Raw genomic sequence first — 106367 nt, forward strand, 5'->3', positions numbered from 1 at the left:
CGAACTAATTTATACCAATTTAGAGGAACTCTAAAATTGAAGTTCATAGCTTTCTTAGTGAAAGCACTTATGATGTAATATGATAAGGATGATATTTCTGAAAGGGAATTAGTCATATATTATGCATCAGATACCCATTTTCAGTGTTCATGATTAAGAGTACTAGAGATTAAACAAAATTGTGAATAATTCTTATTTCAAATTTTGCACTTCAAATTTAGTATATTTCCAATGCAAAATTGGAGTTTGCTATTTTGCCTCGGGAAACAGTATATATAATACTAAATATAATTTTGTAACAAGGTTCGATTCAAAACAGTAGTTTACTAAATTGTATGGATATAGATATTAATTGTTGAAAATTAAAAACAAAAATCAATATTAATAATATGTTGTGAAAGTTGTCATCCATATGTTAAGATAATACATGATATAGTAAAATACATGTTCTTGCTTCTCAAACTATATTCACTATATCGTACATTTCCCTCAGTCCAGTCTATGAATTATATCAGTATTTATATACCTAAGCAGCATCATATACCTCATCAGTGAGAAATGGCTTTTAGTGATTCGTGTATTACTTTGTGATTTCACTTGCTGTATGCACAGACTAACTGCGCTCGCTTGTTTCCTGGGATTGTAGTCACGGAGCGAATGGTTTGTTGAATTATGCCTAGTCCCTCCGTTTCACCAAATTCAATATCTTACAATTACACATTCACAATTTTGTTCATTAAGTAAAATGTAAATTAATAGTTTTATCTTGTTGCCAGATGTTAAAATAAGTTTGTTACTTTTGTTATGTTTTTCCCTCAATAAATGTGAATAAATTGAAAATAGTTGTTAAATGAACAAAAATATGTTCATGCTATCATAGTACAATGTTTACACAGAACAGTTAAAGTGTTGAGCTTCGCCTGGTAAAATAAGACATCATTACTTACTTAACAGTTGATTAAATTTAACACACTCTTTCAATTAATATTTCTCAACTTAAGAGACCAAGATGGGATTTTTAACTGTTTTAGAGACCAGTGGGGTGTAGCCTGTAAGGGTTTTCGAAGTAAAGTAATTTGAGTACACTGTGCTACATGTTGGTCAAATGCTACTAGGCTATAATGGTGTAACTGAAACCTCATAAACCTACAACTGAACTCATGATGAGCAGTAGGTTATAGCTGTTTCGAGCTACAAGGGTTATTAAAAAAATAACCTTTAAAAAAAAGTTAAATTTTTTCCAAAACAACTTTATTAACATTCCTTAGATCTTTCTCTATTTCTACATCATTTCCATACCTATTTAAACATTAGTTACATTGTTCAACAAGCTTTTGAATGCCTAAATTGTAGAAATCTGCCCCAAAACATGGTCGCCATAACTTTGTGTATTGAGATTGTCTGCTTTGCCTTGACCTTCTCTGGCGATGACATGTGAGACCATTCCATTGACTGACGTTTAGACTCGGGGGTTATGTGAGAAACCCATGTCTCATAACCTTTGACAATAAGGTCTAAAAGACTGTCAATTCCTTATGATATTTCTACAAAAAAGCAAGAGCAGAAGCCATTCTTTTCATTTGTTGGGACACAGTAAGCAGCTGGGAACCCAACAGTTTTTGATAATTTTGGAAAATTAAAATGTTCAGGTACAATTCTGTACAAATTTGTTCTATCTACATTCGGGAAATCCACTTCTAAATTTGATATAGTGAATCGTCGATCTTCACAAATTTTTTGTAACCGCATTGACCAAATCGTCTGAAATTACTGATGGTCGGCCAGAGTGTGGTTCATCATGTACATTTTCCTGTCCTTCATTAAAAGCTCGAACCCACTTGCGGACTTTACTGAAACTCATTATGTTAGGACCGTAAACTTCAGTAATCTGCCAATGAATTTCCGCCGCTGAAATGTTTCTTGCAGACAAAAAAAACTGTATCACTGCCTTTACTTCATAATCGGCAGGCTCATCAATTTTCTTAAACATTATGAACTGAAACTATAAACAGCACACAATAACAATAACAACGCTAACAGCGGCGCTTGATGCACATGTTGGGAGTCAGTGTGCATGCGTGTTTTGTCCTTGGCGCCAAATCGGATTTTACTTTTGGAATAACGCTCGTAAAAAAGAAAGGTAGTGGGCTCACAGCACTTTGAATGCAGTCGAGACAGAGGTCGTTAACATTACCACGCTAAAGTCTTTACCATAAAACCTTTATGAATCTTCAAGTATTGTCCCCATTCTTTGAAGTTTGAAGATTTTTTACGATGGAAGGATTGTGAAGGAAACAGGATTCTTCCGGATATTTGCCATCGTTCAGTGAAACAAAAAATCAGTGTAAGGTTAGTTATTTACCTGAAGAGGAGATCAGATTGCAGATCTCGAAACGTAGTGTTACTGATTTTTTTTGTTTCACTGAACGATGGCAAATGTCCGGAAAATATTGTCCCCAGTTTGATGAAATGGATTCAAAAATGTCAAATTTAATAAGAAACAATCTCAAAGTAATATATTTATTGTTTTCTTAACAATATATTTACTCTTTGGCTTGAAAACAGCAACAAACACAGTGTAGGCACTTAGACAACCTGTTTTACACAATGTAAAATAGTGCAGTAACTTACATAGGACCTTATAGATACACCTAAATTAATCAGCAACACAATTGATTGTCATTAATAAACACAATGTACATATTAACCAGCATAAAAAAATAAAACAATTATGAATAATTAATTGTTAAAGATTATATTCTAAACTTAGACGAAGAAAAAATGTCACTAAATATGCAAAACGTATACTAGTAGTTTATTTACAGAATAACAAAATAACAAATGAGTACTTGAAAACAAATACAAGAATAAAAAAATAGTTGTTATTGAATTGAAACATCTTGTATCTGGACACACGTGTAAGTCTAATAACTAGGAATATAGTTGTTATTAATGTAATTAGTTGTAATGTACTATTTTGCGTTATACCTCTCCAAAGTCTTTTGACATGAGTACTATAGTTATTTTATAATTAATTTTTCATCGGTTTAGTTAAAGAATATTTTTAATTAGTTTTTAGTAAACACTTAAATCCCACAGTACCATTATTGAAACATTACATGATCCAAACTTAATAAAACAAAACTAACCAAATCTCTATTAAAACTTGTCATTATTACAAAAGATCTCAACAGAGAATATATACAACAATTAGTGATACTAATCAGCTCAAAAGTACACAGAGTTTACAGTAAATGATGTATACAGCTTATCACATCTACATTCAAAAAATAACAAGAAGAAAACATACTAAAGGTAGCATTAATATGCTGTAATATTAATTCTATATGTATTATGCAGATAACTTCCTTGTTTTATCATGTTTCATTCTCAACAATATTCTAAATAAAGGTAAATATTTATTACAAATGTCAACAAAATTACTCCTGATTAATTTAACCTTGGGTTTTTAAAAAGTTTTTGGAAATTAGATTTGAATTTTTGGAGTTAAAAGATTCCCCTGGTATTTTTGAAAAATTGAACAAATTAAAAGGGGTTTCACTGAGTCTCAGTTTTTGACATATGTTGGCAAAAAAGTCCTTTATGAGTATATAAAGAATTTATTGTTGCAAAGCTGAAAATTTTGCGTAGATAATTTTTCTTATTTTTTTTTGTAAATGGATCCAAATTCTCACCTTGATTAGAAATATCTAAAATAAAAAAAATTACATAATATTTGTGCCAGAATCATTTCTTCATATTCTCTTTCTACAAATATGTTACAAAGAGTTTGTAATTTGAATATTTTGAGTAGAGGACACACTCCTTTTGCGGAAAAGGCAAAAAATGTTCAATGTGTCATTAATTAGGCATTATTGAATTATAAACATCCTCCAGATTCATTTTTCTATCTGAAACTATACAAAAATTAACAAAGGAGTAACTTTATGAACACACTGTATGTATAGTTATAGTCAGCAATGTACCAATATTTTGTTGTGTACTGTAAAACATATACTTGTACTCCCATTTAAGAAGATCCGGTCTATAAAAAATTGTGTTCAGGAGGATTTGAACATTTTTTTTTACAAAACATCAACATTTATTATACTATTAGGAGTAGTAACTAATGATCCAGTAAGGGAACAATGTGATTGGAAGAATGGATTGCCACAATTACTGCAGACCTTTATTTCCCATTGCTGTGTTATAAAAACCTGATACCATGCTTCTGAATGGAGTATCTGCATTTTTTGTGTGTGTAAATTAATAAAACATGATTTTAAACATGCAATAAATTTAAATAGGCTGGACTTTATGCCTGGAGAATTGAACCTTGAAAGTGCTCACTTGTTTGGAAATCACCTGAACTCAAACTGGTTTTTGTATTTATGCTACAATATGGAATATAGGATACAATAATTCTGTTTTACCAATTAAACATTTAATTTAATCTTTTTCAGAAGTATTCAGTCTAGAACGGTGTTGATAATCTTTAACAATTTATTATATTTTCTGTCTTAACCAATTGTGGGCGGCAAAACACCTCAGCACTTAACACCTGGAGTTATTTGCAGTGGGAGTAACATACAGTCACCCCCCCCCATGTCAATTCTTTAATGCACTGATTGCTAGTCTAAAACATATTTTCATACATTATTTGTTCAACCCTTAGATAAATAAATCTGAACCAATAAATAGGAAACCAAAATATTTTACACACGTTTCTTTGAAGCTTTGAAGTGAACAAAGCAAACGACTGACGGCCATATACAAACAAAACTAATGTAACAGAATATGTGAGCCCATTTTATGAGATGTTTATTGTTCTACTGTAAAGCTAACAAAATACCAAACCTAGCTGACAGCAACTAAACTAATTTTAGTGGAAATGTCAAGAAGCACAAAGGTTGTTTCTAAGGGCAGAACTGTGTGTGTGTGTGTGTGTGTGTGTGTGTGTGTGTGTGTGTGTGTGTGTGTGTGTGTGTGTGAGCACGCATGTGCGTGTGCGTGCCTTTCGGCCTCTGGTCTACTGAGTAGAACACACATGCTGTTTTTCTCCCAAATGGTTTAATGAACTTTAAAAAATTTAAAACTCTTATTCAAAATTGTTTAAAATTACACCAGACACATTCAAGATATGAAAAATGTTTGTTAATTATTTAAACCCTCTTTTGATCCAATTTGATTCAAACCTGGCACAAACACTTTTTTAATAATATTTTAAATGGGTTTTTAAAACTAGCTCAACACTTTTAAAGGAAGGGAATTTTAAGTAATATTATTTCCAAAAATTAATATTTTAAGGATTTTTTGTCTGGGCATATATTTAGAGATTGATCCTTTTAAAAAAGATTCACAGACTAAGGCCATTTAATCTAACTTGAACAGTTCTTGATAAAATCGAAATTTAATGTTATGTTTTGAAAACCACTCCAAACATGTTCCTGAGGCTGAACTCAGTTTCCTTATCCATTAACAAGACAAACATTCACACAAATCCTACTATGTTTTAATTGCTTGATATTATGTGTTTGTTTTTAATTTGTAATTATTGGTAATAGAGTATATTTAAAAATTGTAATACTGTCTAATTTTTAATTTCAAAATTGGTAAACAATAAATTTTCTGACCAACAACCAAATTAATAACAAAAATTGTAAAAGCCCAAACACAAACTTGTAATAAACATGAATGTATATTTATTTGCAATAATTTCACACAAATGTTTGTAATAATTTGTTACGTCACCTCTTAATTAAGTATAAAATTATTAAATCTGTAAAGTAGAAAACAGGATTGTTATGAGCCTTTTTCCTCAATACTTGCCACAAAATTATGGGAAAGTCTGTTAAGCACCTGGTAAAGGCACAAATATCCACTGATATTAAAATATATTACATATCAGTATGTAATAATGATTAATTAGTGACAACGATATTAGTGACATTGGAAAACATAAGATAATAATTACTTTTACTACATAAAATTCTCAAAGATAAACAATACACATAATTCATACAAAACAATGTTCTAAAAAAATACATGCAACTTATCAATGTGGATTTTAATTATTTCAAAAATAAGTTATAAAATTTACTACACAGTAACTTTTATACAATGCAAAATTAAAAAAATATAACAACTCCAATGTATGAGAAAATAAATAATACATTTTGAAGTAAACTATTAAAATAAAACTTAATAATGTAAACAGAAATGGAAAAATTCCAAATGTATTGAAGTACAGAATCATCAATTCTCAATTCTTCAGATCTTATTATTTAAGTTCAAATGGTTTTCGTTTATTCTACAAGAATAATCTACAAGAATTAGTAATAATCATCCTATCAAAAGTACACCCAGAGTATACAGTAAATAATGTATATAGCTTATCATATCTATATTCAGAAAAATTATAGATCAGGTATTGAATTATTGGATATCATTAGAATAATTTTAATTAATGCTAATTGTTTTAAATGGTAGTTTGCGATTTATCAGTTCAATATAAGAGTTTATAAATGTGATACAAATGAACTTTTCACATGTATACAATTAACAATTATATATAATCTATATTATATATATAATAGAGTCCCGGCGGAGCAAGTACTTTTTGCGATTCAATGTTTATTGAAATTAAATAAGGCTATTGCCACTTATACAAATTTAATGTAAATAAAAGTCATTTGACAGGTATTTGGTCTTTCGATCATGTTAGTTTGGTTATTTAAACGCATATGTGACAGATACGGCCAAATACAAAATAATTGAATCGTAAAAAGTGAGGGCACTGTGGTGTAATGGTAGCACATTCACCCGGCAAGTGAGAGATCCGTGTTCAAGTCCTGGCGGAGCAAGTACTTTTTGCGATTAAATTTTATTGAAATTATAAAAGGCTATTGCCACTTATACAAATTTAATGTTTTATATATATATACATATAAGATTGGAGATTTAAAAATGATATACTACAATTCAGGGAAGTAAAATTGATTTTATATATTTATACAAAAATTTACACCAAACTGCAAAAAACCACCTGGTTACAGGGTGATATGTCCTATGGCTGTTTTAGGGTTAAAGCTTGCACTTTACATATATAGGCTTCCTCCAATTCACCAACTTAACCACTATTAGGAAGAAACAGACACATATGCATGTGGTGCGCACACAAACACACACACACAAATACTGCTACTATCTCAAAAATTCATCAACACAAAAAAGTGGCTACAGATTTATATAAAAATAAAAAAAAATCATTATCACCAAATGTATTTGTAATTTAAACTTCTTTGTAATCCCATATTGTGTTAATATTATTACATTTCTTAAAACTGTCTCATAATAAGAACAACATATCATTTGTAACAATATTTTCATTAACAATATAATTAAATACAATGAGAAATTAAATGCAGAACATAAGTTGTAGCATTAGCTGGTACCTGGTGAGTCATGGCGGTGTTGTATGTGAAAAAATCGCCGAATGGCTTCAGCTTTGACATTTCTTGAATTGATCCCTGAATTTGACATTCGGCCATCTTTTAAAATTTGACACAATTCACCCATAACACCATAGCTCATAATGTGTTCCCTAAAACACTTTGAATCTTCCAATGGATTTCTGTTGCACTATTCCCTTCTGTTTGCAGGAAACGAATAACACTCCTCAATTTACATTTGGCGTGAGAACCAACAGAAGTGGCCATGTTTATGCGACTGCAGCTCAACATAAACTGACTACTTACACTCGACAGTGACAAATGTTGTAACAGGAGAGATGCGTGATCGACTACTGCACGCACTGCGATATAATATAACCTCATAATAAAAAGATTCCTTACCCAACAATTAAAGTGAGACAATACAGGGTGTATATTATGTCTGGAAACACCCAAATATATCCTTTAATAATTTTAAATATAAATTTGAAACCTCTTACAATCGTGATAGAGATTGGGCATCTACTTTTTGGAACAATGTTTTGTTATGTCACACCAACGGGGGACGTCCTGCCGAGGGGTAATCGTGAATATTCTTAATGGAAGCCTATACCTTGTGATACATAATTTTAAAGGTAATAGCTTACTGAATTGAATGCCACAAACCGCATCTCAAAGGAATTATTCTATCAGAAAATTAGAGCATTTTTAGTATTGAAAATTTACTGATGTTCAACAATGTAATTTTAACATGGTTTCTTTGCCACAAAATGTGTTACACTAATTTTTTAGCATTTTTTAAATGTTCAATTAAAATAAAAATAAACAATTTATTTTTAAGCTGGTTTCATTAGTACAAATTTACCAGTTTTTATTACAATGAATAAAACTTATGAGTCACTTTCTCTGATTACTTATGAATCTGTACTTGGTGTTTTCCAGTCAGCAGGAAGGTTTAAAGAGTCAAAGTTCACTAGCCTATGAGAAACATTATTGTGTTATTAATCATCTTGGTCTACAGGTTTCAGTTTGTTGAGCATGGAGCTTTCACTAGACAGGTGTAAGCTTGGGAATTACAAATGGACAAAGGTCATATCATTCCTGTCGAGTTAATCAGTGTCTCTGAAGCATTGCTGTCAACAAGTTATCTAATTACAGTAGTTCAGTTTTTATTTGGCATTTTAATGGAATTGTCTGAAAGAGAACGAATTACTCTGTTGATGATGCGAGGATATGGCGATCGTCAAAGATCTTATCGGGAAGTTTGTAATTTGTTTAATGACACTTTCCCAGAAAGGAATCCCATAAGTGTTTCAACAATATAAAAAAAAACTATTGAGCGTTTTGAAATGACAGGGAGTGTACGTAATCGGCCCAAAGTCGGGTAAGGATACAATCTGCAACAGATGAAGAACATGCACTAGATGTTTTGCAAACATTTATTGAAGACCCACATACATCGCTCAGAAAAGCTGCACAGCAACATGATATGCACCCTATGTCTGTGAGTAAGATTTTGAAAATTAATAAATACAAACCATTTAAAGTTTTAATTTTAGTCCAACAGTTTTAAGTGAGGATGATTACGACAGAAGAGTTGAGTTTTGTGAACTTGTGATGCGCAAATGTGATGACAATAGAGATTTTCTGACCAACATACTATTTTCTGATGAGGCAACTTTTTTCCTAAATGGCAATGTTAACAGGCACAATTGCCGTTACTGGGCTAGTGAAAACCACATTGGATTACTGAGTCCCATTCACAGCAACCACAAAAACTGAACGTATGGTGTGGAATTTTAGGTAACAAAATTGTTGGGACCCTTTTTCATCAATGGAAAATTAAAATGCCGAACTTTACTACAATATGCTCCAAAATGAAATAATCCCAGCTATTCAAATTGCATCAGGAGAATACTTTGATAATGTATGGTTTCAGCAGGATGGTGCTCCACCACCCCATTATGGGAGACAGGTAAGAGAGTATTTGGATTTAAGGTTTCCTCATAAATGGATTGGCCGAAGAGGAGGAAATCGAATGGCCTCCAAGATCTCCGGATTTGTCCACCAATCGATTATTTCCTATGGGGTCATTTAAAATCCAATGTTTATAGAAGAAAGCCTCATAATTTGGAAGACCTAAGAAACAGGATTATAGAGGAGATTGCTTTGATAACTGAAGAAATGTTAGGCAACTCTGTCGAATCATTTTACACAAGATTGGCTCATTGTCAAACCGTAGAAGGAACACAGTTCGAAACAATTGCTTTGACACCAAATGCAGGTAAAACGTTTGTTGTAAGACTTTTCTAACAGCATACATTATTTTTTATTTGTAATAAGAAATCAAATAACATAAGTATTTCCATAATTGTACTGTAATAAAAACTGGCAAATTTGTGCTAATAGAACCAGCTTTAAAAATGAAATTTTTTGTTTTATTTAATTGAACATTTAAAAAAATGCTAAAAAATTAGTGTAACACATTTTGTGGCAAGAACCATGTTAAAATTACATTGTTGAACATCAGTAAATTTTCAATACTAAAAATACTCTATTTTCTGATAGAATAATTCCTTTGAGATGCGGTTTGTGGCATTCAATTCCAGTAAGCTATTACCTTTAAAATTATGTATCACAAGGTATAGGCTTCCATTAAGAATATTCACGATACCCTCGGCAGGACGTCCCCCGTTGGTGTGACATAACAAAACATTGTTCCAAAAAGTAGATGCCCCAATCTCTATCACGATTGTAAGAGGTTTCAAATTTATATTTAAATTATTAAAGGATATATTTGGGTGTTTTCCAGACATAATATACACCCTGTATAGTAAACATATTAAAATCGTCACAATATTATATAAAAAATGGTTAGTAAAAAAGGCATTCATTAAGGACCTCATCAGGCATCTCAATTTTATTTTAAAACTTTCTGGGGGAGAATCCTCTCTTACCTTATTCTATATCCTCAGGCCTTCTGATTAATCTCCCTTTATGATCTTTAATCTGCAATTGGTATTTTTATAATGTTTCTCATTTACTTATCTGGAAATATATCGTTACTATAATAAATAAACTGATACAATGGAGTACCAAAGTATATGACAGAAAGTAATGAAAGCCTTACCAACCAATCCAACCAAGTAACTTGAGCACATGTGTTACTATGGCACATGAACATTTTATATGATTGAACTCAATTTGTTCACAAATGTGTTTATTCTACGATTTTCTCATCGACATAATGGTAACACAAAAGCCCAATGAAATGTTACAATTTTTTACATTTAATTTTGACACCAAAATTAATAGAGTCCATCCTGAACCAGAAGGAACTTAAGTACCCAGTTTCAAGTCTCTAGGAACTTTCTATAAAAATTGGACGGACACTAATACAATTTTAAGAATATCCTGTCTAGTTCTTAATAAAAATTGTACCTAAATGGCATCTGTTCAATAATTTGTTAATTTAACTCTCATATTCTTAGTGAAAACATGAATAAAGAGAAATGTCTATTGTTACAGTTTTGCTTCTTAACTGAAAAGCTGCCATTTTATCACTTTATAACTTTTTGAATTTAAACAAAATGTTTTCAGTCATGGCATGATAAATACAGATGACGTGACATTCACAGGTGGGATTGAATGAAGTATGACTGTTCAATAATTATAGCACAGTGTTCTAAGTAAAGTCATCCTAGACCGCCATTTAAAGTAAACTACAACATAACTTTACCTTAGTGTTGTTTGCAATTTAAATAGCATTAAGGTACTTCAGTGTGAATTCCATTACAAGAACAGCTAATGGTCAAGACTTGTCTCGGACAAAACATCATACTAGGTAAAGTTTTTCAAGAAGACAACCAAAAAGTTCTTGTACTTTCGGGACAAACAGTAGTGATCATACAAGGCTTTGCAATCTATAGAGTTTTTTTCTTGCACCTCAAGATTTTAGAGGAAGAATCCCCGAGATGATCATATTCATGACACAAAATACAACCCACATTTCAACATCTTCATATAATGATATTGCATTTTAAGAAGTCACTTGCTAGAAGAAACATTTGACTTGATTCAAAAATTTGAATTCATCTGTAATACTCTCCCTCGAAACTATTCACTGTGAGTATTCTGGATAGAATTTTCCAAACGAATATTTAACACAGTTAATTAATACTTCATGATATGTATCAGTACATTCAGAAAGACATGCTGAATGTTTTTATATGAACCAATGTAATTTTGCAAACTGCTATAATTAATAATAATAAGTAATACACTTTTGGAAAGATTAAACCACTGTTGTATGAATAAAAACTATTTATCTTAGAGGCCAATTCTATACATAATGTAAAAAATTATTGTTGTACTATGTAATTACGCCCAATGGGCTACATGTCATGAATTTTAAGAGCCGGCTGTAGGGAAACTACCTTGAGTTTTATCCCATAATACCATTGCCAATCCTGAAACATATTTAGTCATAGAATAATGGCTGATGTCACATTTTAACAATATAGTTAATATGAATCCCAATGTTTTTTTTTTATAATTTTTGTTTAAAGTATATACTTTTTGACTATTTAAATTAAGAAGTACAAAACTGAGATTTTTTTAAAAAGTCAACAAAACATCTAATACATTTCTGGATACGTAGCAATTATATTTTTAAAATGAGACAGATGGATATATCAGTACAGGTGGATCTTAACCATTTACATAGCATGTATCCATTTAGATACATAACCTCAACTGTGTAATATCAATTGAGTGACACACTCACTCTATACTGCCAAGTAAAGAGTTAAATATGATACATATGTTTAGTATTACCACAAAAATGTTATTTGCAATTCTTAGACTAAATAAATATTTTCCCTAATGTCGGCACAGTTTACATGTTGGTATCAGTTTAGAGTTAGTACACAACCTCTGATTCCGGACTAATGTTGTGACGGGTGATCCAGATACGGAATAATCTAAACATCAATGAGAACATTTAGAATTGATACTTGCTAAGAATTATAACTACCTAATAACGTCCTTTCCATTATCATCAACTTACATTTCCGTTGTTCATGCATGTTAAATTAACGTTCACTATCGTTACATTTACTTTAAAAAACAATAAGCAAAATCGGTAAAGTCTAAGCAGCACTCAAATAACTTTCTCTCACTATCACAGTCGGTGGTAAACTACTGAAGATGACGATACGAACAACACAATAGGGAGAGCAGGTTAGCAGGAAAAACATCAACATCTCTACCCCCTCAAGCCTCCAAAGGCCTGCTCTGCTGCACAAATATTATATTTTTACACAAAATGAATGATAATATTCATGCTAAAAGCATTGTTATGTGCTGCCTAAAAGAACATTACTGAAGTAAGTAAAGTTTTGTATATCAGAGGGCTGGTTATGAGAAGGTTTAATTTGTATAACAAATTTCATATAAAGTTCATTGCTCCCATACAAGTAAGTTCATATAAAACTTTTAAAAAAAATCATTTGTATGTAAGACTGTCAAAGAAAACTTTACTGAAGACAATAGCATGCAACATGATGGGATAAGTTTTACTAATTTTTAAATGTAACTTGCAAAGTGGCCCTCCAAAAAACTCTTCTAGCTGCCAGGTCTAAGATTAAAATATTTTCAATTGTGTTTTAATATTTTTAGGTTTTAGAATATGGATCTAAAGTAAAAAAAAGTAAAAAGTTTTATTCCCACTGCTTGTTACACCTTAACCGTGCTGATATGTTGACATGATACATTATCAGCATCAGGGTGCTCAGAAGATTGAGTCCAAAGGAATAGGAATTTCCTATTCTCAATTCTCTTGCTCCAGAGGATTGAGTTTACAATGCTGAAACCTTTGTTTAAAAAAGATTAAGGGAGAGTAATTGCACTGAGTCAGATCTTTGTGATTAAAAACTTAAGGGATGGAAATCGTCTGGAAACATACGCAGAGGCCTGTAGATTTGAAGACCCAGGCATAAAAAAACACTTGAAACTTCGAGGCATTGAGACTCAAAATAAGGAACTTGACATACCAAGGTTTTTGGAAGTGCTACTAAAACACTTCATGACCCGATAGTTAATATTCTCAAATGAAAAGTGAAAAGGATTTAAGATCTCGTAATTCCAGGTCCACAGTTACTCAGGAAAATGGAGACTAAGAAGCCATATGAATATAATAGTGTTATGAGATACAGGGATAGTCTGTACATTTTATCTCTCCTTGATGAAATAAAAACACCAAAATAGGCTTGATCTCTTCTCTGTTGATATAAGAAAAATAAAAATAACTTTTAAATAGTAATTAATAATTTATGTTTTACACAGTTAATTTAATCAAACTCACTAAACTATTGGTATATTAAATAATATCATAACTTTTGAATAGACTTATGATGATTTACTAAAAATCTACACAACACGCTCTAGTTACACAATTTTACTATCAATGTTATAATTTTTCTCAAGATCTACTAATCATGGATGTTCTTCACACAGAATTAAAAGTAAGAGTTGACTGAACTACTTGCATGCACTAAGTTAAGAAAACACTGGACACAGGTAAAGTCAGTAGTTTCACTATAGAATTTGACTACAGACTCCCAAATATCTTGTTATGTTTATCAGTGGAAGGTTGAATGGAAAAGTCATACTAACTTGGACAAAAGCAATTTCCCTACTATAATGTCTATATTTTTCACAACATTTGGCAACATCATTTAATTCTAAATTCATATTTTAAAATAATAAATAAAACAAATATTAGATTTTTATCATACACCCTAATTCATACAATATAACTTTATCTATTTTTTGTAGTCTTAAATTATTAGGATATACATGGATAGTAACATTTAATCTATATGAATTCTATAAAACAACTTATTAAAAACATACTTAACAAATGCAACAGGAAAAGAAATAAAGTTGCTTAATCCACTATAAATACAATAATTTATAAGAATATAAAAACAATGTCCAGTAAAAAAAAAAAAACAATATTATTTTGTTATACTGTTTGCACACATTAAAATGTAAATGTGGTTATATGTATTCATCTTTAGTGGGGTGTAAGGCGCAATTTTTAAATATTCTAAGATAAACATTATAACTTATTATGTAGGAATATATAACACATTTTATTGAAAATTTGCTCAGTACGTCTTTTCTGTTCAATCAATCTGATTTGAAAACAGAAGACTTTTATATCACAAAACTAACAATACCTTGCTTTTAATAAAACATGAAACAACTTAAATCACTAAACTGTTACATGCATCAGAAAAATATGTTTCAATTTTCATTGAAAGTATATGTAAATAACACATGGCATATACCTTATCAATGTCAGAATATAATCTTGTAAATCCAAGTTAAAAGTAATTTGAAAAAGTAACAATAAAAATATATTGAAGAATAAGAATAAACTTATTAAATACTTGAATAATACACACATTTAGAAAGTTGTGTAAAAGACTGTCATCAGTGTTATATAAGAATAGTAAAAATGGAATTAGTTAACATGTCATGTTCAAAATGACAATCTCCTAAGGACAGTTTTTTCTTATAATATATATATACACCAGTGGATTAAAGCTTACAGTAATATTACAACTATCCATCTCTTTTGCAACAATATTTATAGCTGGAGGCCATAACAGTGTTATTATACTTAAGTGTATTTTTTAAACAATAACATGATATTTTCAGGATATTCCATATTATTACAAAGTATACTACTTTACAAAATAACATTACACAAATTATTACAAAATTACACAAACAATTCTTGATGTTACCAATTGTAATTAGAGTAATTAATTGATATATGAGTAAAATTATGTATATATATATATAAAACAGAATATAATTATAGTGTAATATTTTGATATCAGACTGACGATTATAGTAAACTTTATTATAGCATGTGCTTAAACATTAAAAAGGCTTACTTATTTGAGTACAATCATTTAACGAAAAACAAATATAATAAAAACATTGAAAATACAATTGGTTTACAGTGTTCAAGTAAACCACCTTCTAAGAACAGATTTCCTTATTTATGCATGAAAAAATAAATAGATTGAAAGTTTTATTGAAACAACTTTCCAGACAACATTACTGCTTCGATAGTTAGAGATAAACACACAACTGTAACTTTCACCAAACTACTACATTATTAAACAATTGTATGTCTTAAGTTACATGAATCAATACTATATTATTGCGATGTAAAGGACTGGAGTACTGTAGTATTTGGTCCAGTCTAGGAATATTACTGGACTTACTGTACCATTACTATTAGTCCTAATTCGTAAAGATTGCAGTGTATTGTAAACTTACAGAGACATGGATAGCCGAGGCTAATGGTGACTAGACCTAACATTTGCTAACAGTCAACAGGAAGGTTCCCGGCCAATGCTATACGGTGCTGGCAAGTATTGACTGGTCTACAAACAGGTTCTGCTCCTCCAGCTTCTGTACATGGGCGGTGAGATGTGCGTTCTCCTTGTACAGATCTTTCACCAGCAGATCCGATGCTGCCAACCTTTCCATCTGCAATGCACATCTCAGTACAGTTAATTATGTTAGACTGTTTGAAAATACAGATTGTAACAACACTTTCTACTGCAAACTTTAGATAGATATTCATCCATGGACAAAGAGGAGCTAAAAACAAAATGCAATTCATCTCTTTTTCGTGAGGTTGAGTGGTAGAGAGGGCTAAATAGCCCTAACTCCGCCTCTTGAATAAAGGCATATTTTATTCATTTCTTTTTGTTTACCATCTGTCTGCCTGTATAATATGTGTTTTTATTTTTTATTTCAGAAACCTCTAAAAAAATAAAAAACTCAAACCTGGTACAATTATTTTCTTGCAGTCTCAAATCAAGAAAAAAATTAATTTTATATTATCATATCACGTTTCAAGATGGCAGACTGTTAACGTTTTTAAAGCTTAATACTGTAAAAACTAACCAATGTTATGAAACTTTTTAAAGAATAATAAAAGTTACTAAGTCTAATTCTAACCATTTTGACACCTAAAAAATAAAAACTTGCACCCGAATGATATAGATATAAACTTTTAACTCTTGTAGTGCACGGTAAAATTTTCATTGTTTATAGCATCATTAACTGATTTATAAAAGATACTTAAATTATTTTCAAAAGTTAAAGCCAAGGGAAAATAATTTTGTCAAAAACTAGATTAACATAAAACGAGAAATTGATTTTAAACATACTGTGGCATTTTAAGTTAATAAAAAAAAAGAAAAAGTAAAACCACTAATTTATAACCAATCATAGACCCTAATAGTGAACTGAACTCTTCCCGTGTGTATTATAATAAATCTCATGGGGTAAAAATGATTCCATACGTGTACATGTATGTGAAAATGTTGTAATCAAAGATCCTAATCTGATTGTCATAGCAACCCGAACACACACAATTTGCACTTTAAAGTGGTGCATTTGACATTTTTTCCCATTGGGAAGAATGTCAGCGCAATTCATAAGACCGGCGTGTAAGTCTTGTTCCTGTTGTGAGTTGCGTTTTTATATATGTCTACACATTGTTTAACAGTCGTAGTGACTAACTTACCGGACATTCAGTTTTCTTTCTTTAAAAAATAGTGATCATAATATTTTTTGTTTTCAGTAAATCTTTTAGTTATACTCATGTATTATAGACTAATAATAAAATAAGTTACAACTTCAGTTGCACCAGGAAGGAACGTGAATCATGCCAGACAGTGATAATGAAGGAAGTGGGCCAAATAATTTTGGATACAGAATAGGCTTATAACAGCTTAATCTGCAATGACAAAATGATAATTGGGAATTGATGTAACTAATAATGAGACTCATCCTCCACTCACACAATCTTACATGCAATGCCAATTCAGGTGTTTATCCCTTGTCCAGTTTTTTGGATGATGAAGCAAAATCCATATACACTATTTTTTCTGGTACTTTCCCCCCCCAAATAAAAGATTGTCATACTATTTGATGAAACTAGTTGTTATGCTACGTGAGGAAGAAAGTTATTTTAATCCACCTTCCCCCACAGCAAAAAAAAGAATAAATATTTTTCTCTATCTGATATAAAACCTTTTCTAGGGACAGAGGTAAACAACGGGTATTACGCCTCTTCCTTTAAAACATACTTTCATGCTGAATGGGAACAGAGAATACAATTTGTCCTTAATCTGTTTCCTTACAGAAAAAATTTAAAAAAATACAGTTGGATATTCTCATAGCCAGGGATCACATGACAAGAAAAAAATTATGATCTTAATTAAGTCAAAAACCAAAATGAAAAATATTTACCTAAGAAAAATCTTTATGTTTTTTCCGTGATTTTACTTCAGTTGATAAAAAGTACTGTCTCATACAAAGGAAATGTTAGCTCTAGAGTATACAACCCTCAAAAACCTGTTTGGTTCGCAGAAGTTTTGTTGTTTGTGTTTGGTAGGAACAATGACTTCAATTATGATTTAATAATACCATACTTTGGAAAGGGGAAATACTGATCCCTGTAAAATTTATTGAAAACAGATCAAATAGGTCAAAGATTTGACAAAATATTTGAAGATGCAAAATGAATCTGTCAGAAAATCGGGACTTCAAGTTTGTACTAATCATTATTATACAGTCCATAAGTTGCAACTAGAACTGTTAAAAAACATATATTTTTTGATTACTGGTACAATGGTGTAAAGTGGATCTGAATGCACAAAAACTTAGGAGACAACGACGTATTTAAAATGAAAGAAGGGGAAGGTACGATTAATATACAAAAAAAACAGTAGCAGTCGTGGGACTGACGGATATGGAAGTGAAAACGGAAACTATTAAGTTGAGAGTAATTAAACAATACGTTATAGTTAGCAGTACATCTGATAATTGTAAATGTGATGCGTTTTTAATTTTCCAATTTTAAAATCCACGAAAAAATATTATCAAATAACTAGAAATCTATTTACCACGCTAGTAAGGATAAATCTTTATACCGTAATAAACTCATTTCATGATGAAGAGGTTAAATATTAAAAACATAATTAAAATGAATAATGCTAAATTTTAAATACAAAATATTCGTACAAATATTAAAAATGTTTAAAAATATATTCGTTGGTTTTCCCATTATTCATTTATCTGTATAAAAATATGTTGTAATTGCTCAATTTAATAGTTAGTTAAACATAGAATACAAGTGAGTAAACACCGAGTGAACAACAGTGAGGCTTTTGAACACCGATTTTGTAAATAATACAGTTATTGCTACGGAAAAGTATATAATTGCAATAACAATTAAACCCACAATATTTTTAAAAACTAATAAATTAGTTAAATTAATCTTCGTTCTTTCGTAAAGGTATTTTTATTGCACAATAAACTAATTTTATTGAGTTAATACGGTATCAGTGAGCCAATGCGCCAACTACAGTTCCGGCAGAAACGTTCATCACTCATCACTTTCATACGCTACTACAGGCTAAACTAAACTTGCAATAAAAAAATGATAAATTACAAAAAGAAATAATTTCATCTATTTTCACACAACTTTTCTCGCTGACAAATTTTGTCTGACCAAAAAAATAAAAAAAATCCTCTGCTTAACTACTTTTTTTTCTTGTCATTGTAAACGCTATGTAAAATGTAAACAAAAATCAAAATTATTTTCGAAATTTTTTTTAATATTTAAAAATGTAACCAATAGATTTGCCAATATATGAGAGCTTTAATTTGACGCATCTTACAGAATTGTATGACATTGGCTTCAACTTTTAAATCGCGAGAGGAAGCCGTAAAAGGTCACAGATTTTAGCAGTCTGTTTTCATACTCCGCCGGGACAGTAGTTTTAACACAGCGACTTGACGTCTTTTTTCAATGCAGGTTAGTAGTCCGCGGCGCAAGTCTATCGTTTTTTAAAAAAAACACAGCGAGACTGACTTTTTTCATGCAGGTTAGTATCATTAGCATGGTCGGTGACACGCGACAACCGAGGATTTTAACCCTCTACCAAAAACGCTCACGCGCCTAAAGAATTTTTTTTTTTTTACTCACTTCAAAATTTTAGTTTTGTGCCAGCAAGATATGCACGTTTTTGCTATACCCTGGTACTAAAAGTAAAAAAATATCTCTCAATAATACTTTTTAAACACTATGACTAGATGTTAACAAGTGGGGGATGCTACTAATTTCAAAACCCGTATGTTAAAAAAATTTAAATTTGGAAAAGAGTATATTTATTTTTGTAAGACATGTTCTTCAACTGGGCCATTCTTAGAGTTCATGGCAACCAGACCAAACGAAGCCTCCACACTCCTCCCTCACCTTTCAACATAATAATAAAGAGTGAAATTCCCATATTTTTATCTCACCTAAGGAATCTGTCTATTATTTGGAATATAGTTTTCACACATTCTTTTATTAGGCAAATTACAGATTTCCTAGCTTTATATAAAAGATTCTCTACATAATTTCATAAATACTTTCCTTCTTCCTGAATTTCATTCCCCACACTATCAAGTATAGTATGCAAGGCGACGGGTGAACAAGAAAATTTGAGGGGAACAGGTTCAAGGTTCAATTGGAAGTATATAAAAGCGCTATAAAATTACTTTCCCAAGTTATTTTAATGTTAAGTAAAATGACAATTTATCATATATTATTTCTAGACAGGCATAACAAAATTTATGATTTTATAAATGATAAAGCAAGAGTTACGAATATAACAAGAAATAATGAATCCTTTATGAATATAGTACAAAAGTTTTATAAATAAAAATTGCTCTCACTGACTTCATTTTAGGCTTCATTTCTCTGTGGTCTTTAAAGACTAATGAAATCCATAAAAACACAAGGGCATTGGAGTTATCTATTTCACCTGCACAAAGCAAATGTAACTACTAATAAAAGTAGGCGAAGAGGTTTAGGACTAGGGCAACAAGTTCACAGAGTGTGCAGAAAAAGCAGATCTGACTTGATCTAGCACAATGACTGGCAATCGCCCTGATTTCGTGGGGACACATCCTTAAAAAAATTCAATGAAATAAATATCGGGAACATAGTGAAGACATTGGGTTTAAAAATTTAGAAATTAGTTAGTTAAAAAATGTTTATAGTTTCCACTAAACATTTGTGGTAGATTTTACTACTTTTAATTTAATGTTTAATTGGATTTAAAAATATTTTTAACACTGAACAAATTGTTACACATGAAAAATAAAGTTACCTGCTGTTTGCAAAGTTTAGTTTTTGGTGGAGTAGCTTCTCTTGAGAGTTGGTGTGCATGTGTTTTTCTGCACAGAACTGATGTCTGCTCTGTGCTGCTCCCAAGCACCTAGTTTTAAATCACCACATATCAGAGATTGAATATTTTTATTGACATTTACAACTACCATAGTGAATCTAATAAAAGTTTCTTTGCCAACCCCTGTTTATAAATCAGTTTAAGCTATATATAATAAGTAATTGAGTATTTATAACAATTGATTTAGTTACAGTACTGGATTGTTCAGCTTGATCCATGCTATTGCATTTGCAAATTGTGTTCAATTAACAGAAAGAATGTTTGCCCATTTATTCTGGGCAAATATAAGACTACAGAATTTGTGTCTCTGGTTAACCCTAAGTACAGCCCCGCACCTTAACTAACTCCAATGGTCACTGTGCTACTGGTCTGCCACCATCTGACGGAAAGAGCGAACCAGTAATGAACCATGTTTTTGTTTGATTGATAGTTATTTCTTGAACTCAAAATGTACTATTCAATTCTAGAAGCTTTTTTGGAGCTAATTAATGGCTTTGCATTAAGTAAGAAAATTTAAAAAACATTCCAAAATTTATTCTTATCTATACTATTCCAACCATTTTTTATGAATATTTCACAACATTTCTTATGAAATATTTAAAAATATACCGAATGAAGTAACAAAATTTTTTAACATAATAAAAATACAAAATACTGACTAATTAATTTGGACATAAGTTTGTAAAAGTGTCCATGGAATGACTTACCTTTGCAAGAGCTTGTCAGTCTGCTTCCTCTGATGGTGTTTGAGAGCGGGACATGCAGGTGGCGGCAGCGCAACTCCTGATGACGCAGGCGAGAACTGAAGGTTGTGGAACATCTCCTCTCCACCGTCTGATGCCAGTCTGCGGTTCATGCTGGGTTGAACAATTGAACATATTGAAAAATATTGAACACAATTGATCAATGGTTAAATTATTCAAATTAAATACAATTTCTGCTCTAATAATGTAAGACACATATTAATAAAACATATTTACAAGATATTTATAAATTAAGTAGTAGAACACCGTAGAATACAAGGTAGTCCTCAAAAAATATGAAACGATGTGTGAAACTATATATTAACATGTTTTCGACGACGACGGATAATTTCGGGCTCTTTTATATACCATTAATTTTTTTATGTTTAAACGCCCAATTATAAGAGAAAAGTATGTAGGCTTACACAATTTTGCCACACAAAAATGATGTCAATATGTTTTTTTTCAGTGTTTCTCTGTGTAACTCCAAGGGGATACCTAAAAATTAAGCAAGCGTGCAAATTGTTACCTGACAGAGTACATGGATAGTATGAATTATTTCTTAGAGCGCAAGCTTATATTTAATAAATCCCCAAATCTGGCAAACAATAATAACCTCAATAAGTAAACACAAACGTGTGCACGATGTGCTTTACGAAATCACGGTGTATACCCGATTGGGTACAGGATGGCAGTTGTGAAAGATTTCATGTACCCTATGAGTACAACGTTGTCGTGAACGTGTTAATGTAATGTTTCAATAATTATGTAATGTATTACCATGGGTCTGTATATGAGGTGGATTGGTTCTCTGGTGTATCTGCGTGAGCTGGTGAAGCATGATTTCTCGGGCGCCGTTGCAACATTTCACACTCACTCTGTAGTCGTGACCTGTTGTCTCGTAGCCGAGCGAGGCTCTTCACTGTCAAGGAGTGACAAGAACAGCAGCACTCTCCATTGTCAGGGGCTGTCACTTCTATCACAGGTACGCAGACCTGCACATCACGCCGGCCTAACTAAATACACGCTCCTAATTTATAAAAAAGGTTTCCAAATAATATTTAGAGGACAGTTGGTTTTTGTTAGGTAATGCACATTTTTTGATTGGTTCCATTTTCAATATGGCTATCTAATAATGATGACAAAAACATTGAAAATATCGCAGTTATATATAAGCCATGCAGAAGTGGCATCTCATTTAGGCGAGTAATGGTTTATTTTGAGCAACAAGAAGAGACAAAGCCCGCCAAGCTTCTCATGTTGAAAAAGATGGGTAATTGCAAGGCACGGAAATGGCATTCAATGCTAACCACAACTCCAATTGGAGCATGATTTCTTTCGGCGCCGTTGCAACATGTTTTTTCCGCACTCTGTAAAAAAAAAATCGTATATTGTTGTTACATTTTGTTCTTTATTTTTTCAACAATCTTTGTTTAACCGGGATCTTTGTCAGATTGCTGTCAATTTATCCGGGTTCGCTAGACTGACACATCAGCTTGCACTGTATTACGAAACCCATTTGACATCACTAATAAAACTTGAATCTTATAAGCAAACCTACTGCATAATATGTTTGTTTTCTATGTCAACAGCTTTTGACGTTTTTTGAAAAGGGGAGATTTTGCCTGTGAAATTATTAACATATTTATTGTGGCAGTAACTCTTGTCTTTGAAATTATTAACATTTTCACTGTAGCAGTGACTCATAATAATGGTGACTCAACTTTTAGTTGAGAATCCTGCTGGATTTTATTGAAAATACTCACTTTAGTGGAACAAATATTCTTTTTTAACAGTTTTTATTGATTTAATTGGGCATTGAAGCGATGAGAAATATATTTTTTTCAACAATCTTTGTTTAAACCGGGATCTTTGTTGTGTCAGATTGGCCGCGGTTCCGGCTAGACTGACAACAAGCTTGCACTGTATTACGAAACCCATTTGACATCACTAATAAAACTTGAATCTTATACTCACACATGCACAATAATATCCTTTGTGTCAACAGCTTTTGACGTTTTTTTGAAAAGGGGAGATTTTGCCTGTGAAATTATGTTATTGCATCAGTTTCGAAACTACAGAGTAGATTTTTACATTTGTCATGTTATGGACCTTTATAAAATATTGGTCTAACTGAATATAAACAGTGTGTGGCGTGAGTCACGGGTGCCTCATCAGTTAAAAGTAAACACTGTACACAGTGGGACTTTGTAACAGAACAAAATAGTTCCACCAATTTCATTCTTTACTTTTGTTCTTATTTTATTGTGGTAGATATGGTGTATTGAATTAGCAAAGTAACACTGATTATTAATTTGACTGAATAATACATGGATTAAATAGAAAAGACAGTATATTTTATTGCAACAAAACTCTTTACATTCTTCTGGATCTCTGAATTTAATTCCAATCTCAAAAGATTTGATTAACAACATAATTAAAGCTGACGTACTTCTCTCCAACCCCTTCCCATTGTGGCAACTTGCTTTTCGTCTTTTATTATAGTATTGATGATGCTGTAATGGGCTCACTGTTCAGTTTTTTCTTTTCTCTTGTGGGACATGCAATGTGCACCACGTTATATAGCGGTGGTTTGATTGTGGTTTGTTGGTGTTGGGTTTCAGGATCTCTGAACACACACAATTTTTATGTCACTGCTTCCACTTGGCATGTTCAGTGCCATGTTTCTTGATCTGTTATCTTCCATACATGCGTAACTTTATGTATCAGATTTTTTAACAACTATTTTTGCAAAAGTCACTATTAAAATCAGATAATTTGAAATAATACAGTTATGGATATATTGTGCTATTGTCATTAAAAAACTGAAACATAAATAAAAGAAACTTAATACCTTGTATTTATTTTTACTGGTAGTTATCCATGGCTTTGCATGCAATTTCATGGGCTTTGCACATGTATGAGCACTTCTGGTTTGAGTGAATTATATTTCCAATCCCAATGTTGAGTTTGCCTTGTTGCCAAAACCAAGAAAATATGTCAACAAGTATATATTTATGGCCATTGTAATTTACAATGGTCTTAGTATTTTTTGTCCCGTTGGCCATAAGAGTGCCATAAGAAAGATAATAGAGGACTATAAGAATTATGTTTGGTTTGGGATATAGGAATGTGGCATCTACTAATTTTGTGTCTTGGCTGGTGGTCGGGCTGGCAGCCGTGCCAAGCCATCCTCCAAACCTTAACTACTGCTGGTTGTGTGGCTGCCAATTCTAGATATCTAACCTTTTTTCTGGATGCTTCAGTTGGTTCTAGATTATACATGATGAGGTGAATTCCTTCTCTCTTTGCTCCAATATGTGCTGCAGAATATTGTGGATATAGATCGTCAAAGCTGGCTGCCCCGCTCTCTGAACGTCCTGGCACAATGCAGTAGTTTTTATTATCATTTCCTTGCCTTCTCACAGAGTACTTAAATATATTGTCTTAAAGCCCAGTGTCTTCCGAATTCAGTGAAACCAAACTCTAAAATTTCATAGGGATAGTTGCATGATTTAAGTAATTAAAATATAATGACCGTTCCAAGTATTTTCAGTTTTCAAAAATTTAATGTATGTGAGGTAAAATATTACATAAGTTAAAGGCTTTAATGAAGTAACAAACAAGATATGCCAAAGAATTAGTGTTGCCCATCATGAGGTTGGAAAATTATTCTAAGGGCCAAAAATGCTTGCAAAAAATTATTCAATAAACTTAAGCAAACACATAAAACTTTCTTTAACATAAGAAAATGTAAAAGAAAGTTTAGGTGTCTTACCACTAGTGATTTATATATATATATATATATATATATTTATGGTTGATGTTATTTGTGTACTGTAGCGTTTCACATTTGTTTTGGGTATTGTACATGTTTTAAGCCTTTTGACATTGATTTTGTATTTTTTTATTTGACGTTGTCCATTCTGTGAATGAAAATGACAATAGAGAAATTGATTAATCAAGTAGGCTCACTACCAAAAAATAGTGCTCATTACTCAACTTTACGTGTCTGTTTAAACCTTTTCCTTTTAACATTGTCAATTCACATGTTAGGTGTTGTTGTGATGATCGTTAGGTTAATATAATAAAGACTCTGTTTCCAAGTATTTTAAGCAGGACATCAAAACAATACAAACTGCAAAACTGAATGTATTTTTTAAACTAAGAAAACACCAGAACTCGACACTATTGAGTATTGCTGGCTATAGAGAAAACTACCACGGTCAACTACCCAACCAAGGAAAAACTTAAAAATTATTTTAACAATAACAACCTCCCTCTTTCTTGAGATCAATTTTCTTCTTTCACCGTTCCATCCATGAGGACATATTGATAACACAATTTAGATTTAGTTTTGGTGAGATCCTTTGTAAAGAGATTTGTTCTTTTATATGTTTAAGAAAACCTAGGTATGAGACTATAAAGTTCACCTCTTATACACTGCTATGGCGTTTTTGATACTTCTGCTGTTTTTGTTATGGTGTTCAGGAATATATTTTGTGAGTAATTTTATTCACAAGATAGGAGTACATCACGTGTCAGGCTTTACTGACATTGCATGCAAAATTTCTAATCTATACCTTATTTAACTCTCAAGATCTTTTGCAGGGAGACAGATAGACTGACAATATTATACAAAAATGAAATTGACACAAAAATTATATTCAGCCATGGCTGGACATGCACCACCTTCTTGTCATGCGTAGACTTTAACCCTATAAGTGGCGGTCATTTGTGGTCTCAGTGGCAGGCCGTTTTTGGGTAAATTGCTGTGATCGTTAAACTTATTTTTAGAAAATATTATCTAAGTGATAACCTAGCAACATTATATATTTTTGTTTTCCTTATGAACTATAGAATAAGAATAAATATAATATTTGGTGCCTTACCATTATTTTCAGATTAATATCATTGTAGATGTGTAAAACAAATTTTTTAGAAAAAATAATTTTTAAGTTCTACTGTCCGTCACTTTGAAACTACTGGAGCTACAATATAATGTCAAATTCAAAGAATATACACAATTTTATTATAAACAAATTACTACTTATGCATTTTTTTCTATTTACAAGATTAAAAAAGTTAGAAGGGAAAAACTAAATCAATGTACAAACTGTTTTTTTTTGTTGTTTTTTTGTTTTTTTTTTTACTCCGAGTCACTAGAGTCACTAGTCACTAGGGCTTTTCTTTTAGTCCCAGTAGTGTAGGGCCTATAATAGTGGCTTAGTTTGACATAGCACAGTATATTTCGTAAATATAAAACAGGAATTGTCTTATCGCAAACCCCTCCCCATCCTCAGACAGAGGTCAAAGTCGAGCGGTCTAGTAGATAACGTGATTACAGAATCTCGCCGCCCATTCAGCTGGTGCGCCGCATCCTTGTACTTTCGTGTTTTACTGTGTGTGTAATAGATTAGTGATGGATGACACTATGAGAATTTGGGATTTAACCAGGAGGAAGAGGGGGCCATTCGTTTTTTACAAGATCGTGACTAGTTGCCTAAATCTAAAATATTCGTGGCGGTCGGCAGTTGCGGCTGAAGGCGGAAATCCACCACACACTCACTCATCCTTGATATTGCTGCTTTCTGGGCGTCCCAGGAAACCCATTAACAATTAATAATTATTGTACGTTTGTAATTGAAGAGTTGCTTTTTCGTTCTATAATGTTTTTGTTTTCTATAAATTTATTTGTTTGTGTTCCTCATACTGGTGTAGTCGGTATAATCCAAAAGTACCCCAACATTTTCCATGACGAACGAATAACCTAAACATTTACCGGTAACACAAACAACGCGATAAACAATAATATACTGATAACCAAAGTTGCCAAACAAAACAATGACGAGACGAGTAGACAGCTGTTCTCTCGTCTGCCACCAGGTCAAACGAAAACCGTCGGAATCATTTAAGCCAGCAAACATTAGTAACATGAATACACACTATACTATATGATATGTATAGGAAATTTCATGGAGAATACGATAGTTCAAACTAGGCCTAAAAATAATGGACGGTTGCGGAGCAACGGCCTTAAATGTGAAGCGACGGCTGTGACGGCGCTTGCCACTTCGCGGCGGCGTGAATCATACGTCTCAGACGGCGCTTGCCACTTAGAGGGTTAAAATTGACATGAAACTTCATTTATAATCTTTCTGAAGATATCTTGCTACATGATACATTCAAATTTGTTGTTCATATTTTCAAATAATAAAAGTTCTAGTGAGCTAGGGAGGGTACTACTACATTGTAAGTTTACTGAAATCAAAACCTGTTTAATAACTTTTAACATTGGCTTTCCACTCTATTTGTTTTGTTTTGTTTTATTTTGAAAAACAAATGTCACATGCTTAAACCAGATGACTGTATGCAGTTTGTTTACAAATTTAATTATTCTATTTTCTCGTTGCCATCATGATATGTAGTTATCCATAAGACCAATATAAAAATCTTCGCTAACGCTCAGCCAAATCCCATGGAGTGATATGCACCTATTGGTAGATCCAGGGAAGGGTCCATGTCCCCCTCTAAGATATATAAAAAGAAGGTGTTATGGAAAGTTATGGAAAAATTACCTATTCTTGCATTGTAACCATAAACTAATAAAAACACAACTTAATAATTAAACTTTGAGTACGAGTAAATTTCTGTCTAACCATTTTATTTTTTCTTGTAACAAAGTGCACAATTTCCTGTTACAGTTACGATAATGGTATTCTAAAACCATGTGGCCTCTCCAGAAAATCAGTTCTGGATTTGTCCTTGCATGCACCATCATCGGATTCAATGTTACTCATATAAAAATTAAGGTTCATGCAAAATTTCAAGTATATAAGTCATTTTGTTTTCGAGATATTACATATAATTAACAAATATAACAAAATCTGAATAATTAGAATAATCATAGGCTATTTATTTAATTTTTCATCTTTACAAACTCATTTGTCTACAAAAGGCCTTTACTGAGCATTATATGTTAATAATTGTTAAATTAATGGTTAAGTTAACATAACCTACATGTTATGTTAACTTAACATGTGGTTAAGTTAACACACTTTAAGTTAACTTAATTTACCTTAAAATGGTTAAGTTAAATTAAGAATTTACAAAACCATGATCTTACCAGTTTTGATGTACGGGTCAGAAGTATGGGCATTCACAAAGAAATCCCAAAAAAAGTTAATAACCTTTGAAAACAAAATACTAAGAAGAATTTTTGGACCAGTTCAAGAAGGAGACATATGGCGGATCAGGAAGAACAGAGAACTAAGAGAAATATACCAAGATCTCGATGTGATTGCACTGATCAGGAGTAAAAGAATGAGATGGATGGGCCATGTTGCCCGTGGGGGAGAAGATAGAATAATAAAGAAGGTGTGGCGAGGGGAACCAGACGGAGTGAGGCCATTGGGAAGACCCAGGATGCGATGGAGAGATCAGGTGGAGAAGGATTTAAGAACGATTGGCGCTACACTGGAAGTGGCTCAAGATAGAGGAAGTTGGAGAGACATTGTTGGCGAGGTCAAAAACCATCTGGGTTTCGAGTGGCCACAGGAGTAAGTAAGTAAGTAATTGTTAAATTAAACCATAACAATATGAGGGAATATATTTGAACATTAAGGTAGGGTTAAATCACTTTATTAACATAAAAATAAACACAATAACACACTCTACTGATGTATTCCACTGCTATAAAGGTTAACTTCCAGCTGTTGCAAAACGTGACTATGGAAAGCAACCAGAACAAAACCAACCAGCTAGTTTCCACAACTTGGAAAAAGCCTAAGAAATAAAAGATGTATTAATATAGAACATTTATACTGTAGAATAATAATTTATTTTAATATGAAATATTTTTAAAACACACTAAAATTTCTTAGAGTTCACAAGTTTATTTTTACATTATATTATATCTGGCTACTAACAGGTTACAAAATAGCAACCATCTTTCTTTAACGCTCAAGATGTAGTTCATTCTCGGCAGTGTATACAAATTGGAAAACACGTCATTCCAACTGCTGACAAAAGCCATAATCAAGTGCGCATTGTTTGCTAATAAATTTATAAAACTATACACTGAACTGTTATGGAATGAAAATGAAGCAAATATAAGCTCAAAAGAAGAAATTTCCGTTATCGGATTCAACTTTTGGAAAGTACAAGAGTGGCGCGGATGTGCAAACTCTCACGCGATTGTATGAGTTCTTCTTTCATGCTCTGGATCTTAAGACAAGAGAATGACCAAAACATATTAATGGACAGTTAGGAAATGAAACGAAGCAAAATTTAAAAACTGGTCAATCCCTTATATGCCAGGAATAAAAAAATAAAAATAAAAGAGCAGGCAGAAATTATTACATGAAAATGAGTTTATAATACAAAACAGCTATACAAACATTTTGCAAAATTAAAACCAAAAGATGATAGGCAGGATTCAAAAAGACTGTTTACAATGTAACATTTTTCGGGTTATAGAGATTACATGACAAAGACAAAAATCATGGTCTAGAAATCAACGTGAGGATGAAGCAATTTGTCAATCTGTTGATTGGGCACTGCCAACTTAACTACCACATTTTTAAGATGTGTGTTTCTGAGTCAGACAAATGATACTTCAAAAAAAGGAGTCCAAAAAGACTGCTATACACATCATATGTGATTGTGAAACAATTTCCCTGACTAGGTGGGACTTATATGGTTATATTGAGATTTTTCAAGAGCCTCAAGATGACCTTGCTTGTCTAGATATCAATGTCAAGTCACAATAGATCTATTGGATCGCGGTGATCACAGTATTTTCTTACCCTACCAAACATATTACATCTAGATATATAACTATTAATCAGGTTGAGGGAAGATATATATGTAAATGTAGAACGGAGTTTGTTTAATCCAAGACTATGTTTGGCGAATAATTGTAATTAAACAATACAAGACATCTTTATTGCATAATATGAAATTAAAACAACGGATATCCACAACCCCAAAGGAATTAGAACTTGTGTTAATTGGCAAAAATAGTAACACAATGATAGGTAAACAAGCTTCGACATTTTCGATTATGTCAGAAAAGTGCAATAATTTAGTCCAAAAATAAATGGCTTATATACATATAAAGGAAAAAGACTTCTTCACAATCCTTTAATGTTTCCTCATTTACAAAAAGGATATAAAATATACAGTGTATACAAACAAAGAAATAATAAAAAGTAAACATATAATTTTTAGTATAAGTTTAATTACTCTAATCTACGGTTAAATTTATACTGTAATTTTTATACTGTATATTATAGCAAATTTGACAAGTTGCCTTAAATATTAAAATTACGAATTAATAACAAATGTGTTCTAATCAAGTTAAAATTCGGACCAGGTATATAGATTTTGTAGGTAGACAAATTTTGTTTTATATTATTTAGACAATTGTAAACAACCCATCTAAATTATTTAAACCAAAAGGTAATTTTGACTTAGTGACTAATCGATTATACGTTTGTCCTAAATAATGCTCCAAATGGATTTTGGAAGAATCTTCTGGTACTTCACAAATCATCTTTAATGAGTAACAATTATTAAATATTCTGTTATGAGCCTATGTGTCACATACTATATGGTCTTTTTTCACCTATCTAAATTGATGAAGATTTCCCTTCACACAGCTAAATCTGAGGAGTTGGCCTATTGAAGCTTTGTCTCCCCAACTAGATGGAACGCAACCGACATTTCATAATGTAAAAACATGCAGTCAATGCTCATTACAGACTCCACTGCAAGGATGATGTTTGATCCTGTAGCAAACAGTTCTAAGCAACACGTGTTTCTCGGGTGGTGCTACATGGACGTCACAACTATTAACCTTTTCAACTATGTCAGCTACTGAACAGAATGGCCAAAAGAGCCTAATAATAGAGAACATTTCTAAAATTAATACACAGGCAAAGGTACATACAATAAAAATGTTGTGTAGGAAAATTATTCAAACAATGTTACATTCACACATTCTTACTTCAAACTAAAATATTAGTCTATCACACTTGCATGATGCTGAAAACTCAACAACTCAATAGACAAAGGAGAGCAAGCTATAATAATATATTATATTATATAGCAATTCAGAGGTCTTCTATGGTGTTCATTAAATATGTAAATTAACAATGCAAAAGGTTTTTTTTTAGTTTGTATGCACAAATAATATTATGCAAGTCAAATTAATGTTGATACAAATATAAAAACACTCTAAGTACTCATCATTGAATCATTCCCAGGTTAATATCACCTTTAGAGTGAGAAGAACAAAAAACCATATTAAAAACATGCCTCATGTGGTAAATTGTATAACATACCTTGGAACGAGGAGGACTGGAACAAGGTTCGTGCAGCCTGAACTCACAGGTTTGTTCTGAAGCTTGCACTTCCACATCATGGGTATCTATAATTTAGTAGTAGTTAGCTTACAAATACAGTCTTCATTTACAATAAGTACTTATTTTTTATTATACCACAATATTGAGAGCATTCCATATACTATTTAATTTATGAACTACATAATTAATGGCAATTCCATTGTAGGTGTTGATCGAAATAAGAGCTCAAGAAATTGTGGGATTCAACCCGTCGGTGCATATAAACAAACATTAGAAATACATACAATCAAAGTTAGTTTATTAAATAAGCACCATTTTGAAATTAAACGGCACAATTACTGTATAAAGCAATTGGCTTTTAAGTTCATTCTCGTAGAAGTCTGCCCCTTGATTTGACAAACATGGCAACATTTCCGTTGATGGCACCACAGTAATCACAGACACTCAAAGGCTTGCGTAAATATTTGGTTCTGAAGCTTCTATCAATTTTTGGTACCCAGTGTGAGTACAGCTTTTGATAATCTCAACATTCTGCTTTGATATTGTACATAATACTTCTCGCTGCATGAAGAAATTTATAACAAAATGGTAAAATCATCAAACAATTGTTATGTATGTATCACATTTTTCGTCAACCTCCTGTATAAAATCTTCAGTATTTATTGAAGTTCAATTACTCTTCTCCTCATCAAGCACAACTGTGCGGCCATCTTTAATAGCTCTAATCTATTTTCAGACTACTTCATTGCACATTATGTTACCTCCATTAATAATCTGACGATAAATTTCAACTGCTTTCACACCAGTAATACTAAAAAAACTAAACCTAGCTTACACACACAAGCAATCTAAACCACTCAGTTTAATATTATCGATTCTGTGCCACTTGGAAACTAAGGTGTTGTGCACTAACAAACAAATGTATATGCAGTTACCTGTTTCTATATAAATATAGGTGAATTTTGAATTCAGTGATAGTGGTTTTGGGATTTGCATTATCAGTGAAAAGTAAGCAAATCTTCTGGAAATTGACTCATGAAGTAATTTCTAAAGATCAATTTCCATAAAATTGATCTAAAAATTATAATTCTCACAATCCAATCAAAATTTATGCTTAGAACGCTAGATGAACTTTATTTACCTCGGACCATATCTGCCTGCTTTTTCCTTAGCTCGTGAAGTTCATTTTGTAGTTTCTCTATTTGTTCAGTTTTAATCTGGGACTCTGATAGTGCAGCTAGCTTAAATGATTCAAATTCCTCTTCCAGATCAGTCACCTAAGACAAAATATTAAATGTAATATAAACTAGTCAATAAAACACAAGATAAAACATCTTTTCAGCAAAGACGTAACTTTTTAGCTATGTAATTTACAGACTTGGCATGCTAAATGATGTCATGCATGTGGCAAGATGTCAATTCATTGTATACTGGCAAGTGTAACTGAGGAGTAGTTAGATGAACAACAGACTAAAGTGTGTATCAATAACAGACCTTCAGGCCCTTCTATGTTATCTGGTAATCAATCTAAATCATGTTGAGATTGTACATCTATCTAAAGGAAAAAATTATAAAATATATAGAAAAATATTATGAGCATTCTGCTATTGAATTTATTTAACTAAATACTGTTATATGTCTTTCAATTCCCTCTAATATTCATAAATTTTTAGAGTTTGAATATACTAAAAGTGTTTCTAAGGGCTGTTTCACATTCCTTGACGAAGATCACCTTGAAGAATCTATATTATTTCAAAAAATCTTTAATTTTGTACAGCAATCTTATATGCATATTTGGTATCAATCGAAAGCTCTAAGACTATCGATGTACCTTTGGTGGATTTGAAATACATCTGACTATAGGGCTCTGCCCTAGTTCGAATGTTATTCTTATGAGAATATTTTTGTCTAATAATTATTAAAAAGAACTCGCCTGTTTTTCGAGGCTATCTCTCTCGTCGATGGTGGGAAGCCGACAAGTGCCTCGCTTGTCATCCATACTGAACAGTTCGCTGTACTCTTGGATCTTAGCTTCCAGCTCAGCGAACTTTTCATCACTCAGTCTTTGTTCCTATAAAATGGAAAATGGTAGAATTAATCTCCACGTTAACATATTTGTGGCAAAACACTTCTTTGGATCAACTATTACCATCCTCTAAAGCCTGTCTCCTTCACTGACTCTCCAATCTCATTGCTTTGTCATCAGTATTGTGACACATCAGCTAAGTTAAACCTTACGAGCAGCAAAGTAATCCATCAAATAAAAATTGTCCTTCACTGTATAATGTTCTTTGATAAACTAAATAAACATCAAAATGTAACAAAGAAACTACCCAGTTATATTTGGAACACACTCAGCATTTAAACTGAAACTGTCTAGATGTTTAGTTTAAACTAAGCAAGAATGGAAACAGAAGAAAATTTACAACAGGAAAATACAGAAAAATTAGGGATACAAAATGACAATAACTTGTGAAGTTTTATTACAAAAAATGACAAAATTGTAATTTACAAAAGATTTATCGTTTGGTGCTGACCAATTGATACGGCAGATTCATTTTCATTATCAAAAGTATCCTAAAAATAAAAGTGCTGTAACAACTGGTTTAAGATTTTACTTTCATAAATAAAATATTTTTTATGTTGATTCTGTCACAGAATTGTACTTTTATAATAAAAACATAAATATCAAATGAAAGCAGCTGTTCATTTGAATTGACAATATCAGGTGAAACGGCAAAGTCTGGTGCAGCAATTAACGTTCATGTTTTAAATTTTAACACTGTTACTTTGTTTCTCAGTAATTCTCATAAATAATGACGTATTGCAATTTTAATGTACTGCTTTAATATAGTGACACAAAAAGGGAGATAACAAAACAGACAAAAAAATCAAACACAGTTTTGTTCACACAGGGACAAATCTTATAATTTTGAATTTAATATTGGAGTATCAGTCGTTATATTGTGTATATCTCATTTAAATAGCAAAGGACACAACGAATCACATGGTTCCTGTTAAAAAGAAAGTGTGACTTTTATTTCTACAGATTATACAAATTCATATTTATGCACACTACATTATACAGTTGGCACCTAAATGCAATTTGCAATTCCTTATGTTAGTATTTAATTTGTCTATTCTATTGAACTATTATCACGTAGCTGTCACATTACAGACTTCAGTGAATGTGCATTTATATATATATATAAAATTTGGAAAGTATTTATTCGAAGATCTAGTTCATTCATAGCACTTGAATTTGAAAATTTACTGAATTGGGTGTGTCAAAGCAAAAGGTTTGTATGTCTTGGTGCTACTACAGTGTTACTTATCGTTATCGTATGTGAAGTTGACATATTTGGACAGACAACGGAAGTTTGTTCTTGACAATGGAAGGGTTGTGAAGGAAACAGGATTTTTTCCCGACATTTTGGATTGTCAGTTCTCAGTGATCATTCAGTGTAGACCAATTGTCACATGTATTCTTAAGTTCGGTTTTAATAACTAATGTTTTGTTTTCATTTAATGCATATTTTTAGATATAATGTCCATGGAGTTGACATACAATACTCGTATGATTGTTTTTTTTCTTGATTTCTGCATGTCACAACGCTCTGGTATGATTTGTTTATTTTAACCTAGATTGCAGTTCTGAGTTTTGCAGTCTCGTGTACACTTATATTGCGGTGAATAGTCTGTAGTAAAGCTGTGGGAGAGTCCATCTTAAATTAATGGTTGGCTTGGTGGAAGTTAACGGGATCAATATATTCCTTTATTAATGTACCAGACTCAAAACAACCATTTTGCATTTCTTCTCTTCAGTATTAAAAAAAAAACATACACACACTTTATTTGTGTTACTTAAAGTTTAGCAAGTTATTTATAATTCAATCATAATCATAATACGAGCTTTTAAGAGTTAAAAAAATAATTAAAAACATAATAACAGACCTGGCTTTTTAAGAAAAAATGATCAGCAGATAGATGGCAGTTAACACAAGATATTTGTACTGCTGAAATTTACAAACTATTAAAATATATGGGGAAAGTGAAGTAAATGACCATAAATAGAGAAAAGTATTGTGAATCCTTATTTCAACTTAGTTGTATCATTAAAATCGCCGATGACGACTATGCTCAAGCTCCTCTTGCTACATAATAACAGTAATCAAGACAAAAACACAACGGAACAGGTTTCCACGAGAATTACTAAACCACTTACCCCACAGCACTATTTACAACCCTGAGACTTTCATATTTTTGTAATGACTGGAAAGTGATGATGTGTTGAAAGTTCTACTAAACACTAAAATGGTTTTTTCATAATCGTATTTAAAATCTGATGCTATGCTTTATTATGTGATAAAACATTAATGTCAAATAAAATAATGTTCAACTTTTCATTTTCTATAAAATTTGTGTATAAAAATAAAGTTTTTCTTGTTAATTACAAAACATTTCTTATTTTAGAAGTGGAAATCACAGATTCACATATAGCTTGGTACACTAACTAGAGTATAAAGTGTACACTCGATACTGCACACATTATAACTTAAATCCCAGTTTGTATGCACTAGCATTAACTTATACAAACCTTATAATTAGCATAAAATACAAAGAGCTACTAGTATTTTGTATAGTTGTACTTGAAACTACACAAATAAGTTTCCTTATGATGACTATATGGTCTAAGGCACATTCTTAAATGTCTGAAAAAATCCTTAAATTCCTAAATATATTGGTAATGCATTTCTTTTTTTTCTAATGTTATACTGTATCTTTAAAAGATTTTAAATCAACGCATCAAATAGGGAAGTTTTGACATAAAGTCTAACATTCCGTGCTTAAATGTATTGTGCGTTTAGCAACTAAAAGAAGGAGAAATTAAAAAGTATTTTAAGTACCTGATCGAAAATTGCTCTCTCTTCGTTCAGTTTGCCTTGCCAATAATCCTCACATTTTTCGTACTCCACCCTCATCATCTCCAGACTTGTCTCCAGTTCCGCACACTTTTCCTTCCACTCCACGCACTCTTGCGTCAACCTTACCAACTCACTGTCTGTGGGTGTTGTTGACGGCTCCTTTCTGCTTATCACAACAATCGATTCGTCAGTCTTGAGTTCACCTGTTCCCTGTTTACAACTAGAGTTCACACTTTTTAAATTGTCACTGTTTCCATTGTCACTAAGGCACGGTGATAAAGGTTTACTATCAAAGTCCGAAAACGGATGATCCAAACAGTTCGTGTCACTGAGCGATTGAGACAGCTCAAAAGCGAACTGAGACAGGTTTTCAAATTTAAATCCCCCATTGTCTTTTCTGTCTTTCGTTGGGAACAAACAATAGACGGCATCGGGGTTACTCTCCTTGCGGTTCATGAAAGGGAAACATTTTAGTGCAATATTTTTAGGAGAGTCCTTCAGTTTATCACAGTAAATTGAATCTAAAGCACCGATGTCTGGAAGAACACTAGAAACGTCAGACAGGGTGTAAGTGAGAGGACCACTGGTATTTTCTTGACACTCCACGTCGTTGTTGACGGTTTTCGGAAGGCTCCTCCTGAGTTCTTCTATTCTTTGTTTTAACACACAGTTCTCCTCATTGCACGCTTTCTTCTCAGAGAGAATCTTCACGATCTCTCCCTGGACATTGTCCAAAGTGTGTCTGAGCTCATAGCAATGTTTCTCCAGTCTATTGACCTCTGTCACGTTGTCCAGCGATGTCTGCACCTCCGTGGACTCTGTGGCCAGTGTCGAAAGTGTGCTGCTGGCTTCTTCCTCCTCCGCAGCTTTCACGGGGCTACCCTGTACATAAATACAGAATGTTTAACCCGTTGCCACAGTCAAAGTTGGAAATCGTCTACCAGTTTAAGCAATTTGTAAACTTAAAAATCACTAAAAATACATTCCTTGCTTAAATTTGAAATGTTATACACAACTTTTTAACAGGAAATAAAGATTACAGTAGTAATGTAGACAATTAATTGCTTATAGGAAATTTATTCAGATAAAAACATTGTTTTGAAGTGCACACTAAATTATTAACTTCAATCAACTTAAAGGATGGATATACTGTATGTTTTTAACCAAAATAACCAAACTATTATAAGGAACTAAAATAATATGTACTTAGTTCTCACATAGTTACTACACATTTATCACTAATCATCAGAGGATGATGAGTGGTAAATCTGTAGTATAATTAATTTTTAATTAATATTAATAAAATTTCTTTTTACAGAGAAATCTTTATAAAAATAAAAATGTGGAGGAGAAAGAGATGATTTTAATTTTTATCTAGAAAAGTTACACAGCATTAAAAAAAAGTTGCTACATAAATGGTAAAATATACTTTTATTTTATCATTCAGATTTCTTGTATAATGTTCTTATAAATGTATTCCATGTTGTTGTATATGTAAACCCATGTGGACTTGATAAATAAATACATAAAAAGAACTTCCCACCTGAACTGATGCAACATCCGTGGATTTCATGATATCCGAGCAGCTGGTCGGTCCTGCACTTAATTCCTGTGAACAAAATAATAGATTTATAGCTCAAACTCACAGTATTTCTGCAAGCAATTTACACTCTCTGCACTGAGTGGAGAGCCAATCACCAATCTTTTCTAATATCAGAACAAACAAAGACTGTTTACTTATTGTGTAAACATCACTTGCTAACATTACTCGTTCAGTCCAATTGAAGAAACTTAATTCATAGCTGTGTGAATGAACAGGATTTTGAGGTAACAGTCTTGGTTTTATACCTAAATTACATCATGATATTTTTAACATAAATTTGTAATTACATTGTTTATTGTATTAATTTATAATTATTTATAACCATAAACAAGTAAATTTGAGTTGGATTATAATATTTAAATTCTGGCTACATTATTATACAGCATAAAATAATAATACTGAACATTTCACTTGAGTTTTAAAATGTATTAGAGCTTTCTTTTTTTAATAATGTTTTCAGTTCTTATTGTTAACCTAATGATGTGCTGTGACTACAAGAGTGTTTCTGTATTCTATAGCATCGTTACTGTGGGAGGAGGATTACAAATTTACCCATTTGATGTGCTGTGACTACAAGAGTGTTGCTGTATTCTATAGCATTGTTACTGTGGGAGGAGGATTACAAATGTACCCATACGATGTGCTGTAACTACAAGAGTGTTGCTGTATTCTATAGCATCGTTACTGTGGGAGGAGGTACCAAATGTACCCATATGATGTGCTGTGACTACAAGAGTATTGCTGTATTCTATAGCATGGTTACTGTGGGAGGAGGATTACAAATGTACCCATACGATGTGCTGTGACTACAAGAGTGTTGCTGTATTCTATAGCATCGTTACTGTGGGAGGAGGATTACAAATGTACCCATACGATGTGCTGTAACTACAAGAGTGTTGCTGTATTCTATAGCATCATTACTGTGGGAGGAGGATTACAAATGTACCCATATGATGTGCTGTGACTACAAGAGTGTTGCTGTATTCTATAGCATCGTTACTGTGGGAGGAGGATTACAAATGTACCCATACGATGTGCTGTAACTACAAGAGTGTTGCTGTATTCTATAGCATCGTTACTGTGGGAGGAGGATTACAAATGTACCCATATGATGTGCTGTGACTACAAGAGTGTTGCTGTATTCTATAGCATCGTTACTGTGGGAGGAGGATTACAAATGTACCCATATGATGTGCTGTGACTACAAAAGTGTTCTATAGTATCGTCACTGTGGGACACGCCTTGAGTGCCTAACAAGTCACAGTTGAGAGGTATCAGTTATTTGTTGCTTCTGGCTTGTGCAAGCACATCTTTAAAGTGGTCGTGCTTGCTTATGCGTTGACGGATTTTGTTGGAAAAAGGTCCGTTGGAGTTTTTTAATTAAATTAAAAATATAGTTAGAATCTTGTAACATTTGTATAACCTATGTAAAACAGCTGAAGCCTACCAAAAGACAAAATGTTTGCTGTTTCCAGGTTGTGCAAGCCTAGCTCTAAAATGGCCATGCTCGCTTATGGCCATGCTCGCTTATGAATTGACAAATTTCATTGAAACAAATACCGTTTGAATTTTAATCAAATTGTTCAAATAGTTTATGTCTAGTAAGGTTTTTATGACTATACTGGTTTTTTTTGTTGATTAAATATAAAAATTTATAACAGTCCCCTTTTTTTATTTTAAAGAAAATAACACAATTTTTTAAAATTTTCCTTGTATGCATTTAAACATATGTGATAAATTTGGTTTCTCTAGCTTAACTAATTTTAGAGATAATAAATTTTTAATAAAAAATTCAAAATGGCGGCTAGAGGCTAAACGAGACATTTCTCGACCTATGTTTATATGACACACCTTGCATATATACAAACAGTCAACCCTTTCACTCCAGTGGTACACTAACTAATTGCTCAAGTTCATTTTTAAAAACTGCCCTTTCACTAAGTAGAATATGGAAGTGTTAAATGTTATATTTTACTTCACTTTTCCAAAATCACATAATAAAAAATACATAATACAAAAAATTATGAAATACACATTTTCATATTTTATTTAACTCTTTGAGTGCTACTGCGACACATTTTCTCCAACATCTATTTTAGGGTCTTTGTTGATCTTTCTACGTTTTTATGTAACAACTTATATTTCCATTTACCATTCTGTGGTGTTTGAAAACTAGGTAGCAGGTGACAGGCCTTGCACATGGTTTATGTTTTGAACCTTTCTTAATAGAGTTATTTACAAATATGTAATAATAATATATAAATGCATACGGAAGTGAAGTGTAGACAAACAAGTCGTAAATAGTGTATATAAATAGAATAAACATACATGTATAAGTAAAGATGTTTGACAAGTTTCATTATTAGGGATTAGAAATACTGTATGGTGAGTAAATTTAATACAATTGTATTTCAACTATAAACTCTAAAAGTATACTCGTACAAGGAGTCGATGAAAATTTTTAAAATTGTTTTAGTATATAACTTTTTTTTAGTTCATTTGGTTCTTTATTTTGGCACATTTGCTATTACTAATATATCCTTTGAAAAGAAAGTTATTCCTACAGTAAAACTAGTTTTAAATATTGGTAAAAACAGCATTCATATTCAGAAAAATAAAACAAAACATTTTTGTAAAAAATGTAATTAATTTTAGATACTGTATGAGTAAATTTAGTTATAAGAGTATAGCCCAACTAAAAACAAGCATTTAGACATTCAGTATGTTAAGTTTATATGGAGAAAACCAGTAAAAATTATTTTAATACGATCCTAAACAAATGGCAACCAAGTTTAGCATTTTTTAATAATACGGTTGAATATATTGTAGTGTACCGGGTGTCCCACAAAGAGGTTTAAATGTTTGATTTTATATTACTTACCCATTTATGCACTGAAAATTTTCAAACCCTACACAATTAATTCATTAAATAGGTTTAAAAATATTATGTGAAAATTACAGCTCTCTAGTAATCGTTGAAACAAAATGGTGGCATTTTGAAAAACTATACTTTAAAAACAGTATTTTTGGTTTTATAAAACTATTTATTGTCATATTCTAGAGAAATAAAGCATTTCAATCAGAAAATTAGAACATAGCCTATTAAAAAACCTACAATTACAGTCCACAATTATTTGAACTGTAATCCATCCACAGCGACACACTGATAACTGCGCTTAACAAATTAATCGTAAGCTCTTACAAAGAAATTCTGGGATACTTTTTTGTGACACTTCCAGTTTCTAACAAGATTTTTCCACTTAGTTATTGTTGGATTGCTAGGTGGTTCAACTCCTGGGTAGGCAGCCTGAAATTGTCTAATTGCTTCTGTAATGTTGCCAAAAGCAATAGCCCACACAAAAACACTTCACTTTTTGTTCAACATTAAAAGTCATTTCTCGAACTTCAATATCAGTAAAACTGTAATGGAGGAGGTTAGGGTATGTTTTTATAGTACAAGCAATATTCTTCAATAAAACCGCTGTTTTCAGCAATGAGCGTTATTAAAAAGCTGTTCTATAAAACTGCAACGCAGTAATCAAATCAGGTAATTCAAGAAATGAATTTATATATAAGGAAGCAAAATGGTAAAATTGTCAATATGTCACCATTTTGTTTCTACAATTGTTAGGGAGCTTTAATTTTCACAGAATATTTTTAAAACCTACTTTATTAATATTGTGTAGAGTTTGAAAATGTTCAGTGCATAAATGGACAAGTAATATAAAATCAAACATTTAAACCTCTTCGTGGGACACTCTGTATGTGTATGGAGGAGGGACTAAGTGTACTGTGTCAAGCCCTTCAAAACCACCATAGTTCTATTCACCCAATAAAGGAAGCTTAAGTTAGCTTTTGACATTATGGGGTACTAGTATAGCATTCTCCAGTGAAGCCGAATATCTGAGCACGTTACTCGTTACTGTGCTGGACGAGTATTCTAGGGAAACTGCTATTATACATAATTTGTAACTGGGAAGCGATTGCCCTGATCACGTTGAGATGCCTACCTGTACAGAGCATTTCTAAAACCTGGGGTGGGGTGATTTTGTGGCTTCTAGTGACTTCTTGAGGTTTACCTAGAGCCTCAAGATAACCTGCATTGTCCAGATTTCAAGATTGTCACAACGGATCCTCAGAGCCACAGTGATGGGGGTTATTATTTAGCCCTTTTGACCCTTTAGTATTGTATCGATTCCCAACCCCTCAGCACTGGCTATAAAATGACCTCTTTACTCCAGTGTTCAGTTCCTTACTTTGAGATGTGAACGTATGAACTATTGAACGTATTTGTGAATAGATACGTTACCTACAGTGTATTTTACTGTACAACCAAGTCCCATTCTATAAGCATTGTAATCACAGATACATACATATGATTTTCTGTTTTATATATATATATATATATATATATATATATATATATATTCAAATAGTGAACAAATATAGGCAACTGAACCATTTATTAAGTTCAGTTTATTAATAAAAGAATAAGCTTTTAAATTTTGCAATTTAGAGTATTTTATGTAAGTCAGAGTTATAATAAGCTATTAATAAAATTTGAAATACAGATGAAATCCATGATAAACACTTACGAATATCACTCTTAATCTGAAATTTAATTTCAAAATCCAGAAAGTTAAAATAGGTATAACTGAAAAAAGTAAACGGATATGTGTATCATTAGTAACATATTAACATTAGTATCATTTTACAGGTCTTTGAAAAATAAATATAAATCATGTGTTATTGGTTTTCTGTGACTTGTTGGACGCTGTGGTTACTGCAGCATATGTGGTGCGTGATAAGTTTAGGTCGACGTGCTACAGCTAAGACTACTTATGTATATAGTTAAGACTACTGCATTTGCTGCTGTAGAAGCTGCTAACAAAAGTATCAAACAAGCTTCTCAATTAGGGCCCAAAACTGGTCGTCTTTAAGTGTAATAAAACGGGACTAATCGAATTCAGTGTACGTAGCACCTCACACCCTAAGTGGTCTTCCAGTTGATGGCCTGTTTTTTTATGACAATCCAGTACAAATATTTGATTCCACTTAGTTAGTTTCTTGTCCTCCACCTTGGACTCTGATCTTACTTGGTATTTTCATGTGGAATATGTTTGTAAAAAAGTTCGATCAGTTTGGTATGCTTCTTGACCTGCCAGGTCTGCAGCCTCCAAGTGCTCCTCATAGTTTACTTCTCACATGTAGAATCTATTTTAAGATATGGGATTAGAGTTTAAAAAATTAAAAGATGATGCATCAGAGCAATATTTAATATGTCTAGAAGATAATCCTTTTACCATAGGTTTAATAAATGCAATGAATGGTCAGGTTGGGTACGAGTGTTGCATATTCATTATAAACAACCGGTCAGTTCACAGTCAGCTGTACTTGCCACTCATACCCAACAAGGGGTGCACAGCAGCTAGCTGTTCAGCAACATTCAACATAATGACATTCGCTGGTCTGTTCACAATATTCATATGTTGAACTGGCAGCAACTGCTGACCGTAAACAGTCCAGGGTCGTTTCTAACGAACATGCAGACCCTGGGTCTGTTCAAGCTCAGCAATTTCCAACTACAACTTTTTAAAAGGGGCCACAATATCTATCTATTTTGGTATTTAACTGACTACCCCAAGTCATAATAAATGAAAAGAGGTGGAATCTGGTTTAAAGAGAAAACAGTATTTTCTTATGTTTTATGATAGAGACATTGTACAAGTTATATAACATAGCTTCAAAAAATGTCCCATAACACTGATGTGTTCATCTTATTTTTAACTTGAAAAAATAAAATTATCATATTACAGATTTTGCCCCTTTTTAATGTAATCTAAGGAGTAAGTGTTGAAATAAGATCTGAGAGTTATAAAAGTATATCTGTATACAACTATGGTTAAAATAAGATGTTCAACCATTATTTTTGTATTTTAATTGGTATAACTGTCTGGTTTTCTTCCATCTATGTACAAAACAAGAAGAACAATTTTGTGTCAGTGTGGAGCCTACAAACCGAAGACACATCTTTGCCTTTGAGGTAAGAAATCTCAGGGAACATATTTTTTTTATGGTACTAATGAAGGTTTTTTATACAGGAAAACCAGTTGTCTAGAGTTACATTACAGTTGGTTTCATAAATAATTTTAATCTGTTGTAGTACTGTTTATATACATTTAGAAAATCTCTGTTCATAATCTCTAGTACAACTCATACCTTAACAGCTTTTCTCTTTGTTATGAAAATATATCATACGTAGAATAACCTGAAAACAATGTAAGATATCTTTTTAATACCATATTATGCGAGGTATTTGAGCAAGCACTTCTTAAAAATTCTATTTGCTCATAAAAACACAACCTTTTTATCAACTGTAACATTTGATTTTGGTACAATTCCTTGAAATCAGTTTGGAGGAAAACTCAAGAGATTGCTGCTGCCTTGTCTTCTTTTTTGTATTTTCACTTTTATTTGAGTCATAAAATTTTAGATGCAAAATCAAAATCATTTTGCAAGACAGTTACTAAAAAAACTGACATCTCGTAGGATTTTTACAAAAAAGAGATATTATGTTTTCATGGTATGATTTAAACACTGAAGTATATAGGAACAGTCCTAGTAAACACATTACTTATATCTTATCACATCAATTGAAATTACTACTTGGATGCAATTTATTTTTAACATACTGTCTATCACGCTTTATAATTTCATCCCTCGTTTATTTTAACAAATGCAAATGTAGAGATTTACCTTACTGAATGTTTACATAATTCAAACGATAAAGATGCGGTTCAACAACACGCCCTTAAATCTTTCCATTAGGTGAAGCATTATATTGGAAAGACCCTTGGTCCAGAGCTGTGGATGTGGAAGTTTATAAAACAAAATGGGTTGACTTCCTTTACTACACTGAAATCTTCGGCTTCAGAGAAGATTCCTTCAGCTTGTAGTTTCAAATACAAAACTAATTGTTAGAATCGATAAGGTTATAGGCAAGCAGGACTATTCTGTACAATACTGTGCCTGCAATATGAAGAGTGAATGACAACTTGGATACAGAAGAAGAAATGACTTAGACCTTTGCAGTAACACTGTATCTTGTAAGTTTTCAATTGTACAAAAGCAACACCTCACTGCTCAGCATAGACCATTCACAGCTCCTAACCATTTGGGCCTTCTAACCATTTACACAAGACCTATCATCTGGGACCTTCTACAACCACAAAACTAAATAAGACAACAAGAAAAATAAGAAGACACAAGACGTTTGGTTATTTCTTACAATTGATAGTTTAATACACAACTTATTTTTCTTTCTCAATTATCTTTCAACACTAATAATACCTTTTTTCTTTTATAGAGTGAGAACCTCACTGGGGAACTTAAAGATGATCCCGAGATTTATTTTCACTGATATCAAACACAGACACTTATAAAATTCATGAAGTATTAATAAAATGTATCAAATATGATTAAAAAATATCATATTTTATTGTTCACATTTAAAGTTTCTTATTCTATCTCTCGACACCACATATTGCAAGGGAGTTCATCGAAAGTATAGCACCGGTGTGGTAATCGTATTGGCTGTAGAGAGCAGAAATCATTTTTTATAAGTTCTACTTTGCTCCATCCACTCTTAGGGGACATTTTATTATTGGAAACATTTATTGTAGCACATTCAATTAAATTTAATGTGATATGAGTTTTTATTCAGAACATTTAAACTTCTCAAGACACAGATAGTATGTAAATGTTTTAATAAAATTGTAGAAGGATATAAAAATCAATGGTTTTCCTGTATTTTACGCAAGATGGATCTTTCCAACAGTTTACATCAACAGGGTAAGTTAGTTGACTGAAACATCACTTGACTTATTTTGCATTTAACTCAGTCAGCGAGTTCGTAGATAATCGCTGGGGGGTTTTAGCACTTGGAGTAACTTGTATATTTGAAGGTGAATACTATTAAGTGTTTAATGTATGAATTTAGTGTCTGCATGCAACTTTATAAAAAGGTTAGTAAATGTTGTAGTTTAGTAGTAAGTAGAATACGATAAAAACAAAGTATTACTTTTGCAACATGTACTAAAGGACAACACAATAAACATGATATATTTTCTAACCGTAAACTCTTAGATGCCATATATACCAATTTAAGAGGTCATGACACAATTTTTTATTGAGGCTTCCCACTATTTTTCAGCCATGGTAGAAAATACATGAAGTTAGCTGTATTTTAATTTTTAAGTGTTCCCAGAACATTTTTATTCATTATTAAAATACTACTTTTAAATAAATGTTGCAGTAAAAAATGCATTTAAAATTTTCATTGTAGTTTTTAAAAAGTGTGAAGGAAAGAGGATTTTATCCGGACATTTACCATTGTTCAGTGAAACAAACAATCAGTGACACTACGTTTCGAGATCTGCATACTGATTTTTTGTTTCACTGAATGATGGCAAATGTCCGGAAAAATTCTGTTTCCTTCAAAATCGTTCCATCGTCAAAAATAAACTTCAAAAAAAGAATTAAAAAGCGTGTTGCAATTCTTTACAATAAATTGCAATAACAAAAAGAAGAAAGTAATGTAAATTAGTGACATATACTTTTTAATGTTCAAACCTGGTTGGGAAAAATGTTTATGTTGAATTTTTTACTAAAAAACAACTTAAACTGAATAAATCTTGCACACGCAAACATAAAAAAAATTAACTTCTTACTATAACCCCATACTACACAGTTTTTCCTAAAAACATTGATTTACAACGTCTTTGTACGTTGTAGTAAAGTATTATAATTTAGTCAACAATACTTTATTTTCTGTTTAAGAAAGTTATGGCTCAGCCAAAAATGAATGACTAGAGAGTATTAAAAACCAATAAATTTATAATAATCGGATCTATTTTTGTTCTTATCTTACAAAGAACAAGCCATTCATTCTTATTTTTTGTATCTTATAACTTTGCTTTATATGAATACAGAAACTGAAAATTATCAATATAGATTAAAAGCATACATTTGATATTATTTCTTTATGTAAAGCAAAATGTAAAATTAGTTTAAAAGCTGCCAGACAACAATAAAAATATAAGATCTTTTAATAAAATATAATTGATGTTTTTATTTTAAATAAAATGTAATTAATGGTTCGTTTAATACATTTTAAATAAATTAGTTATTAGTCTGGGGTAGCTTAATTTTTACTGGTAGCAATCAAACAAACAATTTTATTTTGTTGGTTAGTTCATAGTTTCAAAAGAGAGACATTCAAATTAAAATTAAATGCTATAATACCAATACACAAGTGTAATCCAAACAAAACTTGAAAATTATACATAAAAAACTATTTTCTGCAACTCCTTTACAAACATGAGAAATAATAACAACAATGTTTTGTTAAAACATGCATTTAATTCCCAAACAATACAAAACACACAAACATAGCAAAAAAAGCATGCACTATAAAAACAAAAATAATACAAGATAAATAATATTAAAGCTTAATAAAGCAGTCAAACTTTGTGAACAAATAATAAACACTACATAAAACAAGAATAATACAGTAACAACTAATTATATATTTCTCAATACAAATTGTGCTTTAAGCTCCAAATTATAAAGCTATGAAAGATACAAAGTAGCTTATATAAAAATATCTATAAAACAACAATACTGATAAATTATCACTCTTTTCAATGAAAATTAATTAAAAAACCCTTTAAGGGAGAATTTTCTTTTATTTAGATTATATCTAGTGTAATAATACTAGGGGTTAACAGTCTTCTTGGCCTCCCACTGAACTAGGCCTACTCATATCACGATTTAAAATCTTTATTATTTTAAAAAACTATTTCATACCTGCATTAAAACTAATAAATTACTTTTGCATATGTATAAAGTTATCAGTGTATTTTTAATAAATCCATTTACTAATAATAATAGAGAAAACTTGCAGTTTCCTGGATTAAGAATATTTTGTTTATTACATAAACTAAATGGTTAAATACCTGAATAAAGTCTAATCCACTGCATTCTAAAATAATATGTCAATGTGTTTACTCAAGTGACTGGTTTGTACAGAATTCATAAGTTTATTTATTTTATAGGCAATACATATAAAAAAATGTTAATTGGCAACAACAAAAACATAATAAAAATATGTAATATTCTCAAACTAAAACAAATTTCTTTAAAGTTATGATTTTTAAACAAATCTTCGCTTATGTAGTAGACTAAAGTTACAAATTACTACAAATTATTCAAACAAAAGCAATATATTAATTATTTCCCAAATGATATTTACTAAATGTTATTTCACAATAATTCCTTTTTTGGTTATACTAAAAACAGTTTCCAACTCCAGTTGGCATTTTAAACTTGTTTGCAATATGTAGAAGGGGCTATTTTTATATTACGCTTGTGTTCTTCTTTTCCAATTTTTCGATTTTATATTCTGCTTTAACTAGAGATGTGTGTTTAAATGTAAGACAATTAATTGTATCACTTAACTCAGATTCCTTGATATTGGAATTACCAAAAACCTGAAGTTAAGTGTAATATATATATATATCAAACTTATAAAATTAGTCTAGAAAATCGCTAGAAAGAGGACAACTCTTGGTCATTTATGTTTGCAAATAGATTTCTTTCTTGTAAGCAACAAGGTAGCTTGGGCATGTACCCATGTTACCAGCAACCTACGTGTTGAGACTCGTGTGACAGCATTGGGACTAAATTTTCCAGCAACCTTATCTCATCAGCCTTGAGATAACATTAGAGTAGAGTAACAACTTTGATAACAACCTTGCCTTGTAATATACTGCAGACATTTACCATAAGCACCTATGCGTATTAGTTTAAAATTACCATTGGGATATTTATATTGTTCAAATAAAATGTGTCCTCCTACAATGACTATTCTGCTAATGCCAATTATTATTTATTGTAATAGAGTAAAGAGGAAAAATAAAATAAAAAATGTTCGTCTCATACGATGATTTTCAATTTTTACGATTGTTTTGATCAAATCACAATTCCTTATACTGCACAGAGATTACAATTGTTATATAATTTCAATTACATCAGAAAAACTCACATATTGTTTTAGAAGTGAAAACAATAACAATACAGATAAATATTTGACCTCACATTAAATGTCTAGGCTAATTCAATGACTCTAAACTAAATTCAAAAAACTTGGTGAGGTAAATATTTCATGCAGTTCATTATTTAGCACGCATGTGGAGGCTGATCAAGTGACCTATCGACATTGTGTCAAGTCTGGTATTTAGCGCGCATGTGGAGGCTGATCAAGTGACCTATTGACATTGTGTCAAGTCTGGTATTTAGCGCGCATGTGGAGGCTGATCAAGTGACCTATTGACATTGTGTCAAGTCTGGTATTTAGCGCGCATGTGGAGGCTGATCAAGTGACCTATCGACATTGTGTCAAGTCTGGTATTTAGCGCGCATGTGGAGGCTGATCAAGTGACCTATCGACATTGTGTCAAGTCTGGTACAGGCAGTTCAAAATCAAAACCTGTACTGAATGTTCATAACATTTTTGAACTCCACATTCGTTATATGATTTTCAAGTACATAAAAAGTACAAAATTTTTTGTTATAGTCAAAAGTTTATAATAAATTTGTTATTATAGCTAAATATATGAAAATAAATTAGTGCAACACTTTTAGTATACATCAGCTATTTGTGTTGTCTTAGAGGGATTGAATATCCAAAGAGTTATCTTTGTATGATAAAAATGTATTAAAAATTTAATTACTGCAGCTTATTAGATTATAGAGCTTTAAAGCTTTTACGTAAAAAATATCATTAAACAATGTTTTAATATAATACTATTATATTAGGTGCCATACTAAAGAATAATTTACAAAATTATTTTATACTCAGCATATGCAGGCTTAAACACAAAATAGACCCTATTATAAATACAATTGGTTACACTCTTTTTCAAAGTATGCACACTCACTCAGTTTTAACTCAAAAGTATGAATATGGAGCACGATCATTTAGAACAACTTTTTAACACTGATAAAAACAAATACTACTGTCAATGTTTTTTTTTCTTTATTCAATATATAAACAGAAAAGGAAAAAATATTTATAAATGAGTCATGTTTAGTAAAATTCATTTTGAGATACAAAATTGTAATTCTGTATGGGCATTAGCTTGATGCTGAACAAACCAAACTTCACAAGAAGCTATAAAACAGAAAAGATTCAAGCAATATAAACAAAAAATAAAACATTATGTGAAGTGTGTTGGAACTGGATTAAAAAAGGAAAAGGTCTTTTATTGATCTTTTAAAATCATATACAAATGAATATGTACTTCACAAGAATCTAGACAACAAAAAAGATTCAAGCAATATAAACAAAAGATAAAACATTATGTAAAGTGTATGATGCATTAGTTCTTGAAACAGGATTAAAAAAAGGAATGAAAAGGTCTTTTATTGATCTTTTGAAATCAAATATAAGTGAATATGTTTATGTATACTTTTGAAGAAAAATATTGTTAGCACTAAAATAAAGATAAAATAAAAAATAGCCATAAAAATAGTGTTAAAAACTTAAATCAAATACAAATTAATGCTTTTTTACAGTAAAAACCATAGACAGACAAATATAAGCTCAACAAAGTAAAATAGATAAACATGTGCTTATTTCAACTCATACTTATATTATAATCACCTCCTAAACTCCTGAAGCCTTTTAAAAAATTTCCTGTATCATAATTCATATTTAAAACTCATATAAATTTTCAGATTACATTTAAAAAATCAATTTAGAAAACAATAATTTTAAAATATTTTATTTTTAATTGTTACACGAATTCTTGGGTTTGTGGTAATATTTGTTATTGAGTCCATCCATTCATTATGTAAAGACAAATATATGAGAAAACATTAACAATTAAACAGCTGGCTGTAGAGAAACGACCTTGAGTTGTTTTCCCATAAGAACAATGTTAAACCTCATGGGCTTATAGACCATTAGTCATATAATTATGGGAAATGTCTCATTTTAAAGATATAGCTAATATGCAACCAAGTGCTTTTTAGTTCTTCTGTAAAACGAACAATTTTTGAATATTTAAGCAAAAAAAGTACAACAATATGTTGAGATATTTTTATGAATACAGATAAAATGTTTTAAAAAAACTAAAAAGCACTTGGATGCATATTAGTTATATCTTTAAAATGAGATATTTCCTATAATTATACAACTAAAACTAAGGTTCCATAAGCCCATGAGATCCCATAATTAACATTGTTCTTATGGGGCTAAATCAAGATGGCCACTAGTAAAGCCAACTCTTAAGTAAACACATTGTAAACAGTATTTGTATATAGTGGCCACTATTACCATTAGAATTGTAATGGTATTACATTAGGACACCCTAAGAATGTATTTGGACATAATCAGTTCTAGATATAACAATTGAAATTGAATTAAAAGTATACATGAGCATTATCCAAGACAAACGATTTTACTAACACAGAAAATGGTGCAAGCCATTCAGTTTTTCAAATTAAATTAACCCTCCAAGTGCCTTAATAAAAATATATAACCCACTTTTAAGTGCTGGCCATTTTTAAACATATTATTTTACTTAACCCTTCAACGCGTTTTGCCGTACTAGGTACGTCATGACACTTTTACTTGAGATCGCGTTTTGCCGTACTGAGTACGTCATGGAGTAGTCGGTTATTTTTGTAGCTGTAACAGACGACTATCGAATGTTTTCAATGAAAAATGTATACCAATCGAAAGGAGAAGATTCAAACTTTCGATTAATTGAGTCGATATCTCGAAAAATCGATCTTTAGAAAAAATATCTGAGAAATCAGCTGCATTCAAGACGACGTCATTGCCGTGCAGCCGATCGTTTGTCAGCTTACGTTTGTTGTTGTTTACAGTCATTGTTAGTGTGATGGTTATGTTCAACTGACATATTTTTGTGTGTTTTACGTTCCTTTGTTTAGTTATTATTATTAGTTTTACAAGCTAACTATATTGTTTTGAAGAAGGAAATCCCGTTTTGACAGGAACAATTTGTTGTGTTTTATAAACATGAGTTGGGGATGGTTTGTAGGTTAGCTAGCTTTTAGGGAAATTAACCTAAAGTAGGTTAATTTTGTTTAATTTGGCTAATTTTAAACACTAACAACATAGAAGTATAATAAAATAATTATAAACTTGGGTAATTTGCTTATATTATTTATAAAACACAAAATCTCTAAAAAACCGCCAGAAAAATCAACGCAGGAGGGAGTATGACCATGAAAAAAAAATAACGCGTTGAAGGGTTAATTAAATGTAACTTTTTTATATAAATTGTTCTCAAATAATTTATTATTATGTATTATATCAAATTTTTCATAAAAACATGCTCTAAAACACAAAGAAAAACATTGTAATTTTTTATCTAATAGCTGAGTTATATAATATTATGTATTATAATATATATTACATAATACCTCTATTAAGATATTATATGCGTATTATCTTTCGAAATAAAGAAGTCAAAATACATAAACTGTAGGAAATTTAATTTTAAATGTGAAAAATGTCACACAAACAGTATATATAACAAAAATTAAATTTTAAAATGTCAAAAATGGTAACAAAGGCCTGTTGGCCTAAATGTATAAATTAATGATGTAGACTACATCAAAAAGTACTTAAGACAAAAGGCATTATTTCAAAATAAACTACTTTCAAACCAACTTGATTAAAATATGAGCACAAAAAACTAGATGCCTGTTACAATAACAAAAATATAAAGAAAATAATACACACAATAAAATATATGCATCATTATCACAAGTCATTTAGCCTCGAATGAAACGAAGTAAAGCATGCGAAATCTAATTGAATCAACTGACCGTTATTGGTTTTTTCAGAACTTTCTAAATAGCGCTTCAAATTTTAATAAAAAAAGTAGTAAGGCCTTTTTATAAATTTGTATACGAACTATGAATTTATTGAAACTACCTTCAGCCATAATATGATGCTAAAAGCATGTTGCACAGTGCTATAACATCACTTGGAGGTTTAAACAAGAAAATATTTGAAATACTGTATTTTTTTAGTTATTTATAATTTAGTATTGTCTGTTATAAATAATACAGGATTACCTTATTGAGCATAAAACAAAACATCTTTTAATCTACTTTTCTTGCGGTTTTATGACATAAAATAACATATTTATAGAACTCATATAATAATAACATAATCAGCAATACAACTAAGAACCACACTCAACAAAATAACAACACAGTTAGCAAGAGTTGTAGGTTAAGCTTACAGACATGAGGCATGCTAGGAGTTGCAGAAATTAATTTAAATTTTTTGAATTGAAATGAATGACTTCTGGCAAAAACACTTAGTAAATGTAATGGCTATAATTAACAAGAGTTAACAGTCCTATTAAATTAAGTTTTCATGATGAAAGTACACATCACATTGCTGTTTATAAATCAAGATCGGATTAATTATACACAAGAAGTGAATGAAACTACTGTCAAAGGTGAAAAAATTATGTCTAAAAATATCTGTAAACAATTATAAAATTTTGCAACCCATAATGTAGTATTTTGACTATCTCAAAATAATGCAATTAAAAATAGTGTTGATAAATATTTGAAATCACAACAATATCAAAGGAAATAAAACACTATTCTACAGCACCTTAATACACACCCAACATCCAAAAATAAAATAATACAAAAATAGAACAAGAATATGTAAAAATGTTTTTTAATATCTTTCTTTATGTCCAAGTAAATTAAAAAAATAATGCCTCATTTATTTATTTTCAAAACAAAAAGAGAAGAACCCTACCTGAGGAATAATATACAACTCAGTGAGAAAACATCTCTCGACAACTCAAACACTCTGAGATGGGTACACATAATATTATGTGTGCCCACCTTAAATAAAGCCTTTTAAAAATAAATTTTGTAAAAAAAATTGATTGATTTTAGAGTTAAAAAAATTAAAATTGTCTAGCTATTATATTAATTTTGACATTTTTAATTTATGTTTAAGTTTACGTTAAAAATAGTGTTTGAATAAAATAATTGATTCGACAACACTGGAGTTTGAGTTTTTTAGTAAAATAAAGTTTTGATGATTAATTTCTTGCTACCCACCCTTCTAAATTACAAACCTTGATGAGTTGCATAGTAAATGTTAGACCCAACAGAACAAAGCAGTAAAATAATAATGTACTACGTAACATAAGAGGATCAGTTAAAAGTGGTTTATTACATCAAATAAAATTACTTTAACAGTTATGAAATGAAATCATGAATGAAACAAACTAATAATAGATCCTGGCATTCTATATGAAAAATCACATTGCAAACTGGTACATATGTAAATATCTCTTTGTACTTGTAGTTATTAACTAAGAAATATAATTGAAATCACTATAAAATAATCAACAACCAAGCAATAAATAAAACGGTTTAACTAATAAAAGATCTGTAAAAACTATAGTAAAATACAGGAAATAAATGTGTATTGTCACTACAGTGATTTAAAATGTTTAGAAATAGACTTTATAAAATAAAATATATTTTTCTGAATAGACTCTGGCTTTTAACAATAAAGATGACATTTTTTCTTAAAGGTCTAAAAAGAAATGAATCAGCATTAAAAATATAATTAGTAATTATTTAGTAATAGATATTTATAAATCACTATTTAAATGAGGCCTGCTCTACAGAATTTTTAAAGATATTTAGCTGAGTGTATATAAATATTCTTTACACTACTGTACATTTTTACTAAAAAAAGTATAAACAAAATATTTCAACAAATATATCTTTCAGATAAAAGTAATTTTACATAAATTCATTCTTACTTTCGTTGTTAATACTTGAAGACCTATAATTTACTACTGTAAAAGCCAGAGTGTATTTTGGTTGTGGACTCAGAGATTATTATTTACCGCCAATCTCTTCTTGTACTCCTCATTGGACTGCTGTAACTCTGCGATAGAGGCTTGAAGTTTCGCAATCTCGGCTATGTAAGCTTCTTCACAACCACCAATATTAAATGTCACCTGTAAAAAATGTGAAATTGGTCACAGGATCTTTTGTCTTGATTAAGAATATTCTTCCACATTTTTTATCAGTAAAAGCATTAAAACAATGAGAGACGTAGAAGTTGCTTTGCTTTATGGGACAGCACTTATCAAACCCAATGTGTCAATTCTCCATTCCAATAACCTGACACCAGCAAACTTTTATCTTTTTGCTATTTAAGTTGTGCTGACTTGGATGAAGTGATGAAAAATACTACGATCCAATCAACAGATGATTACATTACTTAGAACTCATCCAATGCTATAAATTGAGACACAAAAAATGTAAGTGCCAAATTGCCCTCTGTGGAGTGAGAGGATCAGGTAGAAAATACTTGAAAGGTACATGGAAAAGAACAATCAAAGGTACATGGTGCAATCCAAGCTTGGAACCTCAGCACACCTCATCTTGATGTTATATAATAGCTTAATATAACACTACTATATTCTTCTAGATATACTTCAGTTGCAGTATTCTATGTACACATTATAAATTGTTACTTAATGAATAAACATAATTTTCATTTTGACTTCTATTATTTTTGGACTGAATTCATATTTGTAAATTTATCATAGTTCCTTGATGTATTTTCAATGTTGAGCCAGGGTAAGTAATTTATTTATGTCAAGCATGTGCATTGCGCACAGCACCATATTGCAACTTTCAAAAATGTCTTTATTTTTTCCACTTTTCTATAATGTCTTTGACTACTCCTAAATGTTTCTTTGATATAATGACTCAATTAAATTTATAAGAAGTAATTCTTAATAAGCTATTTACAAGAAGTAATAAGACGGTAGTATTAGGCAGCTTTACCAACTAAAAACTTAGTATCAATAAAAATCTATAAAATAATCATCACATATCTTTGCTCTATATGATTAGTCAATCAACTCTGTTAATCTAAGATTGAGGAACCAATATTTTTGTGTTGGTTCCTGATTTTTCCTACGGACCAATGGAACCAAGTACATATTTTTGTGTCATCAAATATAATTACTAGTTTATTATTATATGTATATAAAAGGTGTTTTAAAAAGGACTTTACAACTTTGAAAATTCATACAAATTCATTCAAAATAAGATACAGTGCTGGTTTTAGTATTATTTTAAAGGGAAACATCAAGTTTTGACTCATGTAGCTCGTTGTTCATGAGTTCATGTCGTGCAGAATTTCGCTCAACAAGCGCTAGCGGCAGTTACGTTAAAGATGGCTGCCATTACTGGACTGGAGCTGTGTGTTTTGGTTTGAAGGATCACAGTCGACAACAGTTTAGCGTAATTTTTGTACCAAGCACACTAAAGATCTTCCTAGTAGGCCTACAATTTATGAGTGGCATAAAAAATATTTTGTAAAAGGGTGCTCAGTAAAACATATGAAATCATCAGGTTGTCGAAGTACATCTGATGAAGTTGTTGAGCAAGTGAAATAAATTTTTGTCAACAGCCCTTTGAAATCGACCCGGCATGCATTTTGTGAGCTACAAGTCCCACATACAATGGTTTTGCGTGTGTTGAGAAAATGTTTACATTTGAGACCATACAGATTATCACTTTTACAAGGCATTAAAGATACTGATAAGATTGCATGGATGAACTTCTGTGTGGATATGTTATGTGTGTCAATTAGATGATGATGATGAACATATCTTGGACAGCATAATTTGTTCTGCAAGTCAACTTTTCACTTAAGTGGCAAAGTTAACACACATCATTGTAGGATTTGGGGTAATGAAAATCCACATGAAAAATTGCAACATGCTCGTGATAGCCCTAATGTGAATGTGTTTTATGCGTTGAGCAAGAAGAAAATGTACGGCATCTTTTTTTATCCAAGGGAGAACCATTAACAGGATAGTGTGGTTGGATATGTTGCAACAATTTTTGATACCACGGATCGATGAAGATGAACGAGAACAAAACGTTTATGCAAGATGGTGCACCATCATACTGTCTGACTGACATCCGAGAATTTCTGAATGACGACTTTCCAGGTCAATGGATTGGCCGTGCTGTGCCAGTTACATTGCTCCACCACTCCGCAGACCTGACAACGCTAGACTTTTTCTTCTGGGGCTTCATCAAGGATATGATGTATCTACCTCCTTCGCCCGCCACTCTACCAAAACTTAGGGCAAGAATCTACACTACCGCTGAGCAAGTTACACCTGCAATGCTAGTGCGAGTTTGGGAATAAATTGACTACCGATGGGATGTCTATAGGATAACCAACAGAGCCACATAGAACATCTTTAATTTAAGGTAAAAAAATCTTTATGTGTTTTCCTTTAAAACAACAGTAAAAACAGCACTGTACCTTTTTTGAATATATTTATATACATTTTCAAAGCGGTAAAGTCCTTTTTGTAACACCCCGTATTATTAAGAAAACCAATTATATTTCCAGAGTTAATTTCCAGTTTGTTAAATGTATATTAACGTATGTAGGATTTTTCATATGATTTTTCAAGTATTTTGCTATAGTTAAAATAATGAAAGAAACAATTCAAATTGAATAATCAAACAATAAACCAAATTATAAACCTTTTTAATATTAAACTGCCTTTTTTTTAACAAGAATCTGAAACAATTTTCTAGTGACTTTTCATAAGGGATTGAAAACAATATTACAAACAGTAAATTAATGGTAGTCAATGTTAAAAGTGTCACCTTATCCACAGACGGGGAGGAGAGGGTGAGTGAGTTGTCCAGAGTGTCAAGATCAGCCTCCAGCCCACTCTCGCTGTGACGCAAAGAACGCCCAATAGCGAGACCTGCACACAAGTCACATCTCTCACAGCCCACATTCCTTTATAACAGGTTTCTTAGTTTAGTAGGTTATGTTGAATTTTGGTTTCTTAGTTATGCCAGTAAAAGTATAAATGAATAAAATCTTTATTTGTCGTTCGAATTCTTACAATCATTGACAATGTCATATTGCAGCCTAGGGGCATGGTCAAAATAAAACAATTTTATCAAAATAATTTAAACTTAAACTAATATACAAAAAAAGAAAAAACAAGTGCTTTAAGTAGCATAAATTTAGTCAGTGAAGGTTAATTTTAAAATAAACTAGGCCTAGATATATAAATTAAATAGTAAATAAACAATTGTCAAAATTTACATATAAAAATTATTATATATCTAAAAATGTAATGTTTTTAATTCTAAAAACTTGTCTAAACTATAGAAAGGGTGTTTCAAAAGCCAACTATAAAAAAGCTTAGTGAAGGTTTTATGTGGATACTTATTTACCAGAGGTTCCAAAAAATTATAGATTTTCAGCGATGTTTACCATGTGACTATTTAAGGTTTTACTGAGGCGGTGATAACCAATTGCAGCATTGTTTTTTAGTTCTAGTATTGTATGAATGAATTTCGTTATTAAATTTTAAAAATTTTTGGATTTTTTAGAATATAGTTAATTAAATCAAATATATATAGATTGATAACCGTTTGAATCTCTAACAGAATAAAAAGTGGTTTACAATGTTCCCAAGCGGTTGAGAATTAGTCATTACTCTTAATAGCTTTTTTTTTGAAGAATTAAGATGTCTTCAGTTCCTGAGCAGTTGCCCCAAAATATCAAACCATATCGAAAAACTGCTTGGAAATACGCAAAATAGGCAGTCCTCACATAGTTTTTAGGAACAGCACTCCTAAGGCAAACCTAACAGGTAAATAACTCTAGAAAGCCTCTTGCTTATATATTCTGTAATGTTGGTTCCAGTTTAGTTGGTTATCTATATACATTCCTAAAAAATTTTACAATTGGAGCTAAAACTGTTATCAAGAGGGGCCAAATAAGGTTTCAAGCTAAAAAATTATATTTTTGTGTCTTTTCTTTCATTTAATTAGAAATCCATTAGATCGAAAACCACTGGGAAGCACCTATATTAAGGTTTCATCTGAAAATTTTGAGAGTTCTCCAATGTTATTTGCAATGTTAATAAAAGTTGTATCATCAGCGTAAAGTATTGTTTTAGCTGTCACTGAGAAAGGTAGATAATTTATACTGATTTAAAATAGAAGTGGTCCAAGGACAGAGCCCTGTGGGACACCATATTTTACTGTAATGTCCTTGGACCTTACCCCATTGATGGTAACTATCTGTTGTCGATCATGTAAATAAGGACTTGAAAAAATTTCAATGTAGGATCTGAAAACCCGTAATAATTTAGCTTTGTGATAAGATCACAGTGGTTAACACAATCAAAGGGCTTTGCTCAGGTCACAGAAGGTGACCTGAGCAAAAGCCTTATTTTCAAATACCTGATTAATTTGTCTAATCAAATCATCTATTGCATCAACAGTAGATTTAGTCTTTCTAAAACCAAATTGAGATGCATTTAAAAGATAATTGCTCTCCAAGAAATCAACAATCTGTTCGTAGACCAGCGTTTCAATCAGTTTTGATAGGACTGGAACAACAGAAATGGGACGATAGCTCCAGGCTCATCCTTCGGACCCTTTTTATATATTGGGCAAAATTCTGGAAACTTTAAGTTGTCTAAGAAACACCCCCTCTTTTAGTAATTGGTTGATACAGGTTGCTAGAGGATTTACCAAACTTAAAGCTATTTTTTTTAATAAGTTATTTGACATATCGTAAAAATTAAAGCTGTCAGAATTTTTCATTTTTTTAATGGCTTTCAAAACGTTCTCTGGAGTTATATTTTTCCAAGAAAAGTACTGGTTGGACACAATAGCTGGCAGCAACTCATGACTTTGAACATTATTTACAGATGATTTTATGTTTCGTTTAACTTCATTTACAGAATTTACAAAAATAATTATTGATTGAAAGTATCAGGATCAATGTTGGTTTTGAAATTATTAACTTGAACATTATTATTTTTTATAATATGCCAAGCCGATTTGCATTTATTACTACTTTGCTCTATATAATTTACATTACTAGCTAGTTTTGCTTCTTTGATGGACTTTTTTATACTGATATTTTAATTCATTATACCTATCTCTTAACCCATTGGCGACGGATGACGTATATTGCCCGTCATCATGTATACAGCGCGTAAAGACGGATGACGGACAGTGTCCGTCATGAATTTTGGGATTTTGTTCAATCGATATAATTCTCGGTTATTTGTATGGTTATTCCGTTCACCAACAAGCGATCGATAGTTGAATCGTATTATTCGGTATCTAACATCCGAATACAAGAAACTGAATGCAAAAACCGAACATAAACCTGAATACCGTAACTGTTTGCAATAGAACAGCGATCAGGTCGAGCAACATGGCGTCTCGCGATGAAGTGTTTTTCTCCGTTCGTCGGAGTTATCTGCGTATGTGGATAATGTACTGAATGAAAGTGATAGTGATAGTGGTGATTTAGATGGCGAAACTGTGAATATCAATGACGATAATGATGAAATCAGTGACAATGACGGGCGAAGTGATAGTAGTGATGACGATGACGACAATGACAATAGGCCTAACCTCCAAACTTGGACCTGGACAAATGACACAAACACAGTAAGGCAAATCAACTTTACTGGAAATTCAGGTATAAATCCAATTGTTTCCAGGCAATTGAATGCTGATTGTACAGAGCTAGATGTATTGAATCAATTTCTAACCAATGAGTTCTGGGATAAAGTTGTGTAAGTGAAACTAACAAGTATGCTAGGGAGAAAATTCTTGGTGGAGGTGATGTTAGGCCTAATAATAATTGGACTGATGTAACCAAGGATGAAATGAAGGCTTACTTTAGCCTTGTTGTTTTGATGTCACAAAACCCAAAACAAAAAGTAACTGACTATTGGTCTCGCAGACACAAATAATTCATTGTCCTATCTATAGTGAGGTTATGTCACGCGACAGATTCAAATCTATTTCTAGATACTTACACTTTTCATCCTCACTTCTGCAAACTGACAAACTAAGGAAAATCCGACCAGTTGTTGAATTACTTTTGTCATCATTCAAAAGGGTATTCAAACCTGGAAAGTTTTGTTGTATTGACGAAAGTTTGATGTCCTTCCGAGGAAGGTTAGCCTACATCCAATTCAACCCTTCAAAAAGGGCTAGGTTTGGAATTAAGATTTATAAGGTTATGTGATTCTGTAACAGGGTACTGCTACAATTTCAAAGATATACACTGGGAAGGAAATTACCAATGACACTACAATGCTAGTTAGTGAACAAGTTGTTTTGGACAATGACAGAAGACTTAGTTGGTGAAGGTTGACTTATGTTTATGGACAATTGGTATTCATCGCCAAACCTTTTTTTGGAGCTCCTAAACAGAGATACTTATTGCATTGGTACATTGAGAGCCAATAGAAAAAATGTTCCCAGGAAATAAAAAAAGAAAAACTGAAGAAAGGAGAAAATAACATTTCGCTCAAGTAATAACATGTTGTGTCTGAAATGGAAAGATAGGAAGGATGTGACAATGCTTTCAACATACCACGAGAGACCAGATTTCCAAGAAGTAACTTCTCAGCGAGAAAGTAGGAAAACAAAATCCAGTAGTAAAGCCTCAAACCAAAATGTTGTTGTAGATTACAACAAGTATATGTGTGGGGTAGACAAGCAGGACCAAAAAACTTTCCTCCTTTCCAGTAATGCGTAGGAGTGCCAAAGGGTACAAAAAAATATTTTTTTACCTTTTTGATATTGCATTATGTAATGTTAGTATTGTACACAACTTGGTCACTAAAAAGAAAATTCATCTTTCAGAATTTAGGCTAAAACATTGTTGACCAGTTACTATCAACAGTTCAGCTTCCTGATAGGCCTACAGGAGGGAGGCCTTCACTAGACCAACCAATGAGGCTACAATGTAAACAATGGGGACATTTCATTGAAAAAATTCCTCCAACAAACAAAGCTAGACCATCCAAAAGATGTAAAGTGTGTTATGATCACGGAAGGCGATCAGAAACAATTTACCAATGTAAAAAATGTAAAGTTCCTTTACATTTGGAGAACTGTTTTGAAATTTTTCATACAGTAAATAAATACTAAAAAAAGTAAAAATGTATTTGTAATTATTTGTAAATATATACCACACATGAATTCCACAAAAAAAAACTTTTTACAGGTAAGTTATACCACCATAACTGAAAAAAAAAAAACTATTAAAACGTTTTTTTAAACAAAAAAAAACTCAGTCCTGGGTTGTCACAATAGCGTTAAAATCTCAGTCTCCAATGGGTTAAGGAAACATTTTGATTAAGATGCCCTTTATCAAGTCACTAAGAAACAATAATTTTTCTTTCATTTTCCTTAAATTGTCAGTATACCACATTTTATTCTTTTTTTTTTTTGGATAATTGTTTCGGTTTTAATTTTTTTAATACTTTAAAAAAATTTATATTGTTAATGATAACAGTGAACAGAGACTCATACATGTATTCCGCACCATTGAATTTAGTTAGATATATTAAATTTTTCCAGTCATAAGTAGCTAGCTTTGAAGACAGATTTTCAAAATCACATTGAGGGATAAACAATTTAATGGGATAGTCAGTTCTAGAATTATTGTAATCGTTTTTTAGTAAATGTTCTATTTTTTCATCCTAATGTTGACAGTGATGCCATCATGATCAGAGAATGGGAATTTGAACGTACTGACTGAGGCTGTCTTGAGAGAATGTTTAAAATAGTAAATTAGTAATGGTTTGATAATAAATTTCATTTAATTGAAACACTTAATCAAACTGAGATTAATTTAAATATTTAAGTAAATAAATGTAATTAATTTGAAACGTTTAAAAAAAACTCAACTGTTAGGGTAACTCTCAGAAGTTACAGGAGCTAGATTTTGTAAGTATTCCAATAATTGAAATCAACCAGGAAAGCCACAAACTGAATTCAGAAACAGAAGAGTAAATTACACCATTGGTATATATTATCATCACCACAATGCAAGTCCGAAGTGCAAGGCTCACTCTTCGGTCTGTCTTTGATCTCACTTTGCTTCAGTTTGTAATCTTTATTCTAGTCTCAGTATGTAAGTTTAGATAGATCTAAATCAGTTGACTGTGTTAGATCACCACAAATACTCAGCGAGATATTCCACTGGTTATGGTGGCAAAATTGATGGTGTGAGCAACTATTTAAGGGCCGATCAGGAGAGTTAATTCACTGTGAGTTAACTATGATAACTCATGATTAAAAATAAAAACAACTATCTTACACCAATAACTAAGGAATTGAGGTCCCCCACTCATTTTCTCTTGTTGGTGATTTAGGAATTTTCAGAGAGGGCTATTCAGAAAGTAAGGAACGTTTCCACCTAACAGCGCCGTTCGTGCGACAATAGCGTATATATTTGTGTGCTCGTGTTCGGCATCTCATTCAGCCTCCAGCTGTGGCAACAGGAACATCTCCACGCTACCCATTTTTTTATATTCAAATTTGAAATGTGTGCTGCAATTGAAAGTCCTGCCAGTTCTGAAGTGCGTTCTGTTATTCCATTTTTTGTTGGCATAAAACTCAAACCAATAGAAATTTTTCAGGAACTGTGTGAAGTGTACAGGAACAACGTAATGACTAAAAATTCTATCAGGAAGTGGTGCATTCCATTTAAAAATGGCAGAACAAACATTCATGATCAAAAGAAGAGTGGATATCCGAGCATTGTTGAGTGACGATCTGGTCACCAAAGTTGACGAAAAGATTCATGAAAACTGCAGTTTCATAATAACAGATTTCTCTATGTTTTCAACAAGTTTCAAGGAGTTTATTGTTTGAAATTGTTTCACAGAAGCTAGACTACCATAAATTCTACTTTTGCAAGACAATGCCCAACCTCACACAGAAAACCGTACGCAAGAACTCCATTTCACTCAGAGCCCTAACCTCGCCTGGGAATGAATGTTTTTCTTTGTATTCAATAAAGACATTTTTCATTTCATTTTTTTCATTTCACCACTGAGATATTTTATATAACGCTCAAAGTTTAATACAAGATGCTTATTTTGAAATATTTGTGTAATTTTTTTACATTTGGAAATTTTTTTTTATAATGTAATTACCCACTCTTTAATGAAAAAACTCCAACAAATATTTTAAAACTTCTTCAAATAAGTAGTTTCATGTTTCTCTCTTAACTATTAGAATTTAAGCATTTTTAGGTTGAATTTGCCAACAGTATGACACTTCTATTTGATGCACTAAGAATCTTAATCCTTTGAGTCCTGAGGATATGTTAACACGTCATGTGTATTAACTCACTGATTAGCACGCCGGCGTGTCCTGAAATAAGTGATTGGTAAAATCAGTATAGACTTGATACTCTATGAAATAATGGAGTAAGTCAAATTTGGAATTGTTAGTGAGGTGTCTAGTATTTTCTTAATGTAGTTGGGTTCTTCATGGTAGCTTTGGCATGAGTTAACATTTCGAGACTTAACCAGCTGTTGACTGTTTGTAAACAATCAACTATGGCAGCATCTCAGAAATGAGTTCTGGATCAAGACTTAATAAAATGTCTTTATAAAAATTAGATTTCCGACTTTCGTGAATGTGATCATAATGAAGAAGAAATGTTATTTCATTATAATGCTAAAAACTACTATTTCTTAGGAAAATACCCAGGCCAAGGGGGTACAACTGCAATATAAACCAGGATTCAAACACTCCTCAAAACAACTCTAAACTTCCAAATTTGTAATTTGGATTTCAAAAACAAACTTGTGCTTACGAGTACACGTGAACACGTACGTACCTTCTATAGGCACACTATCAAGTGACAGATCAGTGTCTGTGCAGTAGCGCCTGACCTTGCCCAGTCGAGGACTCTCCTCGTCCCACGAGTGCTCAGGTGGTAGGGCCAGAGGAGAGTTGCCTCTCCGCTTGGTTCCACTACCCAGGCCCCCCTCACTGCTGTTCTGTCTGCAACATCACACAACATACATGGAACAGGTTTCACAGTCATAGCAACCATCTCCGATTGGAGGAATAATGAGGATTGGACAAGGATTTATATGTGTTTCACATGTCCCTAAAGTTAAGATTAGTAAAAGGCATATCCAAAAATAGGTACAGTTTTGAAAAGACAAACAAAAATAAAAAAAATACAATAGATGTGAAAATGATTTGCAAGTCCTTAAAGTTAACATCAATACAATACGTTTTCAAAAATCATAACTGTTTTGAAAATAAACAGAATGCGTAATAATATTGATAATATACACTAAAATAATATCGGTAAGTAAATGACTGCATAAAACTAAATATTATTTACAAAACTACAACAATTTAAAAACTTTCTTTTCTACTTAGCTGTTTTATTAAAACAAAATAAAACAAAAACATGTCTTAGAAATATGAAATTTGCATACTGCCGATTAGAATCATGTTGCCCACAAATGCAGGCAAAATTTATCAATTTGGTTTTTGTACAGAAATATAATATCACATGTTAGTGATTGACAATTTGTGTACTGCCGATCAGCTGTTGTCCACAAATAGTTACAGCAGACTCACAATGATGCGCAATTATAAATATAAAAAATATAAACTGTTGGCCAATTACAATTTATTAAACTATGATAATAATTATTTAGTATATCTGCATTATTTTATTCAGAAAGTAAAACAATTATGTCTTTAGCACTTGATACTTTACGTACAGCCGATAAGCTATTGTGCGTGAGTAGACATATTCGTAAGCGTCAGTGGCAGCTGGGGTAGGCCGAATGGCACTATAGCCGGATATGGAATTTTGATATGAAGAATATGAGCTATTTATAGCAAACGGATTACTCATGTCACTGCTTACTTTTTGGAGACACTAAGTAATTATAAAAATGTTGAATAATACGATGGGACTGTTTCCCGTGAAGTAATAAATAAATTAATAAATTTAATTTTCATAAAGAATACCTTCTATTTGATGCCACAACATTATTAAAGAATACAACATTACTGATGCCACAATCATTGTTTCTATAAATATATAGGCAAGGTCATCATAATGGAAAACAAAGCCTCCATCCCTCTCCTACCACTGCTACATTGGGCGATGTGTGGGATTCCTTGACCGCAAAGCTTACAGTTACAAAATGTTTATTGCTTGTCAACTGGCCGAATATAAAAGGTGCTGAATGTCACAGGGCCGAATATGGCAGGTTTTACTATACATTTTTTCATAGTAGATCATAATTATTTTTCCAAAGGAAATATTACTGTAAATCTGAAACACCAATTAAATAGTTGAAAAAATAAATACTAATTTTTTTGCGTTTTTTTTTTTTTTTTTACTCCAAAAAAACAACAACAATAATTTTCCACAGTAACATGTTTATAGTTTACATTGAATAAACAACATTTAATAACTTACAAACCTTTTACTGTATACATGAGAAGTGTTTAAAAGTTTGACAAGCTTCATTTATTCAACTATAGTAATTCACTAGCCTTGAAAAAATTTTAAAATTGCAACCACAAGTACGACAATATTTTACATTATCATCATAACACTACTACTTTAATCACAATATTAACAATCATCATACAACACCATCAATTTCAGAATCACTCAAGTTTTCACAATTCATTATTATATGACATGTAAGTACAAACTGTTCGATAATGAAAACAACTGCTTCAAACACGTAATAAGAAAAAAAAACCAGAAACAAAAAGAAGAATAATCAGCCTAGGCATCCTTAAGAAATGAAATTATTAGGTTAGTTGTGGGATCTAAATATTGGAAAATACATTTGAATGATATCTAGTTGAAAGTTGGGATTTACGAAACAAGATAATAACAAGTCAAACATAGACTATGTGATAAAACGTGTCTCATCAATGGTCCTGGACCACCATCACGTAATCAGCACATATACCTCAATGGAATAAGCGATTCAGACTTTGAACAATGCTCATAACATAACTACCTTTTTAGTTGTAAAACAAATGCTCCAGAAAACAGATTTTTTTACTTGGAGACAATCACATAAATGATTATTAAAAAAATACAAACTAATTGTAAAATCTTCAATGATAAAACTAACCTCTTGATGACAGGACGTGCAGTGAGGTTCTCGACCTGCATAGTGAGTTCGTCGTTGCGATCACGCAGACTCGTGTTTTCAGCTTTCAGTATGGCCAACTGTTCCACTAGCGACTGTACCTGCTCACTGCTGCTTTCCAGCTCCTGCACCTGTCACCAAACAGTTTCACTGCCAAATCTATTTATATCACACACTGGATCCATTTCTTCCAACAGAACTTAGACTGTCAATGGTCATTATGTTAAACATGTGCATTTAATTTAACCCATTGGCCTACAGCTACGAGTTATCTCGTAGTATGAAAAAAGGACCCATATGTACAACTACGAGTTATCTCGTAGTTGTGTAATACATTAATAAAATCCAATATATATTATTAATACAAACAAAAACATAAAAATTAATGTTTGTCTATTAATCTACATTACTTTATCTATTAAAAAAAGTTTTGTAAACAAAATAAATTACGTCATTGATGAGAACAATAAAGTACTATAAACAATGCAACAGCCGAGGTCAGCTGAGAGCAGCGGACAGCTGTGTTGCCGTCTACGTCGCAATTCAGTAGCTCTAGTTGCCATTTCGCGCTAACAAGGTTATGTTATTGTTTACGTTCATTTTATTTTGAGTTTCAAAATGAGTCAAAAACGTATAAGAAGTGATTTTGAGATTATTAATGTTTTGTTTGAAAGTGAATTAGAAGATAGTGAATTTGAGGAAAGTGAAGAATCTATTGTTATTTCATGTTTAAAAAATATTTTATATAGCAAAATTAACACTTGTGCCCTATTTTTGCATAAAAGTATGTTTAATTTATAAAATAAATTAATTTTTAAAGGGCATAAATAATTTTCAATGTAAAAAAAATATTTGCTTTAAAAATTTATGTTTCAAAATATATAATTATAAAATTGTTTATTAACCCTTTGAGTGCCGCAGCGTCTACATAGTAGATGTTGTGAAATGTGCATAAATTGCCGGCATATACCCAGTAGACGATTTTTATTTAATTAATATCACATATAATTCATTTTTGTTTTGACAAATAACTTATTTCACGGCAATCTACAAGTTTCGAACTATCAATTGTGATTGATTTTTATTGTTCACCGCCCCCTTGTAGTTATTTGTCATCAGAAAAAAAAACAGATGACGCAATAGTTGGTCAGCTGCTACTTGTTGCCATTAACTACACAGTTTCGTTCATTGTGTGTTTACATTGTGCTAGTTTCGTGTGTTTATGCTGAAAACTGTTGTTATTACTATTCTGCAATTGTGTTCAGTAAAACTTACAATGCATTTACAAACTTCTTTTTCCGTGTTTAGTGACATATATTTTATTGTTGGATTGGTGATGAACTAAAACGCAAGTTCCAATCAAACTATTGATTTTAGGTGAAGTAAGGTTATAGAAGTAAGGTTATATTGTAGGCCTGTGTATATTTTTATATACTTTTTATATAATTAGTATTTACAGTCGTCTTACTTCATTGAGTGAAATAGGGTAGTTATAATATTGTTTCTAAACTTTTGACAAACTTGAACAAAAATTGCTTTTTGTTGTATTTTGTATATATTGCAGTATCTGGTTAAATATTACTGTAACACACCATATTATGCATGATTTTTGTTCAGTTTTTCATGCTCTTTCATATGGTATAGCTAAAAAAAATTTAAAAAAATATTGTATAAATAAAATTTTAGTTCAAACTTGAAATTTATTTTTTTTCATTTTTTAGTTTTTTGTTATAACCTATATTCTTTTTGTGTAAATAAAAATAAAATTATAATATTATATGGAAAAAATACCTTGTTTTATATAACACACAAAAAAAAAAAAAAATTATTCAAATCGGTTGAATAGTTTTTTTAATATAGTTTTTTTCCCCATACGCTTGCAAAACAGAAGGCAATGCTCCGGCAATTTATGCGTATGACTTGGGAAATATGCTGTGGCACTCAAAGGGTTAAAAATTAAAAAAAGTTTTTTCTTAAATTATTTGTAAAGGTGTCTATATAAAAGTCAGTGTAAATCTGAACAATTTAGTAAAAGTTTTATGTAAATATGTTAATATTTACTATTTGTACGGTTATTTATCTAAAACACTACAATTTGTGTAATATTTGCTGGCCTAACAGGGCCCAGCACCGACAGATATGGGAGGTATGGCAATGGGTTAATTATGATTATCATTATTTATTATTTGTAAACAAATATCAAATAGTGTCAACACATGCATTTGGACAAATGTAATACATGTTATATTTCAATTCTAACTCAGCCTACAGTTCTAAATTAAACAAGTATTACAAAATAAATAAAAACAACATCAAAATCAACATTTTCCACAAATAAAACTAATGTTAATTGTCTGCCACAATCAACTTTTCCGCTGACAGTAAGTACATAGAGTTGTTAGATTTTTTAGCAAAGAAAATACAACTGGAGGAAATTCATCGTGAACTGTGTTTTGTGAACCTATGGAGTAGACATTATGAGCTTACTGCAGGTTCAAAATGGTGCCAATTATTTCATGAAGGATGAATTAATGTTTGTTGCAAAAAAGTGTCTAATTGTCTGTGGTTACATTGTTGAACAAATCAGTCATAAGTTTATAGAACTGAACATACAAAATCCCAGTCAATGTTGAACAAATAAAACAATCAATTGAGTGGGATCCAATCCCGTGGTTGTGAATACTGCTGTGATTGCTTACACCCACATTCAGCAGATTTTCATTCCATAGATATTGAAAATATTGTACCTAGATATGATCAAGTGTTTAAATGTTAATGGTAACTAGATTGAAAAATATTTTAAGAGCTGTTTCAAAATTATATAACAAAAAAGTTGTGAAAGTTATGTGTATTTTTTAAATAATTATAGTAACTTACTTTCCGAATGGACCTTTTATAAAGAACCTTATTAATGAAAAAATATTCTAGTTTTGCCTTGAAGTTTGATAAGTTTTGTCTTGAGGTTTGCAATGGTTTATTATTAGGGAAAGAAAGTCTCCCTTTTCATTTCTTTGGACAATTTATTTAAGAAAATTGTTTCCATGTTTTAAGTGAGTTTTAATGTCAGAACATGTGGTGTGAGAGTATGGCCAAGTCACTCTGAAAAGTTAACTCCAGATACATTTTGAGATGTACTATTAATGAACAATCTCAGAAGCAGAGATGTTTTTACTCACTCTCTGCTGCAACTGCTGTATCTGCAGACTGTCTATCTCCGCTCTAACCTTGATCCCCTCACACTCTGCCAGCTGCTCGCTCATGCTCTGGTTCTCCTTCTCCATCGTGTCACACTCCTGTGAAACATCAATCTCAAGAAGCACTTGCAGTATAACAGTAGTTGATAGACTTAATTAGTTTTACTTGTTAGATTTTAAAACAAACCATTTGTTACACTCCATCTTTACAGTTATTTAATCACCTTCACAAGACATGGAGAATTTTAAACAGGGATTGATGGATCCTACGTATACAGAAATTCTGACAGGATGAGAACTGAACAATGTTCAAAGTATTATTTATTTTCCAATCTTTTTCCTCAAGAATTGTTTTGAGAAAACAATTTTATTTTATTTTATTTTTAGCCAAACAATTATGTAAAATATAGTATTATATAATAACCTCACAAACTACATACAAGACCGTGGATGGGACTACACTACAACATGATCACATCCAAATCCACTAATCTATCATTACAATTATTATGCAATGGGTTGTTATACTTTAAGTGATTAGTCTTAGGAAATGGAGCATTTAACACTATTTTACTTGTTTTAACAAGATTTCAATTATTGTTTACTTTTTTAATCCATTTGTTGATATTTTTTTCTTTTTATTCAGACTGAAATATTCTAAATTATAATACACTAGGAAAATATTTATTCATACAATAAATCAAATTAAAACAATATAAAATATAACTTATCTAAAATTTAACGTCAAAACTATTTCTGCTGTCTTCAAGAGAGGCATATAAAAGTAATACACAACTATCAAATCATTTTATTTAAAAGTACAGTGAAAATGAGTGACTACAAGATGTTTTATTAATTGGTCATAACAAATCAATAAAATACATAATTTTTATCAATTAAAAACTTTTCAGAAACTGCAAGTTAACCAAGTAAAAATCAGACTATAAAGGCCTAACATGATAAAATATAAATAACTGATGTGAAGAAAATATAAACAAATAAATAATAAAAAAAATAACAACTACAAGAATAATAGTCAAACAACACAATGCTCCTTCAACAGTAAACTACTTAGTTGTCATTTACAGCTGATTTACGTATAAATCATATTAAGTTACAATTCAACTGATAGTACTATATTCTACATCAATAGTAAATTAATATAAAGAGTTAGTTCACAATGGCATGAGATAGATTCATTAGCTGTGATTCTTTTGTAATAGCACAAGTTAACTTTAATCATACACTGTTTTAAAACCATTAATCTGTGAATATCCATATAAAGGAATACTGGGATTTTATGCAGGTACCGCAGACACTAGGATTTAATGGAGATATTTTTTACATCAGTATATATGGACATTGGGAAAAGAGTTAACACTTTTACTGCTGACGTTATTTGACGTTGCGAATGGAATTTTATAGACTGCCGACGTCTTTTGACGGCGCCGACTTTTAAAATGCATTTTTAAACGTATTTGTACTTTGGCATTGATAGTCATTCGCTATTTACATGTTTTTATTTCTTACTCTATGGATTGTGATCTATGTAATGTTGTTGGCCTGGAATATCGTAAAAAAGTGGTTTGTTTATAAACTCGACATCACGTCGCGTCGGCCGTTTGTTGTCGTTCTGCTAATTCGTCATCTGCATTGTTATTGTTTTACTTGCTATTACTTTAGTTTACAACCATTGTTTTGTGAGTAAATACAAAGAATCGTGACAGTATTGAAACAGTCAAGTTCTAGAATAGTTGCTCAAATTTTAAAGAGACAGTGAAAGTGCTTTATCCCAAATTAACACAGATAATGATCATGATTTTACTACTTGGAGATGCAAGTAAAGTTTTTGACATTGTTTTTTTTTACTCAAAAAACAAATATAAGCAAAATAGTAATAAAAACTTTTATTATGCTCTTTGATAACTAAAAAACAATCAGGCAAGGCTACAAGAAGAGACACTTCCTATCAGTGTAGCGAACGCAAAATTGGCATGTGCAAAGAAGTTTCAAGACTTTCCACACTTAAAAATATTACAAAACCATAAGTGGATTTTAATTGTAAATATGTGTAGCTATAGTGACAGTAATGACAATGCTGAACAGCATTTTGCGTAGAAAGAGGAAGAACTCAGCTTAACAAAATTTAAGTTCCATAGTTTTCTTATAATTGGGTAAAAATTATGTTTATTTAAAAATCACTGGCAGCAGTGTAAGAATGTTGTCAAAATTAGGAGGTGGCAGTGAAAGTGTTAAAACAAAATTTCTGTCGAAGTAGAAAAATTATTTTTTTAATATAAATTAAAATTTGTTGTGTACAGGGCATTTTTATATGCACTGAATAGATGCTATTGAGCCTACTCCAGCAGATGGATCCTACCTGAGGGGCCATGAAACAGTAATAGCAACAACTTACCACCTGTAGGTTGTTCAGGTCTGCTCTTAGCTTTGCCTCCTCCTCCTGCTGCAGAGCCAGTTTCTTCTCCAGCCGAAGTGTAGCAGCCGTCAGCTGATCCCGGTCCATAGCCAGTTGCACACTCAACTGCTTGACCTGCTCTGCATGTCTCTGCTCAAGCAACCTGCCACATGCTCTTAGTAACATCTATTGCTCATCAGTCATATGTCTTACAACCTAACAATCCATGCTGTCGTAATAAGCAGAAATCAGCGCACATAACACTGCCAGTTGAAATCACCGCGATAGACCATAAACTCATGTTCTATAATCATGTTGACCAGATTACTTAACCTACTGGCTACCAATGATGTATATTGCCAGTCATCAGTTAGGATCAAGCGCTTGCCCATACACAAAGTTTATAATTTTGGAGTAAAAAAATATTCCTGATATCGATTATTTTGGCATTTACCCATGGTATTATATTGACGGTCTGTTAAAATATAACATGTTCGATTTTTAAGCTCGATTGACACTCGACTCTCTAGAAATCGATTGTTGTTTACTGTTTCATTTGTTGATTGTTTGTTTTAATTACCATCAACATTTGTTGTAACCATCTGAAATCGTATCGTGACAAGATCACATTCTTTTCTGAGAGTTCTAGTAACTTTGTGACTAGCATACCCAATGAAAGTAAAAATGAAGTAAGTGATGCTAACTTTGATGACAAAATTTTGAGTGAAAGTGGCAATGAAGAAATTTAATAAAAATTATATGACAAGGCCTAATTTTTAAACTTGAGAGTGGCCAGAGGAAGCAAATAACCCACATAATTTTATTTTTATAGGTAGATCTGGTATAAATTCAATTGTTGCTAGGCAACTAAATACTTATAAGGTGATAAAATACAATTTTAACATGTTATATGGTAGTTAATATTTTTAATTGACCTCAACCCTGGAAGTATCGACTGACCCAGTTGGTGTCAAACTCGTAACTTCCAAAGTGCGATCGACTCTAAAAAAGTTAATTCATATTTTACCGCTAAAAGACTAGGAGTTAATTTTAATGTTTAGTGATCTTTAATTTTCTTTTATCCTGTTTCTAGTTGAAAATCTCTGTGGTTTTTCCAGATGTGGTTTTTTCTGTTAACCTCTGTTATGCGGAAACCGTTGTTTGAAAACAAATAATTTTTTTCTTCCTTCAGAAGTTTTTTTTATTCAAATTGAACAGTTTTATCATACACTTGTTTAGTATATAAAACTTCAGAATGGGTTATCCTTGTAGATCAAGTAATATTCAAGATAAAAATAGAATCTGACATGTTCAGTCTGAAGTAGAAAAGTTGTGTCTTGTTTTCTTTTTATTGATTTTTAAGTAAAGAACTGAGTTATACACTTGTTCTACATCAGCTAACTTCATAAAAAGGTATAAAACACATTAATTTACTTGAGAATCAATTTTATTATGGTTATTTTATTGTGTTGCTTAGCAGCTGAAAATTGTAAAAATTTGCCACTTTGCTCTTTTCTCTGTAAACATAAAAATTATTTCTATTTTAATTTCTGAATCCTATGAACTACATATATATATATATATATATATATATATATATATATATATATATATATATATATATTTGTGTTCAAAACTCAATTTCCTACAATTTTGCTATTTTTGACTTTTGAACATCTTATATTTTACTTTTACTATAATGCGGATACTTTTATGTAATATTTTTTTCACATGTCTTACAATAATGCTTTAAAAATAAATATATTTGTATTTTAATTTTTACTTCAAAACTATGTAGCTCAAGATTTTATACGAAATTTACAAAGAGACCCTGTAAAACCAACAAAAATTAGCACACACTTTAGAATGTCTGATAGACCCTTCCAGGGCTAAGCACTTACACGATTTCCATTGTGAAATGAAAAATTAATTGGGTACCAGGGGGTAAAAATATTTTTAATTTTACTTATAGTCAAATGGGTTAAGCACCCTATCAGACAGAACCCAAAATATTACAGTACAGTTCACACTTCTCCTGTTCGGCGAGCAAGACACAACTTTAATACTCAGTCAGTCAAACTAACTGTGAAAACAAATTTACCCTGATTTTTGTTTTATGTTACGGCAGATTTAAATAAGCAGCATGCCATTGTAATACTTACTGCTTAGTAAAATGGGTGCATAAACTATTGTGTTGTAAGAAGCTTGCAAAAATTAAAAGTGGTACAGGAAAACTCATGAAATTGTTTCGTCATTTACAAGAAGATAACATATTAATACAAATAACATTCTGTATGTCTGTCAAGTTCCTCACCACATAAGATCCATCCTTGGAGAAATCCATTGAAACATATAAACATCTCTATATACGACACTCAACTTAACTCAAATATATCACAAAATTAATTTACACTAAATTCGTCGCCCAAAACACAAAGTAAAGTGCTGAAACGTAAATTTTCAGGATTGCAAAAAAAAATTTTTATGAGCAACAATTATAGTCATCTATTTATAGTTTTAAATCATATGATTAACTTTTCATCTGATGGTTTTAGTAAATATCTGAAAAAATATTTTTACATTAGGCCAGTTACACCACTTCATGTCTGAGGAGATGAATTATTTTGTAGTCCAACTGATAAACTTACTTGATTTGCATCTGGGAGGCTCTCTCCATGCGAGCATGCCTGTCATCCACCTCATGTGCAAGCAGGGTCGCCCTCTGGTTGGCCTCGGCTAGGTCACTGTGCAGCTTGTCCCTCTCTCCTGTCATCTGCTCCAGGCATGTCCTACACAAGGCAGAGAAAACTGTCACATCTGGGAGGCTCTCTCCTTGCGAGCATGCCTGTCATCCACCTCATGGGCAAGCAGGGTCGCCCTCTGGTTGGCCTCAGCTAGGTCAATATGCAGCTTATCCCTGTCTCCTGTCATATTCTACAGGCATGTCCTACACAAGACAAAAAACTGTCACATCTAGGAGGTTCTCTCCATGCAAGCATGCAAGTAACTTGGGAGAAGTTGAACTAATAAAAGTTATCAGAGTTAGGAGACCAGTGAAGTCCAAGGATGAAGACATGGAGTTATTGAGATTCTTTCAGAAACACTGGAGTCTTAGGTTGGTCCAGGGGTAGAACTTGGAGAAGCTGGTTACAGTTGGACGACCATTTCCGAAGTTCGAAGCCACCATGATTGAGCAAACCGTTGAGTTGTAGCTGGAAGTCTAGGGCATCATCCACAGTGTTTTCAGCAGTGATTACATCATCTACATAGGTCTGAGATCGCAGTAATTCTGCTGCTTTAGAGAAATCTTCACCTTCGTCATCCGCAAGTTGAGAGAGAGTCTACATAGCAGTATAGACAACTATTTACACTGTGACACGTTTATCATGCGGTAAATTTTCCTGATGTCACAACAAAATACAATTTTGTGAGTCCTGCATTGGAGTAGGATGTCATATTACTCATTGTACTCATATTACTATTATTTTTACACTCTCTTTTGATTAAATTAGAATGTTTTAAAAAGTCTATGAACAAACTCCTTCATTGAAAATTAATCTTTTCATAATTCTGAAAACCAATAATAAACAATTATTGGAATTTACTCTTACAAGAAATATGGGTTAGGATTCTTCGACTCCTCGTTTTGATTTATTCTACTGAATACAATCTATAAAGATCTAATGATCATAGTTGTTGGGTCAGACCTGGTCCATTTGAGATGACCCTGGGCCAGGACGAGGGCTGCAGTCAGGGCATTGACTTGTGGTGAGGGGTTGTTGCTCTTGCTTGCCATCGAGCGCACTTCCTCGTCTAACAGTGCTGCCAGTGACGACAGGCTCACCTCTCCACTATGTGACACACCCAGGTCTGCCAACAGTCCGCTAGCATTCACAACTCCTCCTGCATCCCACAGATCCGCAAGTACGTCACTGCTCACATACCTGGTAATTGTTAACATCAGTCAATATGTATGATAAGCTAGTGATGTTTTTTACTAAATATTTGTTTAAAACCCATTATTAATAAGGATGATTTCAAAGGATAGCAAAATTTCATTAAAAATATTACAACTTTAAAACTGGGATTAAAAACATTTAATTTTTAAGAGTAAAGTGCCTCTGTTAATTATATTTATATTTCTTGTCCACATAAATTGACTAGATTTACCCAGAGGAGGTGATGTCTAGGCTGGTAAGATGCTGCTGCTGGAAGGATGGAGAGTTGTGAGGGTGGGAAGAAACAGGTGGATTGTGAGAGCCGCGGAATAGTTGCAGGAACTCCTCAAAACTGATCCTGCCCTCAGCATCCACCTCAAGCTTGGCAAACACTTGTTTAACCACCTGCAACCGTAACAAGTAATAAAAATCAACACAGGATTTTAATTTTAGTAAAGATTGGAATAGGAACCAAAAAAACCTAACCTGGGTGTTTTTGGTTTGGGATTGGATTGGTTTTGGATTTTTTAGGGAAGATTGAATTTGGATTGGTTGGTTTTTTTGTTTTGGTTGGATTTTTTTATTGGATTTAGGTCACAGCATTCAAAGGGTTAATATCAGCAGCATTAAGTTAAAGGTCACAACTAAGGATAGATGTGATTTTATTGATAAAAATAAAAAAGAAACACAAGTGAGCCAATTTTACAGTCTTGATGCACTGTCAAGTTTATAAAAAAAGTTCAGAAAACTCCAAAAAATTGGACATTACAATGTCTTTTCTAAACGGTATGATTGAACCATAGCAAATAATACACATCAAAAATCCAATGGTTAAAGTTTAATACAAAACATTTGATGTAGGAGCTAGTCAAACGCTTATTCGAAGTCTAGGTAGATAGCATCAACCTGACCTAATCTCTTATCCACACGATCAACCATTGCTAATAATGAGGACAATGTAAAAGTATAGTTTAAACATGTCAATTTGTATTGTAAAACTACTATTATCTTCAATGAGTATGTTCAAATTACAATAAAATGAACAGCATATATCCACATCAAATAAGCCATTAATCAATTTTGAAATGTTTGGTGGAAAGTAAGAAACAAAAAACATAAAACGTAACTACAGCTGCTGTTCTCAATATTTATGGGTATTGATAGACTACTTAACCTGACTTTAAAAATATACTGATGCAGTGGTTAAAATTTTTAACAATAACAGGTCAAGTAGTAATTTTCAACATTGAAAACTAGTTTTCAAGCACTCATACAAATAAATAGATAGATCTGGGTGTTTAGAAACAAAAGTTACCCATTTTTTGGTGAATCAGGACTGTTATCGCCATATGTGTAGATTTGTTTCAAGCAAGTATTTTTTTAATTACTTTTTTAAAGGCATATAATGTCGGAGGCTCCCTTCAATGAAATGCCCTTAGCATGGGCAAAGCCCTTAGCTTTGTCAGTGAATATTTTGAGTTACCCCATACCTCTTAATTTTGGGAAAGAAGCAAAATAATGCTTAAAAATGAAATTGAAGAAGCCTAAGCACTAATTACAATTTTTTAAATTAAAAAGTTAATATGAGAGGAAAAACGAGAAAACACAATAACATTATTAATGAATATTTTATTTTACCTCATCTGCCATCTTTTCCATACCAACAGCCCTACACACCATAGCTAGCTCTGTTGGATCTAGGAACCCGTCGGTGCCTACCCCCAGGCGTCGCCACGCCGACCGCAGTTCCGCTTCACCCTGTCCCCGTGGCGACTCCATTTCTGCATCACAACATCTCAACTCTAGATGACACACTTTACTGTTGTTTCTATAATTACTGTACAACTGGTTTCTACACAGATTGGTAGGCACACAGATTCTTAACATCTTAACTCACTAGTTTTAGTCTAATTACAATGTAGGCTTTGGCAAGTTGTTTCTGATTTTTATATTCTGTAGAATGTGAAAATGGCATATAAGCTATGACTGTGTGATTGATTTTCACAGTCAGAACTCACTTTTTAACATTGTGAATTAGTATTAGCAGGGACAACAATATTCTACTGATCAGGTGTCATTGGGTGAAAAACAAAGGAAAAATTGAATAATACTTTATGTATTATTTAAAAGGAAAAAATATCAATTAAGAATTATTTTTCTTAATAAATTATGTTTATGCCAAATTAGAACACTGTAATTGTTGTACATATTTTTTAAGTAAAACACAACTACACTACATTCATCATTGAGACTACAGAACACTTGTTTATACGTTTCTTTATATTGAATTAGAAGTCAGTTCAAAAGGTTTAGCTAATTTTGAATTAGTCTATATGAAACATGTTAGTTTAAAACTTACCTTCTTTGTCAATTATAACTGAGTGGATGGATGTAGGTGTAATGACGGTGTCTCTGTCTATTTTGCAGTCATCTATTAAAATATGGCTTGGCTTATTCTGAAACAATAGATGCACGGTAATCTATCAGTTCACGGTAATCATTTATAATACACCGTAACTAAAGTCTGTTAAACAATCATTTAACAAATTACATTTTACAATATTTATCATATGTAATACATTTTTTAATTAAATAGTGATTGCTTCCACAAATAGTTTTATATAAGTGAATTTATTATGAATATGTATTTTGATAACACTAACACTAATATATTATCATGTGTAATTAATACCCTTTATAGCCTAAGTTAGTGTGCTACTGAAACTTCACTAAGCAAACTACTTTAATTTAATACCTTAGTTTTAATATTTTCATTCTGGTTGAGTGGAAGGAAGATATCACAGTCTTCACCATTATCAACATCGTAATCCTCAACATCATCATCGTCTTCGGCCTGATCTGTACTCTCCGGTCTTGACCTTCGGCCATATTTTTTTTGGCCAAATACAAACTTTGGTGACACTTCTCTCTCTGCAAACAACAATCACATAAAAAAACGGAAAAAACTAGATGCAGTCATGCTGTTAAATTTTATTCATTCATTCAACTTGAGGCAAGGTACTTATTAATGTCTATTTTAGATGTTTATATCACATCCAAAATCTTAACTTAACTCACTGAACTTATTCCTTGGGAAAACAACAGATTATTTTGACAACAAACATGCACACTCACTCACTCACTCAGAATACATAGTTAAGCAAATTATATCATATCTGGTCCTATAAGAGTTAACAATCTCGTTATGAGACAATATTTTTTTTATATACGCTTGTGCATTGAGAGTCTCGCTACAAGATGATACGTCCTCATGCGAAAAGTGCTGGAGTTTCGAAACAAGACAATTTCTATTTCATTTATAATACATCTATAACATCCAATACAGGTTGACATCATACCAAATGCAAAAAGATGAACTGAACACACCTTTTAAATTCTTTTTCTACAATGTAGTGCCATGTAGATGACGTACACAAAGAAAATAACAACTTTTTCTCAATAGGTTGGCGGTAGGTCATTGTAAACTTAAAATACACAATTATGTAAATTGCTTAAAAAGCTAAGTTTATGTTTAGAGTTTCACACTAGTAATTAATTAATTTTTTGTTATATTTATTTCACCTCAAACATTTTTTTTTTCCCCCGTGGAAATGTTGCTGTCTGAAGTAATTCTTAAATTTTACAAACTAAATATAAATTGAAATTTTACATGTTTTCTGATGCACAATCCATTTACCTTTAAAACAAATCAAAAGAGATTTTTTGAAGAAACGTAAATTTAAGTAGAATGTTTTTTTTAATACCCTGTGTTTTAAAAAAAACCTATAACGCTTAACTATTTTTTACTAATTTTTCGGGTCTAATATAAGTTTATTACAGATGTTTTTAGATTGTTTTTAAATGCTCTTTATTATTGATGTGTTAAAATTTTAAGATACATTTTTTTGTAGTAGTAAGTTATTTCACCTCAAAATATTTTTTTTTTTTTGTTACCATGGAAACGTCATTGTGTACAATTATTTATAAATTTAATAAATTTAAAAAAATATCTAGATTTTACATATTGTGTGATTTACAATTGACTCACCTTACAAGCAAATCAAAAATCAGCTTTTTAAAATCAAAAATAAATTTCAAGTACATTTTTTCTAAAACCTTGTTTCCTTCCAAAAAACGCTGTCACTTTTCGCAGCAACTAAAAAAAATCCAGCACTTTTGTACATGTATTTTTTTTAACTATGGCACTAAAATGGTTAATATAGAATGATTCATCCACTTGATTAATTGAAAAAATCCCTTAGTTAATAGCTGACATAATTTTATCCAGTATATGAAAAATTTCATAATCTAACACAACCCATATTCTTCAATATACTTAGGACAACCATTAACACTAAAAGACCTTTAATAGTGACATGGTTGGTACTTGGTTGAGATTTTTTGACATATACTCGTATCATTTTTCTGTTTTGATATTTTAACTGTGACTTTGGCATGTTTATCACTACATATTAATCACTTTTTTTTAACATTCACATGTTTTCATCAAATAATTCAAGCATTGTTTGGAAAAGGATAAATTCCAATAATTGAAATGTAATCTTCCATCTTTGTAACATTAACGATGGCAAATGTCTGAAAACATGTTATCCAATTTATTCACTAATTACTTGTTCTACTATTATGTAATATAGTAAATTGTTTATTTTTGTTTTACACAAAGAAGTGATATGTGTATTACATGTCCTTTAACTTCTGTATCAGATTTAAAATTGTTATATTTAAGCCCATGTCACGCTTAAAACATTTCATCTCAAAACATACAAATTGAAACAAAGGCAACAAGCGACCGTGTTACAAAACTGACCAGGCGAAGGATCTCTGTTGCGCCGGGTCGCGCCGAGCAGGGCCAGCAGAGCATCTCGGAACTGGTCAAAGGTGAAGGCTGGCAGCAAACAGTCCATGAGCTGTCGTCTGCCATCTTCCAAATGCAGCTGGTCACATAGCTGAGTGAGTCCCTTACAGTCTAGTCGACCTGTTCCCTCCACGTCACAACTCTCAAACACTGCCAACAGCTGCTGCTCATAGGGGTCTGTCATCCTGGCCACTGTAGATGTTACAAGTCAATTATAGTTCTTAACTTACTTACACCTGTTAAATGTTGACATTATTTGATGTCATGCTCAAGAGTTATTTAATGTCAAATTTACCAGAAGCTTCCTCACATTATCTCCATTTTTTATTAACCAATAGTATCCAACAAGAAAATTAAATATCTTAGATTTTACCTTTTTACAGCAATTATTTTTTGAGTTATCTAAATTAAAGACATGAAGCAACAATTTAATTACTTCCTATATGTTTTCTCAAAGGATGTTATTTCACTTCCTAAATTAGGCCACACACTTAAGATTGGTGATATTCTGTTCAGCTTTTAAAAAACTGTTTAAATACCATTAGAAAAGATTCAAACAAATTCAAATCTACTCGGTCTAACGTTTATCTTAAGAGTCCCACAAGGGTCAAGCTTAGGACCAATCCTATTCTTAATATATATATATATATATATATATATATATATATATATATATATATACACAACAATCTCCCTGAGGACCTGGTCTTCAATTTCACACAATTTACAAGTGATAAAAGAGTTCTCTTAATCAGTTAAAAACCATTTACTGAACATAAAAAGCCAACAGAAAAAGTTTAAAAGCAAATTTTTTACTGTTAACAGTATGGTTTGAAACAAATGCACTGTTAATGAATGCATCTAAAACAAACATTACACAGTTTCTAGCTAAACACCTAATAATCTAAACATCCAGACACTACTAATGCTCTCTTACGCTCTCTTATAGTAATAAATTTCTATGAATATTAGTCCAACATACAATAAATTTACAAACACAGGCAAATCAATACTTGTCAAAAAGGTTTTATTAGTTTAGAATTGCAATAAGGATTTTAACTAATAAAATTTAAACTCACAATTTACTGTTTATTTTTCTGCATCCGACCTGTTTTACAGGATGGGATGTTAATATGAAGGCTATCGTCCAATTAAATCTCATTACATTTTAAAGCTCAGAAAAATGTAATGAGAGTAATGATGAGGAAAACTAATTCTATTGTGTATTTAGTTTTTATTAGAGAATTTTTATTTCGAAATCGCTAAGATTTGAAATGGCGTTACAACAATCAATACAAAATACAGTCATGAATACAAAAATTAAATTAGTCATTCCAGTGTTTCCCAGTTGAAATCATTGATGCGTAGAATAGTCTGTCCAAGAGCCAGTTCAGCAGTCTATGTTTCAGCTCCTTCGGGTCATTACTCTTGATGTTTTTGGCAGTCGATTTGGAAGGGAGCTTTAAGAAAATTAATTTTTAAATCTGTAGCTTCTGTCCTATCTATTGAGTTAATCAGATTGACTTTAGAATATACTTTACATAACTTAACTCTTTTTGAAGAAAGTCTAGGGGATTATTTATATAAAACAAACATATAAGTTTTTATATCAATTAATTACTTACAATTCTGTGGGAAACTTCAACATATTTTAAATTAAAAATCATTATTATCATTTTGAAGAATATCTTGATTTAAAAAAAAAATAATAAATAAACTAGTTATTCTAGGTTTGTGTAATAGATATCTTTCATCCTTATTTCTAAGGCCTTTAATTTGACGTACAATATGCAAGTATTAAAATATTATGTTGTTTCCACAATGAAATACGATTTGTTGAAAACTTTGTTTAAGGCTCTCTTTGACTTTTTCTTAATATATAATAACCTGTTAACTAAATATTCAGTTTCATCACGGGACAATATTGGGATCCTATTAAACCCTAAAAGTAGCACACAAACCTACAAAAGTGGCATAGTGTCTTAGGGTGCCCGTTAATGTACTGTCTACAGCTTATTTTAACTAGAACCAACAACCCACGTGTAACATACAGTACTATACACCTCACAAAAGAAATGTTTCACTCATTTTTCTTTACTTTAAACATAATTTTAATGCTTTTAAAAGTAAGTGAGTTTTTTTTATATTGACCCCTAAATTTCATTTTATACCTCACCAGGAGTATATAATATAAAAATCCAAATTATATATTAGACTCCAAATTTTATGTTTTCTTCCATAAAGTTATAGTTTATATAACAAATATTATATATACATATATTTATGAAGATTTGTGCGACTTAACAGACAAATACAAACATCAATGCAAGTTGACTTTGTTTTGTAAACAAACTGATGTAATACAGTGTGTGCATTCTAGTGGAGAACAGTGTTATTAACACAATAGATGTCAAATTAAGTAACGTTGTTACACATTAAAATTTGTGATTGCTATAAACAATGATTCCATAAAATTATGTGACCGCATTCTTTGGGAGTCTTAGGGTTCCGTAACATTATGGGATCCGCAATAAAAGTACTAAAAATCTGATATTTGAAAAGTTTGGTTTTTCCATTTTGCAGCCTAATATATTTTATCAAATATTATTAACTACTTCAGATGTTACTCCTACAGAAAAATTATAGTATACCTACATAAAAATGTAATATTAAAACTATTCTTTTAATAAGTGAATTAAAACTTTTAATTGTAACTTTTTAAGTTGTAACTATTTAAAAAATCTGTAAAATCTTCAATACACATTTCAATTATTACTGTTATTAGGGCTATTTTTACCATAAAAGAAGCAAGCACCCACTTTTCTAAAGTTTTAGTTACTATTTTCCAATAATAAATGTGGAGCTTCAGTTAAAGTATTTTAAAGTCTTTATTATGAATGAAAGCCAACTGTAGTAACCTAGTTGAGTAAATGTTAGCAAAGCTGCGACCTTTGCACTCGAGGGTCTACAACATTTTCATTTCTGTCTGTTTGTCCACATGATATCTTAAATCTGATAAAATCTTTGAAAAATGTAACTAAATTTGTATTGCTTCAAGAATATTACATAATTTGTTATGTTTATACAATTTTTATATTAGTTTTAATGTTAATAAAGTTGCATTATAGGCTACATAAGGCAATGGCGTTTGTGGTTAGATAATAACCCTCTGCAACTATTAGTGCTGTTGTTATAATCTTATCTTATCTTACTTACTTAAAACATGTAAAAGTGTGTCATTTACTGTAGACAATCTTTTCTTTAAAATACTTATGTGTTGTTTTACCCACCTAAGTTGAACATTTATAACATAAAAAGGTACTTTGGGATTATACCGACCACACCAGTATGAAGAACAATATAGAATTATTGTGTATAAATTCTATATAAATTTATAGAAACAAACATGATAGAACGAAAAAAACAACTGTTTAATTACATAATTACAAGCATTTCCAGGTATTGTGATCGGTATTGTTGTCGCTGTTATCTTATCTTTCACGATAATCCCGATTAGGGCAGGGCGCGGCATCACATGATTTGCACGGTACATAATTGCCTTTCCATTACAATTCAATTTATATTTCTGATCAGCCCCTCTAGAATTTGATATTTTACTGATAGGTACTATCTCGAGGGATGTTTTTCTTTTGTCGACATCAGGTGCGACCAAAGGTGCTGCCCCGCGCTGATGGCCAGAAGCACTCGCATTTTGGGTGGCTGAGTGTGATCAAGAATAAAAACAAGTTTTTAGTGTTTTTTCAATAAAGGGTTTAGTTTTAGTTTGGTAATGTTTGTTTTTATTGAATTTTTGTGTTTGGAGAAATGTAGAGGTAAAACACGGAAGTACAACAAAGCGACGCACCATCTGAATGGGCGGCGAGACTCTGCAATCACGTTATCTACTAGACCGCTCGACTTTGACCTCTGTCTGAGGGTGGGGAGGGGTTTGCGATAAGACAATTCCTGTTTTATATTGACGAAATATTGTTCTACGCTAATCTAGTAATCAGTAGAAGCAAAATGTCAAATAACGATTCATGTCTGGGTGTGGTCGGTATAATCCCAAAGTACCCATAAAAATTTGATTTTATTTCAATCTTGATCAATGAAAAAAGTTAAGTTTATTTTCTCATTTTATTATAAACTGCATTATATCCAGGAGCATTATATTGGCATTCATATTACATTCAAACAAAATTATAACGTACACTAAAATGTTTTACCAAACAACATTTGTGTTTTCATGGTAAAAGTAAGTTTTGTAATTGTTTTACTAATAAAAACATAAATCTGTAAGTTGTTACCATTATTTTACCAATTTTACACAACTCTTTCTCAATTAAATATATTACAATGTAATACAGAGGTTTGTCAAGTAACAATCGTTTTATATTAATTATGGAGCTTTAATTTCACAAAATAAAAAATAACTACTTTTCATAAATTTCATTACATGGCCATCGTTTTCCTATTAACCACAAAAAAATTAGATCAGAATCACTATTATAATAGTATAATAATAACTAACAGACAGAATTTGGATCTACTTAAGTCAATAACATTACCCAAGATCTGACCAGCCTAGTCAGCCTACCTACGACCCCATCCTCTTCCTGAGCAGCGAGAGCAACCTGCTCGAATAATATTCAAATACAAAATGGCTAATGGCGAAGACAAAATATGCAAAGAGCAACACAAGAAAGTGTGTTTTATTAAATTTACGATGCACCAAATTTGACCAATAACGAAATAACAACAAAATAAAATAATAACCAGATGTGCAAATACGATCGAAAGCACAAAAGAAAAACTACAATCAAACTGCACTATATATGTAGAACCTGTTGCCAAAATACTCACACCTCTAAATGTTCTACTTTGTTGGCCTGTGATGGTGGTGATTATTGATTCCCCTCGGTCCTCTAGATTGTTGGACTATTTGAAATAGGCCTATAAACTAAAATTTCACAACATATTATCCGTTATAGTGCAATTATGGATGGCGCCCGTCTAAAAATTCTTTTTGGAATCAAAGCATACTAGGCTATTTTAAGTGGTTTAGATAAAAGTGGTTTGAAATCGTTCTAGCTAGCTGACTTGGCTAAAGTAAAGTGTAATCGAAATCAATGATTCAATTGGCATGGTGGCTGCTTATCATACTGCAACCAAATCAGATGAACTACTTTGAAGGCCTACATATTGTTAGACAAGTTATTTGCATTTTAGTTTGAAGGGGTGGTTGTAAGGGTGTATTCAAAGGCTGAATCTATATTATTAAATCTAGGCCTAACAAAATGTCTAGTCTTGATCTAGGGATAGATTAGACCTAATATTCTTCTTGGCTTAATGTGTTTAGCCTAGACCATAAAAATCATATAACCAAATCTACCATTAAAATACCACTTAATAATGCCAAGACCATGAAATTCAGATAACCAAAACTACCATTAAAATTATAATTTAATAAATAATTGTCATAAATACAGTATAGCTAATATGTACTAAGTTTGACAGCATAAGTAGGCTAATAAGAAATTCTACAAAATAATTTTCTGTTTATAGGTCAACAAAAATATATGTACTCACGTGTTAATCTTAAGTCGACATAATTTACTCTAAACAATATACCTAATCAATAAATTGGAAATTAAACTAATTATACCAGATGTTAATAAAAATAACGTTTTCTTTGCAGTGGATAGGTAATGGACGGCCGAACAAGAATCAGCTGGTTTGATGTGTATTCTTTGCACTGACGCACCAACAGATAAAAAATATCAGTGAGTGATTGCCCATAGCAATACCAAAAGCTGTACAGTAGTTGTACGCGCACTGTGTTTTGTTCATAGTGTTAATAATATTTCAATGCTATATGCCATTGAGTAGATATATTAGGTTAACATACAGAGTAGGGGTTTCCATAATATCTCCCCAAATTTATTTAAGTGCCGGCCTTATTGAAAAGATCTTGGTATCTTTAAAAATACAAAGAATACTATTTATAATCAAGAATGGATGAATATGGAGAGTTATAAACAACCATATGTTATATGTTTTACGTGCGAATATTTTCCTTGCTGTAAAACCTATTTAACTATTTTCAATTGTATTAACTTGTTTGATTTGTTGTTGAGAATAATAAATGGTTTATTTTGTTTACTTTTCTTACATGGTTTATTTTTATAATATGAGATTGTTTCAGAAGAGTTTTAAAGGCCTTCCCTTCAACTAAATCGAAGCAATTTTAATTTAAATATTGTGTTCTTTTGAAGTGATACTTCAATCGGTGCGGTATGTATAGTATTTTTGGTAGGCTAGTGGAATACATTTAATAATATTTTTAATTAACTTATGTTGCAAACTGATACTACAATCAATTAGTAAATATGTACATGTGGGACAACCTAGCAAAGTGTATACATTTCTCACCGTGCAGTTCTACTATCCATAACCACTCTAGAGCCGAATTAAAAGGGCTATTGTCGCCGCGAAATGCAGTGAACATAATATCCGCTAGCGGACAGTCGCGCTCATATTATCGGTATTTTAACCTCAAATTGAGGGCAATTAGCTGTATTTCTTCTCCTGAGACAAGTGTCGTTGAACCGGCCTGTTGCTACATATTCCACTATCTATTCTTTAATGGGCAGTATAATAACCCCTCTCTCTTCTCCCCTTATGATGGACATGTTTCTTGTAATTTATCTAGCTAAAAGTGCGTACCATTACGTGAAGTCCATGCATGGAAACTGACTCTTCACAGAAGTGAATTACTTCCCATGAAATGGCAGTCCATGAATCAATCCATAAACATCTTCTTCGGTTTCCCCATTTGGTTTCTACTTACTGGTTAGAGATAAAATCCATGCCACTCAAGGCAGCTTGACCTCCACCATATTTAACTGAAAATTTAATAATACATACACTAATTAATTAGTTATGTTTTAACATCTTGTAAAGAATAAAATGTTTTTACATATTTCGCTGTATATCCCTAAAACAAAAAAGTCTCCTAAAATGTAACATATATAATTTATTGAAACAATAATTGGCTTATTTTTGTAATAGTGAATCAAATCAATATTATCTAACTAATGTGTTTAGGACGAATAATTTTACAGATTATTCTTTCGGTCTTGCTTTGGCGTCGATGGTATTTACTTATTCATTGCAACAGTATTTATCTTGAAGAGGTAGTGCATTAATTAATTGTCCTTGCCATTATGTTTTAACTGTAATGTTTTCCATTAAATGAAACTTATCATCTCTGTTTAGTTTTGCTAAGTTGCACGACAATTTCAAAAGAAATGGGAATTTGCCTCCTGATAATCTACGTTATAAAATAAATCATATCCCCGTCCTTTTATTATGGTTAATGACTTCAATGGACGCCATCGTTCATGAGGTTCCAATCATTATAGTCAGAGGTCAGCCCATTGGTCTATACTTTCCGGTAAATCAGGGAACAACTATACGCGCATTTCCATACCCCTTCATTCCCTCCCTTCTCCAATTTATTAGGCACCCAAGGTAGAAGGTAAAAACAGATGATTGGAGCGGGTTCCAATATAATATAACTTTTCAAACCACTAAAATTAGAACTACTGAAATAGGCAGCAAATACGTATGTTTACATCCGCACTTATATCATCGGCCGATCTTCCAGAGTTATCAGGAAACGAAAAACGATGACGATGACAGCTGACTTAGTGGTCTGATGAGTGTTATAATGCTCTAAATAATCTTAGAAAGTGTTTCAAAATATTTCATATGTTCTGTAAATTTTACTCCGCGCTTTATAACAGGTATTAAACAAGGTGGCGTCCTAACGGTTTTTGACAATCGCCAGTATGTTTGCAACGCACTACGGGGGCTTCAATAACGTCGTCATATGGTTAGGAATTCAAAAAACTTTAAACCCTCCCAGGAACTTGGGGTAAATATAACGATTCTCCTCTGAACCTTCTCTTGTCTATCGAAGAGCTCCATTATTCTCTTAAATTCACATCAAACTTCGCATCAGATCTCGATAATATACAATGTGTTGTTGAACCTCACTGAAAATACAAAACACGATCGTTTAATTTTACATAATAAAATTTGTTTAGAACATAAAATTCGATCGTTCTGGCGTCGTTCTCATGTCATTTCCTTGCACAAACCGCGACAGGGTAGAACTTCTCTAGGAAGCTACCGGTCCATCTCTCTCTCATGAATTGCATCTACAAGTCCTCCAGAGGATGGTTAGTAGGATATTTGTTTGATTTCTAAAGAATAACAAAACATATTTAATTCTAGCAGTGCGGTTTTCATATTGAAACAACGGAATTGCGATGGAGTAAAATATCAACACAAATATATTACCAATATCTACATCAGTTCCTTAGACCCCAGAATACATTTTATAAATACATTTATTTTTCTTCCACCAGAGCAGTACCGAAACAGCGTTCCAAACAAGAGTACACCCTGGCTATAATTTATGTACACGCTGTAACAGTCTTGAATGTTTGTTTCACCGTTTTTATTAAGATATGATTACAAAATGCCTAATGTGGTACTTCTAATGCCTCCAATTTTACGTGGATTTCTCATTTTTCTGTTTCCAGGAAATCAATGAATATGAAATAGCTATGAAATGTAACATACAAATTCCAAACCAAACCAAAATCGATTGCACCATCTTAATACTTCAGTATTAACTCTTACCAATCAGAAATGATGTTCCATGACTTGAGTTCATTTTGGTGTGGTACCGAACTATAGCCCAGATACCGAAGAAGATTTGAATCTTGGCCCTGGACACTATACATGAGTTAACGGGGCTCGCACTCAACAACCGTGAATTAGCGTTACTTTGTCGTCTAGAACGTGAAATAATTGGCTCCTTATATTCCATGCGAAGACGTTGCAGTTCTCAGTTTGAAGGCGCTTCCAGTAGTTCAAAAATTAGTCTAAGCTGTATAAAATGTAACTCGAAAAATCACTCGTTCTACAAATCTACACAGTTTTTCTCGTTAATAAAAAAATGTCCCTGTTATTTCTGTAATAAAACAAAAGCCCAAATATTAGGAGTCGACCGCCTGGGGATGTATCGTTTAATTAAATTGTCATTAGACAATCTCTGGACTGATTCTATAAACCGTTTACGTAAGTCTAACGTCCATTTAATTTAGAAGATTGTACCCCTGATGGTCGATCCTGCTTGTTTTGCGTTTGTGTATTATAATATAGCCTTCAGAGCATCTGTGTACAAAGTTTCATTGAGGCCATATATTATTTAGATTTGATTGCTGGTCCGTGAACGCACGTCTTCTTACGTACATTTAATTTAGACGATAGGTCACCTGACGGTCGACACCTTATATTTGGTTTTTTTATTTTATTATACAACCATAAGGGCACCTTGTTGAAAATTTCAGTTAGAAAACGGTGTAGATTTGGAGAATGAGCGAATTTTTATTTTGTTTTATACGGTTTAGTTCAGTGATTGAGTTATTTCAAACTGAAAAATGTACTTTTACGCACGGACTACAAATAACCGATAACTTTTACAGTCTGGACGACAAAGTGACGCCAACTTCACGGTAGTGCACTTGACCCATTACTTTATCTGTAATTTGTTCATCCGTGACTTCAGTTTGTCCTACCACAACAGCTGATAGATTGTGTTTGATTTAACTTCGTGAATTTGACGTTAGGTTTGTTTGTGAATGTGATATTATATTCCTAGTCTGCTAGAAATAAGTGTTAATAGGGAGGTGTAGAGTATTTTCCTTCATGTTAATGTAATTTATTCGGGGTTTTTTATGTATTTTAATTTCTTGTTCAATTTGAACCCTTATAACTGACAATTAAGCTTAATCATTGTCGTAAAGTTGAGATAGGTGAATAAGAATTTATATTAGTTAAATAATAAAAAATATGATTGTCTTTCAGAACGTCAGAAAATGTATAAATAATCTTGAGATTACATTTCTAAAGAAATCACTTAAATACTACTGCTTGGGTGTGCGGCATTTGTCAGGAGACAAGTAAGTTGAAATTATGGCTACTTATCCTATTATATAACACTGTATGGCTATGATTAATTCTGAATATAATAATAGCCTACTCTCTTTAGTATTACAAGTGTTGATCCCCAGGCTATGGGGGTTAGTCCAGCATTTTCCAAAATCGATTATTTTTTATTTTGAAGGTTTTCCTGTTCCCAATAGTAAATATACCAAGGAAAATGTCCCTATTTCCCCTATTGTTCCTATTTCAAGAGGAAAATGCTTGAAAAGTTACAACAAAAAGAAAAAGTTTAAATATTGGGAAGGCTGACAATAATAAAAAAAAAAAAAACAATTAAAAAGGAACTAGTATTTGAATGGGCAGTTGACAGTATATATGCCTCCCCTGGCTATGAGTGCAGGATACGGACGATGCTGCCCCATGCTGATGGCAGCGTACAAAAAAAATTCCTCAAAATATTTCCATTTTGTATAATATAAAATTCTAAAAGTCTGATCACTAGTGCTTGAGAACTAAAAATATTACAAAACCACTTAATCATATTATTCTACATAGCAGGGTAATTGCCAATAATGGCTGCTTAATGCTAGGTATATTGTAAAAATACAAAAAGAATTTAAATTTGCATCATTAAGTAAAAGGAAACAAAATCTGTTCTGTCCATTCTGACACAACAAGAAGTAATATACTTTTAAGTGCACTCACAATAGTAACGTTTAGGTTGAATATGCAGAAAAACATCACTCACTAGCACAGCAAAGGAGAATGACAATGACTATTTCTGTAAATGACTACACAGCCAAATCAAACCAATCAAGAAAAGCAACGTCAGGGCTGCAGATGTCATGAATGTTCAAACACAATCACAATTTAGTCTTTCTGAGAATAGATGTTTAAGTAGTGGGTCCAACAACAACAACAATACTTTATGTCTTATATTTGTAGTGGTAATTATCAGCTTCAATTAAAATCAGCTTGAGTTGGGTTAAAAAAATCCTTTGAGGACAGTCACAAAAAATGTTTTTTTCATTATCACTCAGGTTTTTTATTATCAAGTTGCATTGGGGTAAGAAAAAGAGGAAACAGGATTTTTCCGGACATTTGCCATCGTTCAGTGAAACAAGAAATCAGTAACACCATCTTGTTGATCACTTAACGATGGCAAATGTCCGGAAAAATCCTGTTTCCTTCACAATCCTTCCATTGTCAAAAATAACCTTCAAACAAAGAAGAAAAAGAGACTGGTGGTCAAAACGAGTGATTTGCAGAGATTTACAAAATAAATCATAACTTGAGTTATGTAAGTTAGAACGTGATTATTTTATTACTAAACTTGTTATAACTAATTTTAGTTCAAGGTAAATCTCATTTTTAAATGTATTTCAGAAGTAATGAAGAATGTTACAACTTGGTCGTTGTCGGTGGGGGTATTGTGGGAATGGCGTCCGCCAGAGAACTGAAGCTGCGATATCCACATCTCTCGATTGCTGTTGTTGAGAAGGAATCTGAGCTAGCAGTGCATCAGAGTGGCCATAACAGTGGGGTTCTCCATGCAGGCATATACTACAAACCAGGGTCACTGCGGGCCAAACTGTGTGTGGAGGGGATGAAGCTTGCATATGACTTTTGTGATACATTTCGTATCCCTTACAAAAAAGTGGGAAAATTGATAGTGGCCACTAACCACTTAGAAGTTAACAGGCTGATGGATCTGTATGACAGAGGCATTAAAAATGGAGTACCTGACCTGAAACTGATTGAGGGCAGCGAAATAAAAAATTACGAGCCTTATTGTAAGGTGTGTATAAAATAAGATTATTTTTCTTACTGTTAATGGTAATAAGTTTATTTTCAAATGAGAAAGTTTTTTTTAAAGTAATTTCAAAAAAATGTTTTGCTTTTTATTATTGTTAAGAGAAATAAATACTTAACAAAAATATTATAATTCTGATGAACTAATCTTTGTTATATAGGGGGTGAAAGCTATTCACTCTCCACACACAGGGATTGTAGATTGGGCAGAAGTCACTCGGTTTTATGGCAAAGACTTTACAGCAAGAGGTGGAAAAGTGCATCTCAATTTCAAGGTCACAGGATTTCAAACAGTTGCAGAAGGAGATGGTGTTGAAAAAGATGCCTCCAGTTATCCTGTAAGGATATCTAGCAAAAACAAGGTAATATGAATTTTATTGTTTTACTTTTGGAACTATTACAGGGTATCTTCAATAATAAACCACATATTAGACTATAACACTTTGTTTTTCAGCGGATTTCTATATTGTAACTTGAAAATAAAGATGAGTCTCTTGGTAGAGAAATGGTTTCTGAAACTGCATATTTCTTAACTTAAGTGTACCCTGATCATGAGAAAAATTCTTAAGCAATAGTGTATTGAAAACTACATTATTTTTCATCTCATCATTGACCCTAGCCAGTGTGCAGTTGGCAATGTGATTTATAGTCTCTACTCATGATAGAAAAGACCTAAAAGCTTTATGACTTGTTGGTCTAAAACATTCAAGAAATTGTTTATCATTATTATCATATATGACATAAGTCTGTGTATGTGTTATTCGCTAGGAAATAAAGTCCCACCTTCTCTTCAATCATCAGATGGGGGCCACAAGATGCTGTTGGCTCTCCCCCACCCCCCACCATACTCTTTCTTTACTTTCACAATGCTGGGTGTTAAATTTACTACTTAAAACTTGAACATCATTGAGCTGTATGGTAAAATGATATTAGAAAGATTTACAGTAATTGGCTTGATACACTTTTACATGAGAACTAGCTGTTAGTTTTTAGGCAGATATTGCATACAAAATCAGTGTATTACAATTAATTGTCCTCATGCTATCACTTACCAAAAATGTCTATATAGCTTTACAGAACGTGAACCTCAGAGTTCTGCTTTGTATCCTTGGTGGAAGTAAGTAGGTTTTTAATGGAAAAGACATATACTTCCACATTAAATTTATTAAAAAATCACTTTCGCCGGTTAAGGCATCATCAGTTTTCAGAGCCCAACTGAAAACCTCATCATGAACCTCAGAGACCAAAACTATCCCAGTTTCAATGTTTATGTATATATCCAATATGACACAATTTGTGGAAAAATAAACTCTCCCACAAAAATCCTAAACAAGTTGAAACTTGGTGCAAAAATAAATCTTATAAATATCTTAGCTAAGATTGTTGGGCAGATTTGTATAACATTTTGTTCTAAAAAGGGAGGTATTCTAATTTAAAAAAATTCACAACTCTATTATTTATGGACTTAAAGAAAAAGAGAAAATTGTTTTGGAACGCATATCATATTTTACAAACCTTTATTCTGTGTCTCAAATGGTTTTCAGGATATTGATTATGTGAAATGCCATAATAACTTTTCACCCATCAAGAACTGATGAAAGAAATGTTGAAACAAGTTCAAAGTTGGCCCAAAATACAAAAAATAAATCTTACCAATATGTTGGTGAAGTTAATTGGTCAGTTTGGTACGCCATTTTGTCCTAATATGGTGGTTGTTCACAATTCCTACTATTTATGAACCTAGGGAAAAAATTGCTCTTGTAGAAATATAGATTTGGAATCCTGTATTTATAAAATTAACTATATTAATATTTCAGCTGTCCCAAAATATACCTACTTCATTCGACTGAACCAGAGAGACTATTTTTATTTTCAAAGTATTCCATTCAGTAGCATTATTATAACACTTTTTATAGAAAACATCATATACAGGGTGATTCATGAAGTTCTCCCCCCACTTCTACAGCACATTTTACTAGTAAAAATAATGAAAAATGTTATATAAACATAGGTCCGAAAACGCTTCGTTAGCGAGTTACAGCTAGCGAAAGATTTCGCCTGAATTCCTGGGTAAAGAGTAAAATAAAGCCATACTGAACTTTTGGAAAGTTTTAATTAAGTAAGAAATATCGTGGATTCTTATGTATTTTTTACCTGATAAAGCTAATAAAATAGGTTTCAGAACTGTACCTGTAGTAGTTTTTGAGGGACTCAGGGTTAAAATGCAAAAAATTTGGGCACGAAACAATGTTTTTTTAAGTTAGATGTACAATAACTTTGTTAAATTGGTAATAAATACATAAAATCAACAAACATTAATTATAGATAATTTAATTTTGAGAAAATTGATATAATCAAAGTCTAAAATAAAACAGAAATAAGTACCAAAAAATCGATTTTATTCAGTATAATACATTACTAGTTTTAAGCAAAATTAATCAGGCTGGGCCAACCGTACGCAACTTTTTATAATAGATGGTTCGAAAATGAGGCCATCATTATCAATACATTTTTGCAGCACGTTTGTGTATTGCTTTTGTTGCGTTTCTTAATTTTTCAGGACTTCCCTGTATCTGCACAGCTGAATCCATAATACGGGCAGTTAATTCATCACGAGAATTCACTTTTGTCTTGTATACAATGTCTTTCATCCATCCCCCAGATGCAATAATCCAATGGAGATAGATCTGGTGATCTTGGTGGCCAAGGGTGAGGCCCTCCACGACCAATCCAGTGTCCAGGAAATTGATGATTTAAGTAAGCAGAAACGGCACGTGAAAAGTGGGGAGGTGCTCCGTCATGCTGGAAGTACAAATTTTGTCTCAGATGTAAAGGAACATTCTCTAACAGCTGCGGCAACTCTTCTTGAAGGAAATGCAAATAGAACTCAGCATTTAGGCGTCCAATTAATATGAAAGGTCCAATCAGCCGATTGTGCAAAAGGCCACACCAGACATTGACGCTAAATCGGTTGTTGAAAGTTCTGTTCCACTACCTCATGTGGATTTTCTTCTGCCCATGAGTGTTCATTGTGCAAGTTATTGACACCATCCCGAGTGAATTGTGCCTCATCCGTAAACAAAATACGCTTGTGGAGTTGATTATTTATATTCAAAAAGTTGCAAAACTCCAAGCGAAGCGGACCATCCCCTAGCTGTAGATGTTGAACTTTTTGTTTATGAAACGGATAAAATTTGTTTCGATTAAGTGACCTCCACACCGTTGACTGCGAAACTCCTATCCGCCTAGAAATACGTCGTGTACTTAAACCTGGACTGCGATGAACAGCATTAATAACAATATCATCATCAAGTTGGACAGCTCGTTCATAATTGGTTCTAGTACTTGGTAGTGATCCTGTTTCCCGAAGAGTACGAAAAGTTCCTGAAATTGTTTTGGTATCTGGAATCCTCTTATTAGGGTAACGTAGTTCATATTTCTTCTACAGCAGCTCTAGCATTACCATTACAGTAACCCAAAATAAAAACCATTCCTCTGATGTAAATAAGTAAGGCATTTTTTCGCTGAATAAACAATCGAATTATAACTCACAGAAAAAATTGCATTTAATAACACGATTCACAGAACCCGATCTCACTGCTGTAGCTTGCAAAAACACCACTAATACACAGTTCTAACGTAACAGTACAGAATACCATTGTTGATCAGCTGTTATTCGTGCGTTACCAACTTAGAAATTAATAAAACAAAAAACTGCAATTTCGATGATTAGTAAACAATAATGGGAAAATGTTTGCTTCATTTATTTTTCAAACATTTGATGTAAATTTTTATTAAAAAAAATACAACGTAATAAAACATGATTATTTTTATTTACAAACAAATTTATTTAAACAGTTAATCTTGTTTTTTCTCAATTTATCTCATCATTAAGGAACAAACATTTTGTTTTTGTTTTATTTTAACTAAATACCGTACGGTATTTCTTTACAGCTAGTAATGTATTATACTGAATAAAATCGATTTTTTGGTACTTATTTCTGTTTTATTTTAGACTTTGATTATATCAATTTTCTCAGAATTAAATTCTCTACAATTAATGTTTGTTGATTTTATGTATTTATTACCAATTTAACAAAGTTATTGTACATCAAACTTAAAAAAACATTGTTTCGTGCCCCAATTTTTTGCATTTAACCCTGAATCCCTCAAAACCTACTACAGGTACAGTTCTGAAACCTATTTTATTAGCTTTATCAGGTAAAAATACATAAGAAATCCATGATATTTCTTACTTAATTAACCTTTCCAAAAGTTCAGTATGGCTTTATTTTACTCTTTACCCAGGAATTCAGGCGAAATCTTTCGCTAGCTGTAACTCGATAACGAAGCGTTTTCGGACCTATGTTTATATAACATTTTTTCATTATTTTTACTAGTACAATGTTGCTGTAGAAGTGGGGGGAGAACTTCATGAATCACCCTGTATAGGTTAAAATTTTATAACCAATAGGAGGGACGGATCCTTTCAAATATATTCTCCTTAGTATTGTTGTATTAATAAATTATCAAGGTTGTGGTACTCCATTGTATTAGGTTTATAACTGTGATGTAAATTAGTAGTATTAATATTATATTTAAAAACTAGGGCCATTGCCAGTTCGCTACATTCACTTGTTCAACTTTAAGGCCTGTCAGAAACATAAGTTATGTATTAAAATATCCTAATCTGTAATTCGATTCATTAAGGTTACATCCTTTATTTTTTATTTATTACTATCCTATATTATTTTATTTCCATTAACATCCCATATGCTTAAAAATATTTAATTTGTTTTTTATTATATTTGGTTTTTAATGAGTGGATTATGTTGTATAGCTTATTCAAAAACATTACATTCTAATCGGATTAACTCATATAATTATTGCTTTTGACATTTGAAACGCGACTGACGCAATACGTCAGCTTACACAGCGGCTTCAATTATGCAAATTTATCATGCTGTCCTGTTCGGGTTAGTTTACTATTCTATACAAGGAGCAATAATAGTAACATCTTTTCACTTTTCCAAAAACTAAAGTTGTATTCTGAAAATGCTTACAATTTAATACAACACTTGTGTACTCTTTAAAATTTTAAAATCCTAATTAAAATATTGAATATCTGTTTGTTTTATTTAATTTAGAAAAATTAAGTGAATGAGTCACTATGTCCAACTTATGACTAGATGGAATAGAAATTAATTTTCCTTCAAAAAAAATCTAAAGTTTGATATTTGTGAAGTAAATAGTATAAATTATGAAACAAATATCTACTGTATACACTAATTATAATTATTATTTCAAGATATTTGTTAGGCAATACATATTTGAATATATATGATCATTGATACAGAGTGTTCGAGCAGGTCATGTGCTGACCTGCGGAGGTCTCTACTCTGACATCTTGGCGGAGATGTCAGGTGCTGATTCTGAGCCTAGAATTGTTCCTTTTCGAGGTGAATACCTTTTACTGAATCCAGCTAAACAACACATGGTCAAAGGAAATATTTATCCTGTAAGTATGGAAAACTATTATGATGTGTTCACAAGTTTGAAGTTTGTTATTTAAAATGGATAATTTGAAAGAATAATTGGATTTCTTACATTTGCCATCTTTATAAGTTACAAAAATAGAATACTGTGTTTCAAGGGTTGAAATCTATCCCCTTTCTTAGATGTAAAATCCTAAGATATAATGTTAAACGTACACAAAAACTCTCAATGTCTCAACAACAATCTAAAGTTGACTACAGATTATGCTGAACATCTAAAAGCAAGCGCATACCTTAGTGGTACACATACTGCCTAAAGTCAAGACTGATAAAAAGAAACCAAATGATGTCACTGAACAGAACCAAGAGCACGACACAACAGCTGTTTAAAATTTTCTAAGGTTACCCCTATATTTAAGAAAGGAGACAAGAATTTACCAGAGAACTACCGTCCTATTACAATAGTCCCGATAATTAGTAAAATAATAGAATCCTGTTTAATAAGGCAACTTTTTCAGTATTTTACATCAAACAATTTGATCTATCCTTATCAGTTTGGCTTTAGACCAAATCACTTCCACACTGTAATGGGTGTTGATCCAATTATTGAGGTTGTCTTGAATTGTTTTGAAAATAAGCTGGTGGCCGGAACCACACTGATCGATTTGAGCAAGGCTTTTGACACTGTTAATCCCTCTATTTTATGTAAAAAACTTGAATTTTGTGGAATAAGGAATTTGGAATTACAATTAATTGAAAGTTATCTAAAAGACAGAGAACAAAAGGTTTATGTTAATAACCGTTCCTCAGAATTTTTAAATGTAGTTTCAGGGGTACCGCAAGGCTCTGTTTTGGGACCCTTTTTATTTTTAGTATTTATTAATGATTTTAGTATAAATGTACCATGTTTTTCAATGTTATATGCAGATGCTACAACCTTGTTATGTTATAATACCGATCGTATTAATTTTAAAACCCAGCTAACAGATTCTCTAGAACAAGCCCAAAATTTGGTTCTCTGTAAATAATCTAATGATTAATGAAAGTAAGACTGAACATGTCAAGTGCACCAGGGAAGGTCTAAGACTGGGGAGGAAATCAATATCAGCCCTTCCTGTGATATTAAGGCACATCATCCAAAACAGAGAACAGGAAGGTGATGATTGGGTAGAGGAGAGGTAAAGGGCAGACACCTTCCGTCGTACGTTTTTGTACTGGATCTCAAATTATTAAAAAGAATAACCGGATCGAAAAAAAAAAAATGAAATAGGAAATCTAAATAAATCTCAGTCAATTTACATTTGTATGCATGGCATGACTAAGATTCGGACTTTAAGGATGAATTTCAATCCTCGAAACATAGTGTTCTGTTTTTTAATATAACGATGACAAATGGCCAAAATCCTATTATCCTTTCATACTTAAAAGGTTTACACTTAATATTTTCTGTTTCAAAATTGTATGCTTACTGTAGGTGTAAAAAAAAGTATTTACATGTTTTAAATTTTAAATTCATCACTTTTTAAATTTGTTTTGACTGTTAAATTTCATGGCATCAATTTTTAAATGGACATAAATCCGTTACTCTGTGACGGCCAAAATGCTTTTGGATTGTGTGTCAATGCAAACGTATTCTTTGAGCCAACGCTCTTGACATATTTGCGGCTTTTCTGTTTCGACTTCGATTCGTCTCTTCAGCTAAGGAGTTTGTGCGTAGAAGCAGCAGATTTTCGCTGCAAACACACACCTTAGGACAGGATGTGGATGGTAAGAAAATACCTTTACTCAAACTGTGTGAAACAACAGGCTTGGGAACATGATATGTATTTTAATCATTTCCAATCAAACTTTGTTAGTTATGGAGCAGAGTTTCTTACAGCAAACTGTTATGAGGCAACAACTACGTTGTGACTTCCCGCCTCTGTGACATTACATTTTGGTCACATATACATTATTATTCAAGATTATGTATTAAAGTAACAAAATACTTTATATCTAATTTAATATTCATAATTATACATTCTAACTTACCTTATTTACTCGCATTAACGATCCTTTCAATTGTTTATGTTTTTAAAAAATATATTGACGTGTAAATTTAATGCTGCAATGAGCAACGGACTGTTTATCAATTTTATACTCGCAATCAATAGAAATTGTTACTCTACTCTGTAGTATGTAGCTAAGCTATAGGACATATACTAGTACACAGAATCATGATTTACGATGTTTAGTCAATGGTAAACATTATAAAAAGTGGGCTATAGATAACCCGATCATCCTAAAAGGGTTAAAATTATTCTTATGAGGTGAAACTCAAAGTCCTTTCTCTACAGCCAACTTAATTATTCACAGTTAAATAAAAAAAAGTTTCATTAAAGTATTCTGTAGAATCCTAGAACATAAAATGGAACTATTATCTATTAATACTATTATCAAGGCATATTTAGTGGTGCTATGTTACATAATTCAATATGGCCATCTCACAAACCCTAAAAATTAATAACTTAAATTTTAAAAACATAAATATTTTTGGAATTCATGTGGCAGACTTTTTTGATTAAAGAGTTAACATTAAAACCTAAATCTGTTGAAATAGTTTCATAATTAAAAACATTAAAATGCTAGAAACTGTCTTTAAATGAAATTTCTATTTCTTCCATCTTTATCCAGTGGAGATATGTTTAATTTTTAGGTGGGTACATTAGGTTTTTCTTTAACAGATTATTGCCTTTATTAGGTACCAGACCCACGGTTTCCATTCCTTGGCGTTCATTTTACTCCTAGAATGGACGGCTCAATTTGGCTAGGACCTAATGCTGTTCTTGCTTTTAAACGAGAGGGTTACAGGTAAGGTTATTTCTTTATTTGTGAAGTCATTCTTTAATAACCATTTTATATACTCATTAATTTAGTGCTATATTTGTTTCACAACTGGTTAGAATTTTAACACATGTATGATTTTTTAATGAATACAATTCTTGTAATAGTACTATTACTCTTTCAGTGATTTTTATGTATTTGGATTGTAATTTTTATTTTAATCATAACAAGTTTTATAAAGTGATTTTGTTACTGAGGTTGGGAACTCACTTTTGAAAATGTTTGCTTTGCCACTGAATAACAAGTAAAAGGTCATTTATGTAACCATGCAATCTGAAGCTGTGAAATATCAGTTGTTTTCACTGACTAAAATGATAATAAAAGCGGTTTCAAATCTCTACCTCTTTATTTCAGCTTATCAAGATGTTATATCTTTTTCTCTCTCAGTAATTATTATTAGCTATCACACTGATAACTAACTATCTCTAAATAGTAGGCTGGTTTTAGAGAATTTACAGACTATTTATAAAATGTGTAAAGAATCTTTGTTTTTTTATTAATTTGAAAGTCAAAACCATCCAATAATCAGATTTTGTTTCATTTTTCAAAATTCTTTGTTACTGTGTTTTATGTAATTAAATATATATGTTAGTTTTTTTACATATAAATAAGACAATTTCCTAATTTCTTAAATAAAAAACGGTACCTCCTTGTATTTTTTTAATAATATGTGTTTTTATTACATAATTACAAATTTGTTGAATTATTATTGATATAACCACCTTGCATTTAGTTATTTTTGTCTTATGATGCTTCCTTTGAAAGTGAAAGGCTTCATGAAAATAAAATCTAATTATTGGATGGTTTGATTTTCAAATTGACTTTCATGCTGAGTGTCACAATGTGTAAAAATTTTAATTTATTTTTCACGTTATTAAAAAATAAAATTTTTACCTAAACATATTCTACTTTTCAATTCTGCTCCTTTGAAGCCAGTAAGCTGTTTCAATATTCTCTCCTCAAGTACATCTCCTATCTTGTTTAAAACTTGATCACAATCTTTTTGACATGTTCTCTTTTTTCAGAGATTTAATTCATTTTCAAATTATTATTTTTCACATATTCTTCTATCTTTTCCAGATGCTGAGTGAGATAATACATCTGTTTATTGACACAACATCACTTAATCTTAACTTCTGTAACCTTTAGGCAAGGTCTTCAATTTTTTTGTACTTATCATTTAAACACTACTAACATATTCTACAATAGTTTCATCTGTAGACTCTGCTCTGTTGCATTTTGCTATAACAACATATAATGCATGGACTCAGTTTTTATCTCATTCTATTCTCTTTGGTATGTTTTTATTAAAAATGAAGGATACTTATTCACATACTACATAAAATGTGACATGCTTATCAATTGTTTGAGTAAACATTTTAAACTAAGTGCTTGTTGTCTGAATAATCTAGAAAATTCTGGACTACCAAAATACCCAGTAGTTACAAAATTAAAATCTTTGAACTCTCAGTCAGTTTTATTTTGTTTGAAATTGAGTGCAACAATAATTATGAAATGCGTAAAAACTAAGTTACACCACCAAAAATACCCTTCTAGTGCGTGTTCACCAGGATATATCCAGGTCCAACTTGTTGACGTTGTTATACACTATTGTAGTGTCCTGACAATAAATGATTTGATTTGATGTTTTACGTGTTAGTTTCTTGATTTAACAGTTGAAATATTTAATTGGAAGAAATGCTTTGAAATTATGCTGTTCTAAGTATTGCCATCCACCATTCATGAGAAATTGAATATAAATATTCTTTCCTGAAAAACTAGTCACCAAAATTGGATGACACCTTCCTTGTGTTAATGATAGCCATTCGCTTGTAGTTCATCTCTTCAGCCACTACTATACGAACATGGGAACAAATAGAAATAGGGTTTTCGTACCAACCTGCAAGAGAGAGTATGCGTATTATATACATTCAGTAATTAATTTCCTTTTAAACCTAATAAACTAATATTTTACAGATGGGGAGATGTGGATGTAAAAGAACTCATGACATCCCTGAAGCACAAAGGACTGCGACGTCTTGCCGTCAAGTACTTGGGTTATGGTAGCTCTGAGATGATCAAGTCCATATTCATTAGCCTGCAGGCTCGATCACTGCAGAAATTTATACCAGAGATAACCGCTGCAGATATTAAAAGGTAAGGGTCATAACTGTTGATATATAATTACTACATAGCTTAACCAATGTGGCAGGAACTATTTGTCTCCGTTCATTCCAATCACATTGTATTGTATTATATCTGTATACATTTTAAAATTGCGTTGAGTAGTGTAAAATACAAATGTGTGTATATTGTAATAAATCGATTCTTCAGCCTTTTAATTTTATTAAAGACTCAGTTTTTCACCTCGTTATTGTCAGGTAAAACTTATATCAAACGAGCAAAGGTCAGGTTTAGATCACCTAGGTCGAGGTAAGGTTTAGATCACTTAGGTGGAATGGTACTGTTTTTGAAAGTGACTGTTAAATGTAACATTGGTGAAGAAGCCATAATTATCATCTTCCTTAGGATTCAATGAACAATGCTACCCCTTATCTGGGTAGCATTGCTAATTTTAATAGATCAACCGATCAGCTTATAAATTAAAATAGGGTTAGTAAGCTGAAAGTTTCCTTTAGGCGTGCATCATGTGTTACAGCATTCTAGTACTTGTAGTCTAGTATTTAACATATTAAATTTTGTGTATGTGAAGATGGTCAGTGAGTAATCATGTTATGAAGGAAAGGGGTCATCTCTTTCAGGGTATTTTTGGGATCAGGATAAAATGGGGGGTAAATAATACAATTTAAAACGTTTATTCTATACCTACTAAAGTACTGTAAACCGGGTTTCATGTGTTTGAAATAATAAGGTAAGCTAAGCATAATTTATTCTTCAGTCTCATATATTATGGTTTGCGTAGGGACCTCTGTAAAATCTGAAATAAATAAACAATTTGTCAACTGGTATTTTGTTAGTCCAATAAAACTTAGTTTGTTGTATGAAAGTTGACAGAAACAGTCAATTGTGAAATAATGAACTGTAACCATGTTAGTAGTATTTTTGGTGTATTCATTGTTTTTTTTTTTTTTTTTCAGTATGTGAAATATTTTGAGTTTTCAACCCAACTTTTCTTGTAGCAAAATAATATTACAGAATGCAAATCATTTTGTTTGAGAGATATTTTTAACTCATAAAAGTGATTAAATTTTATACAGAATAAATGTATAGAAAGAAAATTAGTATCATAAACATCCCAACAAATTTGTATGATAATAACTATGAAAATGTTTAAATTTAAAAATGAATAATGCTTTTGTTTTATAGTTTTATGTTTTTGACATTCAGTGCCAATTAATGATTAGTACAGTTCCTGAACAAGTGTTGATAAATTATTAGTGTCTGAGACAGTAATTTAGCATTATTTAAAGCATGATTGAACTAAGCCCTTGATGTGTGTTGTAGGGGACCATCGGGGGTGAGAGCTCAAGCTCTGGGTGTGGACGGCTCATTGATAGAAGACTTTGTGTTTGACGTGAGGGGGCGTGTCCTGCACTGCCGCAATGCTCCCTCGCCAGGTGCTACCTCCTCAATGGCCATCGCCAAAATGGTGGCTGACAGGCTGCAAGACGAGTTTCACCTGTCCTAGATCACCATCTAGGTTAAACATTTGTAGTAATAATGTTTTACTTGTTATTGTTGATTATTGCCTATAGCAATGTTTATTTTTGTACTGTTGACAATTAAAATTTTTATCCAATTGTTAAATAATATTATTAGGTAAACATGGAAAAGTTAAAAACACAAATCTGACTAAGGTAGCAAAGTCTGACATTTTTCACTGCCAAAAGTAAATAAAGTCTACTAAATGAAGCAAGGTTTGAAGTTTAGCTATTTTATATTGGTAGCATTATCAAGAACTCATCTTTAATAATAGCTGATAACATTTCTATAGCCGTATATAATTGGGAGTTAACACTGATGACAGACTGTACTTGAACGTCAGTGACTTCTTGTTCTCTCTCTGATAACAGCACAAGGCCAATGATTATAACATTTGTATTACAACAAGCTCCTTGTATGATATGGCTTTCTTCCCTGCTCTACTTAATCTTTTAATCAAACAGTACACATTAAACTGTACTATTTTCCTTTTTTTT

The 106367-nt window shown here is 31.7% G+C and overlaps 2 protein-coding genes and 1 long non-coding RNA gene across 3 annotated transcripts; 1 reads left to right on the forward strand and 2 right to left on the reverse strand.

Moving 5' to 3' along the window:
• Positions 1 to 14122: 14122 nt before the first annotated feature.
• Positions 14123 to 20894, reverse strand: LOC124356825. The gene is made up of 2 exons (XR_006921893.1): positions 20714 to 20894; positions 14123 to 16025 (listed from the first exon to the last, which is right to left on the reverse strand). It is a non-coding gene; the product is annotated as an uncharacterized LOC124356825 (long non-coding RNA).
• Positions 20895 to 29159: 8265 nt separating this feature from the next.
• Positions 29160 to 87723, reverse strand: LOC124356824 (blastoderm-specific protein 25D). Its single transcript, XM_046808058.1, has 20 exons — positions 87587 to 87723; positions 81950 to 82189; positions 79877 to 80052; positions 79481 to 79577; positions 78760 to 78902; positions 77354 to 77526; positions 76891 to 77127; positions 75832 to 75972; positions 73184 to 73346; positions 70750 to 70866; positions 67556 to 67704; positions 65263 to 65429; positions 58230 to 58333; positions 55424 to 55537; positions 38370 to 38435; positions 36809 to 37708; positions 33835 to 33972; positions 33043 to 33178; positions 31881 to 31966; positions 29160 to 29319 (listed from the first exon to the last, which is right to left on the reverse strand). Exons 2-20 carry the CDS (start codon positions 82179 to 82181, stop codon positions 29263 to 29265), a joined length of 3396 nt encoding a protein of 1131 aa, XP_046664014.1. The 5' UTR covers positions 82182 to 82189; positions 87587 to 87723; the 3' UTR covers positions 29160 to 29262.
• A 3921-nt stretch (positions 87724 to 91644) lies between these two features.
• Positions 91645 to 105967, forward strand: LOC124356826 (L-2-hydroxyglutarate dehydrogenase, mitochondrial-like). The gene is made up of 7 exons (XM_046808059.1): positions 91645 to 92034; positions 93404 to 93815; positions 93991 to 94191; positions 99186 to 99347; positions 102065 to 102174; positions 104185 to 104364; positions 105673 to 105967. Exons 1-7 carry the CDS (start codon positions 91925 to 91927, stop codon positions 105854 to 105856), a joined length of 1359 nt encoding a protein of 452 aa, XP_046664015.1. The 5' UTR covers positions 91645 to 91924; the 3' UTR covers positions 105857 to 105967.
• The last annotated feature ends 400 nt before the right edge of the window (positions 105968 to 106367 follow it).

The sequence above is a fragment of the Homalodisca vitripennis genome, chromosome 3 (assembly GCF_021130785.1).
Source record: "Homalodisca vitripennis isolate AUS2020 chromosome 3, UT_GWSS_2.1, whole genome shotgun sequence".
In the NCBI taxonomy this organism is placed as follows: domain Eukaryota; kingdom Metazoa; phylum Arthropoda; class Insecta; order Hemiptera; family Cicadellidae; genus Homalodisca; species Homalodisca vitripennis.

Bases quoted from the DNA above. Each gene is read 5' to 3' on its own strand.
- LOC124356826 (XM_046808059.1), top strand. From the start codon at position 91,925: ATGATTGTCTTTCAGAACGTCAGAAAATGTATAAATAATCTTGAGATT. The intron at 92,035-93,403 runs GTAAGTTGAAAT...AATGTATTTCAG, and splicing joins CGGCATTTGTCAGGAGACAA to AAGTAATGAAGAATGTTACA. The intron at 104,365-105,672 runs GTAAGGGTCATA...TGTGTGTTGTAG, and splicing joins ACCGCTGCAGATATTAAAAG to GGGACCATCGGGGGTGAGAG.
- LOC124356824 (XM_046808058.1), bottom strand. From the start codon at position 82,181: ATGACAGACCCCTATGAGCAGCAGCTGTTGGCAGTGTTTGAGAGTTGT. The intron at 38,436-55,423 runs GTAAATAATAAT...TTTTGTTCACAG, and splicing joins AGTACAAGAAGAGATTGGCG to GAATTAAGTGCAGGACCGAC. The intron at 31,967-33,042 runs GTAAATAAAGTT...ACTAAATTATAG, and splicing joins GCAGGCAGATATGGTCCGAG to ATACCCATGATGTGGAAGTG.